This window comes from Taudactylus pleione, unplaced genomic scaffold (genome assembly GCF_031769625.1).
Source record: "Taudactylus pleione unplaced genomic scaffold, aTauple2 ptg000212l, whole genome shotgun sequence".
Classification (NCBI taxonomy): domain Eukaryota; kingdom Metazoa; phylum Chordata; class Amphibia; order Anura; family Myobatrachidae; genus Taudactylus; species Taudactylus pleione.
The window spans coordinates 1,048,420-1,191,430 of NW_028284614.1; the positions used below are offsets into that span (position 1 = coordinate 1,048,420).

Here is a 143,011-nt window from a genome sequence, read left to right on the forward strand (position 1 = left end):
AGGCGCACGCTTGGCACTACTTTGTTGATGCGCGTGCGGCTACTGCGCACACAATTCACAAACACAGAAAATATTTTTTATTTTGTTTGGAGTGTACTTTGGGGGTTACAGCACCCTTTAACGGACAAGCCAGCCGGCCCTTTACTTATGGGACACAGGCGCACGCTTGGCGCTGCTCCTTTGTTGATGCACGTGCAGCCACAGTGCACACAATTCACAAACACAGAAAAAATATTTTTTTTTTTAGCACTTGGGGGGAGCACCCCTGACGGACAGAGCACCCCCTGGACAACACTACAGCACCCCTTTAGGACTGGGACACTGCACAGGACTTTGGAGTGGACACAGCCCCTATGGACAACTGACTGCACAACACAGTCCAGCCAGCCCCTATGGACTTTGAAGTAGTGGACACAGCCCCTATGGACAACAGCAGCACAGCACAACACAGCCAGCCCCTATGGACTTTGAAGTAGTGGACACAGCCCCTATGGACAACAGCAGCACAGCGCAGCACAGCACAGCACAACACTACTCTGCACTACACTACACTACACTACACTACACTACACTACACAGCCCAGCCAGCCCTAACTCCCACCCTCCCTCTTCACTGTCCACAGCCGAGTGAGAAAATGGCGCCGACGCGGGTACCTTATATAGGATCCAAAACCCGCGAGACCCGGAAGGCGGGATGATGACGTTTTGCCTCGATTTCAGATCCGAGTCAGGCGGGAAAAGTCGAGCCTGACTCGGATCGGCCTCGGATCGGGGGGACTCGGGGGGGTTCGGATTTCAGAAATCCGAACCCGCTCACCCCTAATTTCAAGTATATACTATACTTTGGCCCTGACTCAGAAATGTATGTAAACCCTGATGATTGTGGGTCTGCGCATGTGAAGGACCTCTTCTGTGCAAGGTCCCACAAGCTGCAGCATGATTGACAATCTGTAGCTGCTTGGGGGCGGGCAGGAGGTTTTAGCGGCCTGCGTTCCCGGAAATGGAGGCGTTTCACCCCCTGTTTCCTGGGGGTGCAGAGGAGGATACAGATTTCCTGACCTTACAAGCAGGAAGGAGATGGTCAGGCAGCTTCAGCTTACTCAGATGGACGATTTGGAAATATCATGACTGATGGTCGCGATGTTGATCTGATCTGTGATGCCAGCTGGAGGCATCTTTTTTCCCCTCAGACGCCTCCCGCAGGCATTAGCATACTATTTGTACAGCATTACACAGCCACCGAACATATCTGCAACTAGACTTTTTGGTGCCCTGGGCCAGAAAGAGCATTAGCGCCTCCCCCCTCCCTATTTTTCATATAAGGACACAATCTGCGGGCACAAAAAAGGGGTGTGGTCTCATGGGAAATGGGCATGAGAAATCTGATTTGCCCCATACTATGATGAAGGGGTACCAATCCCATTATACCACTGTTATCCAGGTGTCACTACCAAATGTTGTGTGAATCCAAAGGCTGCGGTGATGATACAATAATTATGCATTATAACTCACCAGCTCTAGATGTAGGAGAGCGCTAGTGAAGCCGCACCTGCAGCCGGATTTGTCCATCAGAACAGCCCAGAGCCATAACTAGACTTTTTGGTGCTCTGTGCCAGAAAAAGCATTGGCGCCTCCCCCCCATTATTTAAATAGGGACATAAGACAGTGCACCTGAAAAAGGGCCATGGCCTCATGGGGAAGGGCCAGGGAAGAGATAGGTGAGACCAGGAGATGCTGGGGATAAAAGAAGAGCAAGCTACAAGTGAGAATGATAATAAACAGGAAAATTGACAGGCTCAAACAGCGCCCCCTGCCCTGCGGTGCCCTGTGCCATGGCACTGGTCGCACTACACTAGTTACGGCCCTGGAACATCCATTCACAAGCCGGGAGCCGGCAGTGCAGATCACCAACTGTTGTTTGTAGTCTATATGCAGTAAATATCAGCAGCGGGAAGGCCTGTGTATGTAATCTATGCTGGTTGATAATCTCACCAGCAAAGGTTCTCTAGGTATGCTGGTAACACCTGGGTCAGAAATCGGTGTCTGTGTTCAGGGCTGCTATCAAAAATTGAGGGGGCAGATAGCTCCATGTGTAAGGTGTCTGACTGCCAAGTAAGAGGTGATGGGTTTGAGTCTCTGGTATGACAGTGCAGGTTGAGTCTCCCATATCCAAATATTCCAAAATATGGAGTATCCAAAATTCCAACATTTTTTTTTAGCGTAACTGAGATAGTGACACCTTTACTTTGTGATAGTTCAACGTACACAAATATTGTATAAAATTATCTTCAGGCAGTGCATAAAAGGTGTATATGAAACATAAATGAATTTCGTGTATGCAGAGAAACTTTGATGCACAAATAAAATATTGTATACAATTACCTTCAGTCTATGTATACTAGGTGAATATGAAACATAAATGCATTCTGTGTTGAGACTTGGGTCCCATACCCAAGATAATTCTTAAGCTGCATACATACACAACGATTTTGTAAATTAAAGATTTTAGTAAACAATTTTCGTTCATTTTTTCAAGGGAAAAATTAACCAAAATCGTTTACTAAAATCGTTCATTTACTAAATGTAATGAACGATTTTTTTGAACTACAAATGATTTTTGCATATTCCCTTACTGAAAATCATTGAGTTGGTCAGTCTAACTGAACTACAAACTACAAAAGTGAATGATTTTTCAACGATTGAACGATAAACGATATAGTTAACGATAATCGTTGTGTGTGTGTGTGTATGCACCTTAAATGGTATACAAATATTCCAAAATATGGAAAAATCTGATATCCAAAATACCCCTGGACCCAAGCATTTTGGATATGGGAGACTCAACCTGTATTTTGAAATGTGTTTGTTCAATAAAAGAGGATGTGACTGAATGTGCTTATGAAGGTGGCCTCATCCAGGGAAGAGATAGGGGCAGCCAGGAGATCCTGGGGGTAAAAGAAGAGGAAGCTACAAGTGAGAATGATAATAAACAGAAAATTGACAGGCCCAAACAGCACCCCCTGCTCTGCGGTGCCCTGTGCCATGGCACCGGCCGCACTACCCTAGTTACGGCCCTGCATATCTGAATTAGAGCCTTTGCCAGTATCTGCAGACCCTCTCCAACCCCCATCTCGGCTCCCTTGGTTTGGGAAATAAGAAAATACCAATACTGCATGGAGAATCTGCTGCTCAGTGTAACCTTGCACAATGGATTTGTTCACAAATTTAAAACATGTCTTAACATTTTCAGATGCCTAGTTAAGAAGAGCAAAGCAACAAATGGGCATACTATTGTAATAAATTATATGATTGTGCTTTTTGTTAAATATGTGTGTTCTATTAGTGTTGGTAATAGGAGAGTAACAGTACACACCAGTGAATCACTAAATTCATGGAACATCCCAGTACTTTACCAGTGGGGTGGTTTATAAACAGTAATGTGATTATACAGCCATGCTCTTGGATGGAGTGGAGCTGGGGCCTGATTCAGCATGGGTCGCTATTGCGATTGCGTACGCAGACGGCTGATTGTTGCATACTGCGCATGCATATGCATCATCACAGAGCGCATGCGCGAGTTAGCATTATGATCGCTCTGCCATCATTCTATGAGGTACAAAGCCATCGCAATAGTGAGTGACGTCAGGTCAGCGTTTGGGGGTGGCGGCGGCTGTGTGGTCATAGAAACGCAGGCGTGCCTGTCTGTTTGAATGCCGTTTCGTGGGCATGCATAAATTAGCCACTGCGCCGGCATACGCAGCTAGAGTACTCACTGTGGCCTTGATTCAGACCCGCTCGCTGCCGGAGGCAGCTCGCAGGTCTGATGGCAATTTTTATTTTTTCTGTCCGGCCTCCTGGCCGCTCGCTAAGCTGTGGGTGACCACCCATAGTTTTTGCGAACGGCCAGGTGATGGTCGCGATTATCGCGACCATCGGGCTTGCGATGAGACCCTTGTGGTACTGTCTCTTCTGCCGCAAGCCCCAGTGAGCTTCCTGCTCAAATAGAGCAGGAAGCTCACTACTGAAATCACGAGTGATGTCAGTAGGGCCGCCCACAAATGGCAGGCGTTCCTTCCAGAACGCCTCCGTTTGTCCAGCCATCCCCCCTACAAAACGGGGCGAGCTGTCGATCAACATCAACAGCCGCCCTGTTTGTATCTAGCCCCAGAGCGAGTGAATTTCTCACTCGCTGCGGGGCTTGCGCACTGCCCGGCCATCGACCCGCGTGCGAGTGGGTCTGAATCAGGTCCAGTGTGCGACAAGGCTAGGATTTGTGCATGAGGGTCCGATGTCACTCGATGTTCCTAATGTATAGGCAGGACTGCAAGGTATTACGAATGTGAGATAGCGGTAGTGGGAGGCAGTGGGCATCTCTTTGCTGGCTGTGCGATGGCATTGCGATTGCATTCATTAGCAGATTTTCGCAGCAGCTCTGCATTCGTACTCGCAATAGCTCCCTTGTGTGGAGCTTGTATTAAGCAGTGACAATGGCATTTAGTGCAGGATATCGCAGTATCTCTCAGGGCTAAGTGGGACACATCTGTGCCCCACTGTGGTGCTCATTCACAATAGCAAGATGGCGTTGTGCATGTTCAGACGACCTAACTGAGGCCATCTTGGTTATGTATTGTTTCCTTCTTAAAGGGGCATCATGTAGACTGTGCAGTAGTGCGCTCCATATATCAACAACCCCTTGTTACAAGCTTCTTCATGTTACACAAACAATTATTACTTTCAGGTTTACTGTAGGAACCTATAAAAAAAATTAGGGTTAGAAAAGTAGGAATATAGTAAAAAGAAAGAAGAGGAAAGTACTCTATATTGCAGGGGCACAATTCTCTGCTATTGTAAAAATAAAACTTAACATTTATTAGAGATATCAATAAAATAAATCTCAGGACAGACAAAAAAGGAGACAAACAACATATATACAGTTATGCAGGGTACTAAGAGTAAACCAAATCAGTCGGAGAGTTATATAGCCATCTGATGGTAACCTGCAAGTATTAAAGTATGTACAAAAAATCTCTTTTATAAAGAAATGAGACCATCCAATGCAATAAGTATAAAACTCATACAGGAGTGTTCAAATGCAAGAGATCAAAGACAATCAAAATAATTCACAGTTTGCAATACATTGCAAAAAATGGATCCCTATGACATCATATTGGTCTCTAATAGTTGCGAAACATAATACAATAGTACATACTCATCATAAAATCTGAAAACAGCCTAGGTGAAATATATAAAGCCTAGATGAAAAAATCTCATATAAGTTCAATTAGTGTGATAATCAGAATAATATCTATCCGATAGAGATGCTGAAACAAAAACACTGCTACAGCTATGCACTGTGGTAGAATATGTCTACCAACTAAGTACACTCTGTGTATCCCTTAATTAATATGCTCAGAAGCATTTATAACTCAATGTAATTACAGTATGATACATCATGAATTTCCAGGGTACATGATCTGTACGCATAATGGTTAGTCACAAAAACCCCATCACATAAATATTACAGTATTGTAGATATAAATTAAAGACTCTGTGGTGGTTAGAGACAGAAGGGAACATACAGAAAATCAGGTATTGAATAGAAGTGAATGAAAATACAAAGTAACCACTCACTTAACAGTAAGAGGTAGGTGGCTGCTGTGTTCCATGTACATAACGTAGTGAATGGAGCATGAGCGGACCTATCACATATACCATGATGGTATGAAATATAGTTAAGTAGGTATCCAAAAAACTCCCTTGTCTATTCCATAGATAGCCTGATATAAAACATAGGCTACTAGGTGGGACAATGAGAGAGTATGAAACACCTGAACAGAGATTTGAGTATCCAATGGTAATGACAGAGTGATATGGTGCTCCTGGTGTCAAAATAATGAGAAGGATTTCCCAGTTATAGCCTCACCAGCACCAATAAAACTCCTGCATATACCCAAGAAACAAAGAGAAAAGGAGGAAAAACATCACCGGGTCAGCAAATAACACGACTCACCCCTCTGATATGAGATCACAGTGCAGGGGGAACATTGTATGAGACGGTGCTGCCCGGGTGTCCCTTGAGAAAGTAAATACCTGATACAAATAGTAGCAGCGTAGCAGCAGTGTTGTCTCAGCAGCGGGAGTCTCCACGTGCACTCCGGAGACTACCCGGAAGCAAGACGCGCGTTTCACCTGACTCGGCTTCATCAGTTAGGCTCCGTGACAACACGGAGGCGGGCCATCTATAAAGGTAGTGACGGCCAATCAAATGCATATCATTGTGTGCAATGGAGCCAGTCCTATTCCATAGTGGGCGGTTTAGCTCAGTGATCGATCTCTCGTAAGACAGGAGGGAAATAAAATGTCAGTGATGGCCATTTAAATGCACATCATTATATTCACTGAGTCTATCCTAATCAATAGTAGGTGGATGCAAGCCAATATAAGTAGCATATTGATAAAGGAGTATTATACTCCGATAGAAAACTTAATAATATATTTATACATAATTGAGCAGAGCAATATTGGTAACAAATACTTCAGAACAGACAATAAACAGTGAAGAATAGAAAACTAAATATCATCATAATTTTATATAATATATATGAATGATAAAATAGTGTTTATTAGTATATATAATCAGTGAATGAATAAAGGTGCAAATTGAGTGAAATAAGACATATAGAATTTTTTTTTATATTAAATGATAATAAGTAAAGATAATTCTAAATTAAGTAATTAGATGCATGTTAAGCTTAAAAAATGATATTAGAAAAAGGTCTAATATAGACAATATGGTGAAGTTAAATAGGAATCTGGTGCAATCATGTATCCTAGTATGAGTGTATTCAAAGTAAATGTCAAAAATAACAAAAGCAAAATAACATGGTTAATAAAGGTATAATGTGAAGTAAAATAAATGAATCATAAAAGAAACTAATATTAGATCAAAATAAAAAGTCAATATAAATGTAGTCGGAAAGACAAAAAAGAGTTACTAATATGAATATAAAGGAACAATATCCTACTGCAAGTACCAAAAGACATCTTAGGTACAAAAGTAAACATTAGTTATCCTAAAAAGGCTGTATAATTGATGTATTTGTTAAGACCAAAGGAGTTCACAGTTTGAAGTCTAAAGGTCCACTGACTCTCTTTCTGTAGGAGGACCTTAGTCAGGTCCCCTCCTCTGATCCCCAATCTCACATGTTCTAAGCCAAAGGCTTTGAGATCCATGGGGGAACCCCCATGTTTCTCCAAAAAGTGCCTAGCCACTGAAGTAAGCTTCTTCATTTTTTGTGAGTCACTTGAAGCGTTCCTGATGTTGCCCACATGTTCAAGTAGTCTTTGTTTGAATTGTCGTGTGATCATCCCCACATATCTTTTGTTACAAGGGCATTCCAAACAATAAACTATCCCTATGGCATTACAATTAAAGAATTGTTTGATTTCCAGGGTATTGTGAAACCTATCCCTTATTGTGTGCATCCTTGTCATATATTGGCAGGCCTTACACTTCCCGCAGGGAAAGGTACCCTGAATTCTACTAGTTTTCCTAGGATTTACATTGAAATGACTCATAGTCAAGTTATCTTTCAGGTTTGCAGATCTCCGCCAGCTAAAGGATGCTTGTTGCTCCAGTTCATCCTTCAAATCTGAATCTAACAAAAGAACATGCCAGTGTCTATTCACAATTTCCTGTAACTGCTGCCATTCATGGCAGAAGTTCCCTACAAATCGTATCTTATTGGTATTGGGGTCATTCTTTTTATTGGAGAAGATAAGATTTTCTCTCTCCATCTTGGATACCTGGTATTGGGCATGTTTAATGGAACACTTACTATAGCCTCTACTGAGAAGTCTTTGGGATAACTCCACACTCTTTTCTCTGAACATATTGTTCTTGGAGCAATTCCTCCTTAATCTTAGAAGTTCTCCCTTAGGAATATTCCTCACAGTTGGAGGAAGTGCAAACTGTTATGGTGGAGGACACTGTTAGTAGATGTGGCTTTCTGATAAAGTTCAGTCACAATATGGCCCTCATTGTCAATGATAATATTAAGATCTAAAAAATTAACCATTTTTTTGCTGATATTTCTGGTCAATTTTAAGTTAAGATTATTATCATTTAAAATATCAATGAAATGATGTAGATCCACTTCTGTCCCCTGCCAGATCATAAAAATATCATCGATGTATCGTTGCCACGTTGTTATATGGCATGTGTAAATCTCATTTTTCTCACTGAAAATATGCTCCTCTTCCCACCACCCTAAAAATAAACTAGCGTACGTGGGTGCACAAGCTGCGCCCATTGCAGTCCCGCGTGTCTGCAGGAAAAATTTATCATTGAAAGTGAAATAATTTCTATTGAGAATAAACTCTAGAAGTTCCAATAAGAATTTATGGAATGGGTTAAGACCTTCCATTTTAAGGAAATATTTCACAGCTTCTATACCCTGTAGGTGGTCTATACTGGTATATAGTGATTCTACATCCAGTGTAACGAGGTAGTTGTCATCCTCCAATTGGACATCTGCGACTTTTTGGCAGAAAATTACTCCTAAAAAAATTCTTTGCTAATAAGAAACAAATGGTTAACACAATGGCATTGGATAATCCTACACCCATCCTTCCAACAGAGGATAAATTACAGGCCCTAGATGCCTTGGAAGATCTTCTTAAAGAAAATGAGCCTGACTTAAGTCAGACCCCAATGATGAGAAGACATCTTTGTAAGAAAAAGTCCACCTTTTCTCCACAAGAAACAATATGCCCAGAAGTAAAAATCTTTATGGATCTAGTATCCAAAGATATGGATCTACTTTACTCCAATAAAAAAGCAAACTTTTTACATAATAACAATTTGAATCAAGATGAAAGAAGAGCTTTGAAACAACTGAGAGAATGGAATGAGGTTGTCATCAAACCATCAGACAAAGGGGGTAATATTGTCATTTGGCCTGTTGATATGTATTTACAAGAAGCCTATAGACAACTTAATGACAAAAAATGCTACAAACAACTCCTCTTCAATCCTACTGACAACTACCTATATTTCTACAATAGGATGATTAAAGAGGCATATGATAAAGGAACCATTACGAAGGATGAGAATGCCTTCCTATCTGTGGAGTATCCGAAAACACCTACCTTTTATTTACTGCCCAAGATTCATAAAAATAAAGTCAAGCCACCAGGGAGACCAATAGTCTCAGGAATTTGTAGCTTACTTGAACAGGGCAGTATATTTCTGGACAAACATCTTAGGCATCATGTTACCAGTCTCCCTACATTCCTTCAGGATACATCAGATCTTTTAAAAAAACTCAACAATGTCCAATTGGAGGATAACAACTACCTCGTTACACTGGATGTAGAATCACTATATACCAGTATAGACCACCTACAGGGTATAGAAGCTGTGAAATATTTCCTTAACATTAGGAACATTAGGAACATTAGGAACGCTTCAAGTGACTCACAAAAAATGAAGAAGCTTACTTCAGTGGCTAGGCACTTTTTGGAGAAACATGGGGGTTCCCCCACGGATCTCAAAGCCTTTGGCTTAGAACATGTGAGATTGGGGATCAGAGGAGGGGACCTGACTAAGGTCCTCCTACAGAAAGAGAGTCAGTGGACCTTTAGACTTCAAACTGTGAACCCCTTTGGTCTTAACAAATACATCAATTATACAGCCTTTTTAGGATAACTAATCTTTACTTTTGTACCTAAGATGCCTTTTGGTACTTGCAGTAGGATATTGTTCCTTTATATTCATATTAGTAACTCTTTTTTGTCTTTCCGACTACATTTATATTGACTTTTTATTTTTATCTAATATTAGTTTCTTTTATGATTCATTTATTTTACTTCACATTATACCTTTATTAACCATGTTATTTTGCTTTTGTTATTTTGCCTTTGTTATTTTTGACATTTACTTTGAATACACTCATACTAGTATACATGATTGCACCGGATTCCTATTTAACTTCACCATATTGTCTATATTAGACCTTTTTCTAATATAATTTTTTAAGCTTAACATGCATCTAATTACTTAATTTTGAATTCTCTTTACTTATTATCATTTAATATAAAAACAATTTCTCTATTTCTTATTTCACTCAATTTGCACCTTTATTCATTCACTGATTATATATACTAATAAACACTATTTTATCATTCATATATATTATATAAAATTATGATGATATTTAGTTTTCTATTCTTCACTGTTTATTGTCTGTTCTGAAGTATTTGTTACCAATATTGCTCTGCTCAATTATGTATAAATATATTATTAAGTTTTCTATCGGAGTATAATACTCCTTTATCAATATGCTACTTATATTCACTTGCATCCACCTACTATTGATTAGGATAGACTCAGTGAATATACTGATGTGCATTTAAATGGCCATCACTGACATTCTATTTCCCTCCTGTCTTACAAGAGATCGATCACTGAGCTAACCCGCCCACTATGGAATAGGATTGGCTCCATTGCACACAATGATACGCATTTGATTGGGCGTCACTACCTTTATAGATGGCCCACCTCCGTGTTGTCGCGGAGCCTAACTGATGAAGCCGAGTCAGGTGAAACGCGCTTCTTGCTTCCGGGTAGTCTCCGGAGTGCACGTGGAGACTCCCGCTGCTGAGACAACACTGCTGCTACGCTGCTACTATTTGTATCAGGTATTTACTTTCTCGAGGGACCCCCGGGCAGCACCGTCTCATACAATGTTCCCCCTGCACTGTGATCTCATATCAGAGGGGTGAGTCGTGTTATTTGCTGACCCGTTGATGTTTTTCCTCCTTCTCTTTGTTTCTTGGGTATATGCAGGAGTTTTATTGGTGCTGGTGAGGCTATAACTGGGAAATCCTTCTCATTATTTTGACACCAGGAGCACCATATCACTCTGTCATTACCATTGGATACTCAAATCTCTGTTCAGGTGTTTCATACTCTCTCATTGTCCCACCTAGTAGCCTATGTTTTATATCAGGCTATCTATGGAATAGACAAGGGAGTTTTTTGGATACCTACTTAACTATATTTCATATCATCATGGTATATGTGATAGGTCCGCTCATGCTCCATTCACTACGTTATGTACATGGAACACAGCAGCCACCTACATCTTACTGTTAAGTGAGTGGTTACTTTGTATTTTCATTCGCTTCTATTCAATACCTGATTTTCTGTATGTTCCCTTCTGTCTCTAACCACAGAGTCTTTAATTTATATCTACAATACTGTAATATTTATGTGATGGGGTTTTTGTGACCAACCATTATGCGTACAGATCATGTACCCTGGAAATTCATGATGTATCATACTGTAATTACATTGAGTTATAAATGCTTCTGAGCATATTGATTAAGGGATACACAGAGTGTACTTAGTTGGTAGACATATTCTACCACAGTGCATAGCTGTAGCAGTGTTTTTGTTTCAGCATCTCTATCGGATAGATATTATTCTGATTATCACACTAATTGTACTTATATGAGATTTTTTCATCTAGGCTTTATATATTTCACCTAGGCTGTTTTCAGATTTTATGATGAGTATGTACTATTGTATTATGTTTCGCAACTATTAGAGACCAATATGATTTCATAGGGATCCATTTTTTGCAATGTATTGCAAACTGTGAATTATTTTGATTGTCTTTGATCTCTTGCATTTGAACACTCCTGTATGAGTTTTATACTTACTGCATTGGATGGTCTCATTTCTTTATAAAAGAGATTTTTTGTACATACTTTAATACTTGCAGGTTACCATCAGATGGCTATATAACTCTCCGACTGATTTGGTTTACTCTTAGTACCCTGCATAACTGTATATATGTTGTTTGTCTCCTTTTTTGTCTGTCCTGAGATTTATTTTATTGATATCTCTAATAAATGTTAAGTTTTATTTTTACAATAGCAGAGAATTGTGCCCCTGCAATATAGAGTACTTTCCTCTTCTTTCTTTTTACTATGTAGTTTACTCTTTTGGGTGCACCTCCCATTACTTATTGATATTGGGCATTATTACCCAATTATGATTAATTGATTAAGGAGTCTCTTCTGCTCTCATTTAATACACATTGAACCCATATTGGTACCAGTGCTTGGGGACCCCTTAACCCCCCTTTCCCTATTTTTGTTAAAAGTAGGAATATATCAAGATTTTAGACAACTCTAGTCCACATTTCTTGAAAAGGATGTCAGTCAGTTTCTTCTCACTGGGATACGTTCGGCATCCCGGCGGTCGGGATGCCGATGTTCATATTACCGGAGCCGTAATCTAGATAACGGTCAGAATCCCAGAGCTGGCATTCTGACCGCTGGCATACCAAAGGTAAGTAGCGGGATTGAGGGGAGGGATAGGGGTTAGGGTAAGGTGGGAGGGGGAGGTTAGGTTCAGGCGCTAGGGGGGTGGTTAGGGTTAGGCACCAAAGAGGGAGTGTTAGGGTTAGCATACCTATGCTAACCCTGTTGGGATGCCGGCATTGGAATTCTGACCGCCAGGATCTCGACTGCTGGCATTCCGTTTCCCGACCCCCTCTCACTGACTATGCAAACTATATCAACAGTCTCTTTCTTCACAGACTCAGGACTGCTGTCACTCTTGATGTTGTTGATGTCTTCCATACTTATGAATTTTTGAATTTCCACTAACACTTCTTGACTTTGACTTTTGCTTATCTAGAGGATCACTGGGCCTGAATTAGCAGTGGATGGAATTGAAAAACTGCACATAAGCAGCTTTGCAACACCGTACTTGCAATTATGGTAATTCAGTAGGCGGCATCACGCCTGCTGCATGCGTTACTTATCCAAGCTGTGTCCAAGGACGCAGCATCTTATAATCTGCGATCACATTGGCCGGTTGAATGACCCATGGGGTCACGCAAGCCGACCACCGCAAATACAACAAAGAGGCAAGGAAATCTTCATCAGCTGACACGCCTCCATTTTGGGCAACGGAAGCCGTCACCTCCCCCCTCCCGCCCATAAATGGCAACTGCACATGCGCAGATTCCCGAGGATCGGGAATCTGCATTCAGCTGAATAAGCCTCACCCATCCTAATATCTCCTTGGTGACATTCTGATGTTTGATCTTGCAGAAGTTCTTTTCTGTGGTTGGATGTCCAAGCTGTTAGCCTCTGATCCAGATATATCTTAAGCTACTGGCATATCCAATGACACAAACTTGTTCTGCATTTAAAACTCCAACCTTTCCTTAAATGGTGCTGTTTCTTGAAATATATAATCTCTTGACCATCTTTTTAGTATTTGGATTCCAGAATCTGTGGACTTTACTCTCATGGCAATAACTGACCATAATGCATATCATGGACTTTGAATACACCTTGTGTCTTTTTTTTCTTTGGGTATACAGTATGTACATAGACATCATAGAGAATTTGGGAGTACTGCCTAACACTTGGCTTTCTTCCAGACCATGCTTCAACACAATTCTTCAGATAAACTGCTGTGGACACGGGGCCTGATTCAGAGCCGCTCATAAGCGGCCGCTCTTTCGTTCCGAGCGATGTTCGCACATCTGCGCATACGTATGGGTTGTAATACGCATGCGCGAACCAGTCAGTGCGGTCGAAAATCGTGTGCTCGCAAAATAGCGAATGCCTGCTAATTTGAGTGACAGTGTGAGGCGTTTGTGGGTGGTAACAGGGGAAGGTGCTTGAAAACGGGGAGTGGAGATCCGAACGCAGGCGTGCCAAACGGTCAAAACGGGCGTTTTAAGGGTGTGCATAATTAACAAAGCAGCGTCATTGACCACGTCACTTGGTTGTATTTTAGCCAGAACTGCTCGCATGATTGCGGTAGGAAAATGCAACCACAAGAATAGCGAGCAGTTCATACGCCGTTCGATGTACTCGATTAATCCAATAAATAGCGGAGATGACGTATGATGCGAGGGCCAGGGGGCGTTTTTTTAAAAATAGTGAGCGCATGTTTTGTTCGCTCGTTCAAACATAGAGGCGTCAACAGACCGCAAAGAGCGAGCGGTCAATTTAAATAGCCAGCCCCTTTTTCTGAACGAGCGAGCGCAAATAGCGTCCGGCTCTGAATCAGGCCCACTACTTCCACCCAAAATTGCCTTTTTGTTTTTACACCTACATCCTTCAGCATACATCTAGCTCTCTCCACTAATGTGCGATTTGCATGCTAACCATTCTGTTCTGGTGTGTATGCAATGGTCAATTCATGCTGAATTCCATGCTTCTTTATACAGATGTGTGATCTCGGTTTTCCAAAAACCTAGGCCGCCCAAACTTCAGGAATCTGAGCCCTGGCACGGGTTTTTCCACCAGGGTCAATTTCCAAAACGAGACAAAACGTCATCATCCCGGTGTCGGAGCTCTCAGGTTTTGGATTGAATATAAGTCCCTATGCGGTGATCTGGAACCCTTTCACATAGGATCACCGGAAGGAGAGCACCGCGAGGGCAACCAGAAATGAATAACTAATAATAATCAGTAAAGAATCTGCTATAAACATTATATTGGTGCACAGCCCACAGCTCTTAAGGGCAGCAGAAGGGCAGTTAACCTTGGTGTACAGTGCAGTATTGACGCTTGGTGAACACACAGTGGTGTTTTATAATCAGTCCTTAACCACTTGCCTGGCATGATCGTAATTTTCTGACCACACCAGGCAGTTCTTTATCTACTCTGGAAGTAAAATTCCAACCAGTCAGATAAACATGAGGGCGGCTGCAGGAAGAGAATCATCCCGCAGCTGCTGCTCTCAGAGGGACCTTCCGGGGGAATGCAACAGTTCAGAAAATCCCAATAGCCTAATAAACAGCACTTTTACCAGAATCTTCCTGTCCATATTAAGAAGGGCTATGGGGTGCAAGTTCTCAATACGGGACGTATCCTTTCCTTTGGACAGTAAAATAAAAGTAGATAACTTCATGCAAGAAATGAGAACTCCTTTCATCCAGGCTCTCATCAAACACTTCCAATAGGTGGGGAATTAGGAGGTTCAAAAAGGTCTTATAAAACTCAGATGTTAACCCATCTGATCCTGGAGATTTTTTATGGGTTTAACTTTAACCCCTCTGTCACTTTCTTAACTTCTTCCACCATTATTCCACTCCCCAAAGAATCAAAAGAAGCAGCCTGAGAACCCAAACCTGGTGTCCCCCTCAGAAATTCCTCCATCCTCTCCCTGATGAGTGGGTGCTCAGATAAAATATCTGAATAATAGGGCACAATCACGTCCAGAATGCTCTTCCTTCATGTCCAGAATGCTCTTCCTATCAATACAAAGGACACCAGTTTGACATCAATTTACCTCCTACAGCTCCGGTAAGGATCCAGTGAGTGATATGTTCCATAATCCTTCTCTAGAACCAAGAATGTCAGTCAGTTGTACTGAAATTCCTTCATCTGAGACTTCACCACCACTCAGACCTACTCCAACCTACCTTCAGAAGCGTCTCCTAAAATTGAAAGAAGACCCTGAAAGACTGTCTAATGCTCTCTTCCTCCAGAAGCTCTGAGTTCAAATGCCAAAGGCCTCGCCCTTTCTGAATGGTTTCTGAGGCATTCAATGTTACAATGTTACTGAGAGAACTCCACTAACCTCAACCCCAAGGGATAAGGTTTTTGAAGACTCCTTAACAAAAACCTATCTATTCTAAACCTATGGCTACCACTAAAATAGGTAAAACCTGTGAGATATGGGAAGTGATGAATATGCACATCTACATGCCTAACCATGATAACTCAATAATTGGAATCAGGGCCCAGAGTTCTCCTTGAAGCTCCTCTATCCTTTTGCCTAATTATTGTATTGAAATCACCACCAAAGACAACTTGCTGGGATGTAAAAAGAAAAGGTTTTATCTCCATAAAGAGACATTTCCTATTCCAGGATGTCTGAGGCCCATAAATATTAATCAAGCTTAGGTCCTGTCCCTTCATGTTGACATCCAAAATCATACATCTATGTGCTTGCAATTCTATAACCTTGTCCACAGTTACCATGTCAGTAAAAAGTACTGCCACCCCACTGTACGGCTTGGCCACAAGAGACCAGTAAGAAGGACCCCTCTTCCACTTGCGCTTTGCTTTGTGGAGAATGTCCAACTTACTAAGCCTGGTCTCTTGCAAACACAAAAAAATCAATCTCAAATGTGTTGAAAAACTCAAAGGCCTTTTAAATGAGCACATTCGGAAACTATGGAAGCCACATTAATAGTGACACATCATATGTGTTGGGGATCCATGTTTTATAGATTATAGAAGCAAGACCTTGCTTAATTTTACCTTGTTCAAGACCAAACACCAAATCCACAACAAACTACAAACCAACCCCACCTGGTCTAGCCTTCCTTACCATAATGACCTCCATCACTACCTGCACCTCAACCTACCTATGACTACCTAAGGGAACCTTCTCTTGTCGGAAAGACCCAGGTGGCTTGGGCACAAATCTAATTACCTGGCACCCTGTACCAGGCACTTTTTTACTTTGCACCCCACTGGGCCCAACAATGGAATCCTCCTGAACCCTTTCCTTTTCCACCAAATCCTGAGTCTCCTCCACCATCTCCTCTTCCTCTACAGCCAACATGGTCCCATCCACTTCCCCTTCTTCCAGCTGGGTACCGACTGGGTCCCACACTAGACCTCCACATTCTTTTAATTTTCTCTACTCTTCTTCCTTTTGCTCTTCCCATCTCCCCTTACCTACTTAACCTTCCTTCCTACTTTCGTACTCACATTTGTGACCAAAAAAAGATCACCATCTTTCCTCACCACCTCTCTCTCCTCATCATCAGAAGTATAAATGTCAAACTTATTACATAACATAATTTGTATTTCTTCACCTTTCCTTTTCTCTTTGCTGACCCTTCTAACTTCTCGGAAGGGCTCCTCTGCAGCCTTTTTTTTTTAGTTCCACACTTGTGCTTGCCACCACTGGAACCCTCTGCCCCTCTCCTTCTCCCTCTGTCCTTTCCTCCTGCTGTACTTGACCAATATTATGGCTGGCGCAGGGTCACTAGCTATAAGGATGCCCCTCCTCCCCACATAGATTACATGTAACCTTGCTGCATTCCCTCGAGATATGCCCCTCTTTCCCACACAATGAACATTTCACTACATTACCATCATTGATCAAATGTCTAAAGTCCCCACATTTGAAACAAGTTCTGTGCTGTCCTTGGTAAAAATACTGGTCTCTCCCAATATACGCCACTGAGGGCACATGAATAAATTCTCTATCAGAGTGGTGCAGTCTCACCAACACCTCCCATGGCCACCCCGCATAGCCACTGTATAGCCAGCTTTTACCAGATCTAGATAAGCAATAAACAATGTCCTGTGCAGGAATGGACTAATTTCTAACCAGCATTGAAGCTTTAAACTTGTCATGCTTTGTTACGAGATTCACTTCTTACATGCTATAAGGACTGGATGAATTGCAAGTCTGCCATTTACTCCAGAAGGCTTGCAAACCTTGATATGACAGAAAACTGACATCAAATTTCGTTGAGTTTACTGGATGGATATAGGACAAAAAAACATTTATTTCATTGGCACATCCCCTTTTCCCACCAACTTGAACTGGACCAAATGTCTCCTATTCCCCACCTGTCTAGCACCTGCCGGCATTTGCACTCTATTCTGTCAATCCTACAGTCCCACTCTCTACCCTTCTGAAGAAGGGATCGATTGCAAAAACATATGGGGGGGCTCACGGGATAACCATGATGAACCCCAGAGCATACACCAAAGGTAGGACCCACCCAGCCGTTCACCAGTGGGAAGCTTTCAGCCATATGATAGTCTGCAACCAATTTACCACCCGCTCTGGAAGACCATACCATTTAAGTAGGGCCCAAAGGTACTTATGATTCACCCGGTCAAAGGCCTTAGACTGATCCAATGCCAGTAGATACTTTCCCCACTTCTCAGCACTGCACCGCTCAATGGCCTCCTGGACACCAAGGACAAAGGTGCTTCGACCCTTCACAGTACAGTGCTGAGAAGATGAAAGTAATAGTTCAGAAAATTCTGATAGCCTGTTAAACAGTAATTTCGCCAAAATCTTTCTGTCTGTATTAAGAAGGACTATGGGGTGCCAGTTCTCAATACAAGATGGATCCTTTCCTCTAGACAGCAAAATAAGTGCAGATAACCTAATGGAAGAAGGGAGGATTCCCTCACCCAGGCTCTCATTAAATACTTCCACTAGACGGGGAATTAGGAGGTCAGCAAAGATCTTATAAAATTCAGATGTTAAACCATCCGGTCCTGGTGACTTTTTGGGATTTAACCCCACTATTGCTTTCCTAACTTCCTCTGCAGTTATATCACTAGCCAAAGAGTCAAGAGAGGTACCCTGAGGATTCAGACCTACAGCTCTGGTAGGGATCTGGCCAGTGGTACGTACCGTAATCTGTCTCCAGAACCAAGGATGCCAGTCGGTTATATTGGAACTCTTTCATCTGTGCCTTCACCCGGGAGATTTTCCCATAGATTATGGTAGGCATTCCACTTTATTAAGTTTTTCTTGGCTATGAGTCCACAGAAAAACATACAGATTCTCTTTTTAATCATCTCCCACCACTCCGACCTACTCCAACCAGCCTCCAGAAGTGTCTCCTGAGATTGAAAGAAGATCCCGAAAGACAGTCTAACTCCCTCTTCTTCCAGAAGCTCTGAGTTCAAACGGCAAAGGCCCAGTCCTTTCTGAAAGATGAGGTTTTCGAAGTTTCCTTAACAAAAAACCTATCTATCCAAGACCTATGGCTACCACTAAAATAAGTGAAACTCGTGAGGTCTGGGGAGTGACGTATATGCACATCCACCAAACCAGCCTGTCTAATCATACTAACTAAAATATTGGAATCATATCTCAGAGGTCTCCTTGAGCCTCCCCTGTCTTTTAGCCTAATAACTGTATTAAAGTCAGAACCAAAGATAACATGCTGGGCTGTAAAAATAAAAGGTTTAATCTCCGTAAAGAGACATTTCCTATCCCACAGTGTTTGCAGCCCATAAACATTAATCAAACTTACATCCTGTCCCTTCATGTTGATATCCAAAATCATACATCTACCTGCTTGCACCTCTATAAACTTGTGCACGGTTACCATGTCAGTAAAAAGTATTGCCACCCCACCATACGGCTCGGCCGCAAGAGACCAATAAGAAGGACCTCTCCTCCACTCACACTTTGCATTGTGGAGAAGATCCAACTTAATAAAAAATCAACCTCAATCGTGTTGAAAAAAATCAAAGGTCAACATACGAGCACGTTCGCAAACTATGGAAGCCACATTAATCATGGCACATTGTATAGGATGGGGATCCATGTTTATAAGTTATAGAAAGAAAGACCTTGCTTACTTCTACCTTGAACCAAGAAAACCTAACCCAAAAGAAACCTCAACCCTGCAAACCAGCCCCCTGCAGGCCAGCCTCACCCACACTTGTGGCATCTTTCACCCTCTCCAGACCACCCTCCATAGGGATTCCAGGATCAGGGGCCTTAGCTGCAAATTGTATTACCTGGCATTCTACTCCTGCAGCCTTCTCACTACCTGTCCCACTGGGACCCGCAACTAACCCTTGAGAGGAACCCTCTACCAAATCCTCCTCCTCCTCTTTTTGAGTTTCTTCCACCACCTCCACTGCCACTTCTCCTCCTTCAGCAACTGCCAATGCATTCACCATAAGCTCAGTACCTATCGGATCTCATGCCAGACCCTCTGTGTTCTCATCTATAGCTTCCTCCTTTTCCTGCACTGGCCCCTTCCTTTTCTTTCCCTTCCCCTTCCCACCACTTGCTTATCCCCCTGCCTCATCATTCTTTTTGCTTTCCCCCTACTATTCGCGGTTACAAGGAAGAGCTCATCTCCCTCTCTTACCACCTTCTCCTCCTCATCAGAAGAAAATACATCAAACTTATTTGACAGGATAATAGGCGCATCATCACTTTTCCTTTTCTCACCATCTCACTTTCTGAAAAGCCTCCTCCTCCACCTTTCACCTCTCACCTCTCTAACCAGCCTACTTTGTTCCACCCTTACCACCTCCGCAGCCACCTCTACATCAGTCACACCACCTCTTTCTTCCTGCCTTTCTTGCCTAGGCACTATGGGGGTCATTCAGACCCGGTCATTAGCGCCGATGCGCTCAGACCGGGTCGATGGCCCCCCACAGAGCATGCGCACGCCGGCGCCGTCGTGCCCATGCGTGAGACCCGCTACGACCGACAGCGCCGGTCACAGCGGGTCTCGATTCAAAGGGGGCGAGCTGTCGATGTTGATTGACAGCTCGCCCCATTTGGAAGGCGGGCCGGGAGGGTGGCAGCCCAAACGGGGGCATTCCCATGGGAACGCCTGCCGTTTGGGGGAGGCCCCACTGACATCACTAGTGATGTCAGTGGAGAGCTTCCGGCTCAGACAGAGCCAGAAGCTCTCCGTGGCTTACGACAAGGGAGTCCCTACCCTAGGGTCTCGTCGTAAGCCCCGATGGTCGCGATGGTCTCTGACCATCGCGACCATCACCCGAGCGGTCGTTAGAGCTGTGGGTGTTAACCCACAGCCTAACGACTGCAACAGAGGTGGGCGGTCAGGATGCAAGTGGCCGCCCAGTTTCTGAGCGACCGCTTGCATCCTCCGACCGCCTCTGAATGAGGCCCTATATTATGACATGCCTTTGAGCACCTACTATATGGGTTGCCCTCCACTCCACACAAAATGCACTTTACCGTACAGCAATCTTTGGATATATGACCCATTTTACTGCACAAAGAACATTTCACAATATTACAATCCGAACTCAGATGGCGAAAGTCCCCGCACTTAAAACATGTCCTCGGCTGCCCAGGATAAAAGAATTGCACCCTATCATGCCCAATATAGGCAGCCGAGGGAACATGCACAAACCCAGTCTCTGTGTAATGTAATTTAATTACCACCTCCCATGCTTCCCCCATACACGCAATGTATGTCCAGTTTTCAAAATAATGTCCTGAGGAGGTAGCGACTCATTACGCACCAGGATTATCACCTTAACCTTATCTTATCGCATTACCAGATTTGCAATATATTGACAATAGGGTTCTGAACCCCTGCATGCCTGCCATTTCACCCAGAATGCCTGCAGACCCTGGTGCGACAAAAAACTTAAATCGTAATCCAGGGTCCGCACTGGGTGAATGTAGGCATACAAATCCATAGCACTAAAACCCAGTCCAAATACCATATTCAAAAAACTTTCTTTCTTAGGGGCATCTCCTACCGCTACCCACTTAAATTGGACCAAATTGCGCCATTTACCCACCCCCCCGATGCTGCCAACACTGGTTGATTACTATTTAGCCTTGGTCTAGTAACCACATTTGCGTATGAAACAGTACCCTGCACAGTTCTGTTTATGCTAGCATTAACAGTCCTTTCGTTCCTTTGCATTATGGACCTCATTCATACCCACTCACAAGCGCTAAGCGCTCGCAAGCGGGTCGATGTTTAGGCCCTGCGCACGTTCGCTCTGGAGGCGTTTGGCCGCACTGATTTTAGTGGGGAGCTTCCTGCTCGATCAGAGCAGCAAAGCTCCCTGGGGCTTGCGGTTGCCGAGACACAACCTCAAGGTCTCATCGCGACCATCAACCTGGTCAGTCGCTAAAGCTGTAGGTGGTAACCCACAGCTTAGCTAGCGACCAGGAGGCTGCACTTCAAAAGAGAAGCGGCCGCCAACATTCAGAACGAGCACTCGCGTTTTGCGAGCGCCTCTGAATGAGGGCCTATGTCCTTAGCAATGGCAACTGCTGCTATCTTCGCCCTTTCATGGGCCAACATTCTATCACCATATATAGTTTCAATTACTGCTGTTTGTTCATGATTTAAGTCAGCTCTATTAAGAGCTGGTAAACCTTGTGCCCTTTGACCATAACCATTAGCCTCTGAAACAACAGCTCCCTGCACTTCACAGGGACCGGCTCCCAAAGCTACCCCAGCCACCCGAGAAGACCCTGCAGCTGTTAGTTAAGTTAGGGAGTCCCCCTCCATGCTTTTCTCCACCATCTCTACCGCTTGCATCAAATCTCCATCTGTGACCTCCATACTCCCTTTGGAGACAGCAGCCGCTGTCTCCCCTATCTGGCCACCAGCTTCAACCGCGGGTGTGATTAAACCACACAGAGCTACCGAGACGGCAAATCTAGCACCCCTACCTACTGCCCCAGTGCCCTGTGCCACATCACTCACCCGTGTATCCGCCATTCTCATAGTGACCTTTCCGAATATCCTCTGATCCTTCCACCCAACACAGGTACCAGCATGCTGGGACCTGCCACATCAGTGTAGCAGGGCCGAGTGTACCAGTGCGGTCACTTGCCCTGCTACTAGGCATCCTCACCTTCCACGCCTGGAGGGTGGGAGTGCCTTGGGTTGGAGAGAGCCCCGGGCAGCAGGGTGGGGCGGGATCCGGAGGGATCCCAGCCCTGTCTGAAGGTGTGGCGGGGCCTAGCAGCAGGCCAGGCGGCGGGCCAGGATCGGTCATGATCCCGCCCCCCCGGCGCAGCGGGCATGTAGGTAGCGGTGGATTACCGCTGCTGCTCCACGTGCATGATGGTGAGTCAGAACCCTGGTGGATTCAGACTCAGCCAATCAGCACGCGCCCCTTTGACTTTGGCGCCGACTGTGAGGGAATCAGGGCTCACAGACCGGCAGCGAGCAGGGGATGGCCGTGGCGAGCCAATCACAGCTCGTTGAGTCATCACACTGCCCCCTGGCGCCAGCTTGAATTAGCTGGTGTGAGGGGGCAGAGAGGGGTACGATGGCCGGGACGGAACGGTGAAGAGCTCCCGAAGATAGAAGCAGGAAGAAGATGCCGGAGTCTCACAGGGCGGCGGCCATTGAAGAGGAGCCGGGTGAAGAGCTGCGGACCGGTGCCCACCAGGAGTGAGGTCTGAGTAGGCACTGGAAGCCCTGGGACAGCAGTGTGTGACGTAAAAGAGCTACCGCCAGCCACTGCTGCCCGGGTGAAAACCCCCGGAAGCCCGGAGGTGGAGCTCCAGTGAAGATCACGTGGAGGCTGGGCCCGGCTCGGTTCAGCCGAAGACGCCAGGACTGGTAAGCCCCCGCATTCCTCTTTAGACCACCAGGGTTCGGCACTAGGCCGTGGGGCATGTTAATTCGGCGCTAGGCCATGTGGCATTGTAATTCGGCGCTAGGCAATGTGTAGTTGTAATTTGGCGATAGGCCATGGGCATTGTAAAGTCAGTGCCAGGCCGTGGGGCATGATAAGTCGGCGCTAGGCCGTATATCGTTGTAATTCAGTGCCAGGCCGTGGGGCATGTTAAGTCGGCGCTAGACCATGTGTCACTGTAATTCGGCGCTAGGCCGTAGGAGTTGTTGCTGTCGGTGATAGGCCGTGATCTTTGTAGCTCGGTGCTAGCTCTTGGACGAGGGCAAATAAGGCTAGGCCGTAGGAGTTGTTGCTGTCGGTGATAGGCCATGATCTTTTTAGTTCAACGCTAGGCCTTGGACGAGGGTATGTCAGGCTAGGCCACAGGTATGTAAGGGCAGAAGTCCCTAGAGGCAGCATGGAATTTGGTCAGGCGGTCAGGCCCGCATCAAAGGTAGACTGTCCTGGGACTGAGACGTTCTCCCCTGCAGCCAGGCCCCCATTAAAGGTAGGCTGTTGGTAAGTCGCTGTATCTCCCACAGTCAGGCCCCCATTAAAGGTAGGCCATGGTAAGGCGTCTGTTATTGTATCGGGTCCTGTGCTGGGCTCTTGCTGTTGTGTTTGTTTGCAGGTGCTGAGATCAGGAATCATCCAGCAAAGGGACAAGATTATTTTCGGTGAGCATAAGCTGTGTTTTGTGTGCTGTTTGTGTTGTGTGTTACCCATTTCCCTTTCGGGCATTTTCGTTCGGGGTACACCCTTGTGCTTGGCACGTAGGTGTAGCCAGTCTGAGGCCTAAAGTGCCAATGATGACCATCCACTGAACCTCGCCTCAGCACTTTGTTCTTTTCCAGGGCCAAGAGTGGAAACCCCATTCGCAGCTATCCGCGTCCAACCGGTGTTCCAGGACCGTCAATGGGAGCACCCTCGGTGGCCTGAAGGTGAGAAGCTGGGAGTCAGGAGGTAGGTGTCCGAGTACACCGGCACCGCAGGCAAGGACCATCAGCATTCTGGGGGGCCCCTCCCACCTCTTACATCTGGACACCCCGCAATCTCCGCTATCAGCAAATCCGCTCTGTGGTTTACTGGGTTAGTCACACAAGGGTTCCCTACACCGACCTCTTCTGCTTCCTGGACCTCCATTCTCCCTGTTGCAGCCAGCACTTGGTCACTTGCAGCATCTGCCTGCTCACTCGCTGACTCCACACTAGACTCTGCTTCCTGAACAGCCACCTCCATCTGTCCTGTAACTGGATCAGACATGGGAGACAGGTCTTTCTCCAATGCCCCTTTTTTATCTTTCTCAGCAACATTAACTTGTTCTTTGCAGTCTCTAGGAAAGCGGTCAGGGACACTATTTCATCTCGCAGCCTGGCTGTTCCCACTTAAAACAGGATTTCTGCTTCTTCTTCTTCTTCTTGTCATTAAGTTTGGAGTTTATTCTCCTTATATCCCTCTGCAGGTGCTCAATACTGTAATCAGTGTATGTCTTCTTTGCTTTCCTCCAACAGCTGTTCTCCATCCTACGGCTTCGAATGCATAACACTCTCTGCTCCACTATCAGCAGGGGCCGCCATGCCCCCTGAGTTGCCTCACTCGGGGGTCCCGCCGCTGTTAGTTTTGAGAGTGTCACTGGGCCAGGAGATACTATTTGCTCCTTGAAACCTCCACGCTCCGGACCAAGAATAGCCAACGGAGCTGTCGCGACCTTTGACCTTCGTGGCTCCCGGTCAGCTATTGCTGTAGCCGCCGAGTTTGCTACCAATCACTCTGGGACCCCTGCTCTCTCCACCAAGTCAGGGGCCAGGACACCTGATGTCCCCAGGGTAGGCGAGCCCATCGAAGCTCCCGGGGCTGCCGCAATCACTCGTCCTGGACCTCCCATTGGAGGCTGTAGGTCCGTCACTACAGCCGCATCTGGTTCTCAGGTCTCTGCAATTCCCCCGGGCTGGCCAGCCACCAAATAAGCCCAGGGTCTGCCTCTTCTAGGCAAAAGAACCGCTCCTGTGCCACACCAATATACAGAGCAGAAATCAGCACTGGGACAGCACTCTAAGCATTCTCTTCCCCAAGAGGAAGCACCCTGCCTGGGGAAGACTACAAGGGAAGCTCCCTCTCTTCTGCCATGTGTGCACACACAGGCACAGCTCAGCAGCTCACAGGCTTCTTGCACGACACACCTCTCCCAAATAAATCCCCGTGGTGACAGAAGTTGATTCTGGTGCTTAGTTTCAAAACAGTACTTGGAGACAATTTTGCCTGTATGAAAATTTCCTTAAGCCTCGGACCTTAAAACTCGGCCAAAAATGAAAATTCCAAAAATGCCCCAAATTCTGCTTGAAACTTTAGGTACCTCTCCCAAATTAATCCCTGTGGTGACAGAAGTTGATTCTGGTCCTTAATTTTGACCAAGCCTTGTCCAAACTTTTGCACATATGAAAATTTCCCTAAGCCATGAACCTTAAAACTCGGTCAAAAATGAAAATTCCAAAAGTGCCCCAAATTCTGCATTAAGATTTAGGGACCTATCCCAAATGAAACCCTGTGGTGACAGAAGTTGATTCTGGTGCTTAATTTTGACCAAGGCCTTGTCCAAACTTTTGCACATATGAAAATTTCCCTAAGCCATGGACCTTAAAACTCGGCCAAAATTGAAAATTCCAAAAGTGCCCCAAATTCTGCTTTAAAATTTAGGTACCTATCCCAAATGAAACACCGTGGTGACAGAAGTTGATTCTGGTGCTTAATTTTGACCCAGGCCTTGTGCAAACTTTTGCATGTATGAAAATTTCCCTAAACCCTGTACCTTAAAACTCGGACAAAAATTAAAATTCCAAAAGTGCACCAAATTCTGCTTTCAACTTTAGGTACCTCTCCCAAATGAATTCCTGTGGTGACAGAAGTTGATACTGGTGCTTAATTTTGACCCAGGCCTTGTCCAAACTTTTGTCCACATGAAAAGTTCCCTAAACCCCGGACCTAAAAACTCAGCCAAAAATGAAAATTCCAAAAGTGCCCCAAACTCTGCTTGAAACTTTAGGTACCTCTCCAAATGGATCCCCGAGGTAACAGAAGTTGTTTCTGGTGATTAATTTTGACCCAGTCCTTGTCCAAACTTTTGACCATTTAAAAATTTCCCTAAGCCCCTAAGCAAAAGTGCCTCAAATTCTGCTTGAAACTTTAGGTACCTCTCCCAAATGTGTATTTTTGTGCTAAATTCTGATCCAGGACTCAATTACACTAATGCCCATATGAAAATTTCCCTAAGCCCCGGACCTTAAAACTCGGCCAAAAATTAAAATTTTAAAAGTGCCCCAAATTCTGCTTGAAAATTTAGGTACCTCTCCCAAATGAATCCCCATGGCGAAAGAAGTTGATTTTGGTGCTTCATTTTGAAACAGGACTCATTGACACTATTTCCTGTATGAAAATTTCCCTAAGCCCCGGACCTTAAAACTCGGTTAAAAATGAAAAATCCAAAAGTGCCCCAAATTCTTCTTGAAACTTTAGATACCTCTCCTTAATGAATCATCATGGTGACAGAAGTTGATTCTGATGCTTAACTTTGACAGAGGCCTTGTCCAAAGTTTTGCACATATGGAAATTTCCCTAAGCCCCAGACCTTAAACTCAGCCAAAATTTTACATTTCAAAAGTGCACCAATTTCTGCTTGAAACTTTAGGTACCTCTCCCAAATGAATCCCTGTGGGGACAGAAGTTGATACTGGTGCTTAATTTTGACCCAGGCCTTGTTCAAACTTTTGTCCGTATGAAAATTTCTCTAAGTCCCGGACCTTAAAACTCGGCCAAAAATGAAAACTCCAAAGTGCCTCAAATTCTACTTGAAACTGTAGGTACCACTCCCAAATGAATCCCCATGGCGAAAGAAGTTTATTTTGTTGCTTAATATTGACCCGGGACTCATTGACACTTTTGCCCGCATGAAAATTTCCCTAAGCCCCGGACCTTAAAACTTGGGCAAAAATGAAACATCCAAAAGTGCCCCAAATTCTTCTTGAAACTTTAGATACCTCTCCTAAAATGAGGCCCTGTCCAAACTTTTGCCCATATGAAAAGCTCCATAAACCCCTGACCTAAAAACTCAGCAAAAAATTAAAATTTTGAAAGTGCCCCAAATTCTGCTTGAAACTTTAGGTACTTCTCCCAAATGAATCCCCATGGTGAAAGAAGTTTATTTTGGTGCTAAAATTTGACCCAGGACTCATTGAAACTATTGCCCATATGAAAATATCCCTAAGCCTTGGACCTTAAAATTCAGCCAAAAATGAAAATTCCAAAAGTGCACCAAATTCTGCTTGAAACTTTAGGTACTTCTCCCAAATGAATCCCCATGGTTAAAGAAGTTTATTTTGTTGCTTAATATTGACCCGCGACTCATTGAAACTATTGCCCATATGAAAATTTCCCTAAGCCCCGGACCTTAAAACTCTGGAAAAAATGAACATTTTAAAAGTGCTTCAATCTTTATGTACCTCTCCCAAATAAATCCCCATGGCAAAATAAGTTTATTTTGGTGCTTAATATTGACCCGGGACTCATTGACACTTTTGCCCGCATGAAAATTTCCCTAAGCCCCGAACCTTGAAACTTGGCCAAAAAAGAAAATTTTGAAAGAGCCCCAAATTCTGCTTGAAACTTTAGGTACTTCTCCCAAATGAATCCCCATGGTGAAAGAAGTTTATTTTGGTGCTAAAATTTGACCCAGGACTCATTGACACTATTGCCCATATGAAAATTTCCCTAAGCCCCCGGACCTTAAAACTCGGCCAAAAATGAAAGTTTAAAGTGCCCCAAATTCTTCTTGAAACTTTAGATACCTCTCCTAAAAGAATCCCCATGGTGAAAGAAGTTGATTTTGGTGCTTAATTTGACCCAGGACTCATTGAAACTATTGCCCGTAGGAAAATTTCCCTAAGCTCCGGACCTTAAAACTCAGCCACAAATGAAAATTTCAAAAGTGCCTAAATTCTGCTTGAAACTTTAGGTACTTCTCCCAAATGCATCCCCATGGCGAAAGAAGTTGATTCTGGCACTTAGTTTCAACACTGTATTCGGAGACATTTTTGTCCGTATGAAAATTTCCTTAAGTCACGGACCTTAAATCTTGGCTAAGAATGAACATTCCAAAAGTGCCCCAATTTCTGCTTGAAACTCTAGGTACCTCCCCAAATGTATGCCCACTGCGACAGAAGTTGATTCTGGTTAGTTTTATTATAGTAGACAGTATCTACTCTTCTGCAGAATATTATTATGATACAGGTTTTATGCTTTAGATTTTAGGATATTTTATTTTTAAAAGGATATTAGCTTACCATCTGACGGTGATAAACAAATTATGTACTTTTGTAGACCACAACATTGTCAATAATATGGCATGTTTTCTTAGGGGTCTACTTAAGGTTAATACTATGGAGCAGCAAACCTCTTAATGAGGAGAAATGATTGCAGCCATTGATGACCTTATGCAGGATACAAATTAAAGCTACATTCATCATTCTTAATGGGAAGAGGTCGGTGCAAATTGAGTATTTCCTCAATAGCTACTGTAATGTACAGATTATTTTACCTATGTCTTCTGAAGTGGTCACCCTGATCCTTCCTCGGTTGGGTTGTCACCTCATCCTTTTAAATCTGGACACAAATTAGATTCTGTAGATGGTTGACTTCAAGTCTCCATTTTAACTGGTCTTACTCAGCCACAGTATTTGTAGCTCATATGTGCAGATTTAAAGGTAGTAGGTGGCAACCATTAAAGGATTCTGCAATTGGTAAATGTGTTTTGTATGACTAATGTTAATGTCACAAGGGTTTGTTGTGATCTTTATAGAAAAAGACCAATGCATATGAAAGAAATTGTGTGCGTTCTCCAATGCTAAATAATCCACTTAGTTGTATAGTAGGACTAAAGCTGGCCACACACTAGGCCAACTTGTTGATTGGAATGAAAATCTGGTAACGTATGGGAGTAAATGATCAGCAATTTGCTCACAAAATGCCAGAAAATAGATGAAAATGGTCGTTCAGACAAGTTTGTTAAATGTTTGATCTAAACTATTTTTTCAAACAGTTTGTCAGATTTTCATTCCAACTAATCAACTAGTTGATTAGACAGATAATCTTTAGATGTGTGGCCAGCTTTAGTTATGTAACCCTAGTTTCTAGAAGACGTGTCTAAACCAGTGGTTCTCAAACTAGGTTCTCAGGACCCACACTGTTCACATGTTACAGGTCACCCAGCAGGTGCACTCATTACGCACTGACATTTTAAATAACCACAGGTGGAGCTAATTTTGTCACTTATGATTCTTTGAGGAGACTTATAAACCATGCATTGTTTGGGGTCCTGAGGACAGAGTTTGAGAACCTGTGGTCTAAAATCAAGTAGCTTCCATTCAGGGTAGGACACAAGTTGCAGTTTATAAAGCCATATTTAACTTTGTTTAATTGAAATGCGGATGCTAATCCCATAGTGGTTGAGTGTCTGTACAGATGTGTCCACATACATCTATACTTCATGCGCTACAAATAACACGGGAGCTCCGTGTGGCTCTGTAGCACCAAGGGGCTTTTCATGCGATTTACCTTCAAAAATGTCTTATTTGCACAATGATGCAAATATTTAGCACAAGCGGCTTCTGCCGATTTAAAAATATGCAGCCTGCCTATGTTGTGTGCAACTGCAGGTGTATCTGCATATGAAACCCTACATGGCACTGTTACAGCTGCTGACACTAATGTAGCATTTTGCATGCAGATACATTACATACAGGCATGTTGCCTACCATTTTAATCAACAGAAGCTGCTCATGCTAATGATTCACATCACTGTGCTAACAAGACCGAGTCACGCCATGACTGGAAGGGCTGTTTAGCATGCAAGGAGGCTAGACTGTATGAGGACACATCTGTACACAGCATTACTGAAGAGTAATGTTAATGCTGCTGCCATTGTAAAAATGTAGAGACACCCCTAATCCACCGCTTGTCTACGACGTCACCATCAATCTTCTAGGCATCCCTACAGCTGCTCAGAATGTCTGTTGCACAAAGTTGCCAGGGCCAGAGAAGCTGCAGTTGCTGGCCCAAACATATCCTCATTGGACTGGACACCCCTCCCCCATTATCTACCATAGTTGCACACCAGCTGTCACTCACCCAAATTCTTTGTTGGAATTGTTAAACACATGTGCAGTACAAAAAAAAACCATTGGTCAACTGCACAAACCTCTACATAGCATCCACCTAAAAATCCTGCCTTTGGTACAGAATACTACCAAAACTTATTTTGAAAGACAGGGGGATGGGGGGCTTCCCCCAGTATTTTTTTACAATTTATTTTCAGTAACTGTGGTCAGATCACATTTCCCATTACAATTATGGGAAATGGGATCTGCTTTACTAAGCAAGTGATACTTAGGGGTTGGCGTAGAATTTTACTAATTCTACTCCAATTGCCGTGTAATAACTACAGGTGAAACTAAAATAATGTGAAAACACCCTTTCACTTTATTTTTGTAAAAATAATGTGAATAAATAGAGCCCCATATCTCAGTCTGATTTATATTTATTTAAAACACAATAGTTTTAATGATATAGTATTATATTTCATTGAGTCATAAGTATTGATCTTTTGTGCTGTGTATTCTATCTATATTTCTTTCAGTTCCTTTGAACTTGATTAGGAGTTGACACAATTCTTCACAGCTGCATGATCAGTATTATTAATTAATCATCACTAGCACCTATATAAAGGCATCTCTGATGTATTTCAGACCAACTGGAAGTAAAATGATTTTTACTGCAGTTAAGCAAAATTAGTTTTTTACTTTAAGCCCAGCATCAGTCAATGCAGACACTGAATTTTAGAATGCAGTCTCCCCTCCAGTTTTGGTTTCAGCAATGCATGGGAGAAGTTTTAGTGTTAGTATGTGCCTTGATGCAGTCCATGATAAATAGGCTTTCCTTGACTCAGGGAAGGTCACTGCTGTGATCTTTAGGAGAGAGCCCTAAATACGGCAAAGGCTCAGAGCTTTACAGGATTACAGGGCTCCGTGCACTGCCCAAGACCTGGCAGGATTATATTTAAAAATGTCCAACACTAGTGATTCCAATGACATTTTCATCAATGTGTTGCCACTATGTTTATCATGCGGTCAGGGGCGGGATTGGTTAGGTTCAGGCACCAGGCATGGAGGGTTTGTTTAAGGAGAGAGGGGAGGGGCAAGGGGGGGGTGAAGATCTTGAGTGCCTTCACAATGAGTCACATTGAGAAATGCATTGTCCCCTAAAAGTTTAAACACTCCACTGAAGTACATAATTATGTCCTGTAAAGTTATATGGAGCTTTACAATGCAGGATATATTACACACTACAGATCCATTGCAGCAAACAAGGCGACACAGCAAGACATGAGAAGTTACATTTTATTTAAGCATTTACAGCAGACATCACATCACCATTTTGTCTTCTATACAGAGCAATAGCCACAACTGTAACTCCAAGGACGACACCTACAGCTGCTGCTCCTCTTAACCAAGTCAGGGCTGAACTGGAACCAAGGGTAGCTGCTGGAAGATAAACATTGGTTAATCCTTCAAAAAGCATAATATACCTGCATTTATGTGCTAGATGACTGAAATCAGAACATTTCTCTAAAGGAACATACACAATGGACGATGTGTGTATTAAATCTAGTCAGCGGCAGGCCTGGCATCGATAAGTGCACACACCGACAACAATGAACGACAGCAGGGGAGTGGGTCCCTGATGCATTGGGCAACATGGCCTCGTTAATATCCCTAGATTGAGCTGCATGTACAATCAACTGTGAATCTCATTAACGACCTGCAGGAGCATGCATCATTCATAGCTTAGGGCATACACTGGACAATTTGAAAGATATAGTTCAATGATGTAGCTATAGTTCATAAAAATAGTTGGTGTGTATGCGCCTTTAGGGGCATATTTTCCTCATAAGCAGCATTTTTTAGTGTGGCTGTGATGATTTAGTGTAAATTTGCAAAGTGAAGATGAATTCTCTTTACTTAAATGCTCTTAGTAGTAGACTGGCTCCTATCAGAGGCCATCCTGGTGAAGAGCTATAGGCAGCGTAATATGTTACCACACTTCCTGGTTCAGATCCCCAGCATACGTCACTTTAGGGTGAATGAGAGGCCTTAGATCAGGGGAAATGAGATGGCCCTAGATCAGGGTCAAGCATCCCGGAGCTTGGTAAATACAACAGCTTTGCGAAACCCATGGGTTCTGCTATGGAAAAATGTACTCTCCATAGTACATCTAAAGATTCTATTTGCAGGTATCCACTGGAAATGGCTGTTTTTGGGGGAATATCCAGCAATTTTTTGCTACTTAAATAGGATAGCAGTATTGTCTGCTGATAAATCCATTTTGTAGGATACTGGTCGCTTTTTCATGTAATACTGGACAGCCATTTACATTGCAATCTGGTTGCAGACACCCCTAAATCCATCTGCACATTACAGGTTTATCCCTCCAACGGATAACTCCAACTAGCTTGCTGATATAGGGCCATGTTTAATCTCCATTATCAAAGGCCAAGCATGTGGCTGTAGAGTCTTATGCATAGTAGTACAAATAAGTCACTTTGTGCAGCAAACCTGGAGCTACCTAGTGGAATTTAGTGTTACCCTGGAAGTTTGTATTCAGAACTTTTGGTACACAGTCTAAGGCAGTGTTGGCTAACATTGACACTCCAGCTGTTGTGGAACTATATATCCCAGCATGCCCTGCCAGTTTTAGCATGCCCTAATAGCAAAACTGTAGCAGTGCATGCTGGGTTATGTAGTTCCATAACAGCTGGAGTGTCAAGGTTAGCCAACACTGGTCTAAGGTTATGTTCAGTCATCTTTAAAGAAACTGAAGTATAGGACCCCATTAATGGAAAGCTACAACACCTATGTGACCTGAATTTGGGTCCATAAAACCCAACTACACTTTCCTTTAGGTCCCAAATAAAGTACTGTCACAGCAATCTTACCAGTGTCTTAAAGCCTCTAATGTACTCTGGTGCCTGAATTTGAAAGGGACATTTGATGCTTAGGAGCACTACAGATGTATCTGTACTGTATACTTTCCTTTCTTCACCAAATGGCCAGAGATGCCTGGTGTGACTGATCCCATATCACAGGTGGTGAATACTGTACTTGCCTAAATTTTGCAAGTTATATACATCATGGCTGTACACAAAAATTCAGTGTCCTAGGTATGTAGGATTAGTATGTGTTAGAAAGGAATCAGTACAAGTCAGATTAAGGATAACTATAGGTCACTCATTGTACCAGTAGTTTGCCTTTTTATCTAGTTTGGCATTTGGGTGGCACAGAAAAGCTAAATGAAATTGCAGCTTGTGTTCAGGGTATCTGCATTGTACTTTGTCATTCGTGATGTGAAGATATTTTTGTAAATATATGTGTCAGGACACTTGGTCCTGTAGGGAGCCCAAAACAGGGAACAGATGTTTCCCATACACCCATCATTAGACAGTATTACAGGCTTATAACATGCTACCTTCATGTTCTCTGCTGAAGTCCCGGATCATCTCCAGCTCTTCAATAGCATTAAATAGAACTGGTCCATTGGAAGTGACAGTCATCAAGGTCTCTTCAGGACTCCTTGTGTCAGCCATTCTCTCTGAAAGAGAGTCACATTAAGTTGTGGAATAGGATCACTTAAAAAAAAAATTAGATATCTATTCAAAAAGTTGTTTGCACTCCTCTTAAATTTTTACAACTTGCCCTCCTTATTGTGGAACTATATATTATTATATTAGAGATAATTTGGCACTCAGTCCGGCCTCCACAGCATGCCCATGTGCCTCTCCAGCAGATAGTGAAAGGATGGCACTCAACAGCATTTCTAGGCACAGCCAAGATATATATCCTAGTTGTGCCTGTTATTTATTAGAAGTTCTGTTGAGACCATGAGTGCCATCCTTTCTATATATGCACACAATATTACTTGATACATAACCAGAAAGTGCTCTTGTGTATTAAAGATCCTCATAAAGAGAACAGCATTAGCAATTTCAGGTTCTGCAAGGACAAAAACAGTTGAGTTGCACTCCAGCATTGTAAAGCTTTAGCAGTTATGGTACTTCTGTGAAATGAAGTATTTTAGCTCATTAGGGGAGGCACAGTGCATGGCCAGGCCCCACAGCAATGTTTAGATAGGGGCCTAGCAATGCCAAGTACTTGACCCTCTGCTCAGTAGTTTGGAGAAGGGGCTTCTGCAGTTTGCACCATGGACCAGTACTTTCGAAGAGGTCTCTGCTCTTTTGAGCCTAAAATTACTCAGTGGTGGGGACAACTCAGCATACTGTAGCCCTTCACCTCTGGACACTTTAGCCTTGCCCCTGCAGGTTATATTCACGATGCAGAACATTCCATTACTCACTTTTCCTAGAAGCACAATTCACTACACACGAGTTTGCAGCAGAGGGGACACACACAGAAGCACTGCAGTGAAAGTAGACCTGTAGGATCATAGACAAGTTTTCTTGATTAGCTTTCTTGATTAGAAACTAGAATCCAGGACAGAGGTTCAACAGTCACCATGGATCTACCAAGTGCGGGAGACCAGGAGTTGGCATTCCATCTCTACTGAATGACTTACCAGTCCATCGAGAGCAACCTGGGTGCTCTGATCCACAAATGTGAAGGTGCTGACAGCGAAGCGCTGGTAGTAGGCTGGGAAAGGTATGTTCCGGGAGGCAGCTCCAAAAGGCACTAGCTGAGTGAGGTAGTTGTCTCCATCAAAAGGGCATCTATGATACACAATGTTAGCAACACCCAGTATAACCTTATATGCTACATACTGTACAACACATGAACAATTCAGTTTTTAATGTTTTCCTTTAAAACAGTAAGTCTTACCCATTGAACAAGACTGGCCATTGTGTATGGTCAGTAGGGAGAGGAGAATGGGTGGCCCAACAGTCGTTTAAGACCAGAACCAGGCTTGGATCATTTCTATGCAGAATTCTAACCTCCAGGAAGACTGGTTCTCTGAGCACTTTGATTACAGGATAATCTTCATCATAATAATAGGAACTATACTGCCCATCTGGAAGATAATGCAATTACAATGATTTTAAGTCAGAGCAGCCTTATCTTGGGCACTGTTTGAGATGTAAGCCGTTACAGAAACACTTGTCATGAGGGTTATTGGTCAAAGTGCAGCCAATCAGGAAGCTTCGTACAAGTTTAGTCAGAATGGGCAAAATATGAAAATGGCCTAAGACAATATATTAGAGAATGAGGAGCATTTTCTATTAAAAATTGGAACCATTGCATAGGGCTACTAGCTTTATATAGCTTACCCTATGTCAGTCATCTTTATTCTAGGCACAATTTTAAGTGTGCTGTGCCTAACAGACAATTATGATTTCAAAACACTTACAGGCCTTATTTTAAGGTTAGAGACTACTGGAAGTTACTGAAATATCCAATGATGGGGTGATTTAGGTGGAACCCCAAATAGTAGTTACCTTGCGCTATCCTCATCTCCAGGAGCAGAGGGCCTGATGTGGACACAGGAAGGGGTGGGGGCAGAGTGAGCACCTCAACTTGCAGAGGGAGGACACCAGTCAGAGAGTAGATGCAGCGAACAGTCAGCCTACACAGAGCAAAGGAGAGTGAGTAGTTTATATGTGGCAGTCAAATTCACACTGAATTATAGACCACTTACCTCATTGTACTGTCCCTTGTGATTGATGCTTTTTGCCATGTCTGTACATCTTTTGTTGCCACGAAGGCATATTCATATATCATGGACTGGTCAGTGATCTGTTTGGATAAAAGAAAAAGAAAAAAGTCTCAGTTACTACAATATACTAGTACTGAGACAATGCAAAGCATGCCGATGTCAGAACATCAACTTGGCCCTCATTACCAATCCTGCTCCCCCCTCTTCAAAATTTTATGGACTCTTAAGACCCACTTCTTTAGCAAAGCCTTCCAGCTCTCATCCTAACCCACCACTCCATGCTCACTCTTACACTCCTTTAGATTCTAAGCTCTCATGAGCAGAGCAGTTACCCATCATGTGCTTACCTTGGGTTTTGCTGCCCCGCTGCTTATTTGATTTGCATTGCAGAACATGGACAAGGTTAATAAACATTTCTGCAGCAGTCATAATACCCACTTTGTTCATGCTGTTTCTATACTTGAATGTGCTGCAGACCCCTTGTGGTGTCATAGTGAGGATATTTGGCATATCTTAGAGTATGCTAAAAACCTAAGCAAAGTATTTTTTGGTCAGACTAAAGCTCCATACACAGAGCAATCAGATATTGTTGCCTGATCGTCCTTCATGTGCTGTATGTTAGAAATTGAACATCCAGCACATGCATCAACCCCCAAACTAACAACCTGCGATAGACAGTTGCAGGTCCCTATAGTAGCCTGGTCGATAGACCATGTTGGCCTGCATGCATGGACAATGGTCAATATCGATAGCCCATGCATCAATCGTTTGGGGGTTGGAAGGGCCCAAAAAACAGGATATGATAGATAGCGATATATCGTTATCACGTTAAATCTGACTGTTCACATCATAAGCCTCAGTGAAAGATTTTAATACCAGTGGTGATAAGATCATGTTTCACATGAGACCAGTTACACAAACAAGACTATGGCAGAGAAGTTTGTCCTCTACCCTATAGAAAAAAGTAGGTTGTGGCATTTTAAAGGTAGACTTAATTGCCTTTTTGTTTTAAAAAAAAATCACCGATGCAGTAGTTCCCACAATGCTAAGGGGTGGTCAAGGACCACTCATGCCATCCACAGAGACCTCATTGCAGTCTTCCTCTTGGCACAGCTTCAGTGCTATTGCATTGTGGCCAGGGGGTAGTTACCAATAAGTTTAAATGAATCCACTGTAAACCAACTAGTTTTTATGGTATACAACAGACCTCCAAGACCTTTAGGAAGAGACTGGCACCTGCACAGCTTAGATTTGAATAACACCTTTATAATTCAATACATTGGCAAATGGGAGGTTAATAGCCATGTTAGTCTCACCTGATTGGCACCACCACAGGACAGGGGAAACTGGAACACTGCAAATGAAGTCGACTGAGAGACAGTCAGAGCAGGGCAGGAGGTAGAGTCCAGGCCAAGCACATTGATGGAACGCAGAATTAGAGATGGAACGGTCAGGTCTTTGGATATGGCGACCACCATGTTGTAATCATCAGTGCACTGTGCAGTCACTGTATGGGCATAGTCAAATGCAAAGTCATTTTTGAACATAAATTTAGACCCCCTTATTGCTGTACAAGCAAATGCTTTTCCTGAGGTCTAAACTGTAGTCATACAATCTTCTCACAATAGGAAACAGTTATATTGCTGGAGGTTTATATTCCCCATTTATCAATTGCAGGTTACTATATGACCGAAAACTTTGGTTCATTGAAGCATTATAAGCTTCTGTATAAGACAACCATTTAGACTGGTTATATAGTAGCCCAGTATTCTTAGAAGGGGATGGCACAACATTAATACACTGCAGTGCACCTCTGCAGAGACTCCAGTTATCTGGAGGTATTATGAAGAGTGCACTGTACCGAGCATTAATTATTAAAGAACACCATCATACTACAGATACTTTAAGCAGTAACAGTTATCCCTTGATGCTGTAGCATCCAGTGTCAGAAAGCTGGTCCAAGCCAATCAGCTGAATGGTTAGACTTAGTTATTCATCTAGAGTCATCAGTAACATCTCTCTGGTTCAATTGGTGTTTTGAGCTTTCAGTCCATTAGCATGGTTGCTGTAATAACCCACTTATTAGGCACACATGAATTACCCAGGTTCTGTGGCTGGCTGCATGGCTACATTTCACTTGGGTTTAATCAGCCACAGAACCTGTGTAATTAATATGTTCCCAATTAAAGGAAAACAGGTTAAGTCTCCCATAACCAAAATATACAAAAACTAGAGCTGTGCGCCAACCCTCGCATTTTGGATCTAGATTGGTTTTGCCAAAACCTCACCTCAATGTTTTGGTTCTGGATCTGGATTTTCTTAAAGTCATAACAGCTAAAATCAAATAAAACGGGCCTGTTTGTTCCTACAGTATAATTAACCTCAACAACATTTCCAATCAATTTTGACCACCTAACTAGATGAAGCAAATATTGTTAAGGCCAAAAGGTTGCAACCAGCTAGCTGACTAAGCTAAGTGACAGTGGGTGGCACTAACATGTGGCAGTTCAGCTTCTACTTTCCAACACTGATAGTGTGTTATACAGTGGGTTGGCTACACCAATAGTGCACTTACTGTGACAGCAGTGTCGACAGAGCGGGGTTGCTGACGGTGTCCTCAGAACATGGAACGGCAGTGCTTTGGTGCTGGCAGTGTCCTCAGTGAAGGGTATTAGTGATGTTGGCAGTGCCAGCAGTGTCTTTATTGCAGGTTTGCTGGCTGTGTCAGCAGTGCAGGTGTTGCTGGCTGTGTCCTCAGTACATGGAATGGCAGTGCTGTGGTGCCTGCAGTGTTCAGTGAAGGGTACTGGCGGTGTCCTCAGTGCTGGTTTGCTGACTGTTGGCACCCTGCATTGAGAACACACCTGCACTGCCAGCAGTGTCCTCAGTGCATGTGTGCTGACAGTGTCGGCAGTGTGAGGGTCACTGACGGTGTCAGTACGTAGGGCAGCAGTGCCGGTAGCAGGGGATGCTGCCAGTGGGGGTGCCGATGGAGTCAGGGGGTGGCAGGTGCCATCTTTTTCCTTTGTGTGCATTTTCACTAGGCTTAATGCTGATTAGCTGAGAGCCGTGACAGACTGCTCAGCCAATCAGCGTTAAGCCCGCTCAATACAAAACTTCATGACCAGACAGCGGGGTCGTGAGGTTTTGCCTTTGGTGAGGGATCCAGGGCAGGCAGGGAGATCAGAGCCTTGCACGGATCCCGGAAATTCAGGTGGGTTCAGATCTCTGAGATCCAAACCTGCTCATCTCTAACCAAAACACGGAATACTCTGAAATATGGAATTTTGAGCACAACTGGGATAGTGACCCTTGCTTTTTGATGTTCAATGTACACTGTTTAAGGCACAAAATTATTAAAGCTATTGTATAAGCATACCTTCAGGCTGTGTTTATTAAACAAATTAATTTCATGCATTTACACAAACTTTGTAATTTGATAATCAGGGATAACAGCCATCTGAGTTATCAGCCATAGATTGCACTATCCAACTTACATGTGTCTCCAAAGTAGCAGGGGACTCCGGACACACTTGGGGAATAACAGCATCCGATGCTTTCACAGAGATCCCTGGATACAGAGGCATTTGCACAAGGCAAGCGACTTGATTGCAGGACAGAAGAGCAAACACTTGGGCTGGGAGCGTCCATAGCTAGGAGAGGAAACCGGTTGCATATTACAGTTTTGTCAACTACACCGGAGAGGTGAAGTGGAGAAGTTATCCATCATAGCAATCTATCCAGCACAGTTTGAAGCAGACTGGTTGATTTGGGCAACTTTTCCACTTTGAGATGGACCTACAATTTGAGTGTGGCCTTTAGATCAGGGAAACCAGCAATATAAACTTGGATTCATGAATGGTTTCACATCACTCCTGGCCTAGGACCCTGCTCATTATCCCCAGTTTGACTTCCCAAGTGCTTCAATATCCCTCAAATGGAGAACGTCCTCCCACGTGCACTTTTGTTCTCCCAACACAAGAAAAAGCCAGCAAGACCATAGCTATAAGAGCTGTAGGATTTCATAGGTTAAGGATAAATGGGCAACACTATTAGTCATTAATGGCCCCTAACATCACCCATACATATTTAACTGCCCTGATCAGCTTAAGGACTTAGACCAGTGTTGGTTGTAAATGCATCCATCATCATCTACTATAATATAAAGTCTAACAAAGGTCTTGAAAGAATCACTTCCCATTATACAAGAGGACCAGTCTCCTTCATGGGCTCCATTACCAGTTCTAAGTATAACATTATGGCCAGAGCAAGAGTCACCTTGTCAGTTGGTTCACTAATTGTTTTAGCCATGGACCTGTGATCTAGAAGATAATGCATTTTCCACAGCACTTCTGGTTTACAGCACCACAAATTAAGACAAACGCATAGATATCACCCCTAGCTCATTACATTATTTAGCAGTGCTCAGTCATTGTAGGAAGAAAGCAGATATCTGGACAAGAGGGTCAATATTTGAAGTAGAGGTCTCAGACAGATTTAAGTATGAAACATTAAGGACTACCATAAGTGGGCAAAGAAGTATCCAGTCTAAAATATGCATCTTGATGAAAATCTATAGTCCCTGAAAGGCCAATAAACTTTTGGGACCTCTGGTTAAAGCCATTTAGGTGGCTGCACTTTGAGATTCTGCACCCGGGGAGGTTAGGGAGTCACTCATCACAGATTAGGACCTCTAAAATAAATCTGGAAAAATTATTGGATATTACAGGTAAAACTTTCTTTGCACTAGTGTTTATACACAGATTTTGGCCTAGTAGAGGACATGGTTTATAGTGTTGGTGGGAGACAATTGTATACACTAGGTCCACTGTAGAAGATGGCAACTCTTAGCTGTTGAACAACCTCATTTGTAAGCAAAGGTAACCTGTAAGGATAGGGCACTTTAGGTCCTTCTTGTGGTATTGAGCTTTTCCATCCCGGACAATTTCTTCCAGGCTGATAGTCATCACATACTCTCCATCCTATACACAAGAGCACATTTTGGCCATGGTAAGACATTTCTGAAAGCTTGTACTGTATGCATGGTAAACATCTATAAACAAGCGATTTATCAAACCTTGGAGAGATAAAGTACCTGCCAAACAGCTGCTAACTCACTTTACAAGTTTTGTTTGAAAAAAATATAAAAAATCCCCAAGCTATGATACATCTCCCCTAAGCCTTAAAGACATCTCAGTGACTGATGACTATTGACAGTTCCCTAGACACCCACCGCTAAAGCCCTGGAGCTTTGGCCGTAGTTCTAGCCAAGGAACTAGTTACTTAAACCATATCTACCCTTAGATTTTGGCTAAAGCTTTGCATGTTTGCATCACCAGCTAGGCAAAGTAAGGACTATAGAGCCCACCTTCCTTACATCTTTAAATATTAATTTCTGGTCAGAGTGACCGGATTAGATGAGTATGGCTAGGAATTACGCATTTATGCTTATGTAGCAGGCAATAGGCTAAATATCCCAAGGATTAGATTTGTAAGGACCTGGACACTAGTCTGATGAAAAGGAGTGTTGGGGTATTTATAATCAAGTGTTATAAATGCTGTGGTACAGCAGAAAGTTGCTGGGCAATTTTTGGCTTTACCAGATTAGGGACCAGTTAGGCAGTGATCTCATTCTGCTTTGTTACTGTACATTAATTTTACTCATTATAGGAATATATGGTTCTACAGCCATTCCGCATTTACAAGTCTACAAGTGCCAAAACCTATCCTGCACCAGGAAACAAATACCCTTACCTCCTCTCTTATATAACATCCATCGTAAGCTGCACCAACCACCATTGAGCCATCTGCCTTCTGTCCAACCCATGTCCCACAAGCAGGATTAGTGTGGAGATAATGAGACTTCCCGGCATCATCTAAAGACAGCAAATAAAGCAAATCAGTTTATAGCCTACTAGCAAGAGACTGCCAGGGCAAGTCCCCAATTTATGAATTAGACACAAGCATGTCCCAGATTTCTACACATGCTATTCTATAGGCCAGCTATTATTTAAGCTGGACTGACTGTAAAATTAGTTCTTCGCTTAGACAAACCAGCAGTTCAAGAACAAATCATGACAGGAACATGCAGGGGGGGGGGGGGGGGGTCGAAGCTGGATAATTGGCTGAGACGAGATGAGCTTAAAATTAGATCGTAACGACGCCATCTTGCGACTGGCCGCAAGACGCCATTTTAGAAAATGAGATTGCAAGACGCCATTTTGCGAATGGCCGCCCAATCGCCATTTTAGATAAACACACTTAAGTACATATGGCGATGTTACTATTAGCATCATGCGACTGCATATTTTCCCATTTCTCATTCACATAAATACGCACAATTGCACTGTTAACTAGTCGCATATTGGCGAATGCATAAGATCCTGTATGAAAATGCTGTTTATTAGCTTCATGCGCACGCATCTGCCCCAAGTTAACTAGCGTCTTTATATCAAACCCCAAATACTTACACATTAAAGCTTATGGAACCTTATGTGAATATGTAAAGTATAAGATTCAAGTTTGTTCATTTATTATAATTGCTGTGAAATAAAGGTTATTTGGTAGCTAAGGTTTTATACATGATAAGTAAGCCATGTTTGGTATTATACTGATCTGCACTCTTTCAACAGTATTCCGGTATAAACGGTGTGAAGATCGCAACATACATTCTCAACTTATGGACCGAAGAGATTTAAAGCAGAAAAATTTATTTTTGTGAATGTTTGCATGAGGCGGGAAACCAGAGGCAACCAGTTGTTAGAGGCTGGACTGTATTTGAATCAACCTGTTAAATCCCTTGCAACATATGCACCCTCATTGAGGACCAATGGTATTAGCAACAAACTTCTCTATTGTGTTGTGTTTCTGTGAGGGAATAAATGTGTGTGTTGTGACCCCAGTATGGAGTCTTCTTGCTGAATGACGGTATCTGGTCCAGAGTGCTTGCGTATGTATAACTGTACTTAGGTCTGTATAATTCTTTGCGCTAAATTGTACTTCGATCATAGTGTGTAACTGACTGTACTTTTACTTGAATAATACTTTGTGCTTTGGAAACACATGTTCCAGGTCTAAGGTTTTTATTTACTGTATGACTGCGTACGCAAAATAAGAGTCAATCTTAGACGTTTATAGGCAGGCTTTAGAAGGTATAGGTAAGAGTGTTGAGGTTCAAATTCAGTATCGTTAGGGGTCACTTATTTTCTGCCATTGTATGTTCTAGAGCAGCGGTGGCGAACTATGGCACTCCAGCTGCTGTGGAATTACATATCCCAGCATGCACTACCAGTTTTAGCATTCCCTAATAGCAAAACTCTGGCAGTGCATGCTGGGATATGTAGTCCCATAGCAGCTGGAGTGCCAGGGTTCACCACCACTGTCTAGAGTATCTAGACTGAATACATTCTAAACCAAAATGGTTATGTTTCAATATTATGCATGACATTAACCCTTAGTTACAGATAAACATGCCAGCTTAACTTTTTTACAACCAAGCTATCAAACCAAGGGGTCTACTTTATTAGAGAAAAGCCCTATATCTGGGCAGAGACTAGCATTAGTGCTAGAGAAACAACTTATTTGAAAAGCTGCAAGGCTGCCTATAGCCATCACCTGCTCACTTAGCACGATAGCAGGAGTACAGCTAGTGAGAGCTATCATAGTAGAGGCTTCAGGGGAAAAAGAAAAAAGAAAAAAAAAAACCCTTTGCCCAGTTTAAATAAAGCTTCTACAGGGTACACTAGCCCAGACTTCCAGTGCAGTGTGCCTACGTGAATTTGCCAGGAAAGCTGTAAGACCCCCTCCTGCCATTGCCATCACACCAGATAGCTGGGCATCACTCAACTGCCCCAGCAAGCCTCAGTGATAGATGGTCTATTGCTGCAGAAAATGTATAATACCACATTACCAAGTAGATTAGACACTGTTGGTGCATCTAATGCTTAGAACATAAGGGCATCTCTTTTCCAAAGAGAACAGAGCTACTATTTTTATGGTTGCAGGGGTAAACAGGATTTGCATGGGGAGGTTTCCAGACATGGATATACAGTATAGACCTATCATTTGCTTGAGCTATTTTAACACCAAGCTTCCTATATCATATTGTAAAATGTATCTTGTGAGCACTCAGTAATAGTGACTTATATGCAGCATGCCAGTGCAGGGACAGAATTCTCAACCTTAAAGGTGCCTGGCTAGGTATTTAAGATTCAGAGTTCCAGTCCTGGGTATGGCATACTGGGAAACATGGGTTTTTAAACTATGGGGGAGAGGGGTGTTATGAAGCTATTCTCCATACACCCAGGTCTTAATATGAGAACTAATTTTAACCACCTCCAATTTAAGCTAGAACTTCTAATAGCAGAAAATTTATATGCTGTACATTTCAGGTGAAACCCATTGAACAGTGTTGACTGCAGCCAGTGCTGTTATGACAAAGTGACCAATGTAACACAATATAACCATCGTTTGCTGAAGAGGCCAGAAATCATAACACTTAAGCTGCTTATTATCCACGAGCAGATAGTGGAACGACAGTACAATTACAACATTGTAATCGTATAGTCGTTCCTCATCCCCTGTAGTGCCTACACTGAACGATATGTTGTTCACTGCAGGCACCCTTCCTCATCCCCAATCTGTCATTATCGGCAGAGGGACTGGCGTGCTCAGGCGATGATTTAGGTTGAAAATGACCAGCGGGAGCACACATCGCTGGTAGTTTGACATTTTAATGCCTGATGTAGTTATGGTTCAGTTGCTCATTTGAATCACCTAGTGGATACGCGGCATTCATCATACTGAAGGGAGTCATCGGGACTTTCCAAAAGCACAATTTCACCATCAGTAGGATATGAGCACTGTATACCTAGGATAATACAGCATGGATGCAACATATAGCCACTACTAAAAGAGTTAGAACTGCCTTTCACAGAAGACAGGTCATCTGAGAGCCAATTAGGAAAGACAATATAGACAGGTATCCATGTTAGTCTAAATCATAGTAGGGGACTGTTCTAGAACTATTTCAAAAGGTTATTTGGGGCCTAAAATACATTTTTCCCCACACTTAGGTCCTGATTCAGACTTGGGAATAGAGAGATCAACTGATCATCTTTGTGAAACCATGCTGCACTGCAGAGAGATTTAGATTTGGAAGGAGCGTTTCCAAACTGACATCGAAATTGTAGAGTAATAATAGAGCTGTTCAGTATTTGTGGGCTACATGCAAAAGCAGCCAGTATTTACCCCACATGTAACAAAAAAAAAAAAAATGTATTTACAGCCCTTGCATTGCAATATGGTTTGTTCAGGTTCACAGTTGAGAGAGATCTCTCTATTCCCAATGCTGAATCAGGCCTTTAGGCCACAAGGATCTTTAGCAGTCCATGTTTTAAGGACATCCATAGTTATGCACAGATAGCTTCATTTTCTCTCAATCTTTTAGATAACCATCTGTGGTCAAGCATAAATATCCTTAAAATCAGGACTGGTAGGGTGCATTGAGAGCCAAATTTGCAAGGCATTAGCCTGAGGAGTCTCAATCACTTGAGGTGTCCCAAGGTTATAGTTTCAAACTCTAAACCAGAGACCAGAGGTTCCAAAACACCAACATTACAGTCCAGGTTTTAATGTTGTCCATACTGCAGTACAAATTGCCTGAAGTACCAATTAAGTCACCAAGGATATTCTTAAAACAGTGAAGTTTGGGAGCCTCTGCTCTAAACATTTAGATCAGTTCTACATTGAACTACTCACCAATAACAGCTAAGACAAAAACAGCATCTTCCAGCACAGAGGGAAGAGTAAAATTCATATGTCTGGGTCCACACTGCAGATGTGAGGCATCATCCCAATAATCCAGCATTACACCCATCAAGCATTGCCAACTGCAGATCCAGATTACTCCCACTAACCCCAAACCTGTTGTAAAACTGCCCATCTTTCCAACAACAGCCAATGTTGGAAAACAGCCACAAACCAGCCCTTTATACCATGAGGATGAGGCGGGAGCAGCGATGTGATAGGTCAGGTGCTGATGTGAGACAGGTGCGCTGTATGTATCACTAAGGTCTCACTAATTAAATACCCGTTACTCATACCCCTTTTACAACCCGGGCAGCTCCCTGGTGTAAAAGGGGAGAGGGTTGGATTGCCGGGTCGAGTGACCCGGCAATCCAACCCCGGTAACCAGCAGAGTTTAACACGGGCGTAGCCCGTGAAACCCTGCTGTGAGAACAGCGCACTCCGGGTCACGATGACCTGGAGTGCGCTGCTAGCCGGCCGATTGGTCCGGCTTCAGTGGCGCTTGGAGATGACGTCATCTCCAAGCGTCCACTTTCACTCCGCAAAAGCCGGGTCTATGCAGACCCGACTGCGGTGTGAGCGGCGCTGACTCGGGAATATCCCGAGTCGGCGCCGGCAAAATTCCGGGTCTGATCCAGATAGGAACTTTGTTCCAACTCCGGGTCAGACCCGGAATTTAGGTGGAAAAGGGGTATCAGTGTGGGGGTCTATCTAACGTGCATTTTCTATTGCTTTATCAGTAAAGCTGCATACACACACAACGATTTTGTTACCAACGATTTTATGAACGATTTTTATGAACGATTTTCTGTCAGATTATCTGTCAGATTTTTTAAAGTGTTATGGTGCGTACACACTGGGCGATTAAAGTGGACGACTGAACGATAACGATATCGTTATCGTTCAGTCGTCCACTTTATCGTCCATTTTTAACACAAAAAAGATGAACGATGACGACGACGCGCCTTCCCGCGGGTCGTTCGTCATCCTCGTTCATCGGGCTGACATGCAGGCCAACCTGACGACCTCGTCAGGTTGCTGCATGTCAGGGAATGGGTGAGAGAGCCCGGCGCTGAACGATATCGCTAATGATATTGTTCAGCGGCTGTGCTCAATGTCATGAACGACATTGAGCACAGCCTGCCGGGGACACACTAGACGATATCGCTCAGGGAGCATATCGTCTAGTGTGTATGCACCTTAATGAACGATTTTTATGAACTACAAACGATTTTTGCATACTCCCTTATGGTGCGTACACACTGGGCGATTAAAGTGGATGACTGAACGATAACGATATCGTTATTGTTCAGTCGTCCACTTTATCGTCCATTTTTAACACAAAAAAGATGAACGATGACGACGACGCGCGTTCCCGCGGGTCGTTCGTCATCATCGTTCATCGCGCTGACATGCAGGCCAACCTGACGACCTCGTCAGGTTGCTGCATGTCAGGGAATGGGTGAGAGAGCCCGGCGCTGAATGATATCGCTAATGATATCGTTCAGCGGCTGTGCTCAATGTCATGAACGACATTGAGCACAGCCTGCCGGGGACACACTAGACGTTATCGCTCAGGGAGCATATCGTCTAGTGTGTATGCACCTTATATGAAAATTGTTCAGTTGACAAGTCTGACTGAACTACAAACTACAAACGTGAACGCACATGAACGATAATCGTTCATCATTTGAGCCAGAAAGTGAACGATTTTTTCAAACGATTATCGTTAAACGATATCGTTTAACGATTATCGGTCAAAAAATCGTTGTGTGTGTATGCAGCTTAGGGTTTAATCCTATTCCATGTGAAGGGTGCACATGGAAATGGCACTGCGCCTCGCACCCTTTGCTCCCTGATCTGAGCCCGAATTTGATTCATTTTGCTCTGAGCCCTATGTGGCTTTAAGCACTTTTATGCGCTACCGTCAAGCACGAGTACATCGCGTACAACTGGCTAGACCCCCAATATGTCTATCAAAAAGCACTTGTGTTCTTTATATAGTAGCACCTTCATTCACAATCTGTATAAATGATACATTCTCAGTGCTCAATAAGGTTATTGAAAAAACATTACAAAACCCCCTATATAAGTTTTATAAAATTGCAGACACTAAAATATATTCAATATATTTTGATAATTTATAACTGTTTACCAAATGCTGTGAACAGGCCAGAACTTCAGGATATCCAATATTAGCCAACACAAGAATTAATGGGATGCAGGCTGCAAGCATTCAGATTGATTAACATGTTTTTTCCCTGCTTTTCCCACTTTATATCAATGTATCCTATCTTTTTAGGAGTCCTCAGTGGTTTGAAAAGTAATGTAACCAACATTGCAGTGCCGTTATATAAACCTGTCATTTTCTGCACAATTAAGTTCTGGTAACTGATGTTCCTGCTGAGCTGACGGATCTGGTAATGAAATAGTTGAAAACCTAATCTAGCTAAAAATTCTCTAACAATGTATTAAGAATGTACTGTACAGTGCAATTATCCCACCTATTTAACATCAAAATAGAAAAACTGAAAGTATGACCTGGGGGTACTTAGAGACTGAAGTTGAGAACCTCTGTTCTTGGGGGTGCCTCGATTGCTTTACCACAAGCTTCTGGATATCTAGTTAATATTTTGTGCATTTAAATTACATATCTGTAGGTAAATAACTAAATTTTTCATTATTTTTTTTTTCAAGTATCTCCAGCAGATCACTCTTTGAGTAATTCTCTGTGTGGGATATTTGCTATCCATTATTAAGGAAATTCTTAAAACATGATGTTATCGATATGGTACATTAGGGCACAGGTTCTCAAACTCGGTCCTCAGGACCCCAAACAGTGCATGTTTTCCAGGTCTCCTCACAGAACCGCAAGAGAAATAATTAGCTCCACCTGTGGATCTTTTAAAATGTGTCAGTGAGAAATGAAAACACCTGTGCTCCTGCTGGGTGACCTGGGAAACGTGACCTGTATGGGGTCCTGAGGACCGAGTTTGAGAACCTCTGCTATACAGCATTACTGATACTGTCAGGATAGTGGTGATTAATGAGTTAAATTATGGAAGCCCAAGGAAGCCATTGAACACAGATGTAACTTGTGCATATTTAGCCTTAATAACATTCAGGGCACATTATCAGCTGACCAATCATGGCTCCCACCACATGGAATAAATGTCTGGCCTGCTCTTTGTTAGCTTATGGTGATGTGCAGACAAGATGGGTTGGTTCAGAGTAGGTTATGGGTTAGTGATATTGTTCTGGAGCTGCAGTTTACAATGGCTGGTGTGTAATACACAGGATCTATGGGAAAGTTCCTCACATCTCCACTGTGGTGCTGGTAGCATGGAGCTGGCCTTTCCTTTGTCAGTTGAAGGTGTTGCTTTTTCTCTCAGTGTGCTTGGTAAGTATAGGGAAAATGACACTTTCAATAGTGAATTTGTAGTAGTACATGATCTCTTTTCAGCTGCCTAAACAGATGTCTAACTAGTATACCAACATCATTTGGCTCTTTAATACTTGCATTATGGTACAGTAGTAGTAAAAAAAAAAAAAAACTTGACTCTGCTAAACTGCATGGAATATTTCTATACAACAATTTTCATGGTAAAATGCCTGGTTCTAATTCAGTGATCAGACTGAATCAATATGATGTGGAATTGGGTTAAATCAGCCCTGGTACCTACATTAATAATAGTGGTTAGTTTAAGAGTGAACTGTCTTGTGCTGATACATTATTTATAATTCATTTATTATATACTACAGTACTTGCCTCTGCTTTGTGGGGTCACCTATCAAAGGTTCAGGTGTTCCCTCTTGTAACTTGCACAGATCTGGTTTACAAACCTATATGAATTCACCCACCCAGTCCCATTATGGCTACTCCCTGTGTTATTGGCATTCATCCTATGATTTAAATTAAAAAAAACAAAACAAAAACACCCCTGTAGGTGAATTGATTTCTAACAAAGAGAGCCCATTTCTTCATGTAGCGGAGAACCTGGATTATAAGCTCTAATGTCCGATATGAATGGTCTCTGTAAACCTAAACATAATATGATGGTGCTGTATGAGCACAAAACTTGCTTAAACTGCTTTCCCAATGTTAACCTCTCGTATAACTGATCCTGGATAGTTCTAAGGGCTGTACCATAGGAAGATTGTTCACCTAACTTAAGCCTGTTTGTGTTCTGTCTAAAGTAAACATACAGTAGTAATGTTCTGCCCCTGAGTTGAAAACTGACACAGTATATTTTAGCATGGAGTGTTCATGTTGAGGTCAGTTATTGACTGTAACAGGTTCTGTGCATCCTAACTATGAATGTTCTGTACACCAGGATGTCTATCATTAAATTGGAGAACTATTTTGTTTACTGAAACTGGTGAGCCTGCTTATATTTTATTTTCTGTCTTTAGACTTTCAGGGTGAGCCTCACAGCCTTGACAATAACTCTGCTTGTGGCTTCTGGGTAGGGCAGAGACCCAATGAATCTGTGGTCATTGGTGCTGCTTATGATGGGTGCTATGTAACAGAGGAGGTAAGGGAATGCTGACATTCATGAGTAATGAGATTAAGGGGCATATTCAATTGGGTACAAAAAGTCCCATACTTTTCGCATGCCGGTGTTTTTGCAGACAACGCTGGTTTTCCATGCGAAAATATCGCGCTTGTCTCGCTATTCAATTAGAAATCTGCAAAAATCTCTCTGCAAAACTCTAACATATGAAAAGTCCTGTCAGATTTGGGAAAATCAGCCTGACACCCTCCAAAAGATGCACTGACATTGGTGATCACTATAGATACCCCCGAATAGCCCTGCTGAAGGTATTTGGGGTACTTAAATGATCTCAATAGCTGCTATTTAGCATCTGCATAAGTGGTGAAGAATAGCATTATTTTTTGTGAAAATAACTACTCCCAGCAAAATTGGGGTACACAAAAATGGGTGCTAGCATATTTTAAAGTTGCTAAAGTGAAGTTTTTTTTTTTGTTTGTTTTTTTAAAAACAAAAACTTAAGAAATCCACCTGCAAGCTTAAACACCTGGGGACCCACCTGGAGTCTCTTTTGCTAGTTTTTAAGCTTGTCCCCCAACCTTGGACCTTTTTCTACCCTAAAAATGAAACTACTCTTTTGGGGTGACCTAAAGTATTAAACTATTTTTGATGCAGTTTACCTTTGGGGGACTGTCCTAAGATTGCAGGGGGGGGGTTCCTGCAACTTTTCACCCCAATTCTGCACTTTTTTTGACTGCTATTCATAGGCAAAACTTTATTGCCATTTCCACACCGGCGAAAAGTATCCAGAAATTAATACGGAGGAAACGTTTTGCATGGCGAATTGACGTCACTGGTGTAACTTTTTTGCCGAAAACTGCTTTTCGATGCTAATTGAATATGGCCCATTATCATATTGACATCTGTACAGTTGGACCTGACTAGTGGCTGATGAGTTGGCCTTTCAATCCAGCAATTTCAGTCTCCCTCTGACTCCTGCTATACAGTTAGCATCTCATCAGTGAGCTTGCACGCATAGTTCCCACTACACTAGTAACTTAGAAGTGCAGTCCAGATGTTCCTTGGTGCATCTGAACGAGCACCAATCCTTTTCACTTGACTTGTATGTGGGCTCTGACCTTGCCCCTTCGGGCTTTCCCAGCCTCCTGAAATAGGCCTCTCATTCTTCCTTTTAATCCAACTTTGCGTCAGAGGTAGATTTATATTAACTCCTGTTACCCAAATTGTACTCTGTAGTACTGGGTGGCCATACCGCATCTATCCTGTGTCCTTCTTCCTTTGTATCTGTAAAAGAAAATGCATTGACCATATGCCACATCACGGCTCCCTCTGTACATATGAAATTGACCTGAATGTTTAACAAAACAAGACCCGAATTCAATTAACTGCGATAAGCCACTTTTCATCAAATTTTATAATAAGATTTATACTTGTCCAGCAATCCTACTAGCCGCAGTTTTTGAATCTGCGAATTCTCCATAGCCAAAAATGGCAAAGTTTTCTCCACCACCAGAGCAGGTGACAGAAACCCCTATTTTAAGTGAAAAATTTTATGACTTGTTGCAGAACCTCTTAGACATCCCCCTAAATGACCAATTGGGGGGTGGAGTTTTTAATTGACATATTTGGGCCAATTACATGTTAATTTTTTTAACATAAGTGAGATGAATGGCCAAAGTTTTTTTGCACAATCGTGGCTAATTAAATTCTACAATGAAACAGTAGCTACAGGGTATTTGCAGTATGACCAGGGTGGACTTGTCCCTTTCCTGAACTGCTACAATTCTAAGGGTACTTCAGATTTCCAATGTACATTATGTGATCAAAACAAAATCAAATCTTTTTTTTTGAAAACCATAAACCAAAGATTGGACATGTCCCTCTCGTACCAGGCAGATGTGTACAACCTAAAATCTGTTGCTTTGTTCCCTAATTCTTATGGTTGAAAACAAACATCCTATTGGGTACCCATGTATAAAGGATTAATGGAACAAAGCTTATGGGCATCTCTGCTACAGGCTAAACTAAGTAATTTCCGAACTAAATTTTCTATATAAAACTTATTGCTCTGTTTGTCTGTCCAGTTATGCGTTCAGGCACCCCTATACTGATTGGGATGAAACCAATGCGAGGTGGTCCAGTTGGATCCTGGCCAGATTTTAGGGGGTTAGAGTTGGACCTACCATTGGTGTACGCTGGATAGAACTTTGAACTGGGGAGCCTGTTCTGGGATGAATTTGGATGAAAACTGCAGAGGGGTGGCAATTGGTCTGGGAGGCCTAACTTAATAACTCAAAGATTTAGACCCAGGCAATGCCGGGTACTTCAGCTTGTAATACATACTCGTTTATACAGAATCATTACAGCTTCTCTGCATATTGTTCCTTTGTATTCACAGGATGGAGACCATGTGATGACTCTGCTTCTGGAAGAGATCGTAAACAGAGCTGTTAATCAATACAAGGTGGCAAAAAAGTGTCCGGTTATGACTGGTAACTTGTCCTTCATATTCCTTGTAAAATTAACATTGTCTTAACCAGCCATTCTATAGACAAGTCAAATACAGTAGTTATCTCAAACTAATCTTTGCAGCACTGAACTTGCAATAGAATCTGTCTGGGTGCCCAGACTCCTAATGGGACTGACCTAGCTTTGTACCATCTTATGCCGTCATATATTCATACCAGAGGTTTGCAAGCCAGTTATCTACAATTTTAATAAGGAGAACTTTGTTTGGACAACTAGGATCTACCTAGGCTGCCACTTGGATAGCCCAATAAGCATTCCAATAATCTTATAAAGATTTAATATGTAATTTTTTTTTTTCTTGGTGTCTGATTATGGTGCTTAAAGTACACCTGTTGATTTATAATGAAGGCAGCCATCTTGTGGGATGCATCATGAGAATGTAGTCTTTTGAGTCACTGGGAAGTGAGACATCGCTGAGACACTGATTACTAATTTACTAGAGACTAATGTCAAACATTGCACCACCTACAAAATGACTAAAATGTGTGTAAATCTGACTTTAATATGCGGCTTAAAAGTTAAACACTGGCAGCAACCAATATTTTTAAACCATTAAATGGTTGTTTCTAAGACCAAAAACAGTCTAAATTATCTTGTCCATACAGTAGCCATGGATGCTCCCAGCCCAAGTGTGTGTTCTACTATTGCACAAGCAGACCGTCTATCCTGTGCTGATGAGCCCGTATCAGGAGAACTCTGTGAGGAATTTGGATGCTGCTATTCACCAACTCCTTCTACAATGCCTTGTTACTATGGGAACAAATGTAAGTACCTTTTACTTGTCAAACCTAAAGATGGTGGCTTTGTTGGCAGAACTAGCCTTGTAACAGCGTGGCTAAATCTAAATCTTCAATTGGGGGGGGCACTAATGATCCCTAATGGCCACTAAGATAAGCAGACTTCTCTTCCCTACAGTGACAACAAGATGCACAGGTGACAACTACATGGTGGTCGCAGTTTCTAAAGATCTGACTGTGCCATCTCTCATCCTGGATTCAGTCAAAGTGGCTGGCTTGGACTCTTCTTGCCGAGGGTTGCTGGTGACCAAGAGTAACTCCTTCGTGATATTCAGTTTCCCCTTATCTTGTGGTGGCAGGAATCAGGTAGGAAAAACAAGATCTGACTGACCCACAGGGGTACAGGGAAAATTCCTGGTCTGCCCCAATGCTTCTGGTGCCCGCCCCCTACTCTAGGGATCGGTAACTTTGTAGATCAGGATAATGGATGAACTTGCTAGGTTTGTTTCTATGGAAACTAAGATTATCCCTCCTGCCAATGAAAGTGGATGGTCCTGACACCCCTGTCTCAATTATAAAGGGGTGCTGTTCTTTGCATGTCCTCTCTAATGGTTGGCCAAGTCCTTGTGGTGGTTGGCCACACCCTTTAGCTTGGGGACCCTTCTATTGCATTCCCTGTTGGGCCTTTCATGCCCCAGTCTGACAGTGGGCAAAATCGTAGGCCAGTGTGTTCTGCATCGCATACCAAGGAGAGATCTGTATCTCTATTCAGTGTTTTTAACCTATGAACAGTGATGGCTTGTCAGACACTTTGTTGCATTTGTATGTTGCCATGTATTGCAACAGAGTAAATGGTTTTATGTTTAATCACAGGGGGAAGATGGCTCAATGACCTATGAGAATACTATTGAAGCTGTAAGGAGCACAGTCTCATGGCAAGAATCTTCCATTACACGAGACAGTACTATGAGGTAAGCAAAATAAACCTTGCAATTATTTCACATGTAGTCATTTGGTATTGTTGTGCTAAACACCAGTATATAATTTATTTGCTCTCTTCAGGGTGACTGTCCGCTGCAGCTATAACTATCATGGTGTTGTACCTGTGCAGGTTCATGTATCTACGCTGCCACCACCTCTACCTGTGACGACATCTGGGCCACTCTATCTGGAAATGACTATAGCCAGAGGTGACTAGATCTAGCCATGGACCATGGTGCCTATTGGGTTTTAAATGTCTTCACAAACTGTCAAAATCCTCTTTAGTGTAAGGGCGAAAAAATTTTAAAACCTAAAGAGCAGAGAAGTAACAAATCGGCAGCTAGCTAGTGTTTAGCATGTTCTATAAAATTGTAAAAGCTGGTCAGTTGCTATATTAAACTTGTCCATTTCATTGCTGTTCAGGTTTGTGGGGGCCCCTATGTACTCCCAGCACTGAAAGTGCCTCATATGCCACAATGATTTCCCCCTGCCCCAAGCTGGTAGCTATGGCAGTGAAGGTTTGCTGCCCCCCCATGTCGAATTACACCTTAAAACACTGAAGAACACTTAATGTAGTATTTAAACCTGTTTATTCACATACAGCTGCTAGTTTGGACAGTGTTGGTGCACCATAAACTAATGGTTTTATCCTTTCCTTGCAGATATGGATTATAAATCCTATTATTCTGAAGGGGAGTACCCTGTGGTCAAAGTCCTTAGAGAGCCAGTCTACTTGGAGGTCCACCTTCTGCACCGAACTGACCCAAGCCTCCACCTGATCTTAAACGACTGCTGGGCCACTAATTCTGAGGATTCCACTCGCAGCCCCCAATGGCCCATCTTGTTGACCAGGTAGTAAGCCAGTGGCACAAACACTGCTACAACTGAACTACTCATGCAGCTTGTGCATTTAACTTGGGCCTTTCTTTTTTTCAGCTGTCCTTTCGATGGAGACAACTACATTACTCAGCTGGTTTCTGTTCAGGGTCCCACAGCAAACCTCCCTTTCCCAAAGCACTACAGTCGCTTTATCATCAGCACCTTCACATTTGTGGACGCAACCACCAAAATTGCCCTTGATGGACTGGTAAACTGCAGTGTGCTAACCTAATGCTCTCCTGTGTAGAAGTAACCAGTGAATGCCTTAACTTAAACAAAATGTAATTGTACCCACAGGTATACTTCCACTGCAGTGCTTCAGTTTGTGTCCCGTCTGCCGCAGATGACTGCATTGTAGACTGTAATATGAGGAAACGTGAGTATTGTGGCTGTGCTCTAGTATGTACATATCAAACAGAACATATACACTGGAACAAAATCGCCATGGTTCTTGGTATTGGCACAGCCAGCATTACTGGATGCATGACCACAGCATAAAAGCTAACTGTCCTTTCTTCTCAGGGAGACTGCATAAACGTCATGCACTGGAGCCCCTAAAGAACATGGTGACTTCAAATGGACCAGTCAGATTCATGCCCATTGAGGAAGAAGGAATTAAACTGGAAGGTGAATGCCTTATTGTTCATTACACACTGAGATGCCACATTATACTTCTAGTTTACACCTAGTGCTGTACAGTAACTTGGTAGCTGTGTGAAAACTTTTTCTATATTATGCTCTTCATTGTGTCTAGGTCATCTTCAATCTGAATACTCTACTATGGACTTGGTCCGAGCAACAGCTGCTGCTGGAGTAGTTGCCTGTGTGACTGGAATAATTTTGGCTGTATGGTTTTACCTTAGGCATCAAGCTGCAAAAAGCAGACTGTAAGCTGTTAAATAAACTGACTTTCAAAGAACTAATGTCTGTCTAATTTTAGCTAGGGCAGGTGACCAAAGGAAGACAACAGGATATCCCTCAAGCTTTGAGCACAATGTCTGAGGGCCAGGGCTACCCTTAGGCAGCTGCCTGCCTAAGGCTGCTGGCTCCTGTGGGGCACTTTTGAGGTGACTGAGGTCGCCAGCACAAAAATTGGATGTCTCTGAAAGATACTTTTGCTTCTTAGAACTGACACCAGGAGCGGATTAAATAGATGATTGCAGGACCTGTACTTTCCCCCTGATCTTCTATTGATATATAACTTGCCTGGCTGGTTCAGCATTGCAGGCAGATGGCAAATGTCCAGCCTCTTGTCCTCTCAAAGTACACAGGTGACCTGAGGTATTAAACACTTCTGGTATATTCAGCCCAAGCTACAGATATGCACAGCTACATCCTTGCCGCTGGTGTGGCAAATCATGCCACACATGGTATGAGATGCCCACTGCAATTGCACTTCCATGGTATGTATCGTATGCAGGCGCGGGGCATTGCATAGTGCACATGTTTCTGGTGCGGTCAGCATCAATGTAACTAGGTGCATCTGTACAGTTACACTTTCTAGGGCAGCTCACACATGGAATAGTAAAATTACAGATGTTGCTTTGAACATTGGATGGATCATTAAGTTATGATCAATCTTCTATTCCATATGACCTATGGTGCTGATATGTTGAATGTGCACCTGTTTATCTAGCATATATTGTGTGAATTTTCACTATGCTCAGAAAATGAGCGTGTGCAAAGCATCTGTGCAGTCATCTGCCCTTATGACTAAACGGGTGTGTGGCACCCTTGGCTGAAGCTATGATCTAACGTGCCCAGAGACCTGGCGATGCTGAGGGCTTACTATATAAGGGGTTTGCACATGATGGTTACAGGGATGGCTTAAGGCATTGATGGACGCAGCCTTAAAATTCAAACATGGTGGGGTTTTTTGTACCTCCTTTTTAACATGGAGAACTTTCTGGGAGGTTCTCTGTGGGGGAGTCTTGCATGGCTTCCAGCCATATCTCCTTTATCTGTCATGATTGTTACTGTGCCATTCTGCTTGAATCTCATGGCTGCACCGCATGATGCTCAAACTGGAAATCTGAGTTAGAGTTCTGAATTAGATTAACTAGGCTTTAAAGTGTGTGTGTGTGTACTTAAGAGTCCCATGGGCATGAGTAAAGCCCACCTACACTAGCATGTCACAGCAATGGCAGTTGCATCAGCCAGATGACATGCAGCGTTGCTCATGAAAATTGCCTTTGCTAGAAGCCAACAGATCACATTATGTTCTTGAGCATCACCATTTAAACAGATGCAATGTACCAAGTGTTGCTGAACCCTCCAAGAAAAATCATTCTTGCTGCCTGTAGGAAAGGCATAATTAGCCTCACTGCAGGTTTGAGGTTACAGCTAACAGCTGCAATACACATGTGCTTGCACTAGATGGCCATAGTTGCAAACTGAATGCTGTAGTGTGTATAATCGCTCTCCTCCTCTCAATAGTTGAATTGTACTCATTAAATTCATCAAATGCTTCATTGGCAGTTCTATTAAACACAACTCAATAGGTTAGGAGTTGGATATCTTCTACCCCTTTTCTACCAAAATTCCAGGTCTAACCCGGAGTTGGAACAGAGGCCCTGATTCAGAGCCGGACGCTCTGATAGAGCCGTCCCTCTTAGTTTTTAGAGCGGCCTCCCGGCCGCTCGCATAGCTGTGGGCGACCACCCACAGCTATAGCGAGTGGCCAAAAAGATGGTCGCGATGGTCAAGACCATCGTGCTTGCGACGAGACCATTGCGGTAGGGTCTCGTTGCCGCAAGCCCTGGAGTGCTTTTGGCTCTATCAGAGCCAAAAGCACTCCCACTGACCCCACTTGTGATGCCAGTGGGGCCGGCCCCAGACGGTAGGTGTTCCCATGGGAACGCCTCTGTCTGGGCAGCCACACCCACCAAAGGGGGCGTGCTGTCACTCACCATCGACAGCACACCCCCTTTGGTGTGAGACCCATAGCGACGGCTTGGCCATCGTTCGGGTCTCACGCATGCGCACATCGGAGCTGCCTCTGTCATGTGCACTTGGCCAACATCGACCCGCTTGCGAGCGCTCAGGGATATTCCCGAGTCGGTGCCGCGTCTGCATAGACCCGGCGTGAAAGTGGACGCTTGGAGATGACGACATCTCAAGCTCCACTGAAGCCGGACCAATCGGCCGGCTTGCAGCACACTCCAGGTCATCGTGACTCGGAGCGCGCCGTTCACATAGCAGGGTTTCACAGGTTACACCCATGTTAAACCCTGCTAGTTACCTGGGTTGGATTGCTGGGTCACTCGACCCGGCGATCCAACCCTCTCCCCTTTTACACCAGGGAGCTGCCCAGGTTAACCCTTCAATAACCCGGGTTTTAGCTCCGGTGTAAAAGGGGTATTAATGATTAACACTCAGTAATCTTATAAGCTGCATACACACAACGATTTTGCTACCAATGATTTTATGAACTATTTTTTTTAAAGTGTAATTAACGATTTTCTGAACTTCCCTTAATGAAAATCGTTCAGTTGGTCGGTCAGAATGAACTGCAAACGGGAATGTGCATTAATGATCGTTCATTGTTCTAACTGAGAAACTGAACGATAACAACGTCGTTAAATCGTTCAAAAAAAAAGTGTGTATGCACCTATACAGTACATTAATAATACACTTCCACGTATTGGTGGCTACACTAGGTTCCCAATATCCTAATCAGCAGTTCAGATTAAAGAAAGGGGTGAGCGGGTACAGGCCCACCAAGAGCCGTGGCGGGCCCCGGTAATAGGCAGCCACGAGCAGTCTCCAACTGCAGCTCAGCACACATTGTGTGCTGGGCTGCTGTGAGGGGGGGGAGCGGCACCGGGCCCCGGTAATCTGTACCTGCTCCCCCCCCCCCCCCCGCCTCTCGGCGCCCCTGAGTGGGTACTCCCAATACAGGAAATATCCAGACCTGTTGGATAGTGAATTGGGCAGGCAGATGTATCAATGGTCAGTGCCTATAATTGTATTTGAACAATAATCTGTCAACAGGGCTGCCATCAGAGATTGTGGGGCCTGGGACGGTCAAAATAGGCAGTGCCCCCCCCAGTAGTGGGCAGGCAGTATGTAGAAGGCCCCACCTTGTGCCTGGGACTACAGTACCAGCAGTCCTCCCACCCCACCGCCACACTGATGGTGGCCCTGGTTCACAGATCTATTAATGGGTTTTTTGTTTTTTTTTCTTTAAACACTTCCCTGATGAATCAATCTACATTTGGAGCGTCCTTCAATTTGAAGGTCTCACCTTGATGTGAACAGTTGCATGTTTAGGGCTGAAATTGGAGATTTATACTGAACGCAGTTTTGATTCCCAAACATTAAAGAGACTGGTACACAGCCACTTCTCCAGGAGCAAAATTAGAGGGTATACGGAAGCTATGGGTTGGGTATGAAATCCTGGCGGCTGTCTTTGGAAGGAAGTTATTGGCCTGATACACCATTTACTCAATATACCTATCCCTTATGATTTTAAATATATTCTTTTCCCTTTAGATCTTCCTATGCTAACCAGGCACCAAAAATAAATTGATGCCTCAGTTTGTTAATGCAACAAAATGTCAGCCTCGGATTGGAAGAAGCTTCACTTCCCCTCTATGCAATCTATTCTATCTCGCATCTGGTATGTTTATTGTATGGAATATATATAACAATCATCATTAACCATTCTACTAAATCTTTTGATAAAATATGGAGCCTGTTAGCCTCTTAATCTTCCCCCTCTCCTTTTGCTCTGTAAAAGCCATCTGTCTGCACATGTATGTGCGGTCATTAATTTTTTTTTTTAGTCTGGCGACCCACCCTGGGTACTCCGCCCCCCTCCCCTTCTTTTCTTTGCTATCTTCCCTTTTTTTTTTTTTTCTTTCTGAGCCATATTCAATTAGAGGTGAAGTTTTCTCCTGTTCGCTTTATTTGCCTGTTTCAGAGGCGAATTTATTCTGTGCTCGTCCCCGCTTTTTGCCTAATTCAATTGCAAAACAGGCGAAAACGGAAATAGGCGAATGCGGAACAGGCGAAAAGTACTGAAAGATTTGGGGAAATCAGTCTGTACCCCAGAAAAAGATGCACTAACATAAGAAATCAATATAGATGTGTCCTAATAGCCCTAATAAGACTATTTTGCGTACTTAAGTTTTGTAAATTGCTTGTTATTAGCGTCTTTGTAAAAGTGGTGAAGAATGGCATAAAGCTGTATTTTTTGGAGAAAATAAGTAGTCCTGTCAAATTTGGGGTGCTTGAAAGTGGGTGCTAGCATGTTTTTATATGTCTCTAAAGTGAACTTTTAAAAAATTTGAAAAATCCACCTGCTGCATGCACCTGCAATCCCAAAAACACCTGACCCATACTTGGGGACCCCTGAGAAGTCTCTCGCTACTTTTAATGTTTATCCCCCCCACTTTTAAAGATTTTCACCCCAAAAATGACATGTCTTTTTTGGGGTGTTAGGTTTTTGTTTCTGTTTTTTTTTTTTGCAGATTTGTCCTTTTGGGGGGCTGTCCCAAGTGGTCTGAGTTTCCCCACATTTGCACCCCAAAATAAAGATTTTGCATTTTTCTTCACCAGCTATTGATTGGAGAATCATTTTTGGAGAATTGTTTCCACTTAGGCGAAATTGTCCTGGAATTGAATTTGGCAAATTTTTTTTTAGGTGAATTTTTCACAAAAAAACAGGCGAATATGGCTTTTCGCCTCTAATTGAATTCCCCTCTCTCTACTGAGAATCAGATCTGGTCTTTTTGACAGGTATTTGTAAAAATGTGTTTTTGATTACTATGATCTGTGTTATGCACTGTGATCCGGCAAATAAAACTTATTTTAAAAAAGCATATATCCTGGCGGCTGAATTGCCGCCATTTTATTTCCCGATGCCAGAAGCCCCCCAAAAATTAAGATGCCGTAAGGAGCGGTAAGTAGCCTAAGCCTGATATTGAATGTACGGCGCTATAGTCCTATAAAGGAACAGTGGGCCTGATTCAGCAAGGATTGCAGATGGACAATTTTCATGTTCTGCAAATGCATCGCAATGTGCGAAGGCACCACTGGGGTCGCAGATATGACACAGGCCCATTGCAGTGTGATTGACAGGAAGTAAGTGTTTTAGATGTGGTGACTGGGGGGCGGTCGGAAAAACGCAGGCTTGTCAGCGTTTTGCCTCTTCATGGACAGGCCACACTCGCTCTAAAATCAAGCATTTGGAAACCCCCCCCCCCCCCCCTCTCTAGAAATCCTGTGTTTGCCACTGCTGCCATCAGGGGGACTGCCGGTACTGGAGTCCCGGGCCCAGACATAAGGAGGGCCTGCCCGGTGCCTGCTACATACTGGCCGCCTGCTACTGACCCCCTGGCCGCAAGTGGCACAGTGAAAAGCCCGGCTGTGCCCACTACTATACCCCTAACCCTGCCGCCGCCACCACCACCACTGCACATTAGACACAATGAGTAAGTGACTTGTGAATCACTTCTCATCGTGACCCAGCCGGGCCCAGCAGAATTACAGAGAAGCTGCTACAGGCGGGTGGTGTGAGGACTGAGGAGTCTGAGGAGCTGCCCGGAGCATGGAGAGTGAGACAATGACAGAAGAAGGATGGAGCCAGTGAGGTAAGGTAAGTTAAAGAGTGTGAGGACCTCTAGGAAGCATTGCCTTAGACTGTGGGTCTCCTGCTGCCTGTCTTAACTAAAACATGCACAGAATATATATATATATATATATATATATATATTTATTAGAGGTAAGGTAGCAGGAGAGGGTGGGGGGTTTGTGACGGTTGAGGGGTGGACCCTGCCTATTTTGACCATCCCGGGCCCCACAATTTCTGATGGCAGCCCTGTCTATATCTATATTAATCCATTGTCTAAAAGAGGTGGAGCCCTCTTTGTTGGGTGCTGCCACAGATTGTGGACCTAGTCCAACAGTTCCCAGAGCACAGTTTACCCTAATGGAGCAAAATAGGCAGTCAAAGAGTCCCTGCATTTGGTATAGTCCCTGGTGTCTGCCTCTGGCATACTGTAGTATCATAAAGTTCATAAGTCTTGGGGCCAGCACTGATAACACGCATGCTTTTGTTTTTGCTCCCAGTAGTTACCCCCACAGCTTCAATAAAATGATCAAACCATGCAAACCATTGTCTCCGTAATTCTGCAGCATTAGGAGCATCAACATGCAGAAACTGAGGAATGGATGCCAGCATGTCAGCCATGGTGACTGTGAGTAAGGTAGATTAGTGTGAGTGATGAAAAGTTTATCCTCGTTGCCAGTTATGACATGTGAGTCAAAATCACCGCTCCCTATGAGCATGCTGTTCATGAGTATATCCCCATGGGAGGACTCACCCACCTCTGGGTCAGGGCCGGTAGCACAGGGACAGCATAGGGGGTGGCTGAGGAGAGTTCTCCACACCCTCGTGGCATAGGACTAGAGCGGGTGCCCCCTGTAACTCTGGGCTTAGGCATGGGCCAGAATGAATCACTCTTATGCCTCCCTGCATCCACCTGTCAGCACAGGCACCTCTCCTAAAATAAATGCAAAAAGGTCTGGTCCTGTAGAGAATTGTATGTGTATATGTATATATATATATATATATATATATATATATATATGATTATATACATATAAACACACACATTAGATCACCCACTTATGTAGAATAGTGTAGTGACTGACTAAAAAGGAAACCTAATGTATTAGTCTAAATGGCGCATAAATAACAATTAAACCATCAATTATACCAATTGTAATGTGCATGTGAAATACCCTATTAAAAGACTGTTGTGAGTGACCCTTAAAGTGTAAAAAAGATAATTTAATAAGCACACTATGCAATCTTAAAAGGTAAATCAAGAAAGACATATACATACATAAAAATCAATCTTGTGTCTGATAAATGCACCTATTTATCATGTGCATAGGGTATTATCTATCTATATCATCCACCAGAAGGAGGGACCAATTCCGCAATGTTAAGTCACTGTATATATCAGTTGATAACAAAACTTCGTGGTGGCCATTCACGGGTGACATTATTAAGCATTGCTTGCACACAGGAGTAAGTTACTGGTAAAGTGAACTTTATTTATAAGAAAAAATGTTTGCAGTCAGTGAGTTGTGCTTGTCTGTTAAGAATTGTTGTCATCATTTATTGACCAAGTTGAACATCAAAGAACTGTGATTTTGATCCCATGTCCTCAGCAGTGGCTTCCATTTCTTGGATCACTGTAGTCGGCTTGTTCAACCTCTCGACGCTGTGGCGGATGCCGTAGCCAAAATATATAATGAAACCTGCAAGAGATAAAAACATACAGCACTTTGTTCTAGTATTGAAAGAAAAAAAAGTTGTATCAAATTGGTGATTGTTGACAGCATTTTGTTATCAAATGGAGAACTTACCAAGTACCATCCAGATGGCGTAACGCAGCCACGTGTCTAGACTCAACTGAGCCATTAGGTAAATATTAACGAGGATGCTGAGGACCGGTAGCAATGGCAAACATGGGACCTACAAAGAGGACAATTATAGAAGAACATTTTTTTATGGCAGAAGATGGTCATCATAGTTATGCAAAAAGAATTTTGAGACTTGTACGTTAAATGTCCACTTTCATAATCTACACATAAAGCCTTCTAACATACGGATGATAGCACAATCCTGGAAGTCCCCATAATTTGCCCATGTTGTAAAAATGCTAAGTCGGTAATTTTGGCCGTGCAAAACTATCATCTCACAGAGCAGTTATGTTTGGATTTGCTGTCAAACCTGCAGTTGAACACCAGGGCGGAATGGCCATTGACCTCACTGGGAGTTTTCCCGGTGGGCCGGATCATTTTGAAGCTGCTGAAATATTTTTTAAAGATGTGCTTCAAGGTCATGATCAGCCTACCTTTTCCTGATCCCCTACTTGGCGTATCTGTCCTCTCCTGGCTCCCTGCTGGTGGCGTCACAACTAACGGGCCTATTTATCATTTAATAGTTGTGGAATATCCCCAGAACACACCAGTTTTTGGTGGATACCAGCACTATTAAGTATCACCTCAAGGTAAGAAGGATGGACCGCAACATATATTTCTGGTATCTGCTGCAGTCACTATTTCCAAAAGCAGCCACAACGCCTATAGCTTTTTATGGGGGATGCAAAGCCATCAGCTTTACCTTCCGGAGTTTGGAACCCGCAACTAACGCCATCTTTCGGAAACCTCCCCAGCAATGGCAGCCACGTATCCATGGTCAGTAGACCCTGCAGGCCCATTTTGCATCTCTATACTGGGTACTACACATCTGCCTGACTTTTGTTTCAAACTTCTTGGTAGCAGAAGTCACTCAAAAGTCAGATGGCTGTTTAATCATTTTTGTATAACCAGTGCTCAAAGTGTGCCGGTATGTCATACCGGCACTTCACTTCGGCACCCAGCACTGGGACTATCACTGTCCCATTGCCGTCTGTTTAAATTTGGCACAACGCCGCGTCTCCACTCCCCGCAACACTCAGTCACCTAGCACAGACACGCAGCGCTTCCTTCCCTGGTGGAATTTGCATTTTGAGTCAGCCGCAGGCCGTGAGCCACTCACGGCTCGTGAACCAGCAGCCAATTAGAGGCGACCATGTGGTCGCCTCTAATTGGCTGCCGGTCTCCTCGTCCGGCGCCAGATTAAAAATGCTGCTGGGAAAGTGAGCACACTGCTGAAGGTGACCATGAGTGCTGCGGGGACGGGAGGCGCAGTACATTTATTTTTATTAAAAAACGCATTACTCTGCCTGTGGGCGCAGTCAGGCTGTCATTATTTTGAAGTGGAGTTATGGAAATATCAGGGGGACTCAGGATATGGGCTTGCCTAAGTAAAGCCCCCCTGATATCTGACTGGTGAGCAGCCTAGGGAATATGTAATATACATGGTTGCAATGGGTTAAACATCAGCTTGATCTTTACCTTCTATTATCTCTTACAAAGTTTGTTCTTACAGACTTCAAAGGGGACGGGTACGGGATGCCGGCGCTCAGGATCCCAGCAGTCAGAATCCCGACACCGATATCCCGACCAGGTTTGAATCCCGATGTTTACATGTAACTATACTAGCCTAACCCCTAACCTAACTTACCCCCCCTACTGCCTAAACCTAACTCACCCCCTTTAGTGCCTAACCCTAACCCCTAACCCAGCTACTTACCTTCGGGATTCCGGTAGTCAGGATGCTGTTGTTGTGATTCTGACAGCTGTTGGGACACCAGCATCGGCATTCTGACCGATGGAATCCCATGTGATGGGATATGGAACGTTTCCCCTCCAAAGGGACAATGACTGGTGTACAGGGGCCAGCATAGACTATGTTACTGCGTATTCTGTTTTATTAGATGTTGCATTGTAGGTCCTGGGAGAAATTGAAATGTCAATAACCTGGAGCCAGTGGTGGATCTAGACTTTTCTTTTAGGGGGTGATGATTTAATCATTTATCCTGATTTCTCCTCTCTCCTGTCCTGGCACCTCCCCCTTCTGGTCCCAACTCCTCCCCTTTACCTGTGTTTTTTTTAAAAACATTTTTAAATTTGCAGTCACATGGATTATTCCAATTTCTATATTTCTTATCTCTCCAATAAAAAGCTAATAATATATATATGTTTATTTAGCCACTGCAGGTGGGATGTACATCCCACCCCTTATCGTATGTATAGCAGCAGTTATAGACACCGTATGCTTATGCACAGGACAAGTCTTCCGATAAGCGCTGTCCCATGCAAAGTTATGACTTTTGGGTTTATGACCAACATCCAATGCAGCCATGCAGGGGGGAGGAGGGATCAGAGGGATCCCTCTGCGGGGATTTCTGTGGAGAGAAGCACATAGAATTCTATAGGCAATCAGACACATGAAGTTCCCCCTACACACAGCACCAGAACCTATTCAAAGTAGGCACAGGAAGGTGTCAATAGCCACGTGCCAGCCCCGGCCAGGTGCCCAAATCTGCAGCCACTTACCTGGATGATGCAGGCCAGGGAGCACATACGAGTTTGCAGACTAGAGAGGGTGCAGTGGACAGTATCATGCCTGCAGTTGCTGCTGACTGTTATTACAGGTTTACAAACTGCAGCTCAGCCTCAGCAGCTCCACGAGCGGAACGTTCTGCAGCTCCTACTCCCGGCTTGGTCTGGCTGCCTTGTGCAGGAGCTGTGTGCCCTTAGCACAGTCCTAGGCTGGGAACTCAGCTGGGTGCATGCAGTAATAACTTTCTAGACACTGCAGCCCTCCCCACCTCCTCAGAGCTCCGTTCAGCGTTCATACTACAGCACAGCCTAATTAATCATGCAGTCTGTCTCCGTCTCTGTAGATTTAGGGGCCTATGTATCAAAGACTTGAGAGAGATAAAATTGTGAGAGATAAAGCACTAACCAATCAGCTTCTAACTTACATTTTACAAGTTGTGTTTGAAAAATGACAGGAGCTGATTGGTTAATACTTTTCCTCTGACAATTTTATCTCTTCAAGATTCCATCATTAAGCTTTGATACATAGGCCCCTTAGTGTGTACACTGTGCAGTGGGATCTTAACTGGCTTAGTGCACAGAGAGTCTCTTTGAAAAAAGCCCCCAAGTTGCGGTGCGAAACGCGTCAGGGCCAGGCCATTGGCCCCGTTGGGATACTCTTGGTCACCTGCTTTTGTTGTGGAGTTCCGCACTAGCGGAATTGAGGTTGTGGCTGGGAACTATGGCCCTCATTCAGAGCCGTACGCTCTGAGCAGAGCGCACGCTCTGAATGAGGGCCGCCCTCCATAATTATGGAGCGTCCTCCTGGACGCTCGTATAGCTGTGGGTCACCACCCACAGCCTATATGAGCGTGCAGTTTGATGGCCGCGATGGTCTTGACCATCGCGACCATCACCACTGCGAGCCGGAGCCTGCGGTTGAGGTTTTCAACCACAAGGCCCGGAGTGATTTTGGCTCTATCAGAGCCCAAATCACTCCCACTGACATCACTAGTGATGTCAGTGGGCCGGCTTCTGACGGTAGGCGTTCCCTTGGGAACGCCCCCGTCAGGGAGGCACGCCCCCGGCACGCCCACCAAAGGGGGCATGCTGTCAATCAACATCGACAGCACGCCCCCTTTGATCAGACACAACGAGCGAAGGAAAGTCCTTCACTCGTCGCGTCTGGCGCATGCGCACGACGGAGCTCCCGCCGTCGTGCGCATGCGCAGTGCAGAACATCGACCCACTTGCGAGCGGACAGCTGCTTGCGAGTGGGTCTGAATCAGGCCCTATATGCGGCTTAAGGGACTGTGTACATCTGACAGGTAGCTGCTGCCAGCTATCTCCTGCTGGAGAAGTGCCCCCCTTTATCTCCCCTTTGTCTCTTCCGTGCATCCAATACAAGAGATATATGCTTTGGAAACATTATCCGCACACACAATATAAAATCAAATCAAAACAAAACTTGATATACATGCAGCTGATAACTGTTAATATCTATCAGTCAGTGTTACACTGACTGATATTGTGTACAATATAATTTATTACATTTGCATATTCTTTAGTAAAATTGATGGCATGATCTTAGACATGGAACCTCTCCTTCTTTGCCAGCATTATATTTGAAACAAGCAACAGTAACATTTAGTACACTTGTAAGGGTTGAGCGCAGTACCCCTATTGTTTCTTTGATGTTTATAGAGAGGTGGGCAACCTCTCAGTACGAGCTGTATACCCACCCACTACGAGAAATACCCCTTCAGTGCGCATCTAATCACAATTTGAACCATATAACCGTGTGCTAATCCCGCCTCCATGTGTGTTAGACCCGTCTACTGTTTTTGATTCCATCTACATGAGGCCACTTCTAGAGATATTGCCAGGGCCACTTTAAATTCCCAGACCGCCCCTGGCTGTGCGGCAGTTTGCTCAGGCTGAAGAAAACATTGGGGTAAAGTATGGAGTAGATGCACCTGGTTTATTGAGAACTGGAAAAACAAAAATAGGGATGAGAGCAAGTGCTTTCTGGAGTGGTCCTTTCTGAGTAAGCCAATTTCCCTTCAGCAAAAAGGATTTGAATTCTTCAACAGCTCATCGCTGGGGGAGAATGCAGGTCTTCCTATATGAATAATAAAACTTGCTGCTGCTTGTCGCAAACGTTTTTCTAGGCCACAGTGCAAGAACAGAATCATTTTAGAACCATTCCCATGCGCAGATTTTTTTTTTTATTTTTTTTTACAAAATAAAATTAATTCAATAATTAAGAAAAAAAAAAAAAATGAAGTGTCCAAAGTAAATCCTCAACCTGCCCCAGAGCCTAACAAGGACCGTTAACATGAAATCCCTCTGCCATACAGAAAACCAGTCCGAGGGACCACTTCGCTGGAAAGACGCACTTGTAGTTGCGCCCGTGAAATAATTCACTCTGTTTAAGCTGTCACTGGGCCTTTACAAATATTCAGTTTTACATGTGTAAAAGTGACTCAATCTCTGCAGACATGTGAGTGAGTGTACAGGTGTGTCCTCGTACATTGTCGCTGCCAAAGAGCCCCACTCGGTGTGAAACGTAGCGTGTGACTCTGCTTGCACTGAGTGTCTTTTTTGCCCAAAAGTGCATTTTGGTCGCAATGTGATGTGGCTAAGATGCACCAGTAGACTGCTCTGTTTAATTTGATATGCGACACTTGTATATCTGTGTAGTTAATTTCCTGCCCTATAGTAGTGTCATAGTGCCAACAGTTCACATTAGGGGTCTCCTGTTTACTGCTCTCCTCACCCTGAGCTGCATTCTACAGCTTGTACTGCAATCTACGCAAGTCTGCAGTTTGCAAGGTAGAAAGGGATGGTCTGCAAACTACTCGCCATGATATAGTGCATTAAATACACTATAATCGTGACAATGACAAGTAGTTTGGAGAATGTCCATCTCTGTAGCCAATACAGTGTCACATGTTCTCACCATGCCCTTTGGCACTAATTCCCGCCAGAGCTGGGTGCAGGAAGGCAGGCCGCCTGCAAACACTATAGTTATGCCAGTAACTGGGCATTAATCTGGATTCACAATTCAATTTGGCTACAATGTCTGTCCACAAGAGTGAAACTGCTCATATATACTGTAGCTAATGTGAATAGCGCAGTGTAGGGAATGTGCGTGATTATTAGCACTCACCATGAATGCTGCTTTACTCTGATTTTGTGGCTGCCTCCAGATGAAGACGGTGATCGCTGCTATTCCAAAGAGGGCAAGGACAAGCGGAGTAACACACCAAAATGAGCCAGACAGCACATACCGCAATCCTGCCGTAGACACAACACTCGCTACGCAGACAAGGACGGCTGGAATAGATAACCTTATTTAACCATCATTTTATTTTGCATCTATCAGGTGAGATGAATTTTTTGGAAAACAAGATTATAACCACTTTAACAATCATATTGAATCCACAGGGCTTATGTAATAGGTTGTGAGCTGCAGCCACTGCGGGAAACCAAGCTGATTTTGCCTTTTAAATGATTGTCGCTTTAAAAATACGGGAAGACTAGCAGAAGTTCCCATAGAGACTGCAGCTCGCAACCTTTTACTGTACATACGCCCCCACATCTGCGGGGACAGGTAAGCCTTCAGTAGCAATGCCACCACTCTCTGAAATATTATTGTTAAGTAGATTCTAGTGACTAGGCCATTCTGAATGCAATGGTGAACCCTTTAGATTCTTGTTTAACTATCTTGCAATGTGTCCATACCACTCAACAACTGAACTGCTAACTAACATCTGCTCCCAGGGGCATATCCATGGGTGCAGGATGTGCAAGGGCAATTTTCCCGGTGACCTGCGCATGCGCTGTAGACTCCGAGCACACTCTAGTGCCTAGAGTCTACAGTTGCGGCTTTCGTCGCTGATCGCAGCCGGCCGCTGGAGAGAGAGGAGGGTGCCCAGGACAGAGACTGCACACGAGCCCCCTCCTCTCTAGAAACACTAGTCTATTGTCTATAGCTATGTACAGACCCCACCAGCCTGCGACTGTTACCATCACTCCCATCCACTGTCTCCATCATTGCCCTCCTGCCCTGCATGACTGCCACACAGCCTTATAGTCCTCCACGATCACCATGTGTCATGCAACTTATGAAGATCTCTCCACCATATTCACCTTGGTGCAGGATCCCTTCTTCTCATTTGCTGGTCCCTAAAGGTGTTTATCTGTATTGCTCTACTCTACTCACATTCAAATCAGTTTTATCCCCAGCTTCCTCCTCCCCTCTCATTTACTCCCTGCTCAAGCCAATCCTCGGCTCTCCTTCTTTCAGACAGTCCACAATTTAACTGGCCAGTACATTTCATTATCAGTCATCCATTGATATGCCTCCCTGATATGTCTTCCTATGCTGTGCATGGTTGGTATCCGGGTTACGTCATGTTGGGCCCACCAACTACTATGACATCACAGGAGAAAATGCCCACTTCCGACTTCTAAGCCAGTCTCACCATTGTACGGCATCTAAATAATCCACTTCATGCCTTTAAACCTTCCCTCTTTTGAGTGAAATGGATGTCTCACAATGATGTCAAGCCAAAAGGTCACCTCTGATCAAAGACTGTATGTCATGACAAAAGGTCATCTCTGAACAAAGACTAGTTGATACTAACTTAATGTTAGCACGCCCCGTGCCACTAGTATCGAGGAGCGTGCCGGACTGGGAACGGGTGGCTTCCGTAAGCCGATATCATAATGGTCATGAATTTCACCATTGGTTGTCTGTACAATTTCTGTCTCTAGCTTGTACCTATTGAAATCACAAAGCAAACAACATTATTTATAAATCATCTCTAGCAAAGACTATGATCTCAGTTTTTGCATGTGACTATTGGCCTACCTCAGCAGCAGGACGCAAGCAGACACCAAAGTGTAGGCCAGCAGGGTTCCAATTGACATCAAATCAACCAAGGCTCTCAGGTCGAATAGAAACGCCATGATAGCTGTAGGCCAGAACTCATGTTGTAAAAGATCATTCTAATGTATGTTTGCATGTACTATACAGGTAGGTCCACAGTTATAGTCTTTGTAATTATGTTATTTGCATGATTAGAACTTTCAACAATATCGCTGATCGGTCTAGTGCCAATTAAGGATTGAAAGGACATGCACGTACACACATGAACATGCCAATTCTGTTGCAGAACCAAAGAGTGAACGAAGGAGATGACTATTCAATTTGACCTTACATATGAGTGACCCAATTGGACAAAAAACAAACAAACAGATAACTACCAGCTACATTGCTGTTTGTTATCGCCATAACATATAAAGATCCACCCATCTTAAATAGGATCATTATCTGGCAGCATCACAGTTGTAAACACTGTGATGTCTGGCAATTATCCAAAATAATCCACAATATAACATCATATGTGATCAACACTACACTATTGAAAACTATCTGGTTATTTTAGGTCATGTTATTTAATAAGCTACTCCTATTAAGTAGAATAAATATCTGGGTAACATTGCAGCCCTTTAAAACAATACGATACCATCTTGACAGCCTGTTTCATTCTTGTTTGGGCACTCTTTGGGCATTCTTGTTTGGGCACCTCAGTGCAGGATAAGATTTTCTGGTCAGAATATTAAGCTATAAGACACTGTACCATAATTTTAGAAGTCTATTGTTTTAAATATAAAATGTAATTTAGGATACATGTAAGCTTTTCCCTAATACTATAATTGAAGCTATTATTAATATTTACTGGACAGTGATAATAGGACCATGAGTGAGTACATCATCCCATGTGTCATTTCTAAACCTACTGCATGGAAAGTTCAAGGCCACATGATAAGGAGCTGTAAAAACATGAGAACCTGGGATTGTTGGTCTAACCCTCACTGCATGTCCTGCTCTTCCAGACAGATGCAGTAATGCCACAGTTTATAGAGCTAAAGCTGGGAAACTCCATCACACTCTATTTATTATTGTAGAATAGAAATTCTAAAAGAGATTAAAATAAACTATAAGGAATTCCATTGGGTAGATTAGTGACTACAGTATGGTGGCCCTATACTGCTCCCAGCCATCATTACTGCCCTATGCTTGGAATGGCTCTACAGATAGGCAAGCCTGGGCAAGAGTGTGGTTTCTTTCAGTGGAATAAATCCTGAGACACTAATGTAGATCAGTAACTGAACACATCAACATTTTTCTCAGTAAATATATTTGTAATTGGGATATTGTAATGAAATTTTCACCAAATGTCAGCAACAGCCCATGCAATCCACACGATCAAAGAAATCAAACCATATACAGTATGTCCATAAATTATGTTGTGTGTAATAATGTGAAATGACACAGGGAAAAAGTATTGAAAGGGAGGTGCAAAAAAGCATGGAAAGCCAAGACACCAGCTGAAGTCTATCAGTAATTAGAAAGCAATCCTGCCCCTTGTCAGTGCAAATTAATATAAGCTGGTTCAGTTCCAACTGATGGTCTATAAAAAGGTGTCTCATTACCAGAGTGTCACACAAGAAACATCTCATGATGGGTAAAAGCAAAGAGCTCTCTCAAGACCTTTGCAATCTTATTGTTGCAAAACATATTGATGACATTGGTTGCAGAAGGATTTTTAAACTTCTGAACGTTCCAGTGAGCACTGTTGGGGCCATAATCTGGAAGTGGAAAGAACATCATTTCACCATAAACCGGCCACGACCAGGAGATCCTCGCAAGATTTCTAACAGAGGAGTGAAAATAATTACCAGAAGAGTTGTCCAAGATCCAAGGACCACTTGTGGAGAGCTTCAGAAAGACCTTAATTAGCACTCAACTGCCATGGCCTGTATGCACGCTCACCACGCAAGACTCCATTGCTGAAGAAAAAGCATGTTGAAGCTCGTTTAAAGTTTACTGCACAACATTTGGACAAGCCTGTGAAATACTGGGAGAATATAGTTTGGTCAGATGAGACCAAAATTAAACTCTTTGGATGCCATAAAACACACCATGTTTGGAGGAGAAATGGCACTGCACATTACCCCAAAACACCATACCAACAGTGACGTTTGGAGGTGGGAACATCATGGTGTGTGGCTGCTTTTCAGCATACGGTACTGGCATACTTCATGAGATTGAAGGAAGGATAAATGGAAAAATGTACCAAGACATTCTTGGTAAAAATCTGCTGCCATCTACCAGGATGCTGAAGATGAAAGGAGGGTGGACCTTTCAGCAAGACAATGATCCGAAACACACAGCCAAGGACGCTCTCAATTAGTTTCAGAGAAAGAAAATAAAACTGCTAGAATGGCCCAGACAATCACCTGACATGAATCCAATTGAAAATCTATGGAAAGAACTAAAGATCAGAGTTAATAGAAGAGGTCAACAGAACCTTCAAATTTGAAGACTGTGTGGAAGAATGGGCCCAAATCACACCTGAGCAATGCATGCGACTAGTTTCTCCATACAGGAAGCGTCTTGAAGCTGTCATTACCAACAAAGGCTTTTGTATGAAGTATTAAATAAATATCAGTAAGAGTGTTCAATACTTCTTCCCTGTATCTTTTCACATTATTACACATAACTTAGTTTATGGACATCTATGGTTTGATTTCTTTGCATCTATGGATTGCATGGGTTGTTGCTGACGGGAAGCAGTCGGGAAGCCGGCGGTCGGGATTCCCTATGTCTAATCCCGGCAAAGGTTAAATGACAGGCGTCGAAATCTCGATGCCTGTCATGTTACCTACGCCGGGAGCCCGGCATCTCGATCGAAGGTAAACCGGGCGCCGGGCGTGGACAGCCGCGGAGGGGAGGGATAGGTTCAGGGCTCCTGTGGGGGGGGGGGGGGTTAGGTCTAGGCTAGGGGAAGGGGGGGTTAGGGATAGGCAACCCCGGGGAGAGGTTAGGGTTAGGCACCCCCCCGGGAGACTTAGGTTTAGGAAGCGGGGAAGAAGGGGTTAGGTTTAGGCACTTAGAGGGGGGATTAGGGTTAGGCACTGGGGGGGCTAGGGTTAGGTACCCCTAAGGGAGGGTTAGGGTTAGGGGTGTTAGGTTAGTTTATACTTACCTTACTGCAATCGAGATCGGGCTGCCGCTGTCGGTAAATCATACCGATCCCATTGCTGACATTTGGTGAAAATGTAATTACAATAGCCCCATTACAAATATATTTACTGAGAAAAATGTTGATGTGTTCAATACTTATTTTACCCGCTATATAAATATATATATATATACATATATATATATATATATATATATATATACTGTGTGTATATATATATATATATATATATATATATACACAGTATATATATATATATATATATATATATATATATATATATATATATACACCAAGTGGATCATCACTGCACCCGGTGCCCTCACAATACAGTAGGATCCGCATATAACCAGATATGGTAAGGCACTCGTGGCTTCAATAAAGCGCAGTATGCTCCAACGTTTTAAAGCCTTTACTTTATGACAAAGTAAAGATTGATGACAATTAAAAACTTTCAAATGTCTCCTTTAGTATAGTGTGCAGTTACGATCTATGTCCCTTTTTTTTCTATATACTGGTTCAAGGTACGGGTGTGCAAAAGGAGCCTTCAGATACCTGTTTTATCCAATTGTTTGTTGAGGTGTTGGGGATTGTAATTACAGTATATCCTGTTTGTTCATTTATATTCTCCAACATGCTGTTATACTGTATGTCATTGTCAATGCTGCGTTTATTTTATTCCTTGTCTGCAACATTTATTGTGTATTTTTCTTTTGTAGATTTAGATTTTTTTATTAAATTCAATAAAAAAGACTCCATTTAAAAAAAAAAAAGACTTTCAAATGTTCTAACATACTGCCTGTGTATGCACTTTATTGAAGCCTCTGTTATAACAAAATAAGACTGGAGGTTGTGTAGTCTTAAATGTGTTGCACTATTATTGTATCCTGACAATCAGTCAGTAATACAGACATGTTATACAGGTTGAATCTCCCATATCCAAATATTCCGAAATACGGAATATTCCGAAATACACAAACTTTGTTTAAAGCACAAATTATTAAAAATATAGTATAAAATTACCTTCAGGCTCTGTGTATAAGGTGTATATGAAACATAAATGAATTTCATGTATGTACACAAACTTTTTTTGATGCACAAAATTATTAAAAATATAGTATAAAATGACCTTCAGGCTATGTGTATAAGGTGTATATAAAACATAAAATCATTCTGTGTTTAGATTTGGGTTCCATTCCCAAGATATTTAATTATTTTATGCAAATATTCCAAATTACGGAGTATTCCGATATCCAAAATACCCCTGGTCCCAAGCATTTTGGATATGGGAGACTCAACCTGTACTGATGTCTGGGTCACTCATATTTGCCTTTTCAGTGTTTTTTACAGAGATTGTTAAGCAGAGAAGTTGGAGAGTTCCATGGTCAAGAAGAAAACAGAAATAATAATTAAAAATATGAATAAAAATGCACCTGCGACTACGCCCGATGCCATGGTGGCAACCACTGGACTCTGGCGGCTGCTGAGCCGAGACAGTGGTCGGAAGAGTAACCCATCTCTGGCCATGGCGAAGAGGATCCGTGGCATGGGGAACATGGCTCCCAGGAGGCTATGAAACAAAACAGGATACACAAGGTGACAACACATCTATTTGTTGTCACTGAAAAAAAAATAAAAGTTGTGTAAGAATAGCAAACCCTGGTAGAACAACTAACCAACTCCTTCATTGCTTGCTTGACCATCATTTATGTACATCCTTCTTACACTATACACTCCGTTTACAACAATGACCATTCTTTTACTTCAGACAGTGATTGACTTTGTCCTCGCAGGACACTATAATCTGTCTGACCAGCTGCAATACACCGTGTGTCCATTAGGTGTCCTATTTACTTCTGTAGTCTCATGGCTTTCACTGCAGTTAAACTAACCAATAGCTAGGTGGCCTTCTGCAAAATACTATAGCCGTGTGTAATATTTACAGGATCTAGACAACAATGTAGCAAGAATTAAAAGAAAATTAAAAAAAAGATTTAATCTTTTTATTTTGCCAATTAAATTTTAACTATTATAATGAACAGGGGTCAAGAGTTTGAGGGCTGTATTCAGAGGCGGCCGTACGGTCTACGACCGCACGGCCGCCTCGATGTTTATCTAGTGCGCATGCGCACGAGGGAGCCGGCTCCTTCGTGCGCATGTGTGAGACCCGCTACGACCAACAGCGCTGGTCGTAGCGGGTCTCTTTTCAAAGGGGGCGAGCTGTCGATGTTGATTGACAGCTCGCCCCATTTGGAAGGCGGGCCGGGGGGGTGGCAGCCCAAACTGAGGCATTCCCATGGGAACGCCTACAGTTTGGGGGAGGCCCCACTGACATCACTAGTGATGTCAGTGGAGAGCTTCCGGCTCTGACAGAGCCAGAAGCTCTCCGGGGCTTACGACAAGTGAGACCCTACCCTAGGGTCTCGTCGTAAGCCCCGATGGTCGCGATGGTCAATGACCATCGCGACCATCACCCTAGCGGTCGTTAGAGCTGTGGGTGTTAACCCACAGCCTAACGACCGAAACAGAGGCGGCCGGTCAGGATGCAAGCGGCCGCCCAGTTTCTGAGCGACCGCTTGCATCCTCCGACCGCCTCTGAATGAGGCCCTGAGTCTTCTACATATCCTACATATCCTAAAAAACTTATACTGATATACTTATATACAGCACAAAAATACCTATGTAAAGCAAATCATGCATACAAGAGTCCTTTGAGGCCCTGCATAGATGATATGTGGAGAAAGATGCATAATTAGAGATTTCTTTCATAATTACTCCAGTGTTGCCAATCTAGTTAAATAACCATCACCCACAGTGCAGATGGTTGTGAAGAGCCCCCAGTGCTTTATAGAACAGCACAGATAACCTCTGGGGAGATGGTGGGGTAACGTTGTTTTTATGCAGCAACGATGCTCTGACCAATCTGGGTAAGGGGGATGGGGAGAGATTTATCAAAGCTTGGAGAGAGATAAAGTACCAACCGATCAGCTTCTGGCATTTTTCAAACACGGCCTGTAAAATGACAGCAGCTGATTGGTTGGTATTTTATCTCTTTCCAATCTTTCTCCAAGCTCTGACAAATCTCCCCCTGGGACTGGTTTTTCACTGTAGCTGGAGCAACTCACCATCTACCCGTTACGGTGCAAACCAGCCCAGGCACCCAGGAGGGGAGATCAACCTCCCGTATCACATCTACTTTGCAATGAACTGTTCACAAACTTCATTAACAAATGTTACATATGTGCCAGTGAGTTTGTATATATATATATTTTAGGTAGAGGTTTAATTTTGCAGTGGCCCAGTCACATTACTGCCCAGCAGGTGAGCCATATTATCCCTGCGCACTGGTCTCTACACTATCCCAGTACAAAGTTCTATGCATTAGGTTTGTGAAGTGAAACCCTCCCTGTGAGATCTGATGCCAGTACACTGTGGCTTTCCAGCAGCTACAAGACCCACCATGACTTGTGATCCCACAATTGCTGGACAGTCACCTGCTGCTTAAGGAAATGCCTCCGTGAACACATTACAAGGATGACAGTTGGACTGGAGGAAACAGCAGGGAGATCAGTTTAAATGGAGAAGGTGTGAGCCAAAACTGGACACAAGGGAATAATTGACAGTAGTGGAGGAGGATAACAGGCCTGGAGACCGAGGGGATGAGTGATTGGAGAACAGCTGTGGATGACTATTGAATTATATGAAGTGTTCCATCCAGACACAGTGTGGACTGGCTAATAGTAAAGGTAACTGTGGATCTGGCTAAGAATGGTATGAATGAGAGGGAAGGTTGGAGGTGTCTAGGTGAGTGCACATCAGGGTTGAGTGTGAGTTGAGCAAGATGGGGGAACAAAGAATAACTTAAGAATGGTGAGAAGTGATCTGGAACCATATAAGGAGCATGGCTGAGTGAGTTCAGGCTGAGGAAGCTGGAGACCAGATCTAGCACAAGGAGTGCTGGAGACCATGCCCATCACAGGGAGTGCTGGGGATCAGACCCCCCAAAGGGGTGGTGGAGACCAGGCCCACCACAGTGAGTGCTGGAGATCAGACCCACCACAGGGAGTGCTGGAGATCAGACATACTGTAGCACAGAGAGTGCTGGAGACCAGACCCACCACAGGGAGTGCTGGAGATCAGACATACTGTAGCACAGAGAGTGCTGGAGACCAGACCCACCACAGGGAGTGCTGGAGATCAGACATACTGTAGCACAGAGAGTGCTGGAGACCAGACCCACCACAGGGAGTGCTGGAGATCAGACATACTGTAGCACAGAGAGTGCTGGAGACCAGACCCACCACAGGGAGTGCTGGAGACCAGACATAATGTAGCACAGGAAGTGCTGAAGACCAGACCCAGGTCCAACACAGGGAGTGCTGGGGACCAGACCCAGCACAGGGAGTGTTGGAGACCAGACCCAGGACAGGGTGTGCTGGAGACCAGACCCAGCACAGGGAGTGTTTGAGACCAGGCCCACCACAGGGAGTGCTGGAGACCAGACCCAGCACAGGGAGTACTTGAGACCAGGTCCACCACAGGGAGTGCTGGAGACCAGACCCAGCACAGGGTTGCTCAAGACCAGACCCACCACAGGGAGTGCTGGAGACCAGACCCAGCACAGGGAGTACTTGAGACCAGGCCCACCACAGGGAGTGCTGGAGACCAGACCCAGCACAGGGAGTGCTTGAGACCAGGCCCACCACAGGGAGTGCTGGAGACCACTTTCACCAAAGGGAGTGCTGGAGATACAGACATACAGTACTGTAGCACAGGGAATGCTGGATAGCAGACATAGCACATGGAATTCTGGAGACCAGACCCAGTTCAGGGAGTGCTGGAGACCAGACATACTGTAGCACAGGGAGTGCTGGGGACCAGGCCCACCACAGGGAGTGCCGAAGACCAGGCCCACCACAAGGAGTGCTGGAGACCAAACATACTGTGGCATTGGAAATGCTGGAGATCAGACCCAGCATAGGGAGTTGAATTCATGGTGATCACAGGAGGCACAATGAGGTTGCGAGGCACTACGTAGGTATGGATGATAGTGATTAGGACACTGGATGAAGTAATGATAATTACAGGTTGGTGTGGACAGTGCACAGTTGTAGCTAAGCACAGAGCACATGCTGTCAGCTAGAAGATTGACAAACTGCAAGACAATACCAGACAATACCATTGCATGTGTAAGGCCCGAGTTTGGTGATTGGATGTCAAGGGGAAAACCATAGCCACAGCATAGTGCCCATGACATCCCCTGAAGTCAACTTTGTATTTTGTATTATAATAAGTCATGGAAAGGAAGAGACAAATTATTAAATGACAAGAAAAAGACAAGTTCAGGTAAGAAATGATACATTGTATAACATGTTCCAAAACCAGTCAATCAGCTAGAGATGAGCCAGGACTCTTTGCACAGTAGTAGTGATTGATGTAATATAGAATTTAATGCTACACATATTATTACAGCATGTGATTAATGATGATCCAAGAGAAGTAACAGGATTTTCCATCTTACCTTGTGGTCAAGGCACAGAGGGATCCGACTGCCACAATGAATTTGGCTACACTCCACCCAACATATTCAAAAGCAGATGGCAGCGGACTCTCGGAACCCAGGAGGTAATACGGCATCATTAGCGTCAGAGAGGCGGAAACTCCAAAATATGCCAGAAAACATATGGTCAGGGACACGACTATTCCCAGTGGTATAGCTCGCTGCGGGTTCTTCACCTCCTCTCCTGGAAACCAGTATGTCCATGTTAATTAACACACATCTCCACAGTCACATGGATCTTTATTACCCTTATAATGCATTCTCATCAGCCACCCCCCTTTCCCGAATGTTATGTATATTTATATATAAAGTATATACCTGTGGTGGCAATGCAGTCAAATCCAACAAAGGCGTAAAAGCAGGTTGCGGCTCCCGCTATAGTGCCGCTAAAACCAAACGGCATGAATCCGCCGACTCCAAAGGTGCCCGTTATATTGCCACCTGCAGAATGATTACTGTTGGTATGATGGTTAAAACATGTTTTTCAATAAAACAGCATTATTCCCAAAGCGAATACAACTTTCTATGGGCCTTATGTAGCTGACTGCGAGATGCAAGCACTGCTGCAATGCCAGCAGGCCAACCCCTATTTTTAATGCTTTGTCTTTAAAAATATTGGTGTTTTTTTTTTTTTTTTTTTTTGATGTTTTTTTTTTTTAAAAAGGGGCTAACTCGCCGGATTCGGGCCCATGCCTGCATCTCGTAGGCTACTGTATAAGCCCATATATGTGCTTTGGTATTAGTGTTTATTTAATGGTGTCAGATTAGTTTGTTATTAATCACTGAATATTTTTCCTTGCATCACACTTACAAGGCATCATGAGCGTAATGTGGAAATACCAGTGTAATATTTAATTATTGTACTATAATTTAAAATTAAATTCCCACACAGTTTGTTAAGCCTTAATAATACACATACACTTTTAAAATTATTATAATTACATTTTGCTGCGGAATTGATCGTATCAATCTTTCTAAAGAGGACAAGTGTAAAAGTTGCCAGTACAATAACCTACGGTAGCTATCATAAGCGCACAGACAAAGGAGCATATGTTTGAAACTCTGGAAAGTGATAAAGTGGGAAGTGATAAACAACCAACCAATCGGCTCCTAACAGACATTTTTCAAACACAGCCTGTGACATTATTATTACCAGTTATTTATATAGTGCACACATATTCCGCAGCGCTTTACAGAGAGACATGACAGTAAAGCATAATTGCCGACATTAGGCTCCCTCCTTCCGGGAGGGGGCTGAATGTCAGCTTACAGCGGGGAGCGTGGCCGCACTATAACGCCGTTGCGGGGGTGTGGCCAGTGCGGGCCATGGGTGTGGCCGCGAGATCGCGTCATCGCGGCTCCGCCCCCTCATCACAATGCGAATCGCGTCACCGGGCCTCCCCGCTGCAGGGGTTTCCCTAGTAACTCTGCAGGGGGGTAGGGAGGGATGGCGGCTTGTGGGAGGCTTGCCTGCCTTCGCGGGGGGCCGGGAGCGGCACCCGAAAATCGGGAGGCTCCCGGCCAAATCGGGAGGGTAGGCAAGCCTGCAGTAAAAGCGGATACACACTGGAAGATATGCTCCATGAGCGATATCATCTAGTGAGTGCTCAATGTCGTTAACGATACCGTTCAGTGTCGGCACCCGCCCTCATCTCCGCACTGGAGGAACCAGCCGATATCGTCACGTTGCCCTGCAAGTACGGGCAATGAAAGATATCGTCAACGACCAGTGGGAGTGCGCATCGTTGGTCGTTGACGGCATACACACTGGCCGATATATAGTGAACGATTGAACAATAATGTTATCGTTCAATAGTACAAAATATCGGCTAGTGTGTACATGGCTTTAGGAGCTGAGTGGCTGGACGTTTATCACTCTCCACTTTATCACTTTCCAGAGCTTCATACATCTGCCCCAAAGCCCCTGAGTGTTCACTTTGTTGCTAATGAATGAACTATCTCAGTGGTTCTCAAACTCGGTCCTCAGGACCCCACACAGCTCATGTTTTCCAGGTCACCCAGCAGGTGCACAGGTGTATTCATTACTCACTGACACATTTTTAAAACATCCACAGGTGGTGCTAATTATTTCACTTGTGATTCTGTGAGGAGACCTGGAAAACATGCACTGTTTGGGGTACGAATTTGAGAACCTGCGAACTATCTTAAACCACAAACACATAACATAAACACTGTAATATATATTTCATCAAATAAAGAGACAGAGATTTGGCAAAGAATAAATTAACACTTATTTCTCAAAAATCAGGAAGATTGTGGGGATGGTGGCGGACCAATCAGAAACAGCAATACAGACCATACAAACAAACATTTGCTGGTGTACCAGCCCTTTTAGGATGCCCTCCTAGTATCTGTCTGGAAAGGCCAGTCTGCATCACCAGACTATGGGGTATATGTACAATACTACGGTTTGGAGAGTGATAAAGTGGATGCAGATAAAGTGCCAGCCAATCAGCTCCTAACTGTCATTTTTCAAACACAGCTTGTAACATGACAGTTAGCAGCGGATTTGTTTGTACTGTATCTCTCTCCACTGTATCTCTCCCCAAGGCTTAGTACACAGATCCCTTTATCTCCATTCACTTTTCCTCTCTCCAAATCTTAGTACATAGGGGGATTCATGAAAGCTTGGAGAGTGAAGTGAGATAAAGAACCAACCAATCAGTTGCTAACTGTCACTTTACAGGCTGTGTTTGAAAAATATCAGTTAGAAGCTGATTGGTTGGTCTATTATCTTTTACAATTTTATCTCTCTCCAAGCTTTCATGAATACCCCCCATAGAACCAAAACTTTAAAACAACTAAATTAATCTGAGCTATTTCACTCCGCCACCTACAATTCCATCTAATCACTCTGAAAGCAAAACAAAAAAACATACAAACAATAGGGAGGGAGGAAGGGGGGAGGGGGTAGATTCCAGAATACAAAAATGGAGAAGCAGGTTACCTATATAATCTACAGCTCAGGTTCTCAAACTCGGTCCTCAGGACCACAAACTGTGCATGTTTTCCAGGTCTCCTCACAGAGGGCCTTATTTATCAACAAGTTTTATCACTCACAACGAGTGACAAACTCATTGCGGATTATAAATGGTGCTCCAGCCAATCATCTCCCAACTGCACCATTTATAATACATAGCAAGTTTTAGCACTCGTTGTGAGTGATGATATTCGTTGATAAATAAGGCCCAGAATCACAAGTGAAATAATTATCTCCATCTGTGGATCTTTTAAAACGTGTCAGTGAGTAATGACTGCACCTGTGCGCCTGCTGGGTGACCTGAAAAATGTGAGCTGCGTGGGGTCCTGAGGACAGAGTTTGCGAACCACTGATCTACAGTATAATGTAAGGCTCCACCCACTAACACCCATTAATCAAACATACCTCACCACGTGTCATAATATAACAAATTTTATTACACCACTCGAGACGCGGTTCAAATCCCGACTGCGGAAGTCCGACAGGAGGAGATCCCAACGAGGGGAAGGTAAGTACCCTAACCCTCTATTTGTGGTGCCAAACCCTAACCTCCCAGGGGGAGTACCTAACATATAACGTCCCCCTGGTGGTGCCTAACCCTAACCCCCCCTTCCGGCACCCTAAACCTAAGGCTCCCGGGGGGATGCCTAACCCTAACCCACCCCAGTGGTGCCTAACCCTAACCCACCCTTCTCCGCAGCCTAACTCTAACACTCCAGGGGGGTGCATAACCCTAATTTCCCCCCGGGGTGCCTAAACCTAAGGCCCCCCTTCCCCGGGAGCATAACGATACTTACCCGTCCGTGGACGTTCGGGATTCCGGTGGTTCGTGATGCAGATGCCGGTACCCTGATCTCATTCGGGATATCGGCGACGGCATTATGCTGGGTGTCGGGATTCCGCCATGGTTATACTGTCGGCCGGCATCCTGTCCACAGGCAGTATCACTACATCCCTAGCTAATCACCCAGCTATCCTTTTAGAGAAGATACTATAGAAATGATAGCTGCAATCTGATTGGTTGCTATGGGCAACTTCTCCACTTGTCCTCTATAGAGGTAAAAATTTATGTTTTTATTGCACTGTTAAGCGGAGATTATAATTCTTACTTACGGCCAAAGTGTGGTAAATATGGTGCCTTAATCTAACTTTATAGAGTAAAGTGGCATTTTCTCAAAATAAAAAATAGAACAAACAACCTACAGTGACAGTAATTATGTTGGTTGAGCAGGTTTTATGGCAGTGAGTAGGGAAGGAGGAAGGTTCGTAAATGCCCCAAACTAGTATTTCGTATCTGTTTTACTCCTTAACTTTTCGGAGGCATTTCAATCCGTGTGAACATACTGATTATATAACCTGGCCACAGGATGTTCCAGTCTCACTGATATATAGGAGCTAAAAATTAAATACAAAAACAGGTGCTCTTCTTATCCTATCTCAATACTGTATGCCTATGCCGAAAAATAGATTATATGTTGGGTCCACTGCTAGAAACTAACAATAGGCAGCCTGTGCCTGTGCCATTACTGGTAACAATGCTAACGAGTACTTTCTATAGCTAACATATAGAAATTCCACATAGCGCTATAACCAATATCTGTGCAGATTACTCCACATTAGTTACTTCTGCTGGATCTGGTGCTGAAGCAGCAGTCCCTATATTTGTTCCAGATTATTACTCAGATTATTACTCAGCCTGCACTGGCTGCTATATTAGCACAGGGCTGCGTAAGTGTTATAGGACTGGGAATGACCCCATCTTCTGTGACTTCATAATTCCATCAGGGGGGGAGGCATCAAACTTTGGAGAAAGATAAAGTGAAGTTTTCCATAGCAGCCAATCAGCTTCTATCTTTCATTTATAGAACTTACAGGCAGTATTCAAATAGCGGCGAAAACGGCAAACAGACGAAAATGGAGAAAAAAAACTGGAGAAAAGTTTTCATTATCCCAGACCAGGAGAAAAAAAAATGCAAAATGCCTATTTTTGGCTAGAAATGTGGGGATTTCTTTCAGAACCCTTTGGACACCCCCCGTAATGATAAATTATCCCCAAGAAATTTAGTAACTTGCGTACTATGGCAAAAAGCAACCAAGCAACAGTTTGGGTGAAAAAAAAAACATTGAAATTGAAAATGGTTTGAACATTTTGCATCAGATTTTTCAGGGGGGGGGGGGCGGTATGGATGTGTGAAGTGTTTTAAACATCGCACGTGATCGCAGCAGACGTTTTGTTAACAATGTTTAACGACACGAAAATATACTTGCACCCATTTTAACGTACCCCCAATTTACGTGGAACAGTATTTTCCAGAAAATAAAATAACTTTCTATCATTTTCAACTATTTTTTTCACCCAAAATTTGTGCTGCCTTTTTTTTGCCAAAGTACACAACTTCCGATACATTTTTGGGGCAATTTTTTATTAGGGGGGGTGTGTCCAAAGGGTTCTAAAAGAAATCCCCACATTTTTATCCAAAAATAGAGAGTTTTCTAATTGAATATGGCCCATGATCTATAAAAGTGCAGAAGATGATTGGCTGCTATGAGCAACTTCTCAACCTTATCTCTCTCCAAGGGGCTTATTCATCATACCTTAAAAATCGATGGAGGTAATTAGGTTTAGAACTTGCATGGAGTTCTACCTAATTACCGGAGGAATTCATCATTCCTCCTCTCCATAAGTATCTATTCTGAAAAGCTGTCATTTTTGCGATGACAGTTTTTGGGAAATAGATACTTTTCCCTCTACTCTAACTTACCGCAGCTGGAATCCGTGCTGTGCATGTGCTGTTACATTCGTAAACTCAGCGCATACGCAGCACTACCTACAGCGGCGGTAAGTTTGCGTGCTGCCCCCCAAGCCCCTCCGCTCACCTCCCCCCCCGTCCTGCACTTCCCTGCCCCCGCAGCAGCCTCCGGCTCCATCCTGCTGGTCTGACACGTGGTCTCCCAGCACACCATAGAGAAGAAAAAAAAAACGTTTTTTTTTTCTAAACTTTATTGTGTTCTGCTGGGAGAACACAGTGTGCGAGCAACCACCGGAGCCAGAGGTCGGACCAGAGCGCCGAAGGGAGCTGCAGAGCACCTGTCCAGCTGACCGCACGTAAGTCTCACCTGCTATCCGCCACCTCACAGTGGAAAATACATAATTTTCGGAATTTGATGAATACCATAATTTCCATATTAGTATGGAGAGTGTGGAAATTAACGCAGGGGGACTTTGCACAGGAGATAACACTGATATCTCCTTGCTAAGTGTCATCATGAATACTAAAATAACGTTATTTAAGGAAAATGTCCTTAAAAACTTTATTTTAGTATTGATGAATAGGCCTCCAAGTCTTGATACAACTCCCCTTAAGTGAGAAACATACTGTAAAGGACTTTGCATCCCTAATGTGGGTCGACCGATTGGTGTGATGTTACACGGATAAGACTGTATTTTTTATGATTATAGACAAGAAACGCGAATAGTACCTCATGCGCCAAATGGCGTCACTTAGCTCTTCCTTGGTGATCTCCCAGTTTCTCAGGTCACCCTTAACGAACCCGCTGACGATAACAAACACTAGGACTATTATGTTGATGGTCGTGAAAACTTTGTTCACGGTGGTTGATTCTTTGACACCAAAGGACAGAAGGCCTGGGAAGCAAGACGTGACAGCCACACTTTGTATTACATGGACATACTAACCTAATTTGCAATTTAGACCACCGATTCCCAACATTAATTGTCATGCAGGTTAGAGTTTTGCTTAGCATCAACCCATTCAGGAGTACAAGTCTGTAAGCTTGTAACTCACATTCTACTGCCTCAGTTAAGCAGACCCTTATGGCCCCCCCCCCAAAAGACCAAATGTTTATTTTACCCATGGTGGTCGTAGCCCCGCCCCCTTGCGGCATTATGCCACGATTCGCAGGTCTATGGTGAGGGGGCGGATCATCCACTCCCACAGACCAGTGAATCGCGGGATTATGCAGCGGGGGCAGAGCCTAATGATGGAAACTGCTCAGCCCCACCCACATTAACAACCTGCTGCAGCATGTTAGGATACGACCCCAAAGTAAGTGAAAGTGTGTCTGTGAACATACAGTATATACAAATTTATATAAGTGCAGGTGTGTATGTATGTTCCTATGTAAGTGTGGGTGTGTATGTATGTACCTATGTAAGTGTGGGTGTGTATGTATGTTCCTATGTAAGTGTGGGTGTGTATGTATGTTCCTATGTAAGTGTGGGTGTGTATGTATGTTCCTATGTAAGTGTGGGTGGGTATGTATGTTCATATGTAAGTGTGAGTGTGTATGTATGTTCCTATGTAAGTGTGGGTGTGTATGTATGTTCCTATGTAAGTGTGGGTGTGTATGTATGTTCATATGTAAGTGTGAGTGTGTATGTATGTTCCTATGTAAGTGTGGGTATGTACAGTATGTTCCTATGTAAGTGTGAGTGTGTATGTATGTTCCTATGTAAGTGCGGGTGTGTATGTATGTTCCTATGTAAGTGTGGGTGTGTATGTATGTTCCTATGTAAGTGTGGGTGTGTATGTATGTTCCTATGTAATTGTGGGTGTGAATGTATGTACCTATGTAAGTGTGGGTGTGTATGTACAGTATGTTCCTATGTAAGTGTGGGTGTGTATGTATGTTCCTATGTAATATATGCATGTGCTTTACTATATATATATATATATATATATTAGGGGTGAGCGGGTTCGGATTTCTGAAATCCGAACCCCCCCGAGCCCCCCCGATCCGAGGCCGATCCGAGTCAGGCTCGACTTTTCCCGCCTGACTCGGATCTGAAAACGTCATCATCCCGCCTTCCGAGTCTCGCGGGTTTTGGATCCTATATAAGGTACCCGCGTCGGCGCCATTTTCTCACTCGGCTGTGGACAGTGAAGAGGGAAGGTGGGAGTTAGGGCTGGCTGGGCTGTGTAGTGTAGTGTAGTGCAGAGTAGTGTTGTGCTGTGCTGTGCTGCGCTGTGCTGCTGTTGTCCACTACTTCAAAGTCCATAGGGGCTGGCTGGACTGTGTTGTGCAGTCAGTTCTCCATAGGGGCTGTGTCCACTCCAAAGTCCTGTGCAGTGTCCCAGTCCTAAAGGGGTGCTGTAGTGTTGTCCAGGGGGTGCTCTGTCCATCAGGGGTGCTCCCCCCAAGTGCTAAAAAAATTATATTTTTTGTGTGTTTGTGAATTGTGTGCGCAGTAGCCGCACATGCATCAACAAAGTAGTGCCAAGCGTGCGCCTGTGTCATAAGTAAAGGGCCAGCTGGCTTGACCGTTAAAGGGTGCTGCAACCCCCAAAGTACACTCCAGTCCAAATGAAAAAAAAAATTATTTTCTGTGTTTGTGAATTGTGTGCGCAGTAGCCGCACGTGCATCAACAAAGTAGTGCCAAGCGTGCGCCTGTGTCATAAGTAAAGGGCCGGCTGGCTTGACCGTTAAAGGGTGCTGTAACCCCCAAAGTACACTCCAAACCAAAAAAAAAATATTTTCTGTGTTTTTGAATTGTGTGCGCAGTAGCCGCACGTGCATCAACAAAGTAGTGCCAAGCGTGCGCCTGTGTCATAAGTAAAGGGCCGGCTGGCTTGACCGTTAAAGGGTGCTGTAACCCCCAAAGTACACTCCAGTCCAAACCCAAAAAAAATTTATTTTCTGTGTTTGTGAATTCTGTGCGCAGTAGCCGCACGTGCATCAACAAAGTAGTGCCAAGCGTGCGCCTGTGTCATAAGTAAAGGGCCGGCTGGCTTGACCGTTAAAGGGTGCTGTAACCCCCAAAGTACACTCCAGTCCAAACGAAAAAAAAAAATATTTTCTGTGTTTGTGAATTGTGTGTGCAGTAGCCGCACGTGCATCAACAAAGTAGTGCCAAGCGTGCGCCTGTGTCATAAGTAAAGGGCCGGCTGGCTTGACCGTTAAAGGGTGCTGTAACCCCCAAAGTACACTCCAGTCCAAACCAAAAAAAAAATTATTTTCTGTGTTTGTGAATTGTGTGCGCAGTAGCCGCACGTGCATCAACAAAGTAGTGCCAAGCGTGCGCCTGTGTCATAAGTAAAGGGCCGGCTGGCTTGACCGTTAAAGGGTGCTGTAACCCCCAAAGTACACTCCAGTCCAATCCAAAAAAAAAATTATTTTCTGTGTTTGTGAATTGTGTGCGCAGTAGCCGCACGTGCATCAACAAATTAGTGCCAAGCGTGCGCCTGTGTCATAAGTAATGGGCCGGCTGGCTTGACCGTTAAAGGGTGCTGTAACCCCTAAAGTACACTCCAGTCCAAACGAAAAAAAATAATATTTTCTGTGTTTGTGAATTGTGTGCGCAGTAGCCGCACGTGCATCAACAAAGTAGTGCCAAGCGTGCACCTGTGTCATAAGTAAAGGGCCGGCTGGCTTGACCGTTAAAGGGTGCTGTAACCCCCAAAGTACACTCCAGTCCAAACCAAAAAAAAAATTATTTTCTGTGTTTGTGAATTGTGTGCGCAGTAGCCGCACGTGCATCAACAAAGTAGTGCCAAGCGTGCGCCTGTGTCATAAGTAAAGGGCCGGCTGGCTTGACCGTTAAAGGGTGCTGTAACCCCCATAGTACACTCCAGTCCAAACCAAAAAAAAAAATATTTTCTGTGTTTGTGAATTGTGTGCGCAGTAGCCGCATGTGCATCAACAAAGTAGTGCCAAGCGTGTGCCTGTGTCATAAGTAAAGGGCCGGCTGGCTTGACCGTTAAAGGGTGCTGTAACCCCAAAAGTACACTCCAAACCAAAAAAATATATATTTTCTGTGTTTGTGACTTGTGTGCACTGTGGCTGCACGTGCATCAACAAAGGAGCAGCGCCAAGCATGCGCCTGTGTCCCATAAGTAAAGAGCCGGCTGGCTCATTTCTTAAAGGGTGGTGTAACCCACAAAGTGCACTACTCTCCAGCAAAAATAAAAAAATATTTTCTGCGTTTGTGTGCGCTTTAGCCGCACGTATATATCAATATAACATAAATGGAGGACCAAACTTTCTCCGATAAAAATAAAATAGGGAAAGATCAAGAACCACTTCCTCCTAGTGCTATTGCTGCTGCTGGGAGTTGTTCATCATCCCAGAGAGGAAGTAGGAACATCACTACTTTTACTAAACAATTGACCCTCCAACAGTCCCTAGCGATGAGGATGAAGTACGACAGCAGTCATCCTGAAGCAAAACGTATAACTGAGGCCTTGACTGCTGTGTTGGTGTTAGACGTGCGTCCGGTATCCGCCATTAGTGCAGTGGGATTTAGACAATTGATGGAGGTAGTGTGTCCCCGGTTCCAAATCCCGTCTAGATTCCACCTGCATCCTCAAAGCAGCAGCGACAAGCGTGCGTCTGTCTGTTAAAGGGTGGTGACACCCTCAAAGTGTGCTACACAAACAATAAAAATATTGTTCTTTTTTTTTCGGTCTTTGTGAAATGTGTGGGCTGTAGCCGCACCTGCATCCTTAAAGCAGCAGCGAAAAGCATGCGTCTGTCTGTTAAAGGGTGGTGACACCCTCAAAGTGTGCTACACAAACAATTAAAATATTGTTCTTTTTTTTTCTGTCTTTGTGAAATGTGTGGGCTGTAGCCGCACCTGCATTCTTAAAGCAGCAGCGACAAGCGTGCGTCTGTCTGTTAAAGGGTGGTGACACCCTCAAAGTGTGCTACACAAACAATAAAAATATTGTTCTTTTTTTTCTGTCTTTGTGAATTGTGTGGGCTGTAGCCGCACTTGCATCCTCAAAGCAGCAGTGACAAGCGTGCGTCTGTCTGTTAAAGGGTGGTGACACCCTCAAAGTGTGCTACACAAACAATAAAAATATTATTCTTTTTTTTTTTGTCTTTGTGAATTGTGTGGGCTGTAGCCGCACTTGCATCCTCAAAGCAGCAGCGACAAGCGTGTGTCTGTCTGTTAAAGGGTGGTGTAACCCTCAAAGTGCTCCAAAAAATAAAAAACTATTTTTTTAATGTGTTTGTGACTTGTGTGCGATGTAGCCGCACGTGCATCAACATAGTAGCAGCGCCAAGCGTGCGCCTGTCAAGGGCTGGTTTGGACATCTGGTCCGGACTGAAGGACGTGCCAACAATTTCTGACAAGTCTACTGTCACTGCATATGATACTGTCCTCAAAGCAGCAGCGACAAGCATGCGTCTGTCTGTTAAAGGGTGGTGACACCCTCAAAGTGTGCTACACAAACAATAAAAATATTGTTCTTTTTTTTCTGTCTTTGTGAATTGTGTGGGCTGTAGCCGCACTTGCATCCTCAAAGCAGCAGTGACAAGCGTGCGTCTGTCTGTTAAAGGGTGGTGACACCCTCAAAGTGTGCTACACAAACAATAAAAATATTGTTCTTTTTTTTCTGTCTTTGTGAATTGTGTGGGCTGTAGCCGCACTTGCATCCTCAAAGCAGCAGCGACAAGCGTGCGTCTGTCTGTTAAGGGTGGTGTAACCCTCAAAGTGCTCCAAAAAATAAAAAACTATTTTTTTAATGTGTTTGTGACTTCTGTGCGATGTAGCTGCACGTGCATCAACATAGTAGCAGCGCCAAGTGTGCGCCTGTGTCATAAGTCAAGGGCTGGTGTGGACATCTGGTCCGGACTGAAGGACGTGCCAACAATTTCTGACAAGTCTACTGTCACTGCATATGATACTGTCCTCAAAGCAGCAGCGACAAGCGTGCGTCTGTCTGTTAAAGGGTGGTGACACCCTCAAAGTGTGCTACACAAACAATAAAAATATTGTTCTTTTTTTTTCTGTCTTTGTGAATTGTGTGGGCTGTAGCCGCACTTGCATCCTCAAAGCAGCAGCGACAAGCGTGCGTCTGTCTGTTAAAGGGTGGTGTAACTCTCAAAGTGCTCCAAAAAATAAAAAACTATTTTTTTAATGTGTTTGTGACTTGTGTGCGATGTAGCCGCACTTGCATCCTCAAAGCAGCAGCGACAAGCGTGCGCCTGTCTGTTAAAGGGTGGTGACACCCTCAAAGTATGCTACACAAACAATAAAAATATTCTTCTTCTTTTTTCTGTCTTTGTGAATTGTGTGGGCTGTAGCTGCACTTGCATCCTCAAAGCAGCAGCGACAAGCGTGCGTCTGTCTGTTAAAGGGTGGTGACACCCTCAAAGTGTGCTACACAAACAATAAAAATATTGTTCTTTTTTTTCGGTCTTTGTGAAATGTGTGGGCTGTAGCCGCACTTGCATCCTTAAAGCAGCAGCGACAAGCGTGCGTCTGTCTGTTAAAGGGTGGTGACACCCTCAAAGTGTGCTACACAAACAATAAAAATATTGTTCTTTTTCTTTCTGTCTTTGTGAATTGTGTGGGCTGTAGCCGCACTTGCATCCTCAAAGCAGCAGCGACAAGCGTGCGTCTGTCTGTTAAAGGGTGGTGTAACTCTCAAAGTGCTCCAAAAAATAAAAAACTATTTTTTTAATGTGTTTGTGACTTGTGTGCGATGTAGCCGCACTTGCATCCTCAAAGCAGCAGCGACAAGCGTGCATCTGTCTGTTAAAGGGTGGTGACACCCTCAAAGTGTGCTACACAAACAATAAAAATATTCTTCTTTTTTCTGTCTTTGTGAATTGTGTGGGCTGTAGCCACACCTGCATCCTTAAAGCAGCAGCGACAAGCGTGCGTCTGTCTGTTAAAGGGTGGTGACACCCTCAAAGTGTGCTACACAAACAATTAAAATATTGTTCTTTTTTTTTCGGTCTTTGTGAAATGTGTGTGCTGTAGCCGCACCTGCATCCTTAAAGCAGCAGCGACAAGCGTGCGTCTGTCTGTTAAAGGGTGGTGACACCCTCAAAGTGTGCTACACAAACAATAAAAATATTATTCTTTTTTTTTTTGTCTTTGTGAATTGTGTGGGCTGTAGCCGCACTTGCATCCTCAAAGCAGCAGCGACAAGCGTGTGTCTGTCTGTTAAAGGGTGGTGTAACCCTCAAAGTGCTCCAAAAAATAAAAAACTATTTTTTTAATGTGTTTGTGACTTGTGTGCGATGTAGCCGCACGTGCATCAACATAGTAGCAGCGCCAAGTGTGCGCCAAGCGTGCGCCTGTCAAGGGCTGGTTTGGACATCTGGTCCGGACTGAAGGACGTGCCAACAATTTCTGACAAGTCTACTGTCACTGCATATGATACTGTCCTCAAAGCAGCAGCGACAAGCATGCGTCTGTCTGTTAAAGGGTGGTGACACCCTCAAAGTGTGCTACACAAACAATAAAAATATTGTTCTTTTTTTTTCTGTCTTTGTGAATTGTGTGGGCTGTAGCCGCACTTGCATCCTCAAAGCAGCAGTGACAAGCGTGCGTCTGTCTGTTAAAGGGTGGTGACACCCTCAAAGTGTGCTACACAAACAATAAAAATATTGTTCTTTTTTTTCTGTCTTTGTGAATTGTGTGGGCTGTAGCCGCACTTGCATCCTCAAAGCAGCAGCGACAAGCGTGCGTCTGTCTGTTAAGGGTGGTGTAACCCTCAAAGTGCTCCAAAAAATAAAAAACTATTTTTTTAATGTGTTTGTGACTTCTGTGCGATGTAGCTGCACGTGCATCAACATAGTAGCAGCGCCAAGCGTGCGCCTGTGTCATAAGTCAAGGGCTGGTGTGGACATCTGGTCCGGACTGAAGGACGTGCCAACAATTTCTGACAAGTCTACTGTCACTGCATATGATACTGTCCTCAAAGCAGCAGCGACAAGCGTGCGTCTGTCTGTTAAAGGGTGGTGACACCCTCAAAGTATGCTACACAAACAATAAAAATATTCTTCTTCTTTTTTCTGTCTTTGTGAATTGTGTGGGCTGTAGCCGCACTTGCATCCTCAAAGCAGCAGCGACAAGCGTGCGTCTGTCTGTTAAAGGGTGGTGACACCCTCAAAGTGTGCTACACAAACAATAAAAATATTGTTCTTTTTTTTCGGTCTTTGTGAAATGTGTGGGCTGTAGCCGCACTTGCATCCTTAAAGCAGCAGCGACAAGCGTGCGTCTGTCTGTTAAAGGGTGGTGACACCCTCAAAGTGTGCTACACAAACAATAAAAATATTGTTCTTTTTCTTTCTGTCTTTGTGAATTGTGTGGGCTGTAGCCGCACTTGCATCCTCAAAGCAGCAGCGACAAGCGTGCGTCTGTCTGTTAAAGGGTGGTGTAACTCTCAAAGTGCTCCAAAAAATAAAAAACTATTTTTTTAATGTGTTTGTGACTTGTGTGCGATGTAGCCGCACTTGCATCCTCAAAGCAGCAGCGACAAGCGTGCATCTGTCTGTTAAAGGGTGGTGACACCCTCAAAGTGTGCTACACAAACAATAAAAATATTCTTCTTTTTTCTGTCTTTGTGAATTGTGTGGGCTGTAGCCACACCTGCATCCTTAAAGCAGCAGCGACAAGCGTGCGTCTGTCTGTTAAAGGGTGGTGACACCCTCAAAGTGTGCTACACAAACAATTAAAATATTGTTCTTTTTTTTTCGGTCTTTGTGAAATGTGTGTGCTGTAGCCGCACCTGCATCCTTAAAGCAGCAGCGACAAGCGTGCGTCTGTCTGTTAAAGGGTGGTGACACCCTCAAAGTGTGCTACACAAACAATAAAAATATTGTTCTTTTTTTTTCGGTCTTTGTGAAATGTGTGGGCTGTAGCCGCACCTGCATCCTTAAAGCAGCAGCGACAAGCATGCGTCTGTCTGTTAAAGGGTGGTGACACCCTCAAAGTGTGCTACACAAACAATAAAAATATTGTTCTTTTTCTTTCTGTCTTTGTGAATTGTGTGGGCTGTAGCCGCACTTGCATCCTCAAAGCAGCAGCGACAAGCGTGCGTCTGTCTGTTAAAGGGTGGTGTAACTCTCAAAGTGCTCCAAAAAATAAAAAACTATTTTTTTAATGTGTTTGTGACTTGTGTGCGATGTAGCCGCACTTGCATCCTCAAAGCAGCAGCGACAAGCGTGCATCTGTCTGTTAAAGGGTGGTGACACCCTCAAAGTGTGCTACACAAACAATAAAAATATTCTTCTTTTTTCTGTCTTTGTGAATTGTGTGGGCTGTAGCCGCACCTGCATCCTTAAAGCAGCAGCGACAAGCGTGCGTCTGTCTGTTAAAGGGTGGTGACACCCTCAAAGTGTGCTACACAAACAATTAAAATATTGTTCTTTTTTTTTCGGTCTTTGTGAAATGTGTGTGCTGTAGCCGCACCTGCATCCTTAAAGCAGCAGCGACAAGCGTGCGTCTGTCTGTTAAAGGGTGGTGACACCCTCAAAGTGTGCTACACAAACAATAAAAATATTGTTCTTTTTTTTTCGGTCTTTGTGAAATGTGTGGGCTGTAGCCGCATCTGCATCCTTAAAGCAGCAGCGACAAGCGTGCGTCTGTCTGTTAAAGGGTGGTGACACCCTCAAAGTGTGCTACACAAACAATAAAAATATTGTTCTTTTTCTTTCTGTCTTTGTGAATTGTGTGGGCTGTAGCCGCACTTGCATCCTCAAAGCAGCAGCGACAAGCGTGCGTCTGTCTGTTAAAGGGTGGTGTAACTCTCAAAGTGCTCCAAAAAATAAAAAACTATTTTTTTAATGTGTTTGTGACTTGTGTGCGATGTAGCCGCACTTGCATCCTCAAAGCAGCAGCGACAAGCATGCATCTGTCTGTTAAAGGGTGGTGACACCCTCAAAGTGTGCTACACAAACAATAAAAATATTCTTCTTTTTTCTGTCTTTGTGAATTGTGTGGGCTGTAGCCGCACCTGCATCCTTAAAGCAGCAGCGACACGCGTGCATCTGTCTGTTAAAGGGTGGTGACACCCTCAAAGTGTGCTACACAAACAATAAAAATATTGTTCTTTTTCTTTCTGTCTTTGTGAATTGTGTGGGCTGTAGCCGCACTTGCATCCTCAAAGCAGCAGCGACAAGCGTGCGTCTGTCTGTTAAAGGGTGGTGTAACTCTCAAAGTGCTCCAAAAAATAAGAAACTATTTTTTTAATGTGTTTGTGACTTGTGTGCGATGTAGCCGCACTTGCATCCTCAAAGCAGCAGCGACAAGCATGCATCTGTCTGTTAAAGGGTGGTGACACCCTCAAAGTGTGCTACACAAACAATAAAAATATTCTTCTTTTTTCTGTCTTTGTGAATTGTGTGGGCTGTAGCCGCACCTGCATCCTTAAAGCAGCAGCGACACGCGTGCATCTGTCTGTTAAAGGGTGGTGACACCCTCAAAGTGTGCTACACAAACAATAAAAATATTGTTCTTTTTCTTTCTGTCTTTGTGAATTGTGTGGGCTGTAGCCGCACTTGCATCCTCAAAGCAGCAGCGACAAGCGTGCGTCTGTCTGTTAAAGGGTGGTGTAACTCTCAAAGTGCTCCAAAAAATAAAAAACTATTTTTTTAATGTGTTTGTGACTTGTGTGCGATGTAGCCGCACTTGCATCCTCAAAGCAGCAGCGACAAGCGTGCATCTGTCTGTTAAAGGGTGGTGACACCCTCAAAGTGTGCTACACAAACAATAAAAATATTCTTCTTTTTTCTGTCTTTGTGAATTGTGTGGGCTGTAGCCGCACCTGCATCCTTAAAGCAGCAGCGACAAGCGTGCGTCTGTCTGTTAAAGGGTGGTGACACCCTCAAAGTGTGCTACACAAACAATTAAAATATTGTTCTTTTTTTTTCGGTCTTTGTGAAATGTGTGTGCTGTAGCCGCACCTGCATCCTTAAAGCAGCAGCGACAAGCGTGCGTCTGTCTGTTAAAGGGTGGTGACACCCTCAAAGTGTGCTACACAAACAATAAAAATATAATTTTTTTTTTCTGTCCTTGTGAATTGTGTGGGCTGTAGCCGCACTTGCATCCTCAAAGCAGCAGCGACAAGCGTGCGTCTGTCTGTTAAAGGATTACATCGGTGACAGCATCCAAGTAGGCATGTCAGACAGTCCGTACCTGTACTGGCAGGAAAAAGAAGCAATTTGGAGGTCCCTGTACAAACTGGCTCTATTTTACCTGAGTTGCCCCCCCTCCAGTGTGTACTCCGAAAGAGTGTTTAGTGCAGCCGGGAACCTTGTCAGCGAAAGGCGTAGGAGGTTGCTTCCACAAAATGTGGAGAAGATGATGTTCATAAAATGAATTATCAACTCTTCCAGGGAGACCAGCCTCCAGAACGTACAGAGGGACCTGTGGTTCCAGCAGGGACAAATTAATACTCTGTGAGGATGAGGATGTACACACTGAAGAGGGTGAGGAATCGGTGGATGAGGAGGATGAGGATGACATCTTGCCTCCGTGGAGCCAGTTTGTGCAGGGACAGATTAATTGCCAGCTTGTTTTGTGGGGGCCCAAACGAACCAATCATTTCAGCCACAGTTGTGTGGCAGACCCTGGCGCTGAAATGATTGGTTTGTTAAAGTGTGCATGTCCTGTTTATACAACATAAGGGTGGGTGGGAGGGCCCAAGGACAATTCCATCTTGCACCTCTTTTTTTTCTTTGCATTATGTACAGTTTGGGGCATAGTTTTTCAAACTGCCATCCTGTCTGCCACTGCAGTTTCACGCCTAGATGGGTCACGTGTTTGTGCCGCCCACTCGTGTCGCTTAGCATAGTCATCCAGCTACCTCGGTGCAACCTTTTGGACATAAAAACACTATTGTGAGGTGTGAGGTGTTCAGAATAGACTGGAAATGAGTGGAAATTAAGGTTATTGAGGTTAATAATAGCATAGGAGCAGAAAAACCTACAAATTCTGTGATTTTAGCTGTTTTTATGCTTTTTTTCAAAAAAATACAGATCCAAAACACAAAACCCAGAACCCAAAACACGGAAGGGTTGTTTTGGCAAAACCAATCCAGATCCAAAACACGAAGAAAGATCCAGATCCAAAACCAAAACACAAAACACGAAAAGTGGCCGGTGCACACTCCTAATATATATATATAATTATATATATATATATATATATATATATAACACATATTCCAGGCGGCACTCACATGTAATCCAAATATAAGCTTCGGTGCCTCCTGATGACGATGGAATAAAAAATCTATCGAAACATTGGAATAAATACTGGCTTCTTAGTGACTTAATCTGATCCGAGTGCCACCGACAGTGGTGACTACATATATATATATATACATATATATGTGTGTGTGTGTGTGTGTGTGTGTGTGTGTGTGTGTGTGTGTTTATGTGCATGTGTCCTATGTAATATATATGTGTGTGTGTGTGTGTGTCGTACACTGTGGAGGGCTTGACGTCTGGCTGTATGTGAGTCACAGAAGGAGTCTCCGGAAATACTGGGCAGCGACAGACCTTGCAGTCACCCCTGTACTGTACCTACTGGCATCACTAACAGAGGGGGAAGCATGGAGGGCACACACTCACACATTTCTGTGTGAATTCAATTGTAGTGTTGGAGTTAAATTAGAATTCAGACCAAGAGTTTGTATACATAGGTGCACCCAAATAGGAAATATAGAGATTGGAATAATCTATGTGATCATCAAACTAAAAAAAATAAAGGGGCGGTGCCAGGATAGAAAAGAGGGGGAGCCAGGGTCATTCTCATTAACCCCCCCCCTAAATGAAAAGTCTAGATCCGCCATTGGAGCCGATTGGCTGGGACTTTATCTCTGGTCACTTTATCGCCATCCAAGGATTAGTAAATAGACCCCTTAATCATTTATTACCTCCCCCCAGAGAATTTCTTGCAGTTGTCACCAACAAAAGACTTTATTCATATTTTAGAACTGTACATAAAATACCTGCTAGGAGGAGGATAAGACACACTGCAAAGATATCAGGGTACTCCGAGAGTCCTGGCACGTCCATGGGCATTGTGTTTCTGAAAAAAGTTCCAATTTCCTTTCCCACCAGCTCATCAAAAGTAGCGCTCCATGCCCGGGCAACACTGGAAGTGCCTACAAGACAACAAGTAGTAGTAGCTAGGAGTTATGGCAACGATGGTCTCTGTATAGGTGACTCTGTGCTCTGTTTAAGCAGCCTTAAATCAAGTTCTACCCCCATGAAATGACGGCATATTCCAGCGCTAGGAAACCTGTGGCTGTCCGGCTGTTGTGGAACATCAAGTTCAAGAGACATATTCAATTGGGTGCGAGAATAACAAAAATCCCACCCCTGCGGGGTTTTGCCTGCCGGTGCAGGATTTTTGCTATTCAATTAGGAGCGGGGTTTTTGACTTTTTACGCACCGGGAGGGTTTTTTTTGCGCATCTCCAGAACACAACCAATTTTTCCTAAAATCCCCAAAGTTAGGAAAAAAGGTTGGGAAATGCTCTGGGACCCCAACGGCAAACATCCTAATGACTAATTAAGCAATTGGAAGTTTACAATTGGCTTAATTAGTCAGCAAAACTCACCTTCTGAAGCGGTGTCTTCTGCATCCAATGTCGGGACCCGGTCTCCTGCAGCAGCGGCGAGTATGTGAGTGTGTGTGAGTGTGTATGAGTGAGTGTGCGTGCACGAGTGTATGTGTGTGACCCCCGGTGCATGTGTGCCCCCCCCAAGTTCAGTGTGCCACCCGGAATGGGCGCTGGGAGAACTACATCTCCCAGCAGCCCTTGTCCCTCCCACCAGCCCCTGGAGCCTCCCACCAGCCCCTGGTACTCCCAGCAGCCCCCTCTCTAGTGAGAAGATAGAGGGGAGTCCACCAGAGACCCCCGGGCAGGTAAGTGCATAACTTTTATTTTATTTTTTTATGCAGTGCAGGGGTTTTCGGAGCTGAAAACACTGCAACCACTTTTTTTATTGGATACTGCAGGTATTGGGAGCGTGCATACCTGTGGTAATCCAAAATTGGGCGCGAGGTTTTTTCCGCGCTGAACTTCGCGTCCAACTGAATATGGCCCCAAGTATGCTAGTTCTAGTTCCACAACAGCCCTAGCATGCCAGAACCAAAATATACTGAAATAACTGGACAAGAAGGGAGATTTAACAAACCTTTGAGAGAAAGTGTAGAAGTTGCCCATAGCAACCAATCAGCTTTGAGGTAGTCAGGGGCGTATCTTCCTATTGGCCAGGATGGCCCTTGCCAGGAGCGCCGGCCGAGGGGTGTACCGTTGCCACCCGCAGTCAGTTCTGTCCCTGCTGTCCACCCCAGTGATTTCCCAGCTGCTCGGCGCTTAGTATACACATGCACACTGAGTCTGTCACAATCACTACAGAGTGACAGGCTCAGTCTGTATCTGGCAGTGCTAGGCGACCACGTAACCCCTTAGTGATATGTGACATCACACACCGTGCGTGCTTTGATAGAGAGAACACACGCCTAATGGCAGCACCTAGATGCCCTTCACAGCAGGGGTCAGGGTGCGGTCAGGGCACGCGCTGCACTGCTGACTCCGTCGGCCGGGGTCTGCGAGGGTGAGGACTGAGCAGGCAGGAGGAGTGTACAGCAGCATGAGGACTCGGCCCGGGGAAGTTGGGATCTGTCTGTGATGGGGAAATGGGTGCTGGCTGAGGAAGGTGATGTGGCTGTGGGCTGAGGTAGGTGATGGGGCTGGCTGAGGAAGGTGATAGGGGCTGGATGAGCAAGGTGATGTGGGCTGAGGAAGGTGATGTGGGCTGAGGATGGTGATGTGGGCGGAGGATGGTGATGTCGGCTGAGGATGGTGATGGGGCTGAGGATGGTGATGGGGGCTGAGGATGGTGATGGGAGCTAAGGATGGTGATGGGGCTGAGGAAGGTGATGTGGGCTGAGGATGGTGATGGGGCTGAGGATGGTGATGGGGCTGATGATGATTGGAGGGGGGCGCCAGTTCCTTCGTTTGCAAGGGGTGCTCGGACCCCTAGATACACCACTGGAGGTAGTAGAAGTATATTCTATAAAACAATAGCCCCGCCATCACCCACTCTTATTCTTTGGGCCATACCATCCTCCTGTCCCCTGGGTCTGCGGGAGATGATGAAGTGGACCACTCAGGGGGGCGGGGTGTGTGCAGCTGTGCATGGGTTGGAGAGGAATGGGACACGGATGGCAGGGGCTTTCCAACACACTCTGGCTGGGTGAGGCTGATGTAAGCGCTAAGAGAACGACGGTGGTGAGCTGAGGTGACCCTGGAGAGGAGGTGATTATTGTTCAGTTTCTTTCACTCCTATCCAGCCCGCTTATTCCCACCACTATTCCCATCCTGCTCCCTGCTTTCCATTATTACTCCTATCCCATCTCCCTGCTTTCCACTATTTCTCCCATCCTGCTCCCTGCTTTCCACTATTACTCCTATCCTGCCCCCTGCTTGCCACTATTACTCCCATCCTGCCCCCTGCTTTCCACTGTTACTCCTATCCTGCCCCCTGCTTTCCACTATTACTCCTATCCTGCCCCTGCTTTCCACTATTACTCCTATCCTGCCCCCTGCTTTCCACTATTACTCCTATCCAGCCCCCTGCTTTCCACTATTACTCCTATCCTGCCCCTGCTTTCCACTATTACTCCTATCCTGCCCCCTGCTTTCCACTATTACTCCTATCCTGCCCCTGCTTTCCACTATTACGCCTATCCTGCCCCCTGCTTTCCACTATTACTCCTATCCTGCCCCCTGCTTTCCACTATTACTCCTTTCCTGCCCCCTGCTTTCCACTATTACTCCTATCCTGTCCCTGCTTTCCACTATTACTCCTATCCTGTCCCCTGCTTTCCACTATTACTCCTATCCTGTCCCCTGCTTTCCACTATTACTCCTATCCTGCCCCTTGCTTTACACTATTACTCTTATCCTGCCCCCTGTTCAGAACTACTACTTCCAGCCTGCCCCACACTATTATTACTCCAAGCCTGCACCTGCTCTGCCATATGCTACTCTCATCCTGCCCTCAGATCCATACTACTACTACTCCCATTCAGACCCCTGCTTCCCACTACTACTATTCTTATTCTGCCCCATGCGTCCCACTACTATTACTACTCCCATCCTGCTTCCCACTACTGCTACTCCTGTCCCGACCCCAGCGGTGGTGGAGTTTATGAAGTTTGTGCTCCAAGTGCTAGTTCTGGTGGTTATGTATACTGCACACCCTATTTTTTTTTTCTTGCGGAGGGCAATGTGTTTTAATACTGTATTTTTCCTGTAGAGGACCAATGTGTTTTCTTTCCTGTAGAGGACCAATGTGTTTTTTTTTCTTGTGGGGTCCAGTGTGTTTGTACTTTTACCTGTGGGGGCCAATGTATTTCTTTTCTGTAGGGGCAAATGTATTTGTTTTTCTTTGTTTGGTGTGTTTTATTTTTTTCCTTTCGAAGCTAATCTGTTTTTATTTTTTCATGTGGGGGCTAATGTTTTTTTTTTTTCTGTCAGGTGTCATTGTGTGTATTTTTTTTACTGTGGGGGCCAATGTATTTTTATTATTTTCCTGTGGGGTCCAATGTATTTTATTTTTTCCTGTGGGGGCCAATGTGTTTTTATTATTTTCCTGTGGGGACCAATGTGTTTTTATTATTTTCCTGTGTGGGCCAATGTTTTTTTTACTATTTTCCTGTGGGGGCCATGGTGTTTTTATTATTTTCCTGTGTGGGCCAATGTGGTTTTATTATTTTCCTGTGTGGGCCAATGTGTTTTATTTTTTCCTGTGGGGGCCAATGTGTTTTTATTATTTTCCTGTGGGGACCAATGTGTTTTATTTTTTCCTGTGGGGGCTAATGTGTTTTTATTATTTTCCTGTGTGGGCCAATGTGTTTTATTTTTTCCTGTGGGGGCTAATGTGTTTTTATTATTTTCCTGTGGGGACCAATGTGTTTTATTTTTTCCTGTGGGGGCTAATGTGTTTTTATTATTTCCTGTGGGGACCAATGTGTTTTATTTTTTTCCTGTGGGGGCTAATGTGTTTTTATTATTTTCCTGTGGGGACCAATGTGTTTTATTTTTTCCTGTGGGGGCTAATGTGTTTTTATTATTTCCTGTAGAGGACCAATGTGTTTTTTTTTCTTGTGGGGTCCAGTGTGTTTGTACTTTTACCTGTGGGGGCCAATGTATTTCTTTTCTGTAGGGGCAAATGTATTTGTTTTTCTTTGTTTGGTGTGTTTTATTTTTTTCCTTTCGAAGCTAATCTGTTTTTATTTTTTCATGTGGGGGCTAATGTTTTTTTTTTTTCTGTCAGGTGTCATTGTGTGTATTTTTTTTACTGTGGGGGCCAATGTATTTTTATTATTTTCCTGTGGGGTCCAATGTATTTTATTTTTTCCTGTGGGGGCCAATGTGTTTTTATTATTTTCCTGTGGGGACCAATGTGTTTTTATTATTTTCCTGTGTGGGCCAATGTTTTTTTTACTATTTTCCTGTGGGGGCCATGGTGTTTTTATTATTTTCCTGTGTGGGCCAATGTGGTTTTATTATTTTCCTGTGTGGGCCAATGTGTTTTATTTTTTCCTGTGGGGGCCAATGTGTTTTTATTATTTTCCTGTGGGGACCAATGTGTTTTATTTTTTCCTGTGGGGGCTAATGTGTTTTTATTATTTTCCTGTGTGGGCCAATGTGTTTTATTTTTTCCTGTGGGGGCTAATGTGTTTTTATTATTTTCCTGTGGGGACCAATGTGTTTTATTTTTTCCTGTGGGGGCTAATGTGTTTTTATTATTTCCTGTGGGGACCAATGTGTTTTATTTTTTTCCTGTGGGGGCTAATGTGTTTTTATTATTTTCCTGTGTGGGCCAATGTGTTTTATTTTTTTCTTGTGCATTGTTTTTAATATACACATGTGTCTGAGCTGCAGTGCGGATTCAGACACATGCACCAAGTAGTGTATTACAAATGTGTTGGGTGTTCCCAGGCGGTTACAGGGGGTTGGCTATAGGGACGCTGGATTGCTCACATTGTAGGCTATACTTACATGGATGATCTGCACCTAGCATAGGTAGGGCTGTTGAAAGTTCCAATGGTGCGACCGGAGTCTTCGGAGTCTATTCACTAATCCATGGAGAGAGATATATGGAGAATGATAAGTCTCAGCCAATCAGCTCCTAACTGTAATTTTTCAAACACAGCCTGTAAACTGACAGTTAGGAGCTGATTGGCTGGGACTTATCTTTCTCCATTTTATCTCTCTCCATGGATTATTGAATAGACCCCTTAGACACTGAAAGCGGGCGTCTCAGTCCTTGCATATTTGGACTGTACACCAGGGATTGACATTGTAGTGGTATTAGCTTAAAGTCACAGACGAAACTGTAGCAAATTACACAAGGACGGCTGCAACTGTGCCCAACTCAGAATCAGGCCCTATGAGAAGGGATCCCGCCCCCTCGACAGACCCCACCCCCATTAGAGCTGCTTCCATAAATTTCCCAGGCTGTTTTTCCATCATAATCCGCCCGTGGATATATAGAAGAAGGGAAATCCGCACAGAAAACTTGTGTATAAGAATCATGTATAATGGGAGAAAATTAGCCTTCTTTCTCTCCCATTATATGTACATAAAATGATAGGTGCAAGCTGATTTATTAATATGGGCAACTTCTACACACTTTAGGTTTGATACATCTAATGCTGCCCATCCACTAGCAGACATGAAAACGACTGCACGATTACGACATTGTAATCGTGCAGTCCTTTGTCAGTCTGTGATGAGCCTGCACTGAATGAGCAGTCGTTTAGTACAGGCTCATCCATCATCTGCAGGTCGTCAGGTTGACTAGCATGTTTGCACGATGATAGATGTCTAAACGACCAGCGGGCACGTGCATCGCTGGTCATTTTTGACATTTTTGCAAACGATTTGCAAACGATTTATGAACGATTGAACGATTACTATATCGTTATCGTTCAATCATTCATTTAAATCGTCTAGTGGATGGGCAGCTTAACCCTAGCATTTTGCTAAGCAGAAAAAGTTATATTGTACATTGCAAAACTAGGAAACTGCAGAAAATGTGTTCTCTCTATACCTCCGCACCTTACGGAATTGATTGTGGATATACTAAAGGTTATGGAAGATTGGAAAGATAAATTCCTCCTAGTGTATTATAAAACCTGAGATAAGTAATGATCTCAACACATACACTAGTTTTTTTGTTTGTTTGTTTTTTTAGGATAAGTAACTTTCTATTGGCTGTCTCATACAGCTGTCATAATAATGACATCACAAATGATTATATGCACCTGACTCCAGAATTCTGCTAAGTGTTGGCAAGCCTGCTTTAATGGTTGAAATTGTACATTTGGGATATACGAAAACAAGTAATAATGTGAATTGGGGGGAAAAAAAAAAAAAAAAGAGACCCACAGTGAAATCAGGACAACATGTGCAGGGGTAGGAAAGTGATGTATGTGTTTGTTTGGTGAGTGCTTGGTGACAGTGTATTCCTTGCCTATTATGTAGGAAAGCATCAGGTTCCACCCAGTGACGAAGGCCCAGAACTCCCCAACAGTTACATAGCTGTATAAGTAGGCGGAGCCTGTCAGTGGGACCCGGGCCCCGAACTCAGCATAGCACAGCCCAGCGAGCATAGAGGCCAGAGCGGCGATCAGGAAGGATAAGATGATGCTTGGGCCGGAGACCACCTTAGCCACCTCTCCTGCCAGTACATACACTCCAGCCCCTAGGGTGCTTCCTACACCCAGTGCCACCAGGTCCAGTAACGACAAACAGCGGCACAGCCCAGATCCCACTGTTCCCTCTAAAGACACTTTCTTTGTTCTGGTCAGACTTTGGTAGAAGCGGTGTAGGACTTCATAGGACGGCATCTGAAAGGAACAACAAATATTGCACATGGTCAATAAGGATTATTGTTTTTTTTTTTAGTTTTTTGATTAAAATTATATTACCTGCATCTTACTCCCATATTGACTTTGTGTTGACTGATAAATGGCCTCTGCATGCTATGTCTCACGTTTCTAACCTCCCTACAGTATATCCTGATCAGACCATACACCATTGCTTTGGACTTATTTCCCAATAATTCAACCCTTATGCCGCGTATCCAATACACGACAGTGTAAAGACTGAACGATAACGATATCGTTATCATTCAGTCGTTTACAAACTGCACAGTGCCCACACTGAACGATATATCGTTCAGTGCAGGTACCCACCCTCATCCCCGTACATGGCCAACCTGCCGATATCGTGGCGATGAGCGATGTCGGCAACGACCAGCGTGAACGCGCATTGCTGGTCGTTGATGACACTTTGCTGCCCGATCTGTGCACGATTAATGAACGACTGATCGATAACGATGTCGTTATCATTCAGTCGTCCATTAATATTGTGTAGTGGATACGCGGCTTTAGGCCTTGGTGTTTACAAGAATATATTTTATTGGAAGATAAGGGGAAACAGATTATGCAGGATGCATTGAGCACCTACTGTATCTAGCAACTAACGATCCTTCTGATAACTCTATTACAGTGGTTCTCAAACTCGGTCCTCAGGACCCCACACAGTTCACGTTTTCCAGGTCACCCAGCAGGTGCACAGGTGTGTTCATTACTCACTGACACATTTTAAAAGAACGACAGGTGGATATAATTATTTAATTTGTGATTCTGTGAGTTGATCTGGAAAACACGCACTCTGTGGGGTCCTGAGGACCGAGTTTGAGAACCTGTGCTCTATTACAAACCACTGGTGTGCCCTAAAGGCAGTGATGTGCGGAGCTGCTATTCAAGCAGCCGCTAGGATTAGGAAAACCAATTACGAGATCCAATTGACGTACGAGACTCAAATGTGGTGAAGCTCGAAGCCCAGCATAAAAAGAATCCTAATGATAAATCACTCCAGGTAGGCTTAACTGTGGCCAGAAGGAAATTAAATGTTCTGTCCCTACTCCATGTCCAGTGGGCTATAGCTAAATTAAACCAAAAATTGTACACCCTTGGTAATAGGGCAGGTAAACTCCTAGCACATAAATTGAGAGGGAAGAATGCAAAGGACAGAATTAAGTACCTACTAGCCTCAGATAGATCGCCGATTACTAATACTAAGGGGGAGATGTATTAACGGCGACATCGCCGCTGCGGTACATCCCCCCCAACTTCGCGTACATACCGCGGTTCATTACCGCGGTATGTACCAAGGATTTCGCAAAGGACAGCTCTCTCGATGAGAGCTGTCCTTTGCGATGCTGCAGGGCAGAGGGACTTCCGGGTTGAACACCCAGAAGTTCTTCGGCGCATGCGCAGAAGGCCGCGGGCCGCAGGGGCTCATGGGAGGGATCCGATCGGATCCCTCCCAGCCCCGAGCGTCGCGCTAAGAAGCCCATAGGCTTCTATTGGGTAACGCCACCTGAAGGTGGCGTTACCTAGCGACGCGAAGCGCTGCATTCTGCTGCTTAATACATACGGGGAATGCGGTAAAACCCCTGAAAACTGCATTTTCGGGGGTTTTACTGCATTTTGCCGTTAATACATCTCCCCCTATGTATATTGCACAACACTATCTTGTTCATTATGAGGGGCTCTATAACCTCAACAGCGACCTCTCTACTCCTCAACTTATTGAGAACTCCATTAACGCCTTCCTAGATTCCATTACCTTATCCTCCCTTGCCCGTGACGAGGCTGATGCCTTATGCTCCCAGTAGAACTCTGCTGAAATCCAGGGTGCCATTAAAACTCATAAAAAGAGACAAAGCCACAGGGCCTGACGGATTTATTAACTGTCTCTACATGACCTTCCAATATCTTCTCACCCTTAGTTCATCTTCATAATCATACCGCTACTAACTCATTTTCCAAAGAAATGTCAGAAGCCCAAATCAGTACCATTCTCAAGCCTGGCAAGGATCAAATATTATGCCAGAATTATAGACCTATTGCTCTTCTAAACACTGATGTCAATTTATATGCCAAATTATTGGTGAATAGACTAAATCTAATCCTCTACCGCTTGATATCTCATGACCAGGTTGGATTTATTTTGGGTAGACAAGCCCCCGATAACACTAGACGTGTATTTTTAATCCTGTTCCTATGGCCCTACTCTCTTCTCTAGATGCAGAGAAGGCCTTTGGCAGACTGTACTGGCTATGTATGTACAAGGTCCTTGCTAGGTTTGGTTTCACTGGCCAGTTCATTTAAGCAATACTTTCCTTGTATTGTAACCGTTCTGTCCATATTTTTAGTAACGGGTTTTTGTCTAGAAATGTTTACATATCTAATGGTGCTCGTCATGGATATCCGCAATACCCATTAATATTTGCCCTAGCAATAGAACCATTGGCAGAAAAGATTAGATTCTCCTCTTTACTTACCGCCCCCTACATCATAAGGTTTGCCTGTTTGCCGATGACGTACTTCTGTTCGTCATGAACCCTTAGTCCTCTTTACTGGTTCATAACAATATTTTAGATTAATATTCTGTGTTCTCTTACTATAAACTAAACACTTCTAAAACTGAAGTTTCGGCTTATGGTGTTGAGCAGCTTGCCTCACTCACAATCCCGGGACCCGTACACTTGGCAAACAGTCAGTCTGAAGTATTTAGGCATATAAATCCCAGCCTCCCTACAAGATACTATAGACTGTAATTACTATACAATTCTTCACCATTTTTCCCGTCTCAATAAATCATGGATGAATTATGAAGTCTCTTGGTTAGGACGCATTTCATCAGTCAAAATGATGTTACTCCCAAAATCTTATACCTCTTTAGAGCTATTACCTTTATAATTCCCAATTTTATGGAACTGTTTCAAACTTTGAAATAAGCGGCCTAGATTATCCAGATCTCAACTTTTCCACTCCAAGCCTAATGGTGGCCTGGCAGCCCCGCATTTAGAAATCGTAATCGTATCAACAGGCCTGCCTCTTAATTCAATTACAAGATTGATTCTCCACCTCCTCACCTAAACCTTGGGTGAATATTGAGAGATCTACCTGTAAATCTTTCCCCTGGCAGGATTTCTTATGGACTGAGGCCCTGATTCAGAGCCGGACGCTCTGACAGAGCGTTCGCTCTGAATCAGGGCCGTCCCTCTGAAATTAAGAGCAGCCTCCTGGCTGCTCGCATAGCTGTGGGTTACCACCCACAGCTATAGCGAGCGGCCAAAATGATGGTCGCGATGGTCAAGACCATCGCGACCATCGGGCTTGCGACAAGACCCTTGCGGTAGGGTCTCGTGGCCGCAAGCCCTGGAGTGCTTTTGGCTCTATCAGAGCCAAAAGCACTCCTACTGACATCACTAGTGGGAACGCCTCCATCTGGGCAGCCACGCCCCCCGGCACGCCCACCAAAGGGGGCGTGCTGTCACTCACCATCGACAGCATGCCCCCTTTGGTGCGAGACCCATAACGACGGCTTGGCCGTCGTTATTCGGGTCTCGCGCATGCGACCGACGGAGCCGCCTCCGTCGTACGCATGTGCACTTGGCCAACATCGACCCGCTTGCGAGCGCTCAGTGCTCGCGAGTGGGTCTGAATTAGGCCCTGAGTCAGCGCATAGATCCCATTTGTCCCCTACTAGCCTCCGTAGCGTAACAAACTCCCTTGAAACGTGGAATAATTTAATAAGATTATTTGCAGATTTAAACATTTAATATTTATTAAATATTTCCAATTTAGCAGTTTCGAAATTGATTCCTGACCTGGATCTAGGAAAATGGTGCACCCAAGGCTTCCTGACAATATGACAATTCTAGCTGTAAATTTCTCCTTCAGCTCCAGGAACAATTTTCTATCCATACCCATAAATATTTACTTATCCGTCACTGGACTGTCTCTCTAACACGGTCAATTTACAACCCTTACCTTCATCTCCCCTTTATATAATGTCTACATTTTCCTCTGTGTGCTCTAGAGGTGGAATCTCATTGTGGTATAGACCACTTCTTTGCTCCTTAGAAGAAACTAAACTAGCCGTTCAGACCAATCAGAAGAGATCTACATATCTCATTGATTAGTGATGATTAGGAATTGCTGTCTAATGCCGCATATCCACTTGCCGATTAAAATGAACGATTGAACAATAACTATATCGTTATCGGTCAATCGCTCATTAATCGGGCATGACAATGTCGAAAACGACCAGCGATGCTCCCACTGGTCGTTTTCTACATCAATCATCGCCTGAACATGCTGGTCAATCTGCCAATAATGACAGATTGACCATGTTCAGGGATGAGGGAGGGTGCCTACACTGAACGACATATCGTTCAGTGTAGGCACTGCAGGGGCAGAGTAACGACTGTACGATTACAATGTTGTAATCGTATTGTCGTTACACTATCTGCTAGTGGATACGCACCTTAATAATGTATTTAAACTAAAGATGAGCGAGTTCGGATTAGTTCGGATTTTCCCACCAAGTTTGGATTTTTCCCGCCAAAAATCGGGTCTAAGAAAGAGGCAAAACGTCATTTTTCATGGACAAACATCTTGGACTTTTGTCCAGGAATGATGATGTTTGTCCATGAAAGATGACGATTTGCCTCTTTCTGAGACCCGATCTTTGGCGGGAAAAATCTGAAATTGGCGGGAAAATCCGAACTAATCTGAACCTGCTCATCTCTATTTTAAACTGTCTATATGTATCAATCACTCTGAAATGCTGTTTAAGGTTATCCATAGAATTTATTTTACTCTGTCCCACTTCCTCTTAATTATGCTGGAGAAATTGTGGTATTGTGGGCTCGTTGATACATACTTTTTGGGCATGCCCAGTAATCCAGCCTTTTTGAATGGATCTCTCAGGTTACGGCTGAATCTTTGCCCCTCCTCCCTTCTGCATCACTTCCCTCCTTCCATCTCGTACTATACTAAATACGTTCTTGGCCACATCCTAATCGAGACAAGAGCGGCAATAGCCCAATGTTGGCTGAGACCTGATCCATCGTCAATCAATCGTCTCTAATATCCAACGTAGCTATAATATGGAAACTCTGGGTTTTAAATATTCCACACAAACCTCTTTCCCTTTTCTAAAATGGAGCCATTGGTATGATTACTATGTTACTCATTGTACCACATCATTGTACACTGTATTAAATACACTAGTACCACGGCAAGTAGTTTGTAGATTGTTCCTTTTTTTATTAACTACAGTAACACTTTACTGTCTGCGCTGCTTGGCACTCATGCCGATGAGAGATGTGTGCTGAGGAGGCAGGGCCCCTAAGCCCTCAAGTCCCAAACAAATGGCACCCACTACAGTTACGCCTCTGAGCACAATATACAGTACTTTTCTACTCTGTCCCCAGGCTGGATTTGGGACCACAAGGTCCTGGTGCTGAAAATTATCGAGTCACTTTTGTGAGGAGAAGCTGTAACCAGTGCTGTGTGGGTGTGACCAGTGCTATGTGGGTGTGGCCAGTGCCATCTGGGCATGTACACCCCCCTACTCTATCTGCCCCAATATCTTCATAAATACGAAAAAGTGGAACATTTCCATAATTTTGTGAGGAAAATAGAAATACACTTTGAAAACTTATGATTTATGGCCGGACATGTGACCAGCTGGCAGCCTGTCATCATCATGCTGACATGCTGATGGGCTTATTGTTATGTGGATGCTGGGAGCTGTAGTCTCTTCCACCCCATTCCCAATCTGGCCCTGTCCATCCCTGCTTTGTAGGGGGGCTGCACAGCATTTTCCTCCAAGTGAAAGGACTTTGCTTTTACTAGTACTTAGGAAGTTCCGGTAACTAGCGGCCATTTTACACTTTCAGTGGGAAACTTTTTGCACCTGTCAGGTGTGTTCTTTTGCTGAAAGTGTATTTCTATTTTCTATGTTCTCTTCAAACAACAGAATAAAACATTGAAATACACAATAGTGACTGACAAGTGATGAAGGCAGTCCCACATTTTTTCAGGCTAATTAGGATCGGATGAATTAGACTTGAAAAGCCCTATTCGGCGAAAAAGTTTCGCCTATTACTGCTTTTCACCTGTTCGGAACTCATCTCCAAATTCAGGACCTCATTCAGAGTCGGTCGTTGCGGCCGCACGGTCGTACGCCACCGATGTTTGCTAAACTGCGCATGCGTAAAATTCGCAATGCGCATGCGCAAACTAGCTATTACGATCAGAAATTGCTCTCTCCTTCAACTTGGCCAGGTCGTTAGTTTGAGTGACAGGATGAGGCGTTTGTGGGTGGTAACAGGGGAAGGTGCTTGTGAACGGGGGAGTGGAGATCCGAACGCAGGCGTGCCTGACTATGCAAACGGCGTTTTATGGGAGTGCATAATTAACAAAGTAGTGTCGTAGCACACGTGACATGGGAGGTTTTTACACTGACTTGATCGTAGTGCTTAAGAGAGGGTATGGTCAACCTTAAGGTCTACGACCAGCTCCGATGGTTCCCGATGGTCTCGAATAATCCTTATATGCCCGGAGATGACGTGTAATGGGCACGAGAAGGGGGCGTATTTTTAGACTTACAGCCGCATCCTCCCCTCGCTCGTCCAGCTAACGATCCCATCTTAACGACGCAACTTTCGAGCGCTTCATTTGCATATCCGGCCCCTTTTACCTTACGACCATGCGGCCGCAATGACCGACTCTGAATGAGGTCCTCAATTCCAGGGAGATTTCGCCTAAGCGGAAACTCAATGTATTGTAATAGGCGAAAAAGTTTCTTCAATGGATAACAGGTGAAAAAAAGTGAAAAATCTTTATTCAGGGGTGGGGAACGTGGGGAAATGACTCAGAACCCTTGGGACAGCACCCCCAAAGGACAAATATGCAAAAAAAAAGAAAATAGACATGTCATATTTGGGGTGAAAAAGTAAAAAGTTGGGGCACAAGAATAAAAACTAGCGAAATAAGCTTCTTGGGGAACTGCAGGATGGGTCAGGTGTTTTTGGGATTGCAGGTGCATGTGTTTTTGGGATTGCAGGTGCATGTAGCAGGTGGATTTTTCAAGTTTTTTTTAAAACTTCACTTTAGAGACATAAAATATGCTAGCACCAATTTTCATGTACCCCAAATTTGACTGGATTAGTTATTTTCACCAAAAAATACTACTTTATGCCATTTTTCACCACTTTAACAAAGATGCTAATAGCAAGCTAATTACACAACTTAAGTACCCAAAATAGTTTTATTAGGGCTATTAGTACACATGATTCCCTATGTTAGTGCATGTTTTTCTGGGGTACAGACTGATTTCCCCAATTCTTTCAGTACTTTCCGCCTGTTCTGCATTTGCCGCTTTCCGTTTTCGTATGTTTTGGAATTGAATAGGCCGAAAAGCGGGGACGCACATGCAAGGATTTTGCCTCTGAAACAGGCGAATGAGGCGGAAAGTCGGACAGGCGAAAATTTTCCGACTTTTCGCCTCTAATTGAACGAGCCTGTATTAATCAGCATTTCAGGAGAAAAACTGAAAAGAAAAAAGTTGATGTTGAGAAGGGGTCCAATAGTTGTAATAATATAAAATGTCACTTTGTAGTCCTGACTATCTTCACCATGCACAATTCCAGACAACCCCACAATCCTGCACAGGTATCCACAGATTGAGCTTTACAGGGGCAGCTCCAGATACCGGTTGTGGGCACCAGTCAATGCACTAGGTGAACAACTCACCGCGTTTCCGCAAATATATGTTCAGAGCTTTTGCACTGTTATGAATAACTGTCCTAACAAAGCAGCTGCACAGTCTGCCACATAAAGGAACAACTGGCAGTGTTCTGCTGCTCTTGTAGGATCAGCCCTGCACTGGTAACCAAGGAACGCAGCTCACATCAAGCAGTGATTAACGGCTGTGTTATGTGCTGCACTGGATTAGAATACTAACTAAAAGGCTCTGACCATTGATTAAAAAGAAAAAAAACTTGAAACATACATCTTGCAGACAAAATAATGTTGCATTAGTTTCAGCACTGTGATACAATAATAGAACACTCTAAGAGGATTCCAATATTACTTTCGTGTTCATTTGAACTCTACAATAGGTTAAGCTTATGTTGGTGATTACAAACATAGGGCCTAATTCAGCTGAACGCAGATTCCCGATGTTCGGGAATCTGTGCCGGTGCCAGACCCGTTCTGTGCATGTGCAGAACGGGTCTGCGAGGCCGCACGCAAACTGGCAGCAGACTGTCAGTGATTGACAGTCTGCTGCCGTTTGGGGGTGGGGAGGGGGCGTGATGGCCTACGTTTCCCGAAACGGAGGCGTGTAGCCAGGGGCGTTTTAAGAGAGGAGGGGGCCTGTGTGCAGCCTCCGTTTGGGCCCCCTCCTCTCTGACGGCGGCTCAGCGGCACTGAGCACTGTAGATTCTGGCTTCATGCCAGAATCTACAGCGCATGCCCGGGTCTCCAGGAAAATGGCCCCCGCGTCTACTTTTCCGGGGACATCTTTTCTGCGCATGCGTAGATCACTGGAAAAATGGCCGCCGCCATATTCCCAGTCAGTGTTTGCTGCTCTACAGTGCTGTTCAGGTGCTGCGGAGCAGCACTTCAGGAATCGGCGGAGAGGTAAGTATAATTACCTATGGGTGCCCCGCACACCCTGCACCCATTATAGATACGCCCCTGCGTGTAGCCCCTGTTGGGGGGGGGTGAAGAGGCCAGGATCTCCGTCGGCTGACAGAGATTCCCTGGCCTCTTCCTCGCAGCTGCGACGGCTGGCTGCGGGACCCCATGGGTTACCTTAGCCGGCCGAAGGTCCGCAGAGTTTCCGATGCTGCATTGGACAACGCAGCTCGGATACATAATGCAGCAGGAGGCGGGATGCATTACCGTATCAGCACAGACGGAATAGCTAAGCTGCCTGCGAGCTGCTTAGCTCTTCCGTCTGAAGCTGAATCAGTCCTATAGGTTCTAGGTATTTACCTTATATTTAATGAGTTCAAGAATCCAATAGGGGAGCCGTGAGAGTGTAAAGAAGCAGGACACGTATACTTTTATATGAATTAATAAAATGTAATCCATTGCAAAAACAAGCACAGCAGGTCCCTACGTGGGGGTTGTTTACTTGTTTGGTGGATGTGCAAATGGCTGGTGGGTGTTGCATATAGTGATTACACCATCACTAAGGTTGAAAAATGCACAAATCCATCAGGTTTAACATTTTCTGAATACCGAATGTATTGATGCAAAGGGAGACTAAATAATTAGCCCAACAGAACAGAAAGATGACAATTTAACTGCACAGGTGGGAAAAAACAGCAACTAGTGAGCATGTGGGTCTTTTACTAGCATGGTTACTCTACTAAAAGCATGTACACCAGTATGGTGATGGCACTTATAGGTCAAATACCCACTTCCACTTGCAGTAACGTGCGACAGCACCTTATGCACAGTCTGCTCTAATCACTCATATATGCTTTACGTAAATGCAATGGGGTCCAGTCCAGGGAGTGTACTCTATAGATAGCCACCCAATCCCAGGTGTAAGTGCTGTTTACACAGCGCATGGCAAATGCAACCACATATAAGTTAACTGATGTTTTCTGATTCCCAATGGGTAATTACCACACTAAGGACCTGATTCAGACCTGCTCGCTAGATGCGGCCGCTCGCTCCCAGTGTATGGAAATTTTGCTAAGTGACGTCAAGGCAGCCGGTCGCTCGGCAAGGCATAAGCACGCCCACTATGTCTTGGCGAGCGATCACTCTGTGTTTACAACCACCCACTAGCCTGTCTTTAGCCGCCCACTAGCGTACATCATCTCCAGGAAGTATATTGAACCATCGGTACATCGGGTTACATCGGATCTGACCGCAGCGCTTACGGTTGACTGTGCCCTACCGCAAGCACTGTGAGCACTTCAGTGTATTTTTCAACCAGGTGACGTGTACTATGACGCTGCCTGCTAATTATGCATGCCCCAGAAACGGCGTGAAAACACTCTGGCATGCCTGCGTCCGCTGCTCCACTCCCCCGTTACTACTGCCCTGCCCCTGTTACCACCCACAAACGGCCTCTCCTGTCACTCATTCCACTGGGCTGTCTTTGCAGGGCGAGCCAGCAAAATCCGATCGCTCGTACTAGTTTGCGCACGCGCACTGCGAACTACACACATGCGCACATTAGCGAACATCGTCTGCAACGAGCGGCAGCTTACTAGCGAGCGGGTCTGAATCAGGCCCTAAGGGCGGGATGTGCTATGATGGAAATGCAGTCAAACCTCTTAAATTGCCTGTTTTCAGAGGTTTGACCACATTTCTCATATGCACCAAGTATCAGAGAGCAAAGCTTTCTGGAGCTTGGACCCGATCTATAGATGGCATTACCTAATAGAAGCAGAGAGACTCCCATGTCATAAACCCACAAGTCCCCGCATTAAAGGACAGCTCTTATCGGGAGAGCTATCCTTTGCTTAAATGATCATGAATATGGTGTAACTAAACTCAGGTAGGCATGCGATCATTGGCGGGATACATTACATAGAAAATGCAATGCTTGATGCATTCCATCCTAATTCTGCTTACTACTTATTATACTTACAGATGTGTAATCATTTACCTACTTTTTTTTGCACTACTGTATGTGCTGCTAGACGCTTGGTGTGACTTAGAGCTGCGTCAGATATCCAGTCTTGTCCTTTTGCAGCTTTTTCGCGCCGCAGCTGCACACCAATAGACTTGCAGTGCACTAGGAACTTAGGGCCTGATTCAGCAGTGCTGATCACAGATTCCCGATTATCATGAATCTGTGCGTGCACAGGACCCATTCTGCTAGTGTGCATAGTCGCACGCAGCCGCTTCGATGCCTCTGCCTGACTGGCAGACAGAGGCATTTAGGAAGAGGCGTGGGGGCGGGGTAGGCCGGCAGTCCCGGAAACGGGGGCGTGTCCGTCCCATTTTCTGGGAGTGGCAAGGCCAGGGACTGCATCGACCGACACAGTTTCCGGACCTCGCAAGCTCTAGGGCCTGCGTACAGCTTTGCAATTGCAATCCTTGCTGAATCACCCCCTTAGTATTTGCACTTATCTTGCAATCATGGCAGTGTAGGTTTGCACAATGCTGCACAGCAGGATGAGCCGTAACTAGGGGTGTGCGGCCAGTGCCGCCACACAGCATACAGGGCTCTGTAGACGGCACCGTCACTGCCTCTTGGCCCTTGCTTTTGGCTAGCAGGGTGGCACCCTGCAGCCAGTAACGCTTGGGCAGTGCCGCCTGTAAACTCCTTTGCATGCTACATGTATACAGCTGCACAGAGGCCCTGATGCAGAGCCGGACGCTCTGACAGAGCGCTCTCTCTGAATCAGGGCCAGGCTATTTTTTTTTTTGAGCGGCCTGCTGGCCGCTTGCATAGCTGTGGGTAACCACCAACAGCTATAGCGAGCGGCCAGGTTGATGGTCATCGGGCTTGCGACGAGACCCTTGTGGTAGGGTCTCACGGCCACAAGCCCCAGAGAGATTTCGGCTCTAACAGAGCCGGAATCTCTCCACTGTAATCACTCGTGATGTCAGTGGGGCCGCCCCCAAATGGTAGGCGTTCTCATGAGAACGCCTCCATTTGGGCAGCCACCCCCCGGCCTGCCCACCAAAGGGGGCGAGCTGTCACTCAACATCGACAGCTCGCCCCCTTTGTTGCGAGACCTGGAGCGACGGAGTGCCCGGCGCTATCCAGGTCTCGCGCATGTGAACGATGGAGCCGGCTCCATCGTGCGCATGCGCTCTGGGCCACCGGGTCTGAATCAGGCCCAGAGTGCCTTGTATACGCTCCGTGCACTGTGCGCTTCTGGGTGCTGGCTGGCCCCGCCCCCTATGTGCAACGTCATTACATCATGCTTAAGGGGGCGGCACTTGGCACATTAAAGCCCTGTTACAGCTCTGCAAAGCGCAGTACAGTCATAACAGTCGCCGGTCTCTTGCCTTTTTTCTCACATTAGCGTCCTTGTTGTATGGGGCCCTTAATATGCAAATTAAGTAAACGATTGCACGGAAAAGACGCATGGCAATGCTTAGTAGCATTATTCATGGCACGCTAAATGGGGCTATATGGCGTGATATGAGGATAGGTGTATGTGGGCACAGCTGTACATATGCCCTTTCTTGTATAAATGTCAAACAAACCTTTTTTTACTTTTGAAGTGTATGTATAGTTCACATACTAGCAATAATAATAGTAATAATAATAATAGTAATAAAAGAATAAACACAAATGGCTGAAATGGTGGCAATGACTTTAAGTCACATTTATTAATTAAAAGTTATTTAACTGATGCAATTTATTGTGTGAGTAAATATGTTCCAGTATCTGCTGTATACCGCTATCAGACCCTGCTTTGTTTTCCTTTGCATTGTTCCATTCCATCAATACCATCTTAATAAAAATAAAATATGCCTCTTGTAATAGCAATCAATAACCCCCTAGGACTGCTTAATACCATGTATTCTGTTGTAATGAAGGGAAATATTTTAAAAATTCACCTGTTGTACGGTCAGTGCAACAACACTAAACTTAACTACAAACATACAGGGGGAGATGTATCAAACCTCAGTGAAAGATAAAGTGAAGAGGTTGACCCTATCCACCAATCAGCTTCTAATTGTCATTTATTTATGACAGTCTATAATATGACAGAAGCTGATTAAATGTTATAGGCACCTTCTCTACTTTATCTCTCTTTAAGGTTTGATACATCTCCCCCACAGTATGTCAACCTATATTGTAGCGTCAATAGCTTTTTACATCAATGACGAATTTAAAGGGTTCAACAATATTTTAGTCAATTCATGAGCGATTAATATCATTCCAAATACTGAGATTTTTGGGGTTTTTATCTTACCTTAAAACTGATTTCTCAGTCGAACAACCTGACAATTCCTATAAAATGACTGTATAGATGTACGCCCGGGTCCGTCTCGGTCAGGAAAGTATTTCTAAATTAATTCTGAAATCCTTCAACCCTGCTTTTTAAGCCTGACTCGCTCATTTGTAATACCTTAACCCTCACCGTACTGCACCAACAGCCAGCATTATGGAATTGTTAAGTAATCTATAAAGTTATTATATAATAATATGGCCGGTAGTCTTTTGACAAGTCCCCCTGTTCCTGTCATGCCGGCTGGATAGCAGATGGTGTCTCCCTGAATACCACTGCCGGAAGCAAGGGGTTAAACCAGAGCCAGCCCAGCGTAATACTAAAGAACTATTCAAACTTTGCCATGAACTGTATTTCTCAAATCTCATAATCTCCTTTCTTTAAGAATGTTCTCCAGGTCTCGCCTCCGCCACTAATAAGCAGCAATGGTCAGCAAAGTGTTGGCTTGGACTCTTTTGTTACAGTTTATGAGGGGGCAGAAGATTTTCCTCGGTAGAAAAAAAAAATTAAAGAAACAGAGATTAAAAACGTCTGACTTATTTAAGTGAATTAATCAGAAGTTACAGAATTTATATTTCCCACACAACACTGGTTACTGTTCCACTTCATGCCCTATAAGAGGTATACACGTGGGCATGCTCAATAGCTATAGTGGCATATAGTGAAGGCAATTTAAAAACAACAGCAACAAAAAAACTATAGGTCCCATTTATCAACGATACACAACCCCTTTAACACTCGCTAAAGGGTTTATGCCATGCTTTCAATATTTAACGAACAGATTACAGCTGTTTGTCACTGCATCGTTCTCATTTTTAGATGGCAAGAGCGATGCGGTCCCTGTTGCCGGCAACGGGGACCCAGCAGCAGCCTTTCCGGCTTCAGCTAAGCCTTCCAGGCACTGAAGACCCCCGGCGTCTTAGGTGAGTTGCTCATTTTGAGACAGCATAGGCATGCTCAGAGGTTCAATGTGCGACCAATGTTTCCGCTTATGTACACAGATACTGGCAGATGTGAGACGCCAGAGGTGGACGTCTGTGTACACAAGATGGCGGCTGAGTCATCAGCATATTTTTACAAGTCCGCTGCATATGGGATCGTATCAGCATTTGGCATTGCATGTATCTCTGAATCAGGCCTATACTGCAAAATAACTGTTAGATATTGCATAGCTGATCAATCTTAATTTATTTACCATATAAGTGAAGTGACACATGACCGGGGCAGCCATTTTCAGGGGGCAGTGATTTAGTGTAAGTGTGATTTATTGTTTTCTTCTCATTTTTGCTTGTGCTTTGTAGTTAACTCTATCGTTATCTGTAAGAAATTATAATATGTGAAAAAGGGGTCTAGTCATCATCACTTAATTTATAAAAAAGCAGGTGAAAAATAACAGGTACACCTACTTTTGCATAATTTAAGTGTCAGACTCAATCATCATTCATGTAACACAGGGGATATCACAGATATCTCCTGATTACAAATGTGCTTCCATAATTTCCACAATACCTTTTTTTTTTTTGGAACTTGATTGAGAAACTGTACGCCATCCTGAGATGGCATACAGCCCCTGGTAATCTTCACAGGCTGCTGTTTACATGTCAGCCTGTGAAGATTACATGTCAGCCCAGCCATTGCAGCCAGCAGAAGGATCTGTTAAGAGAGAGGGAGGGGCAGACGCAGTGAGGAAATCCTTATGGACACCTCACCTGTAGGGGGAGTATTAACAGCAGATTTTCAGAAGTGATACTTTGGTGACGGAGCTTAAAATATAATTATCACTATTGATAATTATGTCATCATGAATAGGCTCCTATGTGTTAATACAATAGTTTGAGCATGCTACAATTAACACATGAGGCCTAATAAATATATATTCCTGCCTGGTACTTATATCAACAGACCACTTCATGATATGACTAGGGAGACACTTACCTGGCCACAGGACTTTCAGCAGTTTCACAGTGTATCCATAACCTACACTGACCTCTCCACCGGTGCCGCTGCAATCACCAACAAAGTTGCTCATGCACCAGCGGGAGAGATGGGACCTGCACGGAGACTGCACACGGGCCCCCTCCTCTATTCGACCGCCCCTGCATGTCAGCATGCACAGCAAATCAGTGAAGGCTAATCACTGATGGACTGGAGCAGGACTAAACAGCAGAACAATTCCCACAGCTTGTCAGAGGAACACAGTCAGCAATTATAATCTATAATATACTGTTTGTAGCAGGGGCAGGAGGTAAATGACTTACCTTACTTATGGAGCCTTGTGAGAATTAGTCTGCGTAGACCAGCAGCAGTAACGATATAAGGAGGTGAGGAGTGGTCCAGAGTGGGGCACAGCAGAGACCCCCCAGGCACATGGAAATAGTGGTACTTTCTCAGAATTGGTGTTTCTATTCAACTCTGTATCCCCCACCTACCAGTGCCCTCCGTGAGCCCCTGCGGTCAGCTCCAACAAGGGGATCTGTCCAGAAAAACTTTTTTTCCCACAACACTTTCCAAACTCTACACAAGGAACAGAGAGTAATGTGCAGTCTGGGAGGGGATGTGGCCATGAATAACATTTGTAAAGAGCCCATCCTGAAAAAAAAACATTTCTATCACATCATCATCATCCTCATCATTCCTTCACTTACACGTTGCCGAAAAAAAAAATGAGGACTTTTATTTTAGTTACTTGTTTGGATTTTGGATGCCCCAAGTTGCACAGAGAATCAACCTCGGAGCCTTGTCACTTCCATATTATTTGTCAGGTTCTGTCTTGTTTGGGCTCAGGACTGGGACCACTGGGCAAGACTGGTTGGGGGTGCTAAAGTGTACAATGTTATGGAGTCATATGATGCTTTTTCTCATACAGGCCGGGATGTATGAAATGGAAAAACCCTGTTTTTTGGGGGGTTTTACCGCATTTGCCATATGTATTATTGGGTGGCCGCGGGGGCTCTGATGCATAACGCCAGCTTTTGCTGGCGTTACCCTATAGAAGCCTACGAGCTTCTACCGCATCGTGCTGGTAGGAGGGATCTGATCCCTCCCAGCATGCCCCGCTGCCGACGCGTCACTTTGCGCATGCGCAGATGGAATCGGTATGATATCCCGGCTGCCGCATGGCCGGGAGTTCGAATCCCGGCAGCGGCAGCCGGACAAAACAGCAGAGCCCGGCAGCGGAAGCCCCACAGCACTGGAAATCCCGATCGTCGTAAGGTAAGTATCTACTAATCTAACCTAACCCCCCTAACCCTAACCCTCCTTAGGGGTTCCTAACCCTAACCTCCCCCCCTGTGCCTAACCCTAATCCCCCCTCTAAGTGCCTAACCCTAACCCCCCCCCCTTCCCAGCTGCCTAAATCTCAGTCCCCCGGGGGGTGCCTAACCCTAAGTCCCCCCCGGGGGTGCCTAACCCTAACCCTCCCTCCCCCTAGCATAACCCTAACCCTCCCGGGGGGGTGCCTAACCCTAACCCTCCCTCCCCCTAGCCTAACCCTAACCCTCCCGGGGGGGTGCCTAACCCTAAGTCCCCCCCGGGTGCCCTAAACCTAACCCTCCCCCCCGCGGCTGTCCGCTCGCGGCGCCGGGCATCCGCTCGATTGGGATGTCGGGCACCGGTCTCCCGGCGTCGGGGAAATGAGCGGCATCTAGATATAGACGCCGGTCATTTATCCCATGGCGGGATAAAGCAGTCGGGAAGCCGGCTGTCGGGATCATGGCAGCCGGATTCCCGATTGTATATCGCGCAGATGGACCCCTGGGTCCTAAACCCGGAAGTCCAGGGCGCAACGCTGATCGCAAAGGACAGGGAAGTGGACAGATCCTCTTCAGTTTTTGTACCCTGACGTCATCAGCTACTGTCCAACGTCATTCCCTACCATCCGCGTGGGCATAGAGGGTGAATATAACCTTGTGGCGAGCCAGTGAGCCCGAAGCCTGGCGAGCAAAGCGAAACCCGCGAGGGGACAAGTATCTTTTTTTGGTGGACTGTATGAGCATGGAACCGCACTTCTGCCCTCACTCCACATCACTTCCAGGTACAGAAACTGAAGGGGAAATATACCTTTCCCAAAGGACAGCTCTTATCGGAACTGATCGCATTTGTTAGTACATATGCGATCAGTAGGGATGCAATGTCTGGCAGGATCCACCGAACAATGTTAGTACATCCCGCCCACAGTGATAAGTCAGGAGCTACTCTAAAGTATGAGAACTGAGCAGGAATGGAGGTCAGGATGAAGCTTTAAGCTGGGAGTAATTGATATTGTGACCGGCAATGGAAGCAGGCACTTGCTGGAGGAGCTGGCAATCAAGTGTACAGAAGTAGTCCCTGCTAATGAAGTGACTGCGGGCATTGTGGGAAGTCGACGCCCTGCTGGTGATGGTTGGTATTCACACACAGATATAGGTTGACCACTCAGTGGGTTAAGAGTGGTAATGCATACAGGTAATGTATATGGAAATGGCTGGAATTGCACAGGACAGCAGTAGTAACAGCACAAAAAAGGTGGAGACAGTGCTGATGACTGTGGCAGCAGTAAATAAATAACAGGGCGGAGATGGTGGTGCCCATGCTGGGGAGGTGTGGGTAAAATTAGATCAGGAAGGCTGCCCACATGGCTGATTGAAGGAGCAGAAAGTGAGAGGGACTTGCAGTGACCCACCAGGTTCACCATGGAAGCAAAGCGACACCGCAGCATAAGGTACCTGAGTCTAGCAGGGTAATGTGTCACATTATTTGCCCTCATAACAGTCATAGGGAATCGGAGGGGGGTTCCAGTTGCCTGAAAACCCCCCTCCCTAGCCCACACCACGATGACCACAATAGAAATAGCATATAGTACTAAAGTTGCATGTTGTTAAGATCCCCTCAGTGTCACAAATGAAATAATGAGCACCACCTGTTGATATTTTAAAATGTGTCAGCCAGTAATGAATCTACTTATGCCCCAAATTGGAGATCTGGAAAACATGCAGTTAGGGGTGCACTGATATAGACCATCTATAGGGTCAATTAATAATAATACTCTATAATAATACTGTACACTATCCAGTACATAAGGAGACCAATTGCCCAAATAATCTGAAATGGAGCCCACATCTGAAATAAAAACATTCAGCTCAGACTGGATGGCCGTACTGCCGCATATAATGGCTTACTGTGATCACTGGTCCTGTATATGACAGATTTATTACATATCCTTCGTATGGGTTGGGCATGGGAACACGGCGGTCGGGATACCTCCGGTCAGAATACAGACAGCGACATCCCGACAGTCAGAATCCCGACACTAGCAGGTAAGTACCCTTACCCCTACCCCTCTCTCCCCAGTGCCTAAACCTAACCCCTTCCCCTAGTGCCTAAACCTAACCCTCTCCTAACCCCCGATACTTACCTTTGGGATGCAAGCTGTCAGGATACTGTAGCCGGGATTCTGTCGCTGTCAGGAATCCAGCGTCGGTATTTTGACCATCGACATCCCCCTACGTATAACGTATATTATAGCTGGTTAAGTTCTGAAGTTCAAATGATCAGAAAAATGACTGTTGTTTTCCCGATATTCAGGTGGCTGCTGTTCAGTCAGGTAAGCATCTATGGAAATAATGAAGAGAAAGGGCGCCCTCTAGTGTAGTAATTATTATCAGCATTATTATTATTATCAGTTACTTATATATTGTATATGGAAGCACATGCACACTAGCACGACAAATCCGAACTCGTAAGTAAAGTGACAGCGTAAGTAAAAAGCCAGTCTCGGCATCTGACAATTGTTAAATTCCCCCCAAAATCATTCCAAATTGCTACGATATACAGCCTTAAGGAATGACATTTTGGGGGGGCTTTTCTGCACATTAAAATAAATATGCCCATAAGTCAGTAATTTTTTGTGGATTCGTACGTATGCTACAGAAATCCTTTCAGCACTATTTTGTAGTTTGTAAGCTTGCAAGCAGGGTCTCCTACATCTTGGGTTGGTGCATGTGCTGATACTAGCGATGACAGTTACGGCAGATGCAAGGACCATCGCATTAGCTGAACGCAATCTCGCATTAGCATAATGTAGTAAATGTGGCTTCTACGGCTGCCAACACATATTCATCCCCACTGCCGGTATGTATCAAACCTCTCCTTCCTGGTCACCCCCAGTGCTATCTTTCTCTTCAGCTATGTCCTCGTCTCCATTGCGAGGTTAACGCAAAATGCACCAGACTTCCCTGCATGCGTACATTTCTTTCATTTGGAGAGGATCCAGTGAAGCCTCCCCAGCTCTCCTGGTCCCCCATTATTGGATAGGCAACACCATCTTAGGGCATTACCTACTGTAGTACCCAAAATCAAGGCACCCTCCAGCAAACCCAGGGCCAGATTAACAATGGGGCCAGGGGCGTAACTAGGTATTTGAGGGCCCCATAGCAAAAGTTTGTAAGGGCCCCTATGTACCACCCAATGGTGAAAGATGTATATAACACATGTAACTTTGACAAGGAAGATGGGGCCCCCTCAGCACTGGGCTCCATAGCAACTGCACCACTCGCACCTATGGTAGTTACACCCATGAATGGGGTGGATGGGGCTTCAGCTCCAGACCTCCACATAAAAATAAGCCCAAAATCATAGCTGGCTATAAATCATAAGTCTTTAAAAAAATTATAGTTTTAGACAATTTTTAGATTTTTATGTATTTAGGGAGACAGCATAGTGATTGTACATGCCAATGGGGCATTAGTGAAAGTCAACATGTTGCATTTCCCTGATTTGCCAATATGGTTGTGATCAGCAAATGCACCATTTTTAGCATGAAAATGTCACCCATTTCCGACCAGGGTATAAGTGGTTCCAGTCAGACAGGGGAATCGGTGAAATGGCTGCCTGATGTACGCGCCTCTTTAAATGATGGGGGAAAGCACAGGTGTTCGTCAAACTTTTAATGACTATAGTGTTTCACCCTCTATGCATTTACAAACTCTTCTTACTCTTTAACATCCCAGGGTGACCATGAGTACCTGTCTTGCTATGATGAGTTTAGTGCAAAATTTATATTTTTTCAAATACCTACATTTCTTGGAGGTTGCATGCAGGAGGGATTTCATTCCAGGCTATTCTAGTAACTTTACATGAAGCATAAAATTAAGATGCAGAGGTACACTTATGTGCAACTTTGATAGCACGGTGCTGCAGTGGTTAACTTGCTGCCGCACAGTACTGGGTCCTGAGTTTGATTCCCTCCCACACTAAAAAATTAAAAAACAACTAGTTAGCTAATTGGCTTCTGATGAAAAATTAACCCTAGTGTGTATGTGTATCCATGTGATAGGGAATATATATTGTAAGCTCTACTGGGGCAGGGAAAGATGTGAAGGACTGAAATATTCTCTGTGAAGCGCTGTGGAATATGTCGGCGCTATATATGTACCTGTTAATAAATAAAATATATGACTGTAACTGTAACTAGCCTCTGCAATAACTGACATTTTATGTGCCTGCATGTACTGTAGTGTTAGCCTTGGTGAGTTCCTCCAGCATTTGAGGGAATGTTCCCATGCTGTTGGCTCTAATCCCAGATAACAACAAGAACGGAGTTCTCAGTTGTTGCTGGGTAAGTTTTAGTATCACCACATCTGTGAGACACTTGGAAGTAATGTGACATAAATAGTCAGCAACAGGATCCTGGTCTGGTAACGGGTTGATACAGTGGAAAGTGTAAATCATATATAGGAAAGGAGGAGGCCAGCAGAAAAGACATGAAGTTAGCACCAGCCAATTGGGATAAAGCTGAGATGGAGCTCAGGGTTTATAAAGGTGGGAGCAGCCAGCAAGAGGCCCATGCAGTACTTACAGTACATAAAGAATAATAATAATAATAATGTGTTTATTTCCACATACAAATCGACTTGTTGGGTTCAGTTGTCATAATCTTTTAATATGAGGCATTTTTGCACCATCCAGCTGCACATGGGAGGTGCAGTGTGATTAATTTACTTCAGGGTTGATTTAAGTAAGAGGGGGGCTTGTGTGCAGTCTACTTGCACACCCCTTCCCTCCCTCATCAGCGCATGCACCAGAGTCTATTGCACATCTGCAGATCTATGGGTAAATGGCACCGTGTCAGGTTCTCAGTGATTTCTGTAGTGATGGTAGAGAGGCAAGTATAGTCTATTGGTGCAGAGTGTGCCGTGTGGACCCCACCTGTGCACTGCACACTTTGCACCCATTATAGTTACACCCCATGATTTACTCTTTAAATAAAACTAAACTGAGCAGCATTTTAGCAGAAAAAAATTAAAAGCAGATACTAAAGTTCGGCTGTACTTATTTTGTGGTGCTAACACTTTCTGTATACAATTCTGTATATCTGGCTTGTGGAGATGTAATCTTTGAAGTACAGTGAGAGAACCGTCCAGGGACATCGGTGCAAAACCCAGACAAATTCTAACCTGAAAACGCTATTATACGTGTTGCTGATCTAGCAGTTCATCTGATCAGCCTACTATACGTAAGAGCATACTTGCAGACCTTTTAGCTGCCTCCTCCAGCTGTAAGCAGCCAGGTCGGCATTGTGGGGGGCAGGGCTTAGCGGAGGTGGGCAGGTCTGAGGGCAGCAATGGACAGGGCTCAGCAGAGGTGGGCATTGTAGCCCTGCACCCCACTATGCAATGCCGAGATAACCAAATTGCGTCAGCGGCCGCCTGTGCCGCCCACATTCCTGGGGAAGTGGGTGGCCGTAAGACTTTTTTACCATTTTCGGGAGCGTCCCGGCCGTTCCAGAAGGGTAGGCTATTATGAGTATTGAGTAATAGTGACAGGCAAACAGGTAAAGTAGGTTTGAAGAGGACATTATCACATTTATATCAAAATCTGATGTTTGCACACACAAAGAAACTATATAACACATAAGACGTTTAAAATAGTCAATCACATGTTTGGCTGCATAATCAAGAGCCGTTACATCAATAATTTAATAAAGAGATAGACAACTTTGATTTTATAATATTAATTCACTGTTATGCACGCCTAGTTTACCACACGACTCCTGCAGACAAATCAAGGTGTTCACCTATAACAGCCACCTTTTCTGGGTGTATTAAGTTCACCTGATACTAGGATGCTTCCAGGTCTTAACTCAAGTACAAAGAGTCAATGTGGAAATTAGGAAGCACAAGGAGTGGGCTGAGAATCCAGGTCCAGAATAAGGTAGATTACCAGGCAGATGCAGGACTGGTAAAGGCAAAGTGCAAGCAGTGATTCCTACAAACAGGGACCAGTAGAAATTGAAGGCAAAATCTGTCAGAAAAATAATTTTACTCGGTTCTTTTCTTCACATTAGCACAAGTTCACATCAGTTCGGATTTATCTTATTGGCTATCCGGCTCTCACGTGTTTTGGATAGCCAATAAGGTAAATCCGAATTTGCGCTAATGTGGGGAAAAGAACTGAGTAAAACCATACCTCCCATCTGTCCCGCTTTTGGGCCGGACAGTCCCGCTTTTCTGGGAGTGTCCCATCATTCCACCCACGGGGCGCAGTGTCCCATGGTGTGGGGGGGAAGTTGGGGAGGGCATACCCTGCTGCTCTGCTATGCAAAGCAGCTGGTGAGTAGATGGGGCATGCCCTCAGAGTGACGAAACGGGGGTGCGCAGCAAGGCCCCGCCCATCAGCCGTAAGCCATGCCCCTCGCAAACAGGCCCCAGACCTTTTTCGTGTCACGTGCGCCGGAGGCGCGCAAAATATGTCACTCTATCCCATTCATGAATGTTGGGAGGTATGTAAAACCGAACCCGCGCATCTCTAGTTTAACTATTATGGGAGCCAATTAGTACCCCAGAACAGAGACAGGCCCCTTGCAATTCATTACACTGCAGCTGAGTAGCTGCACATACAGAGACAGGCCCCTTACAATTAATTACACTACAGCTGAGTAGCTGCACATACAGAGACAGGCCCCTTACAATTAATTACACTACAGCTGAGTAGCTGCACATACAGAGACATGCCCCTTACAATTAATTACACTACAGCTGAGTAGCTGCACATACAGAGACAGGCCCCTTACAATTAATTACACTACAGCTGAGTAGCTGCACATACAGAGACATGCCCCTTACAATTAATTACACTACAGCTGAGTAGCTGCACATACAGAGACAGGCCAGTTACAATTAATTATACTGCAGCTGGCCAGCTGCACATACAGAGACCAGTGGCGGATCCAGGGGGGGGCGATTGGAGCGATCGCCCCCCCTAGCACAGACAGTCCGCATCATGCACTGAACTGAGCAGTCTGTGTTCAGCCTGTGATGTGATCGGAGCCTGTGTAATGCGCGGAGAGCGGAGAGCGCATTACACAGGCTCCGATCATAGCACTGGGTGAACACAGACTGCTCAGCTCAGTGCACGATGCGGACTGTGCGGTAGGCAGAGGCTGGAGTTCTCCCCTGAACTCCAGCTTCCGGCTCTCCCCACGGGCACTATGGGAGAGATGTCTCATGACGTCTCTCCCATAGTTCTGACTTCCGAGGAGCAGCCTGGCGGACCAGAGGGCGGAGGATGCAGGAGCGGGTTTAAGGTAAGTTTTTTTGTGTGTGTGTGTGTCTGTGTGTCAGCGGCTATAAGGGACAACAGGAGGCATTACTATATCTGTCTATCTATCTATATATATATATATATATATATATGGGGGCACTACAGGGGGCATTACTATATATATATGGGCACTACAGGGGTTATTACTATAAGGCACTACAGGGGGCATTACTATATATATATGGGCACTACAGGGGCATTACTATAAGGCACTACAGGGGGCATTACTATATATATATATATATATATATATGGGCACTACAGGGGGCATTACTATATATAAGGGCACTACAGGGGGCATTACTGTATATAAGGGCACTACATGGGGCATTACTATAAGGCACTACAGGGGGCATTACTATAAGGCACTACAGGGGCATTACTATATATATATATATATATATATATATATATGGGCACTACAGGGGGCATTACTATAAGGCACTACAGGGGGCATTACTATATATATATATAAAAGGGCACTACAGGGGGCATTACTATAAGGGCACTACAGGGGGCATTACTATAAGGGCACTACAAGGGTCATTACTATAAGGGCACTACAGGGGGCATTACTATAAGGGCACTACAGGGGGCATTACTATAAGGGCATATTGATACCGTTTAAACAGTATCGATATTAGAGAGATTTGATTGCACAGATCAGATTGCCCATACCTCCCATCCCAATATAAAATAACTTTGTCACACAGAAACAGTTTGCGGTTCCAACACACACAAAGGTACTATATTGTAAAAAGGGTATAATCAGCCTTAATCTATACAATGCAGCTATATACAGGATAAAGACAAAGATACAATTACCAATACTTCGCCATGCGGTCTGGATCCAGACTAACAGCTGTCTCTCAGATAGCTGGGTGTTTCTCCAGGGTCAAGCAGAGAAGGACAAAGAGAGAGGAAGAAGGGGTTGGGATCCAGACTGCATAGGAATTTATAGGTGTACAATTTCCTTAAATACTCAGAGGGGCTCCCTATTGGCCCTTTATTACTGAGTCACAATGGTTGTTGCTATTCATTGGTTAGTAGACGGTTGACGTCACTGAAGGTTGAACTGTGTTAGAAAATCCCTTTGTCCTACCCTTGGCATGCAACTCTACAGGGGATGTGTACAGTGATTTTTACAGTATAGAGTATAATTCTTGGCAGGTCTTCATAACTCGATAGTGATCCCTTCCATATTCATTCTGTTGGTTTCATATTCCTGTTGAGACAGAGGGAAATCGGTAGATACTACTGATGACCCATTTATCTAATTCCTAAGCCCAGATATCATATAACTTCTATTTAACATGTAACATTCACTGTATACCCTTAAAACACATAAACTTCTATGTTTGGAACATTTATTGTGTAAGTGGGTGAATATTTGTATGAGAGTAAAGAGGTGTTTATGTACTAAATAGCATTGTGCGTATCTCAGTCAGTTTAGGGTTAAATGGGATATAAGTTTATTGTAAGGAAAGGCTGCTGTCCATCGGGGTAAGGTTTCCGACAATAATACTTAAAAGCTAGCTATGCGATTGAAACGCAAAACAGTATTTAAACAGTATTGCTGTACTAACTTTGTTATGTGTTTATGTAATGTAAAATGGCGCCTAACCGTTGTGAGCACAGAAGCATGGCTCGCCATTCACAATATGGCGAGTTGCAGGGGCATGGGATGCGTGTGCATGTATAGCGAGCATGTGCAATTGCGCGTGCGCAAGTGTGTGTGCGAATGCGGCGGGAGCGTGTGTTCGCATAAAATGGCCGTGGACAATCAAATCGTCCAATGGATGTCGTGTTGCGATTCATGCGCAATTAAGCGATCGCAACCAATTTGTACGGTTTCGACAGTCCACCCTTTCATAACAATTATACGCTATCACCATACGCAAGCAACAATTAATAATTGGTTATCTGATTAGCCATACTATAAGACATTAGTTAATGTTATTGTTATGGGATGGCATGAGTTGTTAATTTACCCATCAATGAAGCGCTCTTGGGGGAAGGGACATAAAACTAGCCTTATGTGCACACCACAGGCCAGACTGAAGAGGTCGTGACCATATGTTAGATGTGGGAATGCACCTAACCCATAAGGATAATTTTGAATTGTGTAGAGACTTCATTTTAAGATGTTTTGAAATAGCATTAATAACACTTTTATGCACTGCTAAACAAATCCAAATCACATCATTACAAGGTACGCGTTCTTATGGGACTTCTACTATCATTCGGATCTTATTTCATGTGGACACTGTATTATAAAGTATTGTTCAATGTTCTTAACGATATGACTCCGTGTGGTCATTTGAATCGTTGAATAATGCGCCTCTGGAGGACATAAAGTAGTCCCTCGTACGAATACCACGTGGACTCTAAGTTGAGGACCAATGGGGAGCTAGTGTGAGAAAGCACCACTCCATGGAGAGGACAACCTTGGAAGAAAGGGGAGATGAAGACTACATTTAAACTAGGGTGTTCTAAAGAAACATTGACAATACTTTATTATACATGACAATATGCAAGCAAACATTAGATTGTACTCTCTAATTCAGGGTTATAATGTAGGGTATTAGTTACATTAGTATTCACAGCATCATGGGTAACTACCATCATTATTTCATTTTCCTGGTTTCCATTGGAACAACCTTTTGCACACTTCATAGCCGCTGGAACACATCTGATACATATGCCAATTATTAGGATGACCCCCAACACTAGGATCAGGAGTTTCCCTATACTCGCAATCAGTCCTTGGACCCACTCCGCTAGACCCGAGAACCATTTCATAGGGTTCAACCAGGAGAACCACTCTTCGACCTGTTCCTCCACTTCAGCGATTGAAGCATTATGGTTCTTCCAAAATTCCCATTTCAACTGCAGAATTTCATCCATTTTCTGGTCTATCACCTCCTTGGGGTCACTAGTGCTATTGGTGATATAAGTACAACATTTAACACCAAACTGGGTGGCTAGGGTTACACAATACCCTCCAGTGACAGCAGTTAAATAATTCAGCACTAAATGATGTTGGACCAGCTCTTTCTTGTACGCTTGCAACTCCTTACCAGTGTACCTAAAGGTGTCATCATATAGCTCGGTGATATTATCTATTAATTTTGTGAGATCTTGAATATACCTAAAATCTAGAGATCCCCGAGCAATCCTGATGGGATCGAGTGCAACTAAAATCTGGAAGCCAGTCGTCTCACTTATCATTTGAGTGGCTTTATGCACATCACCAGGAATCATGTTTCTCTTATTTCTGTGTTCATAGTGCGTATGAAGGTATGGAGAAGGTATGTTCCTATGAACATCAATCATTTCATTATGTGCAAGAGTCATGACTTCAGGGAGTACCTTTCCCAAATAGCATAGTCCACTGGAACTTGGAGAGAGCCATTTATACGCTTTTCTACCACAAATATAATATACATCATCTGGGAGGATGAATGGGATGGAATGTTTCATGATACCGGTACACATCTTTTCTATGAATGATCCCATCCCTATCTCCTTCATTTGGCTAATACAAGTATCAGGTTGTATGATCTTCGCACAGTACCCGGGTGGTACTCTTCCAACCATCACTTTAACATTACTCCGCGTATACCTGAACCTATAGAATTTCCCACTTGTAACAATGTTGTATAAAAGTGCTGAGTCTATAGATACATTATCGGCTCTCAATGAGAAGGTCATTGTCTGATTAATTCCTGTGACTTCCCAATTCCCAGGTTTGTTGGGATTGGTGAAGTTGAAACATAACAGGGATTTATCTACTTGATATTGGTGGAGCTTCAAATTAGGGGGATTGGATGTGTTAAATTTTCTGTCCACCGGTTTGCCTCCCTGTAAGTCATTGACTTCAGAGACATTTAAGGGGAATGGGACTAACCCTACATTATGCTGTCCTTGAGGAACCTGGGAGCATACCCAACATTCGGTTTGGTTCAAAACCTTACCTACTAGGGAATGGTAGTCCTCTAACGGATGCTCTCCCAAGTATAAATTACTCTGGGTCTGACATCGTAGGATGCATTTATCATTGACTACAGGCCCACAATTTGCGCATATACAATACTCTTCAGACAATAAACCTTCACATTGCCTCCGAGATTCCAAGAGAGCAGATCTTTTAACCATTACAGTGCTAATATTGGTCAGGTACTGGCCTTGTTTTTGCAGCTCTTTCTCTCCCAGCTCCTCTCCACCGACACCACTACCGATCTCTCTCTCCATGCTCCGACCACCAGCACAGAACCAGGACATCCCGAAACACAACAGTATGATATGAACTCTGGGAGGATACACAAAAGCAGTTACAACCTGAAACCCCATCACCATACCAGGTCTTACCAGCCTTGTTCAAGTGCTACTGATACAATTAGTAGCTTTCACGGAGCAGGCTTGCAATCGACAGGTCCAGGTTCTCTGTCTCTCCCCTGGTCTGGTTCTCCTCAGGATTTTTGACCTTCCGACAATGGCTGGAATGGACCCAGGTGTCTCTCTCAGCTACTTTCATGGATGTTGTACTTGTCAGTAGCACTTGGTATGGTCCTTCCCAACGGTCAGTCAAACAACCTGAACGTAAAAAGTTTCGGATCATAACATACTCTCCAGGTTCAACATCATGACAGTTCATTTCAGGCATATCAGGTGATAACAGTTTTAGTTTCTGCTGCTGCTGTTGGAGCTGCTTACTCATCCCTATAAGGTACCTCACAGTAACCTCGTTGTTGCTTTTCAAATCTTCCTGAGGACTTATAATTAAATGAGGTTGCCTCCCGAACAGTATTTCGAATGGGGAAAGATTAAGAGGGGATCTAGGGGTGGTCCTGATACTATGGAGCACAAGAGGCAGAGCTTCTGGCCATCCCAAATCAATTTCAGCCATGATTTTACTCAGCTTGTTTTTAATAGTACCATTTACCCTCTCCACCTTGGCACTGGCCTGCGGTCGATATGGGGTGTGAAGCTTACTATTAATACCCATCAACTTGCACATACATTGAAAAACATCTCCGGTAAAATGGGTACCCCTATCACTTTCAATTACTGTAGGGATACCATACCTACATACAAACTTCTGAACTATTTTCTTTGCCGTGAATGCAGCAGTGTTGGTAGCAGCTGGGTATGCCTCTACCCAATTAGAGAATACGTCTATGCAAACCAAAACATACACTTCGGAAGTTCAAGCAAGAAGGAGGCACACTCCTGTTGATAGCTCCAGCGTGGCCCAGTCGTCACTGGTACTCAGATCTTCGGAGTCTCTCCATAGACACTCTGATGCCGTTGCCTCAATGTCTGGACCTATTGTCTCAAGGTCCTTGCCATTACCCGGACCTGGGTCATCTGTCTTTGACTGCGTGGCTGTTGAGACAGCCCTTTTTAAAGTCCAGGGGTTTTTCTAGCTCTGTAGTTAACACCATGCTCAGAGCTCGGAAGCCTGCTTCTGCAAAAATTTACCACCGAGTGTGGCATACTTTCTTTGAATGGTGTCGTCCTAAAGGCTATGATCCTCAGGTGTATGGGATATCCAGGGTTTTGGCTTTCCTACAGGCAGGTTTAGCTCATGGTCTTCATCATGCTTCCCTGAAGGTGCAAGTTTCTGCCCTGTCAGTGTGGTTTCAGCGTAGGATTGCTACTCTTCCTGAGGTCCGCACCTATATGCAAGGTGTACTTTGTATTCAGCCTCCCTTTGTTCCACCAGTGGTTCCTTGGGATTTGGCTGTGGTCCTGAGGGCTCTCCAAGGACTGCCATTTGAACCACTGGGCTCAGTGGATTTCAAATGGCTTACAGCTAAGACTGTGTTTCTTCTGGCCATTGCTTTGGCCAGAAGGGTGTCAGATTTGGGGGCTCTCTCATGTCGTCCTCCCTTTCTGATTTTTCATAGGGATAGGGCGGTGCTTCGCACTCGCCCTGGTTTCCTACCTAAGGTGGTATCTAGTTTCCACATTAATGAGGAAATTATAGTACCGGCCTTCAATTCCCCAGACCTCTCGGCTGGTGAGGCCTCCTTGGATGTGGTACGTGCTCTAAGGATTTATGTTGACCGTACCAATTCATTTAGAAAGTCGGACTCCTTGTTTGTCCTCTATGGCTTCCGTATGAAGGGTTGGTCTGCCACTAAGCAAACTTTGGCAGGATGGATTCGCATGGCGATTTCTGAGGCTTACATTCATGAAGGCCTTCCTGTACCATCCTCTGCTAAAGCTCATTCTACTCGGTCTGTGGGTCCTTCGTGGGCAGCTCGTCGTGGTGCCTCTGCTGTTCAGCTCTGCAAGGCAGCCACGTGGTCTTCTGTCCATACTTTTGTGAGGTATTATGCGTTTGATACCTTCGCCTCTCAGGATGCTTCCTTCAAGCGACGGATTCTCCTTTCAGCACAGGAGCGTCCCCACCCTTAAAGGATACTGCTTTGGGACATCCCCAAGGTATCCTGTGGATACCCTATGGACCCTGAAGTAGAAAATATGAAATATGGTAAGAACTTACCTTTGTTATCTCTATTTCTATGAAGTCCATAGGGTTCCACAAGACTCCCGCCCTGTCGCACCTGTACTGCAGATGGGCTTTGTTCTGGTCACCGGATTTTCCGTCTCCTTCTGGTGAGATGTGATTCTTGTGTGTTCCAGACTTTCTTCTCTCTCTTTCTTCTCCTCCTCCGGCCTATGGCTTGTTACGTAACTGATTTGCCTTGGCTTGGGGGCGGGGTATAGGAGAGGGACCCCAGTGCATCCTGAGAGGCTGAAAAATTAAAACTCTGAGGTGCCCGATGTCTGCCGCCATCGCCTATACCCCAAGGTATCCTGAGAAACCCTATGGACTACGTAGACATAGAGATAACAAGGGTAAGTTCTTACCATATCTCATATTATTAAGACTTAACTTTTATTATATATACAATACATATAAAATATAGCGTAGAGCAAAAACATTTTTAAAAAGCAAGAAGTAATATTCATTGGACTTGATTGGCTATTACTTTTGCAAAAGAGCAAAATATAAATCTTAATGAAAAAATAAGAATAGTATTATACTGTAATCTATAGCCGGCAACATTTTATTTACCGGTTAAATTCCCTTATACCGTAGGTGAGCACAGAGGTAATATGTACATATGTATTTCAGCATACTCAGTCTATTTACACATCCTAAGCATCCCTGGTGTCATCAAATATTTCAATACTAGCCCTAAGGCTTATATGTTGACACTATGGATGAAGCCAATGTTTACTTAGTATAACTTTCCTATTCACAGTAATCAAATCCTCCACACAGTAAATAGAAATACTCTCCTATAGACAGCAAGCCTGAGAGTGGAAAGAGGAGTAGACAAAGGTAAACACTCCTATTCAGAATGTCTGGTTCCCCAATCAAATACTTGTGTCCAGAAAGCAAGGTACATACAGCATTTGGATATTCATGCAAAATAAATAATACATTTTTGTCCACAAAAACAACTGTCAATACAATACTTAATGTGCAAAATAATAAATATGTATAGCGCTATGCACAGTATTATTGGCATAACAAATATTGTATATAAAGACTAATACTCATAGGGTCCTGCCCTTAATGACTGACCCTTTACTCAGTGAAATATAGTATAGATGATTAATACCAACAACCTTCAAATCATCACTTTCTGGAGCAAAACAGATAAAATAATATTCCTTTAGCAGTTTGTATGAGGAAAACCTGGCATAGTTCAGCTGGTATGCAATCGGGAAGCCGACTGCCTAAATACTGGAGCCGGCTTCCCGACTGTCATATTCCGGCAAGGGTGAAATGCCGGGCGTCTAGATGTAGACGCCCGGCATTTCCCCGACGCCGGGAGACCGGCGCCCGGCATCCCGATCGTAGTGATGCCGGGCGCCGCGAGCGGACAGCCGCGGGGGGGAGGGTTAGGTTTAGGGCTCCCGGGGGATACTTAGGGTTAGGCACCCCCCCGGGAGGGTTAGGGTTATAGGGTTAAGCTAGGGGGAGGGAGGGTTAGGCACCCCGGGGGGACTTAGGGTTAGGCACCCCCCCAGGGACTTAGGTTTAGGCACCGGGGAAGGGGGGGGTTAGGGTTAGGCACTTAGAGGGGGGATTAGGGTTAGGCACTTGGGGGGGAGGTTAGAGTTAGGCACCCCTAAGGAGGGTTAGGGGGGTTAGGTTAGGTTAGACAATACATACCTATCCACGATCGGGATTTCCAGCGATGTCGGGCTTCCGCTGCCGGGATCTCTGCTGATGTTGGGCTGCCGCAGCCGGGAATCGAACCATGCGGCCAGCGGTATGTCATACCAATTCCGTTCAGCCTATGACAATTCTCACATATGCACAATATGTTATATATAGCATATACCAGGAATTCCCATTATATATCCCATCTGTGTCTGCTGTGTAGGAAAATTAGAAGTATAGGAAAAGTATTTGTAGAGCCGATGTATATAATAACTTACCCACTTCTACTGTTTCTCATTATGGGCTCTATTTACTACAATCTGCATTGGTAATGCAGATGGTAGAGTAATATTACAGAGTGAATTCGCATTGCGAATTCAGGCAATATCACAGGGATTTACTACAAATCCCTTGCAGGGACAGAACTTGAGCGAAAGCTCTGTCCCTGCAAATCCCCTCCACACACTAGTCACGGTATTTTCACAAAAAAATACCGTGACAAGTGCCCCGCGCATGCGACGACCCGCCGCTGCTGCTACCCCCAGCACTAAGCCCCAACCCTGTCGCCAAGCCCCGCCCTGCGATTGCAACAGGGTAGACACACCAGGAGGGGTAAAACAAATCATTGGTGATCTAGGTAGACTAGAGGAATGGTCAAGAACGTGGCAACTACAGTTTAATGCCAAAAAAAATCATGCACTTGGGTCTCAAAAATCCAAAGGCTAAATTAAGTATTTATGGCACTATACTGGAAAGTACTGAAGAGGAAAGGGGATCTAGGAGTCACTATTTCAGGTGACTTAAAGACAAGCAAACATTGTAACAAAGCAATGAGGAAGGAAAGTAAGATTCTTGGTTGCATAGGGAGAGGAATCAATAGCAGAAAGAAAGAAGTGATAATACCACTGTATAGGTCATTGGTACGTCCTCATCTAGAATACTGTGTTCAATTCTGGAGGCCACATCTCCAGAAGGCTATAAATACATTAGAGACTGTACAAAGAAGGGCAACTAAAATGGTGCAAGGTCTACACCACAAAACGTACCAGGAAAGACTAAAAGATCTTAATATATATAGTTTGGAGCAGAGAAGGGAAAGGGGGGACATGATAGAAACGTTCAAATATATAAAGGGTTTTAACAAGGTAAAGGAAGGAGACATTCTTCAAAGAAAGAGAAGTATTAGAACAAGAGGACATGTTTTAAAACTGGAGGGTGGTAGGTTCAGGGGAAATTTGAGGAAAAATTACTTCACAGAAAGGGTAGTGGACAAGTGAAATAGCCTCCCATCAGAGGTGGTCCCATCAGAGGTGGTAGAGGCTAAGACAGTAGAGCAATTTAAACATGCATGGGATAGACATAAGGATATCCATCAGAAGAAGTAAGGATCAATAAGGGTTGAGGTAATAATATGTTTAAAAATGGGGCAGACTAGATGGGCCAAGTGGTTCTTATCTGCCGTCAAATTCTATGTTTCTATGTAGATTACAGTATAATACTATTCATATTTTTTCATTAAGATTTATATTTCGCTCTTTTGCAAAAGTAATAGCCTATCAAGTCCAACGAATATTACTTCTTGCTTTTTAAAAATGTTTTTGCTCTACGCTATATTTTATATGTATATATAATAAAAGTTAAGTCTTAATAAGTCAATCCCCTTTCAAGTGTGCCCCCATACAGAGTTTTTTCTTTTCTGTTTTGTATAGGAAAGAGGAACTGCATGGGTTATAGAATGTAGGGAGCTAGAATGAACACTAGATAAGTTATGTAAGTAGTAACTTATTATGTATGTAAAGGACTTTGTATATGGGTAATATAGATATGCTTATGGTGAATCTGTATTTGACATTGTTGATCACTCTCTTCTCTTACAAACACTACAATCCCAAGGTCTTCAGGACACAGCCCTATCCTGGTTCTCATCCTACTTATCAACTCATACTTTCATTGTTCATTTCTCTGAATCCACCTCCTCTTCCCTACCTCTGTCAATTGGAGTATTGCAAGGTTCAGTCCTAGGTCCTCTGCTTTTCTCAATCGATACCACCTTAAACCTTCTATCGGATGAGGTGTTGTCATGTGTGCAAACCACTTATCATACTAACATAAAATAAAGACACTGAGACGTGGATTTGGCAGATAACTTGATGGCGATTTATTGGAGCAATAATAATTATTATTTATTTAAGGATGTATGGTGGCAAAGAAAGGACGGCCAGAAATCAGCCAGATCTGCTATGCCCACACACAAACAACAAAAGGCATAGCAGGCGTAGATCGCCCAGAGTGCATACACATAACCATGTAACTCATATCATCAACAAAAGGTAACGCTCACCCCCATCTTGACTTCCCACCCGTTTAGGTGGTGATACTGCCCCCCGTTAGGTTGGTACAGCCAACTACCAGTCAACGAAGGGAGCGCCCTTAAATCATAATTGCACCCGGACTGGCGACCTGCCGTTCTTTCCCGCCACCCAAAACCAAACCCACAACATACCAAAATTTATAGGGGAGGGAGGGTGGGGAATCTGGAACAAAGAGGCTTTGGCCCACACTTTTATCCCACTATATAATGTTCCTGTTTGAAACCCGCCCCTGCTTGCCATAGGCTAACTCCCACAAGTAATTTGCATACATGCCTGCCCCCATCCTAGAGGTTTAAAACACCTCTTTTCTTATGCAATCTTTCGGTTTCTCTAAACCTTCTATCGGATGAGGTGTTGTCATGTGTGCAAACCACTTATCATACTAACATAAAATAAAGACACTGAGACGTGGATTTGGCAGATAACTTGATGGCGATTTATTGGAGCAATAATAATTATTATTTATTTAAGGATGTATGGTGGCAAAGAAAGGACGGCCAGAAATCAGCCAGATCTGCTATGCCCACACACAAACAACAAAAGGCATAGCAGGCGTAGATCGCCCAGAGTGCATACACATAACCATGTAACTCATATCATCAACAAAAGGTAACGCTCACCCCCATCTTGACTTCCCACCCGTTTAGGTGGTGATACTGCCCCCCGTTAGGTTGGTACAGCCAACTACCAGTCAACGAAGGGAGCGCCCTTAAATCATAATTGCACCCGGACTGGCGACCTGCCGTTCTTTCCCGCCACAGCAAGGTTCTGCTTATAGAACCGCCGCACCGCCACCATACCAAGTACTACCCCAATAACGCCAACTCCTCAAAAAGATCCCCAATAAACAATGACAAACCCTCCTCTGTTAAATGAACTCCATCAGGTCTATACATATAACTAAATCGAAATTGAATGTTCTTATGGTAAATGAAAACGGCCATAATTGGCCATCACAAATTTGGCAACTGCGAAATTAAGTTTCTTCCTAGCTTCGTCATTAGCAGGAAAACTCCTAACCCCACGCCAGACCTGTCGAGGTACAATGCAAGACCAAATTAATTTACACAAGGGCCAGGCCGATAGCACCCTCGCCAAATCGTTGACAATATCAACTCGTAATTCTACAGTGGACCTCTGCCCTAAGTCGTTGCCTCCTAAATAAGCCACCAAAATACGTGGCCTACCAAAAAGCCTTGCATACTCTAACAGTTTAGGACAAAAGGAATGACAATCTCATACCTCTGGAACCTATCCAACGGACCCTAGCTGAATATTCAAAAATTGGAGCTTGATCTGAACTCAAACCTAGCAGCCCAGAAAATATATGAGTGGCCTATAACCCAAATGTCCTGCGTGTCAAAGAGCAATCCTAAAGGTGGAGGAAAGCAGTAAATAAAAAATTAGTAATTGTCATAAAACAATAAAATTTTATGGTGTATTAGTGGGATCTGATAGAACATACGTGAGTATCTGCCAAAAAGAAAAATTTTCTATTGGTCGCCGACTTTACTATTTGAAGTGGCTGAGACAAACAGAAGACACAAAGGGGAAGAATGGGTGGGGAATTGGGAAAAAACAGGTGAACTCGGCAAGAGGTAAAATAAAAACCTGCTGAGGGATGGACTATGGCCTAATTAAATGATTGAGAATAGCCGAATTGAATCCGTCAGTTCAGGTAAAAATTGTAAAATCCCTCAAGACTCCCATTGCCAGCAATGGCGAGTAGCTAATCCCGAGTAGGACGGACAGGGGTAACAGACAAGACAGGACAGTACATGAGACAAGACAAAAACCAGGCAAGCATAAAATATAAACGTAACCGGAACAGACTGTGAAATGACTTTAAAACAAAGGGCCTTCACGCCTAGGTCGAATGTAACCTTTATAACTATCCGATTTCCAACGTCCTAGGTCCTTAATTTCTGATGCCGAGAAACCCGCAGCTGCCGCCGAAGTTGCGGCTCCGATCAGAAACGAGTGTGTACCAAAATCTTGAGGCGGGAGGCCTAAAACTGATACACACCTCTTCAAAAACCAACCAAACCGGTATTTGGTAAGCGGAGTCCTGTCCATATGCATGAGTCATGAACCAGGAACATCCGGCCGCAATAACTCATACCGCATAGCTAGTGCCACGGGGCAGATCTGTTCGTACCTAGATGGACCCAACGAGATCCACCCACCCCTACCAGTCTGGTCGGTCTTTGACCGCCGAATCCTACAGAGAACAGACCTCTCACTGAACAGGATATCCGAGAGGAACATGGCGGCATCAACCCATTTGGATGATGCCACCAGCTCCGATACCCTCAAGGTGCCGTGAAAAGCCTCTGAAAACACCACTTGAATCAGGACCGCCTCATACGCAGTAAGAGCCACTCCGAGAACCGCCCCTAATACTGCCGGAAGCAGATGAGCGTCCACAGGTCTCCTACGGTCAGCTACTGGCCGGGAGACCCGTGCCCAACCCTTTAAAGCCTTCACAATCAGAAAACTTTTAGTAAAGTCAGGTTGGCCCTTCAATTTACAATAAAATGCAATGCCCCCCAAAGAGCGCGCAACAGAAGCCCTGGATCTGCCAGCCAAATGGAGACTCCAAATAAAAGAAAGCATCGAACGATGCTGACTCTTACCTGCCTGTTTGCTGCTACGGGAATAATCTTCCCATTCATTCCATGCCTGCTGATATGCTCGCAACGTGGAGGGGGCTAAAGACTGTTCTGCTAAGCCCTCCATGCCGGCTCGATCACCTGCCAAACATAAGAGGGGCAAAGCACAACGTCAGCACCAGGGGCCACAGATCGGGACCTAGCCCACTGGAAACGTGATAACGCATCGTCTATCTCATTCTCCACCCCAGGAACGTGTCTTGCCTTAAACATGATGTTACAGCGCAAACATGTGAGCACAGCTGCGCTAGCAAGCGCAAAACCAGCAGGGAAGCCGCATGTTGCTGATTGTATCGCATGGACCACGCCCAGGTTGTCACACCTGATAATGATGCTGCGATTGCGTAACCATTCCCCCCAGATTTCCAAGGAAACCATTATGGGAAAGAGTTTGAGAAGGAGTAAGTCCTTAGTCAAACCCTTTCCCACCCATTCTTCCAGCCAACGGCCAACGCACCAGGAGCCATCAAGGTAACATCCGAACCCTGTGGTGCCTGCTGCGTCGGTGAACAGCTGCAGCTGCAAATTGTCAGCGGCTGGAGACATCCACAACCGAACGCCATTAAAATCCCGAAGAAACGAGACCCAGACAGAGAGGTCCTGCTTAATCTCTGAGGATAAACG

At 44.2% G+C, this 143,011-nt stretch overlaps 3 protein-coding genes across 8 annotated transcripts; 1 reads left to right on the forward strand and 2 right to left on the reverse strand.

The window, feature by feature from the left end:
* Window positions 1-31,611: 31,611 nt before the first annotated feature.
* LOC148517664 (zona pellucida sperm-binding protein 4-like) lies at window positions 31,612-45,929 on the reverse strand. Of its 2 annotated transcripts, none has more exons than XM_088478234.1 (12): window positions 45,709-45,929; window positions 41,704-41,825; window positions 40,835-40,931; window positions 39,447-39,602; window positions 37,266-37,456; window positions 35,932-36,029; window positions 35,732-35,859; window positions 35,118-35,307; window positions 34,858-35,008; window positions 34,639-34,717; window positions 33,754-33,876; window positions 31,612-31,769 (listed from the first exon to the last, which is right to left on the reverse strand). In XM_088478234.1, the coding sequence occupies exons 1-12, from the start codon at window positions 45,890-45,892 to the stop codon at window positions 31,633-31,635; spliced, it is 1,656 nt and encodes a 551-aa protein (XP_088334360.1). In that variant the 5' UTR covers window positions 45,893-45,929; the 3' UTR covers window positions 31,612-31,632. The 2 variants fall into 2 exon arrangements, with proteins under 2 accessions (XP_088334360.1, XP_088334359.1); XM_088478233.1 differs by having other exon boundaries at window positions 31,612-31,772.
* A 2,985-nt stretch (window positions 45,930-48,914) lies between these two features.
* LOC148517665 (zona pellucida sperm-binding protein 4-like) lies at window positions 48,915-56,315 on the forward strand. 2 transcript variants are annotated; one of them, XM_088478337.1, is made up of 12 exons: window positions 48,915-49,156; window positions 50,170-50,291; window positions 52,669-52,762; window positions 53,408-53,563; window positions 53,715-53,902; window positions 54,410-54,507; window positions 54,599-54,726; window positions 55,180-55,369; window positions 55,454-55,604; window positions 55,694-55,772; window positions 55,919-56,023; window positions 56,151-56,315. In XM_088478337.1, exons 1-12 carry the CDS (start codon window positions 48,973-48,975, stop codon window positions 56,285-56,287), a joined length of 1,632 nt encoding a protein of 543 aa, XP_088334463.1. In that variant the 5' UTR covers window positions 48,915-48,972; the 3' UTR covers window positions 56,288-56,315. The 2 variants fall into 2 exon arrangements, with proteins under 2 accessions (XP_088334463.1, XP_088334462.1); XM_088478336.1 differs by having other exon boundaries at window positions 48,917-49,156; window positions 53,405-53,563.
* Window positions 56,316-63,275: 6,960 nt separating this feature from the next.
* LOC148517666 (cationic amino acid transporter 2-like) lies at window positions 63,276-120,864 on the reverse strand. Of its 4 annotated transcripts, none has more exons than XM_088478339.1 (12): window positions 120,833-120,864; window positions 105,231-105,606; window positions 98,682-98,837; window positions 86,445-86,610; window positions 80,282-80,418; window positions 79,925-80,147; window positions 75,837-75,973; window positions 71,223-71,325; window positions 70,996-71,132; window positions 69,516-69,682; window positions 63,779-63,887; window positions 63,276-63,670 (listed from the first exon to the last, which is right to left on the reverse strand). In XM_088478339.1, exons 2-12 carry the CDS (start codon window positions 105,604-105,606, stop codon window positions 63,528-63,530), a joined length of 1,854 nt encoding a protein of 617 aa, XP_088334465.1. In that variant the 5' UTR covers window positions 120,833-120,864; the 3' UTR covers window positions 63,276-63,527. The 4 variants fall into 4 exon arrangements, with proteins under 4 accessions (XP_088334465.1, XP_088334464.1, XP_088334466.1 ...); XM_088478338.1 differs by lacking the exon at window positions 120,833-120,864 and adding an exon at window positions 118,539-118,618; XM_088478340.1 differs by lacking the exons at window positions 86,445-86,610; window positions 120,833-120,864 and adding an exon at window positions 118,539-118,618 and having other exon boundaries at window positions 80,282-80,404.
* Between the last annotated feature and the right edge of the window lie 22,147 nt (window positions 120,865-143,011).

What these genes read in the sequence shown, in the direction of transcription:
- LOC148517664 (XM_088478233.1), bottom strand. Translation starts at nt 45,892, where the DNA reads ATGGGCAGTTTTACAACAGGTTTGGGGTTAGTGGGAGTAATCTGGATC. An exon ending in TTTTGTCTTAGCTGTTATTG is followed by an intron (nt 41,826 to 45,708) that starts GTGAGTAGTTCA and finishes TGCTGTCTTTAG; the next exon opens with ATGATGCCGGGAAGTCTCAT. An exon ending in AGGTTGCTCTCGATGGACTG is followed by an intron (nt 34,718 to 34,857) that starts GTAAGTCATTCA and finishes ATGATCCTACAG; the next exon opens with GTCTACTTTCACTGCAGTGC.
- LOC148517666 (XM_088478339.1), bottom strand. Translation starts at nt 105,606, where the DNA reads ATGCCGTCCTATGAAGTCCTACACCGCTTCTACCAAAGTCTGACCAGA. An exon ending in AGAGTAAAGCAGCATTCATG is followed by an intron (nt 63,888 to 69,515) that starts GTGAGTGCTAAT and finishes TCCTCTTTGTAG; the next exon opens with GTCCCATGTTTGCCATTGCT. An exon ending in CGCCATCTGGATGGTACTTG is followed by an intron (nt 63,671 to 63,778) that starts GTAAGTTCTCCA and finishes TATCTCTTGCAG; the next exon opens with GTTTCATTATATATTTTGGC.
- LOC148517665 (XM_088478336.1), top strand. Translation starts at nt 48,973, where the DNA reads ATGGGTTGGTTCAGAGTAGGTTATGGGTTAGTGATATTGTTCTGGAGC. An exon ending in AAAGTGTCCGGTTATGACTG is followed by an intron (nt 52,763 to 53,404) that starts GTAACTTGTCCT and finishes TTGTCCATACAG; the next exon opens with TAGCCATGGATGCTCCCAGC. An exon ending in GGAAATGACTATAGCCAGAG is followed by an intron (nt 54,727 to 55,179) that starts GTGACTAGATCT and finishes CTTTCCTTGCAG; the next exon opens with ATATGGATTATAAATCCTAT.